The 141,586-nt window shown below is 38.9% G+C and overlaps 12 protein-coding genes and 1 long non-coding RNA gene across 18 annotated transcripts; 9 read left to right on the top strand and 4 right to left on the bottom strand.

Moving 5' to 3' along the window:
* Positions 1 to 11,011: 11,011 nt before the first annotated feature.
* Positions 11,012 to 12,172, bottom strand: LOC112203135 (uncharacterized mitochondrial protein AtMg00810-like). The gene has a single exon (XM_024344149.1). The coding sequence runs from the start codon at positions 12,170 to 12,172 to the stop codon at positions 11,012 to 11,014; it is 1,161 nt and encodes a 386-aa protein (XP_024199917.1).
* A 14,159-nt stretch (positions 12,173 to 26,331) lies between these two features.
* Positions 26,332 to 32,455, top strand: LOC112166655 (WPP domain-associated protein). Its single transcript, XM_024303528.2, has 6 exons — positions 26,332 to 26,580; positions 26,960 to 29,602; positions 30,491 to 30,617; positions 31,285 to 31,386; positions 31,911 to 31,986; positions 32,094 to 32,455. The coding sequence occupies exons 2-5, from the start codon at positions 27,078 to 27,080 to the stop codon at positions 31,968 to 31,970; spliced, it is 2,814 nt and encodes a 937-aa protein (XP_024159296.1). The 5' UTR covers positions 26,332 to 26,580; positions 26,960 to 27,077; the 3' UTR covers positions 31,971 to 31,986; positions 32,094 to 32,455.
* Positions 32,456 to 32,472: 17 nt separating this feature from the next.
* On the bottom strand, positions 32,473 to 36,050 carry LOC112166656 (2-succinylbenzoate--CoA ligase, chloroplastic/peroxisomal). 2 transcript variants are annotated; one of them, XM_024303530.2, is made up of 10 exons: positions 35,303 to 36,050; positions 35,147 to 35,219; positions 34,892 to 35,063; positions 34,675 to 34,773; positions 34,201 to 34,298; positions 33,847 to 34,040; positions 33,644 to 33,771; positions 33,205 to 33,566; positions 32,836 to 33,050; positions 32,473 to 32,738 (listed from the first exon to the last, which is right to left on the bottom strand). In XM_024303530.2, exons 1-10 carry the CDS (start codon positions 35,500 to 35,502, stop codon positions 32,609 to 32,611), a joined length of 1,671 nt encoding a protein of 556 aa, XP_024159298.1. In that variant the 5' UTR covers positions 35,503 to 36,050; the 3' UTR covers positions 32,473 to 32,608. The 2 variants fall into 2 exon arrangements, with proteins under 2 accessions (XP_024159298.1, XP_024159299.1); XM_024303531.2 differs by lacking the exon at positions 32,473 to 32,738 and having other exon boundaries at positions 32,909 to 33,050; positions 33,143 to 33,566.
* Positions 36,051 to 38,753: 2,703 nt separating this feature from the next.
* Positions 38,754 to 39,655, top strand: LOC112166486. The gene has a single exon (XM_024303351.2). The coding sequence runs from the start codon at positions 38,953 to 38,955 to the stop codon at positions 39,391 to 39,393; it is 441 nt and encodes a 146-aa protein (XP_024159119.1). The 5' UTR covers positions 38,754 to 38,952; the 3' UTR covers positions 39,394 to 39,655.
* A 1,225-nt stretch (positions 39,656 to 40,880) lies between these two features.
* Positions 40,881 to 45,546, bottom strand: LOC112167277 (ADP-ribosylation factor GTPase-activating protein AGD12). 2 transcript variants are annotated; one of them, XM_024304286.2, is made up of 9 exons: positions 45,411 to 45,546; positions 44,534 to 44,635; positions 44,149 to 44,230; positions 43,848 to 43,923; positions 42,913 to 43,076; positions 42,675 to 42,822; positions 42,329 to 42,445; positions 41,960 to 42,055; positions 40,881 to 41,398 (listed from the first exon to the last, which is right to left on the bottom strand). In XM_024304286.2, exons 2-9 carry the CDS (start codon positions 44,583 to 44,585, stop codon positions 41,117 to 41,119), a joined length of 1,017 nt encoding a protein of 338 aa, XP_024160054.1. In that variant the 5' UTR covers positions 44,586 to 44,635; positions 45,411 to 45,546; the 3' UTR covers positions 40,881 to 41,116. The 2 variants fall into 2 exon arrangements, with proteins under 2 accessions (XP_024160054.1, XP_024160056.1); XM_024304288.2 differs by having other exon boundaries at positions 45,351 to 45,462.
* A 24,482-nt stretch (positions 45,547 to 70,028) lies between these two features.
* LOC112202610 (probable LRR receptor-like serine/threonine-protein kinase At3g47570) lies at positions 70,029 to 74,129 on the top strand. Its single transcript, XM_024343609.2, has 5 exons — positions 70,029 to 70,582; positions 70,789 to 70,860; positions 70,944 to 71,300; positions 71,378 to 73,369; positions 73,458 to 74,129. The coding sequence occupies exons 1-5, from the start codon at positions 70,036 to 70,038 to the stop codon at positions 73,859 to 73,861; spliced, it is 3,372 nt and encodes a 1,123-aa protein (XP_024199377.1). The 5' UTR covers positions 70,029 to 70,035; the 3' UTR covers positions 73,862 to 74,129.
* A 1,262-nt stretch (positions 74,130 to 75,391) lies between these two features.
* Positions 75,392 to 77,544, top strand: LOC112203134 (probable LRR receptor-like serine/threonine-protein kinase At3g47570). The gene is made up of 3 exons (XM_024344148.1): positions 75,392 to 75,767; positions 76,020 to 76,890; positions 77,178 to 77,544. Exons 1-3 carry the CDS (start codon positions 75,392 to 75,394, stop codon positions 77,542 to 77,544), a joined length of 1,614 nt encoding a protein of 537 aa, XP_024199916.1.
* A 724-nt stretch (positions 77,545 to 78,268) lies between these two features.
* Positions 78,269 to 81,381, bottom strand: LOC112165930 (ferredoxin--NADP reductase, root isozyme, chloroplastic). The gene is made up of 5 exons (XM_024302640.2): positions 81,135 to 81,381; positions 80,922 to 80,984; positions 80,018 to 80,350; positions 79,482 to 79,701; positions 78,269 to 79,054 (listed from the first exon to the last, which is right to left on the bottom strand). Exons 1-5 carry the CDS (start codon positions 81,156 to 81,158, stop codon positions 78,555 to 78,557), a joined length of 1,140 nt encoding a protein of 379 aa, XP_024158408.1. The 5' UTR covers positions 81,159 to 81,381; the 3' UTR covers positions 78,269 to 78,554.
* Positions 81,382 to 92,823: 11,442 nt separating this feature from the next.
* Positions 92,824 to 93,507, top strand: LOC112203133 (putative F-box/LRR-repeat protein 23). Its single transcript, XM_024344147.1, has one exon. It carries the CDS (start codon positions 92,824 to 92,826, stop codon positions 93,505 to 93,507), a length of 684 nt encoding a protein of 227 aa, XP_024199915.1.
* Positions 93,508 to 94,778: 1,271 nt separating this feature from the next.
* Positions 94,779 to 101,001, top strand: LOC112164884 (nuclear transcription factor Y subunit A-7). 3 transcript variants are annotated; one of them, XR_002922543.2, is made up of 7 exons: positions 94,779 to 94,972; positions 96,367 to 96,433; positions 97,208 to 97,350; positions 99,884 to 99,985; positions 100,075 to 100,239; positions 100,333 to 100,876; positions 100,908 to 101,001. XR_002922543.2 is itself a non-coding variant. In XM_024301229.2 (6 exons), exons 2-6 carry the CDS (start codon positions 96,406 to 96,408, stop codon positions 100,507 to 100,509), a joined length of 615 nt encoding a protein of 204 aa, XP_024156997.1. In that variant the 5' UTR covers positions 94,779 to 94,972; positions 96,367 to 96,405; the 3' UTR covers positions 100,510 to 101,001. The 3 variants fall into 3 exon arrangements, 2 of the variants coding, with proteins under 2 accessions (XP_024156997.1, XP_040362179.1); XM_024301229.2 differs by having other exon boundaries at positions 100,333 to 101,001; XM_040506245.1 differs by lacking the exon at positions 94,779 to 94,972 and adding an exon at positions 95,143 to 95,164 and having other exon boundaries at positions 100,333 to 101,001.
* A 15,122-nt stretch (positions 101,002 to 116,123) lies between these two features.
* Positions 116,124 to 119,095, top strand: LOC112201601. 2 transcript variants are annotated; one of them, XR_002936818.2, is made up of 5 exons: positions 116,124 to 116,230; positions 116,333 to 116,406; positions 116,615 to 116,684; positions 117,399 to 117,502; positions 118,750 to 119,095. It is a non-coding gene; the product is annotated as an uncharacterized LOC112201601 (long non-coding RNA). The 2 variants fall into 2 exon arrangements; XR_002936819.2 differs by having other exon boundaries at positions 117,382 to 117,502.
* Positions 119,096 to 119,497: 402 nt separating this feature from the next.
* LOC112203132 (uncharacterized abhydrolase domain-containing protein DDB_G0269086) lies at positions 119,498 to 121,780 on the top strand. The gene is made up of 5 exons (XM_024344146.2): positions 119,498 to 119,549; positions 119,786 to 120,012; positions 120,118 to 120,210; positions 120,321 to 120,434; positions 120,919 to 121,780. The coding sequence occupies exons 1-5, from the start codon at positions 119,498 to 119,500 to the stop codon at positions 121,522 to 121,524; spliced, it is 1,092 nt and encodes a 363-aa protein (XP_024199914.1). The 3' UTR covers positions 121,525 to 121,780.
* A 10,719-nt stretch (positions 121,781 to 132,499) lies between these two features.
* Positions 132,500 to 138,901, top strand: LOC112168277 (homeobox-leucine zipper protein ATHB-14). Its single transcript, XM_024305396.2, has 18 exons — positions 132,500 to 133,215; positions 134,413 to 134,572; positions 134,848 to 134,963; positions 135,052 to 135,142; positions 135,250 to 135,345; positions 135,464 to 135,577; positions 135,695 to 135,778; positions 135,938 to 136,093; positions 136,173 to 136,247; positions 136,332 to 136,438; positions 136,531 to 136,720; positions 136,820 to 137,008; positions 137,105 to 137,185; positions 137,299 to 137,433; positions 137,528 to 137,853; positions 137,999 to 138,110; positions 138,205 to 138,354; positions 138,553 to 138,901. Exons 1-18 carry the CDS (start codon positions 133,007 to 133,009, stop codon positions 138,697 to 138,699), a joined length of 2,538 nt encoding a protein of 845 aa, XP_024161164.1. The 5' UTR covers positions 132,500 to 133,006; the 3' UTR covers positions 138,700 to 138,901.
* The last annotated feature ends 2,685 nt before the right edge of the window (positions 138,902 to 141,586 follow it).

Here is a 141,586-nt window from a genome sequence, read left to right as displayed (position 1 = left end):
GTGAGTTGTATATGCTTGAGAATTTTGTGTGAGGATACTTACTTCTTCGCATGTTGCACCTCGTTATATGACCTTGGCGTTTTCTTTTGGTATAGTGCCTATGCCTAGATGATAATTTGTTACTTTGCAAGGTAATCCAACTGTAGCTTCGATGGGGAGGATAGCTGTGGTGATAACCAAGTATGCAATTAAACTTGGGCATCTTTATTTTTGCATGAGTTATTATTTTTGCTTGTGTAGTGGTTGATTCGTTGCTTCGCAGGGAGCTCATGTTGGTGTCTTGGTGGAGGATTACGAACATAATGTTAGTGGAATACACGACCGAGGCCTACTGCATGTTTTTTTTTTTTTTTTTTTTTTTCATTTTTGACTATCTCCTTTGCATGTGACTTGCTAGGTAGCTGGTGCTCTAATGCAGGAATCTGCTGTAAATGTTGGCCCTTGTGTAGATAATTGTAATATGTAGGTGCGTAGTGCGTAGAGTTGTGAGTTGGTATAACATTATTTGGTGTTGACTGCAGTGAGTTTCGTATTGCATTTTTTTTTTTTGACACTCTGCTTGTATGCGATGTGTTAGGACATTGGCATTAGTGATTTGGCGAAAGAATCTACTGCGGACGATAGTCTTTGTGAGGATGACCATAATGAGCGGGTACGTAGTGTTCGGAGTTGTTATTGCATGACTTGACTCTGACTGCGGTGTGTTTTGGACACAACTTTTAGCCCCCATGATTATGTGGAGTATGGGAAGACAGAGTCCGCATAATCAAGTTTTTGGTTGCGAATTTTGCATGTTGCGTTAGTGTCAAGCTGTGCGTTTCTCAAAATTTTTTTTTTTCTTTTGTAGGGCGGATCAGATTTGTTAGGGGTTGGAGGGACATTGTTTGAGCCCCACCTCCCTGAGACAGCACCGGGGGACAACGACGTCACTGCGACAATCTTGGTCAGTAGAGGAACTCCACTTTGTGCTTCCTCTTCTCGCTCTCTTGCTCCTAACTCAGATAAATCGGGAAGTGTGTCGAGGGCTGATTTGGAGATGCGGTTTAGAAAGTTTCTTGCTTGTTTTGACACTAAGGATCGCTTAAGTATTACTATTGATGACATTGCGCGCCCATTGAGTGGTATCAAATCTTCATTTGAGGGTGGGAAAGTCCCCTCGGAGTTTGTGGCTCCACTTACTAAATTTGCTGAAAGGTACGGTGGAGGTAGTTTCTCTAGCTTGTTTGTAGATGGAAAGAGTGCCCGTGAGAAACAAAAATTGGTTGAGGAGTTTGGTTCGTTGTTGTACAGCATGGAGACTGAAGAAGTGAAAAATGAGGAAACTTTTTTAATTTGGAGGGATGCATGCCGTGACATCATAGATTGGGGGCTTAAGGTCGACTTCATGCTTAATTATTTGAAGCAGGCTGCTAAGGATTTCTTTGGTTTTATGCTCAGACCCAATGGATCAGAAAGTAGTTGCAGGGAGATCATTCAAATGGAGGAAGCCGTATCCAAGTTGAGGGAAAAGCTTTCGCATCTTGAACAACAATTAGGAAAGGCGCGAGAAGACCTATGCACCAAGCTTGGTGATGACATTAGCTTAGATAGCAAGTCCTGCATATTAAGATCTTCTTGGGTTGCTCAGAGCCGTGCAACTCATGGCTTGTATTAGTTCTGCTTTGTAACTTTGTCGGCTCCCTCTTTTGTAAGACTTGGAATAGGGATTTTGTCATTGCCAATGTGACTTTGGTCTGATCAACTTGGTTGCTACTTTGTATTTGTTGTGCATAAATGACTTCGCACTTGCTTTTTTTTTTTTTTTTTTTTTTTTTTACAGGAAAGCAGGATGAGAGAGAGACGTTCTTATTTATAAGTGCTTCTCTATTGCTGGAAAGATTACAAGCTTGTGATACCACCATGGGGGTGTGTTTACAAAAAAAAACCTTGGAATTGAAGTACTGGAGAAGCAATTCTTGTAGAAAATAAAACAACTGAAATTATGGGACTAGCAATAGTAGAGTTTCAGCCATTTGCCATTAATGGGACTTGTGGGGGTTCCGTCGGTAATGGAGGCAAGCACATAATAGCCACTGCTGTGAGATTCTTTGATGATGAATGGCCCTTCCCACTGCGGTGAAAACTTTAAAGGGCCAGAAACTTGCTTTCTCACCCAGTCGACTATTCTAAGCACAAGGTCACCTTCCTTGAACATCCTTTCTTTGACTGTCCTGTTGTAGGCCTGAGTAACCCTTTTGTGATATGCTGCTATCTTTTCTTCAGCTTGCTGTCTTTGCTCATCTTCTGCTTCCAAGTCTATGAGCCGCCAATGGGAGCAAGATTCAGCATCCCATTCCGTGTCATTCACTGTCAGTATTCTGGCTGTCAGGACTGCTCGTTCTACTGGAGAAATGGCTTCTGATCCATACACCAGCGAGTAAGGGGAGAAACCAGTAGCAGTTCTGGGTGAGGTGCGGTAGGCCCATAAGGCATCCGGAAGATGGGTACTTCATCCTTGCTCATATTCGAACACCATCTTGCTCAGAATTCTTAGTAATGTCTTGTTCGTAGCTTCTGCCTGTCCGTTTCCCTGAGGGTAATAAGGAGTGGACTTGCGATGCTTGATCCCATATCCTTTGAGCATTTTGCTGACTTCTTGGTTTACAAAAGGGGTTCCATTGTCTGTGACAATCTTGTAGGGGATCCCATGCCTGCAGACGATGTATTCCCTTATGAAGTTACACACCGCAGTTCCTGTGGCCTTGCGAAGGGGAATAGCTTCCACCCACTTTGTAAATGATTCTGTTGCTGTGATGATCCAAACACACCCATTGGATGCTAGATTGATTTTTCCTACAAAGTCGAGCCCCAAGTGTGGAAGGGCCAAGGTGTTCGCATGTCTTGAAGAGTGGCTGATGGCTTGTGAGTTTGATTGGCATGTGCTTGGCATGTGTGGCATTTCTTCACCTTTAGGTGGGCGTCTCTTTGCATTGTTTGCCAATAATAGCCAAGACTCAACAGCTGACGGTAAAGCTTTCTTTTCCCTTGATGTTCACCGCATTCTCCTGCATGCATCTCTTCTAACACTTGCTGTGATTCTGCAGCTCCAAGACATCGCAGTGGTTTTCCATTGAATCCTCTTCTATACAAGACTCCCCCATCCATAAAGTACCTCTTCGATGTCCTCATTAACTTGTATCTAAGGTTTGCATCCGTCGGAAGGTCTTTGTCAAGCAGGAACTCTAAATATGGGGTTCTCCAATCGTCTGCCGCTGTCGTTATAAGGACTTCCCCTTCTGAGGGTAACACAGAACATTTGGAGCATGCAGCCTGTATTTCAGAAGCTTGTTCTTTCATCTTTGGCCAATAATACCCTTTTCGTTCTAGCCTCCTGTATAGACTTACCACTTGCTCCAATCCGCAGGTAGCTTCGTGTACTTCACTCAATTTCTGCTTGGCTTCTTTTTCACAAATGCACCTGGCTAGAACACCGCTCGAGAGTCGCTTGTACAGCTCCTTATGAAGGAGCATATATTCCTTCACATTCTTCTGATCGTGTCTCTTACTCCGGCATATTAGGCTGCTTATAATTGGCTTTCGCCAATCATCCTCTTCGGGTAGTTCTGGAAGAGCTAATGCTTCTGTGGATGGCTTGCTTTTCCGGGTAACCATGACATTTGGCTGCTCCTTTGTGAACGACAGTTTGGACCCGAGGGTAGCCAAGGCATCTGCGTACCTATTAGTGGATCCGGGTATATGTTCCAGAGTTGTTTGATCAAACATTTTGATCAGTTTCTGGGCCAAGGCCCTGTATGGTGCTAGGGCTGCTTCCTTTACTGCAAAGTTGCCTCTCATTTGGCTAATAACCAGGTTTGAATCTCCCATGATATTGATATTCCTCACACCCATTTCCACTGCAGTAGACATACCGATAATAAAAGCTTCATATTCAGCTGTATTATTGGTGCATGGAAAACCCAACTTGAATGACAAAGCTTTGGTGTTGCCTGCAGGGTCTATTAACACGACTCCAGCTCCACCTCCATTACTTGTGGCCGACCCATCAAAGAAGAGGGTCCAAGGCTGACGGTCCTCTGTTTCTTCATCGGTGAGCATTCCTACCATTTCTGGTAATTCCCCAGGAATGTCTTGCATTAGTGGAATTTCTTCACTTCCAGGGAATAAAGCAAGCATGTCGACTACTGCTTGTCCCTTAATGGTGCGGGGCATTATGCACTCAATATCAAACTCTGCCAGTTGCAGCAACCACCTAGCCAGCCGGCCAGATAAGATTGGTTTTGTGAGCAGGTACCTTACTGGATCAGTCTTTACCATAAGATGGAGCTTGTGCGCCAAGAAATAGTGGCTCAATCTTTGTGCCGCATAGATAAGCGCGAGGTAGATCCTCTCAGCCTTGGGATAGCGTGCTTCAGCTTCTCCCAACAAGCGACTCACATAGTACACGGCGCATTCTTCTCCATTTTCATCATCTTGGGCAAGTAAAGCCCCCACTGAAGTGTCAGTTGCAGCTAGGTACAGCTTAAGAGGGACACCAGGGATTGGCACTTTCATAGTTGGCAGCTTGGTGATGAGTTCCTGCACCTTCTCATAGGCCCTTCTGCATTCTTCGCTCCACACAAACTTGATACCTTTCTTGAGGAGAGGAGTGAAGACTTTTATTACAGCGGCTAAGCCTGGAATGAAACGCATGATCTATGATAGTCTGCCCAGGAAGCTTTTTAATTCTTTCTGGTTTGATGGCGGTGGAGTGGAGGCTATGGTTTTTGCTTTGTCCGGATCAACATCTATTCCTCTTCTATGCACCGCAAAGCCGAGAAATTTCCCGATCGACATTCCAAATGAACACTTCCTAGGATTCATCTTGATGTTGTACAACCTGCATATTTTTAGCACATTTTTTTTAATATACCCCAGTGTTCCTCTCTTGTCTTGGATTTCACCACTAGATCATCAACATAATCTTCAACTTCCTTTCCCATCATGTCGTGGAAAACAGCGGTTATGGCTCGTTGATAGGTCGCGCCGGCATTCTTCAAACCGAACGGCACGACTGTATAGTGGAAATTTCCATATGGGGTACGGAATGTAGTCTTCTCGGCATCTCTAGTGGCCATCTTGATCTGGTTATAGCCGCTGAAGCCATTCATAAAGGATAACATGCCTTTGCCTGAAGTTGAGTCGATGAGCATGTCCATGTTTGGCAGTGGAAACTCATCCTTCGAACAAGCTCTGTTCAAATCCCTGTAGTCGATACAGACTCTGACTTGACCATTTTTCTTTCTTACCGGAACAACATTCGCAAGCCAAGTGGGGTGCTTGATAGGTTTGATGAAACCACAAGCTAGCAGCTTCTTGATCTCTTGCTTGATTTGTGCCTCATTGTTTGGATGGTAATTTCTTCTTGCTTGCACCACTGGTTTGGTTCCTGGTTCCACATTCAATGTATGGCATACAAGGTTTGGGTCCAACCAGGCATCTCCTCATAATCCCAAGCAAACACATCCTTGAATTCCTTGAGTAATGCCACAAGATGCTCTCTTTCTTGAGGTGATAGGTTCTTGCTAATGAGTATGGGTTTTTGTACTGTAGGGTCATCACTCAGGTTCACAGCTTCCACTTCTTCAGTCAGTGCGGTGGACCCATCTTGCATGCATTTCGGGACCTGCAAAGCTTCTTGAAGGGTAGGAGATTTAGGTGTCACGGATATCCCTTCTTCTGCGCGGCATTTATTCTCCATGACACCTTCCTGTATGGGGCCTTCCTGCAGGTTACAGCCAGGCCCCGCAACCAGTCATAAGCAGTATATGGTGCGCCCGTTGGGCAACACAACTTTGGAACACCGCGGTGGAGCTTGAGCGCAAGCATTGTCTTCCCTTCCTTGACTTACCATTGCAGAAAGATCTCCATCACTTATGTCTCTGATATCTGGCCATGATGGCAGAGGCATGCCTGAAATTTCAGAAGGAACAGATTCCCCATCAGCCGTGAACTCGTCATAGTACTCAGCTTCGATAAAGTGAGCTTCACTCCGATGGAATGGCAACTGATTCCCTGGTATTCTGATAGGCTTGAGGCCAATTCTCCCTTTAACACATTGGTGATAGGTGGATGGTATTAGCCTGTGCTTATTGAGCCGTGGTCGTCCCAGCAAAGCATGGTAGCTTGTGTCCACATTCAAGACTTGAAATTTGGTCCAGGACCGGATTGGTCCTACTTTAAGATCCAGCTGTATGTAGCCTATAGACGTCTCATCTGCTCCGCAAAACCGGATATTCTCATTTCTGTCTTCACAATTCTTGACTGCGGGATGCCTGCGGCTTTAAGGACATAGAGTGGTATGATATTGAGCGAAGATCCCGTGTCAACAAGCGCCCTTCTCACAAACACATCATTGATCTGAGCCTCTAAGTAAAGAGGTCTCCTGTGGTCCGGATATGGTACCTCCATATCTGTGTCAGTGAAGATTATGGCATTGTCATTCTCCAACATCGAAATTGTTCTTCTTGTTTCTGTAGCGAAGCATTGTGGTCCATATTCCTCAGATATGCGCATTAGGGCTTCAGCAGCAGCATTCCTGGCTTGCGGACCATACTCCAACTGATCAAATAGGGATTTGAACTTGGGGTTTTGTTGGAGTACCTGCGTGGCATGGGGCTGGCGATTTTTGTCCAGGTAAAGCTCCATCACATCTTCAGCTTCAGTTACATAAAACGCCTGACTCGTCTCACCGTGGGAATAGGCCACGCTTGCTGCGTTGTAATGATACGTCTGATTTATGTTCCTGCCTTGGCCAGCATGATTGGTTACAACCCCCAAGTCCTCTCTTCCAAATGTTGGAAAAATCCTTTCGCATTCATTCGAGTGTGGCCATGGGGCGTTGTAACCCTGAGGCTTAGTGTACCTGCTCCAAGAAAATTGGTCAAAGGTTTGTGGACCTTAGTACTGGCATATTGCGTTTTGGTGCTGCCTCACGTCTTCCTCCCTGTGATCCTTAACTGCGGTGATCACAGCGCATGTCTCCTTTCCTCTCCTCCTTGGTAATGGATCTTCATCAATCTTTTGCGGCCTGGTAGACAACTCAAGCGTCCCATCATTTATCTTTTCATGGAGAATTCTTCGCAGGACCTGGCAAGCTGGGCTTGGATGTCCAACAAACTGATGGTAACGGCAGTAGCGGGGATCACTTTTTTCTTCCTTCGACGGAGGCTTTTGTGGTCGTGGTAACTTGATGACACCATCAGCAAACATGGAATCTAATATGGCATGGAACTCTTCGTTGCCACAAGGAATAGCCGGGTATGTTTCTCGCTTTCTCTTATAAGAAGACTTATCTTCAATCGCGAGGGTCTGGTGTGCATCCTTCTTGTCAGACCGCCAGCTTTTTTGCGCCTTTACGGACATGCTTGTCTTCTTTGCTGCATCCATTAGTCCAGAAAATTGGCCAATACCAACGTTCTCCAGATAGACTCTATATTCTGGCAGCATGTTGCTGACACAAATTTCTACCAGAGATTGCTCTCCTTTCTCATCATAGCAATCAAGAGCCAGGTCCCGAAACCTGCGAACAAAGTCAACAAGGTTTTCGCTTGTCCTTTGGCAAGTGTAGTTGAGTTGTGTAATGGTGACTCTTTCTTCATGCTCGAAGTACTTCTTGCAGAATTTGCTTGCCAGTTCTTCCCAAGTTCGAATAGAGCCCGCAACAAGTGTGGTGTACCATGTATAAGCACGGTCAATGAGTGTCTTTGAGAACTCACGAAGCCTGAGGTTATGGTCCCCCGCATGAGGTCCGAGTGCATCGATGAAACGGCTAATGTGCTCTTTGGGACTTCCTTTTCTCCCATCAAAGAGGATAAAAGTTGGGGTTTCATACCCCTTAGGGTAAGGCAAAGAGATCAAGCTTGATGGATAAGGGGGTTGAGGGATGTACTTCCAATCCTCATTTGTGCGCTGTAATTCCTTCTCTAGCATGGCAACTACATCCTCCTGTGTAACAAAAGAAGGTCCTTTATGCTCGGATCCTTTAGCTGCTGACTCTTCTTGGGAAACTTTCTCCTTTCTGTCATTTTGTTCATTGACAGGCTTTGGTGCAGAGACTGGGCTCTTCAGTTCCTTCACAGCTTGTATGAGTTCCCTCTGCGTGTCTTCGAACTTAGTGAGGATACGAACAAGGTCCACCATGGTCAGTTCTTCTGTCGCTTCTTCTTGTTCTTCTTGCTGCTGCTCCTCATGATCTTGTTGGGATTAGGGTCTTGCAGCAGACTCACTAGCTGCTTCTTGAGAGCGTGTGCTCTTGTTTTTCCTGCTTGTGCGAGATGGAGCCATGATCTGAATCACAACCTAGTCTCCCCAGCAGAGTCGCCAAAATGTGAGGGTTCTTTTGAATTAAGCAAGACCAGGCCAAAATTAACTCAATAACTTGATGTTAGTGAGAGAATTTTGTGCGTGATTCAGATACTGAATGAGGCTTGACAGCATGAGGATGGTGTGGGAGCTAGAAACATACTGTGGTGAGAGAATTTGGGGATTGTATCAAATTTAGGTTTCTGCAAGATGAGTTTGGCAGGGAGGCTTGGGAGAAAAGTGCTAGGAACTGGGTTTTGTGTTTAGAGGCCTGGAAGCTTGAAGAATTAGAGGCTTTTTGATGTTTCTAAGTTTTCTGGGTTGTTGCTTGATGATCATTTCAGTTTCAAATATCTCCTTTTATAGGCTCAATTGGAGGGGTGTTATGGTGGCTCAAACCCTTTGGTTTTCTGGGTAAGACGCTCCTCCTTTAGCTCATGCAGGATTTCTGCCTTAAGATTTGGGATATCAGAGCTTACTTGAGATATGGAGTCTTGGAAACAGGGGAGGATTGTTGTAGCCGTGCGCAAAAACTGCAGCAGAAACAGCTGCGGTGACAGAAAATCTGGAACGAGGTTGAAGGGGCAGCTAGGGAGCTGTGAGCTCATCGTTCAAGAGGGAAGGGGATATCTGCCTACCAGTTAGAAAGTTTCCTCCTTGCCAACTGACGGGGGGAATCGATATTTCTCCTGGATATTTGGGTTGAGTTGCAGCGTATTTAGCAGCTGCGGGGAAAGGAAAGGGAGATAGAAGAAAACGGTGAAAGTTGGGCTACCCTATTTCTTTTGGGTTTGGGCCTTTTCTTTGGGATTTGGGTTTTGAGGAAAAAAGGTTGACCCAAACCTCATTTTCACCAATTCGCTATAAGTTTAAATTACCGGGCTTGGATCTCGAGCCCAAGATCGAGACCACCGATGACATTAAACTAATAGGCGAGCATTATATGCTTCCGTAACCTTCCACACAATACCCACTTCTGCAAGCCCCAGAAATGCGTGGATGTGGCTTGGGTCCACATCTAGGGTGTGTTTGCTTGGCGGGTTAAAGTCGAGAGATGGGTATAAAATTCTATAGTTTTACGGAATTTTATACAAATTGCGTGTTTATGCTAAAATATGTCGTGACGACGATTTTTCGGGTACCAACACCATGTAATAATTTCCCTTATAATATGACCAATCAGAAATCACTACGAGTCACATAGCACAATAACATCACCCCATCACCCCGGACCACCACGTGTACTATGGTCCGGAACCATGTAATAATTTCCCTTATAATATGACCAAGAAATCCATATACTGAATAATTGAAAATTCAAGTCATTCATCAAGTGAATGTTATAATATTGATTCATCCTTGGAATTAGGTATGCATTCCCTGTCAAGCAGGTAATTGAAAAGAAAACTATTTAGAATATAGAACGACCTATTCCCTTCATTTTTGAACCAGTCATAGGTTATTTTTTCAGATATATCGATCAGCTACACATTTTCGATCTACAAGCAACAAAACATGGAATAGAAAAAAGAAAATGAAAAAGTTGACCGTTGTGATTAGCGCGAAGGAAATGGCTGGAATATTGTGCAGTATTTATTCTCTAGCTACGGCCACGAAACATAGTACCAGAGTTCTACTTCAAAAGTTCAAATAGACTCCACCTTCTACTTATTCGAATCTGAAACTAAACATTGGAAGGGCACAATATTTGATGAAATTAAATCTTTGCTGGTAGAATGGGAAGCTGTTTCTCGGAGGAAAATTCCAAAGATCTGTAACGGAGTTGTTCATGTTGCTGCTCGGAAAACAGTTGGAACTAGCTTTTGAGAGGAAGCAAGACCCCATGGCTTGAAAAAGTTCCGGTATCTTTTTTTTTTTGGGGTTACAAACAGGCCTAAAAGACCCAAACAGAGAGAACAAAAAGGCTAAGAATTCCTGGTATCTTATGTTCCAACGAAAGTAGATATTAGAGAAGGGAGTGGTAACAACAAAGAAGGATTACTGACCAAATAAAAACTTCATAGAAAAACTAAATCCGGATCGTAGAACAACAAAGGACTAACTGATCACATCCCCACAACACAAATTCAAGACTAAGGTAACGATATAGAGACTGGCATGACGGCCCAAAGAGAAATATTTGAACATCCAAGGTTGTGGTTCAATGGAATATAGGCCATTTTAATTAGCTTAAGCTTATGTTCAAATCAAAGTACGTAGTCGGCTTCTTCTCATACGAGCCCAAGCCTTCTTATGGGCCTTCATGTTCTTCTAAGCTTCAAAATCCCAAATATTAATCCTCAGTTGCCAGTACAAGTGATTTATTAAAAGAACTATTTGGTGATAATGGAGTTTATGGCATGACACCTTTCAAAGCTTACACAATATGCTGGTTCATAAGGAATGGAATAGTTGAATACTATGTTTTGGCCTTTTGGGCATCAATATTGGGACCTTGAGAATGAAAAGAGGATATTTTGCTAGATGATAATCATTCATTCACGTATCAAGGTTATAAATGGATTACAAGAAAGAGAGTACATATTCTACAAGGAAGCAAATCTCTACAATTAAGGAGAAAATAAGGCAGCAAATAACTATGCATAACTAAGCTAAACTACTTTCCTATTATACATATGATACACAATATTTACTTTCCTAACACTCCCCCTCAAGTTGGAGAGTGGATGTCGCGAACTCCCAACTTGCGAATCATAGGAATGAAGACTTCTTTTCCCAATGCTTTAGTAAGAACATCAGCTAACTGATGTGGAGAACTCACAAACTTTGTAACAACAGAGCCATCTTGAATTTTATCTCTGATGTAATGACAATCCATTTCAATGTGTCTCGTTCTTTCATGAAAAACAGGATTAGCAGCAATATGCAGCACTGCCTTATTATCACAATATAGTAGAGCAGGTTTTGATTGCAATACACCCAAATCTTGGAGAAGAAATCCCAACCAAGTCAGTTCATAGCAAGCCCTCGTCATTGCTCTATACTCTGCCTCTGCTGAAGAGAGAGAGACGGTCTTCTGCCGCTTGGATCTCCATAAAACCAAAGAGGGTCCAAGAAAGACACAATAGCCTGTAGTAGACCTTCTAGTAATCGGGCAACCTGCCCAATCGGAATCACAATAAGCTCGCAAACTGAGATCACTTTCTGAAGAGAAAAATAAACCCTGACCAGGTGCATTCTTAAGATATCGCATAACACGGAGAGCACTTTCCATATGACATTTTCTAGGTTCATGCATGAACCTGCTCAAAACATGAACTGGATAGGTAATATCAGGTCGTGTAACCGTAAGATAGATCAACCTCCCAACTAGCCTCCTGTATCGAGATGGATCCTTGAGCAACTCACTTTTATCAGATAATTTCAATCCACGCTCCATGGGAGTATCAATTGGAGCTACACCTAACAATCCAGCATCTTTAATGATCTCCAGAGCGTATTTCCGCTGGGAAATAAAGATCCCATGGGCAGAAGGTGATACTTCAATGCCAAGAAAATATTTCAAGTTCCCAAGGTCTTTAATACGAAATTGACTATGCAGAAAGTTTTTAAGTGCAGAAATACTAGCAGAGTCATTCCCAGTAATTAGAATATCATCAACATATATCAGAAGAACAATAAAAGACTTGCCTTGTTTCCTTGTGAATAAAGAATAGTCTGCTTTTGATTGAACATAGCCAGCTGATTGCATAGCAACCGAAAACTTGGTGAACCACTGACGAGATGCTTGCTTCAGTCCGTACAAGGACTTGTGAAGGCGACAAACCAAGTGTTCCTCCCCCTGTCGCCGAAGACCCGGAGGAGGTATCATGTAAATTTCTTCGTGAAGATCCCCATGTAAGAAGGCATTGTTGACGTCTAACTGGGAAAGAGGCCATCGCCGGGTAGCAGCCAAAGCAATTAAGCAGCGAACTGTTATGATCTTTGCAGTGGGAGAAAAAGTGTCCTAATAATCAACACCTTCCATCTGAGTAAAACCTTTGGCCACCAAACTAGCCTTATAACGCTCAACAGAACCATTCGAACGGTGTTTGATCTTGTAAACCCAGAGACAACCAATAGGCTTCTTACCGGCGGGAAGATGTGTGAGAGTCCATGTGCCATTAGCATGGAGAGCCTCTAACTCTGAGCGCATAGCCTCTTGCCACTCAGGATGGGGAGCGGCGTCAGCATAGGAACTGAGCTCAGAAGCTTGACTAAGTTGAGCAATAAACGATCGATGCCCAGGTGTATACCGATCATATGTGACATAATTGGACAAGGGATAGCGGGTACCTTTGGTTGGACCAGGAAACAAAGAGGACGATTGATCGGAAATGGGCAGAGTGACCTGAGAGCAAACATAATCCCGAAGTTTTGGGGGCGGAGCAGTGGTGCGAGTGGAGCGACGGAGAGGGGCCTCTGGTGGTGGTGGAACGATGGGTACTGGTGGAGCGATGGGAACCGGTGGCACAATAGGAGTGGATGAGGCGGAGGGCGAGCTGATGTTGGATGGAGATGGAATTGGGTCAGGATGCAGATCGAGCAAGGCGGAGCTGGGAATCGGAGATGTTGGGCTAAGGCTGAGATCGAGTGATGTGGTTGGAGGCGAAGGAACTGGAGAGGGAGAAGGAGGATCGAAATTGATGGGAGAGGAAGAAGGAAGAGCAGCGTCAATGGGAGACGACGCGACGGGGTTGATGCGACTGTTAAGGCTGTCAATTCCGACACGACCCGATAACACGACTCGAAACCCTCACGATTAAAAAGCGGGTCAGCCGTGGGTCAATCTGTCATGACCCATTTAATAAATGGGTCGGTTACGGGTCAACCCGCCAACACGAAGTGAACCCGTATAACCCGATTATACTATACTTCTTCTTGAAATTTTAGACGATGGGAGTATTTGATCATAGGATTAGACAATTTGAAATATTTTGCTTTATAATTATTGGATTTAATTATTTATAAATATATATAATTATTTATATTCTTCGTCTTGTAGAGTTTTTAGTGAATTTAAATGGGTCGCATTGTTAACCCTTAAATGGGTCATTTTGTCTAACACGACATGACATATTTGTTAAATGGGTTAAGCGGGTTGGAAACGGGTAACCTGTTTAATAAATAGGTTGGGTTTGAGTTTAAATTTTTGACACGATTATTAAATGGGTTGGGTTTGAGTTTGTATCTTGCGACAAGAGAAATACCTTGACCCGACACGAACCCAACCCGACACGACCCATTGACAGCCCTAGTGACTGTGAGTGGGAAGGATAAGTCGGGTCAACGTCTAAGGCTGGAGAAGGAATTGGGCCAGTGGGCTAAGTCGGGTTGGATGAGGGAGCGGTGATTTGGGCCAAAGGAAGAATTGGAAGGGAATGGGGCTCGGGATCAGACCTATATGGAAAAATATGTTCATGAAAAACTACATCACGACTGGTAAAAATTTTGTGAGTAGAGAGATCGTAGAGTTTATAGGCCTTCTGACCAATGCGATAACCGATGAAGATGCACTTGACGGCTCTAGGAGCAAATTTATGTGTGATATGGACATTAGTAGCATAAGCTAGACAACCAAAAACATGAAGGTGACGAAAAGAATGAGGTTTGGAATAAAGACGCTTAAAAGGTGTTTTAAAAGAGAGCAGTGGAGTGGGTAAACGATTAATAACATGCACAGCAGTAAGGACACATTCTCCCCAAAATTTTGGAGGAAGGTTAGCCTGAAATTTAAAAGCGCGGGCAACCTGGAGAATATGGCGATGCTTGCGTTCCACTACCCCATTTTGTTGGGGCGTATAAACATAAGAATGCTGGAAAAGGACTCCATTATCTTGGAAAAATTTTTGAAGAGAAAGGAACTCAGCCCCATTATCACTGCGAAAACTTTTAATCCGATATGAGAATTGAGTAGATGCAAGAGCAAAAAAATGTTTTACTAAAGATTGAGTTTCATGTTTATGTTGCATTAAAAAAACCCAGGTAAAACGAGAATAATCATCCACAATAGTAAGAAAATAATGAGCACTAGAAAGAGAAGAATGTTTATAAGGACCCCAAATATCGCAATGAATAAGATCAAATGGTTTCACAGATGAGATAGAACTAGTACCAAAAGAAAGACGACTCTGCTTTGCTAATGGACAAACATCACAAGCATGATTCGAATTAAGAGAAATATTTAAGAAATATTTAGCAATATAATCGAGAGGACGAGACGAAACATGGCCCAAACGACGATGCCAAAGGTTGGTAGAGGACATGGTGAGGTGACAGGCAGGTTGAATGGGTGATGAATGATGTGGTTTGGTCGTGGTTTTCTCCGTCGCTAATGCCACCAAATAATAGAGACCGTCACATTGCTTACCCAAACCAATCGTTCTCTTCGAAACCAGATCCTGCAAATTAAATACACCAATATGGAAAAAAAGTCACGGAACAATTCAAGCCCCTTGTCAGACGACTGACCGATAACAGATCAACTTTGAATGTAGTCACACACAATACATCACGTAGGTAATACACAGAATTCAGAGGCAATGATCATTTTGCAAAAATATTAGCCTTCTCTCCGCTGGGTAATAACACAGGAGGCAATGAACAATTTTTACTCTTATGTGAAAATAATTTAGGAGATGAAGAGATGTGATCTATCGCCCCGCTGTCAATGATCCAACTGCGGGAAGCGATCTTAGATAAACCTGAAGAAGAGGACTGATTGGGCTTGTTGCTCCTAATAGCCATGGCAGCTGAATGTGATTGAGGACTAGAAGAATCATCAGATCCTTTGTGATCCAAAATAGCCAAAACTTGTTGAAGTTGTTGCTCAGAGAGAGGACTGCAACTGGAGGAACCGTTCTGCCGATTAGATTGGTTTGGTCGATTATGTTGGTTGAACACTATCACCAAGGCCGGATGATCAGAATGATCAATGAAAAATGATCTAAAATTTTGATTTCCCATGGAAACGAGATCAAGGATTGTTGTACGAGATATAGAGTACAACGTAATGAGAAGAAAATTCGTTGCACGAAAGATAAGGTGCAGCGGCTATAGAGTCAGGATTTTAGTCCTGCTCTGATATCATGAAAAGAGGATATTTGCTAGATGATAATCATTCATTCACGTATCAAGGTTATAAACGGATTACAAGAAAGAGAGTACCTATTCTACAAGGAAGCAAATCTCTACAATTAAGGAGAAAATAAGGCAGCAAATAACTATGCATAACTAAGCTAAACTACTTTCCTATTATACATATGATACACAATATTTACTTTCCTAACAGAGAAAGCTAGAAACTGGGAAGTAATTGAGGAGTTTTAAGGTCAATTTGGACTTGGAGTCATGGCAAAACTTGAAACTTAAAAGTGAGCAAATTTCTAAAGCAATAGGACTCATCGCAGCTAATTACATAGCTGGAATGACATGTAACTTAACAAAATCCAAGTGTTGAAATGGCGTTCATCAACTAAAGATGTCATTAGGCCAACTTTGTATGAGAATGAATAAGCAGGGTCTTTAAGTTCGTGGTACTTTATCTGTCAAGTGCTCCATTAAGTATCAACCCAAGTATCAATTAAAAAGAAAACACTCAATCTAAAGATGGAAAAAAAAAAACAAATCATGAAACATAATTAGTCTTTGATCCATTCATATTTCTATTTGGATTCATTTCAGTTTACCCCCCGACTCTCAATTTCACTTTTTTACCCCCTAAGCTTTCCAATTTTTGTCTTCCGTGCCCAATCTCTGATGCTCCGTCTAAATTGGATGTTAAATCCGACCATTGAGGGCTAAAATGGTCATTTCAAGCTGGTATTTCGGCTCGGCTACTGTACACACTTCTGCATACCACCGAAATATACATATACCAACCGATATACGTATATATCCCACTAAACCATTATGCAAAATGATTTAAATTGTGCAAGAGGCGAGACTCGAAGCTCTCACCTCTAGGTGGAGAGTTAGACCTCAAACCACTAGGCCACAAGCTCTCCTTGTTATACTGTATACAAAAGTTAAACTTATTGTCTTCTATACAATACAAGTTAAAAAGAAGTCGATGACTTTCTCCATCAGTAATGTTAACCGGAGGAACTACTTCTACTTAGGCCTGGGACTTTAGACCCGAAAAACCGCTGAACCGTCCAGAACCGAATAGGAACCGACGGTTCGGTGCGGTTCTTAAAAAAATAAAACTATGTTTTCTGTTAGAACCGAACCGCACCATTTTTAACGGTTCGGTTTCGGTTCTTGTCATTCAAAACACAAAAACCCGAACCGGACACTTGTCCTAGTTCTATTGGCTTATGGGTTAGGAGCCTAGGGCTTTAGTGGGTAATTGCTTAACGCGTTTAGCAGTCAGCACTATAGCCTCAGACCTTGTTCTTCCTTCTTCGAATCCTTCAAGCCTTCGACTCCTTGATTCAGCTTAAAAATTCTTACCCAATTGGCCAATTCATCAGTTGATCAGTTCCTCTTCCTCATTTCTTAACCCCAAATCCCCTTTTCAGTTTGAAATCCCTAATTTCTCAGAAAACCCCAAATCCCCAATTGGAGAAATGGAATCCGATTCTAGTCATTCTACTCATTCCAGTCATTCGACTCATTCTCCAGAAGCCGGCAATGAGATTGTGGCTGCTGATGAAGCTGAACAACCTGGAGTTGATGAAGCACCGACGGCGACGGCGACAACTCGTTCTTTGAAACAGAAAGGGAAGAAGAAGGAGCTGGGACACACACACACACACACACACACACACACACACACACATATATATATATATATATATTTTTCAGTTTGGAGTTTGGACTTTGAGAGTTTCAGACTTTTAGTTTGGTAATTGGATGACTTGATCGAGTCTTTGACAGTTTCATAATTTGGTAATTGGTACTTGAAATGGTATCTCATTTTCTGTATCTCATTTGCTGTACTTGAAATGGTAATTGGTACTTGAAAATTGAAATGGTATCTCATTTTCTGTATCTCATTTGACAGTTTCATAATTTGGTAATTGGCTAGTGAAATGGTATCTCATTTGCTGTCTCAGTTTGGTAATGTGATATTGTGATTGAGTCTTCTCATTTGATCTTTTGTAATTGTATCTCATTTGCTCTCTCAGTTTGGTCATAACACATTTGACATTTCCAGGTTTCTCATTTGCTGTACTTTATTGGATGCTTCTCATTTGGTAATTTTGTTTCTGCTTTCTGGAAATTTGATAACAGCTCATAGCCTTATAACACATTTGCTCATTTTGCTATACTTGATCAATTGATCACTTGATCTTCTCATTTGCTGTACTTTATTGGATGCTTCTCATTTGGTAATTTTGTTTCTGCTTTTTGGAAATTTGATAACAGCTCATAGCCTCATAACACATTTGCTATTTTGCTCATTTTGCTTATTTGCTATACTTGATCAGTTGATCAGTAGATATTTGTGTTGTTGGAACCGCGGAACCGGCATAACCGAACAGACAGAAAACGGTTCGGTTTCATGTCGGTTCTATCTTCAAATAATGCAAGACCCGAACCGATAAGTATAGATGCGGTTCGGTTTCGGTTCTGTGTTTTTTTTTTGTAACCCGAACCGTCCCAGGCCTACTTCTACTGTTTTCCCATCTTCTTCGTTTCTCTCTCACTTCTTCTTAGTCTTTCCTTCAATCATTCTCCTCCTAATCATTCTGTATGACTCATCTTCTTCATTTTTTCATACATATGAGGCTTATAAAGCTCACGATCTATAGATCGAAGGCTTAACCCTTTATATATCCAGATCTGCAATTTAAACTTCGCCGGATCTCTGTGCTCCACTTCCGGCAGTCGGAATTCTCCGTCCCTTCGTCCCCGATGTCCCTATGGTACTAGTTTGGCCGATTGTTGATCGTGGAAAAAGAATCGAAGCCCGAAAGCTTCAGATTTTCCAGCGAAGCTTCTGCAGTTTTCTGTGATCGTCGGGGTTGTATGAGGTACCTAATTTGATCCTCTCGTCGTGCTCTACTTTCCTGTGTAATTAGTTTTTGGAATTGATCGATTTTTGTTGATTTTCGTTTCTGGGTTATTTTGGCCATTTTGGAATTCTCCCCGAGTTCAGATCGATTTTGATTCCACCTTCCAGAGTTCCAGGCTCCAGCCACCGAGCCACCTTGCTCTTTGAACTCTTGAAGGCTTCAAATCTTCAAACCCTGAATCTCAGATTCTCAGGTAAATACCGTATACCCAATACCCATGCTAAATTGATGTCTTGCTGATGATGTTTGAATCGTGATTTCGTGATGTTTGGTGTTTAGGGTGAGGTAGTAATTGAGAATTGGGAATGGCCGAATGGGTTGATGAATGATGACTTGATGTTGATAATTGGGAATGGGTAATGGGTTGATATCGATAATTGGGAATGGGTTGATGTTGAATACTTGAATTGTTGATAATTGGGAATGGGTTGAATCGGTTGATGAATGGTGTTTGATGTTTGGTGTCTAGATTCCCACATAATTGGGATTTAGTTAGAAGAATAATTTGACATAGATAACCACGATTTATGATTTTGCAGATCAAGGACAAGCTGGCGGAGTTGGCCGAGGAGGTATGTAGAACAGTAGAAGAGAGAGAGGGAGTTGCAAAAGAGGGGAGAGAGAGAGAGAGAGGGAGTTTTTTTCTTTTTTGGTTTTTTTTTTGTCTTGAAATGACCATTTTAGCCCTTAATGGTCGGATTTAACGCCCAATTTGGACGGAGCATCAGAGATTGGGCACGGAAGACAAAAATTAGAAAGCTTAGGGGGTAAAAAAGTTAAATTGAGAGTCAGGGGGGGGGAATGAAATGATGACACGCCCAAACCTCGGGGGGGGGGGGGTAAACTGAAATTAATCATTTCTATTTACTCTATGGAAAATTGTTTCCATTTCTATACCATTCTTTCTCTGTTTATAATTTTATATGATATAGTTTAAATGAAAATGCTTGAGACACTAAAAAATGATACCAAATAGGCAAATATCAATACCAAATGACATGGTAAGTGCCACATAATCATTTTAGATGTAATAATTTCCAGTAAAATATGTTTGAGTTTTTCTATTGGAACCTCTAAATTTACTCACTTGACCTCTATGCTTTTTACACCTCCTATCAAATTTTTAAATACTAAATTTACTCATTAAACCTCACTAAAATTCCTCAAATAACCTCACACATATAATTTACAAACAAACTAAGATCTTTATAATAAAAAACTTAGTCATTTCAATGATTTAATTACTCTATAAATCTTAATTACATCTCCATTCTTTAATCTGACAACATAAATCTCTTATCCAATAAAAAAAAATCAAACACAAGGTATTGAGTTTTAAAAATTAATAAAAATAAAATAACATGAACTATTATGTGATTTTTTATTTACTTTTTCTTTTTTAGCTGTGTAAAAAAAAAACAAATTAATCATTTTTACTTAATGTTTCTCTATTTTCTGTACCTCATGATTAATTATTTAAATTTTTATTTTTTTATTTTTATTTGCTAGCTCTATTTTATTTCTTCTTTTTGTAAATATAATGGATAGATTTAGATTTAGGTCATAATACAATTTATTTTGTTTTCCCTGACCAATATGCGTTCAATATGCATATCATACATTTTTATCTTAATCATAGTTTTATTTCTTATTAAATATATATGAATGCTTTAATGAGTATGTAGTTAAATTGGAAAATGAAAATAGATAGGGAAAATAATAAAGAATGCAATATAATATTATTGAATTGGAAAGTCTAGAGAAAATAAATATAACAATTTTTTTGGTATAATTATTGTCCTTAATAGTCATTTTATAGTAGGTTATATATGTCATTTAATAATTCATAATAGAGTGAGGTCAAATGAGCAGATTTGGAGGTCCCAATAGAAACTCTCAATATGTTTCTCTCTTGTAATTTTATCATTATCAAAAAAATATTAATCTATATTATAATAGAAATTAATAATTTCAACCGCAACAAAAGAATTGTCCCCTAGCCTCTCTCCGTCATTTTCTTCGAAGCTACTTCCATGGCTCTACCATAGATGTGCATATCTTTATTAACCCAAAAAAAAAAATGTAGATCTGTATTACACCACATATCATGTGTGTGTGTGTGTGTGTGTGTGTGTGTGTGTGTGTATTCATGAAACAACTGCTATACTTTCTAAGTTTCAATGGAAGTTATATATATATATATATATATATATATATATATATATATTCATGAAACAACTACTATACTTTCTAAGTTTCAATGGAAGTTATGATTTGAAGGACAATCCCAAATCATCTACCGTACTTATATATATCTTCCTCCTCCATACCAACCACAACAACACATATGATGATGAAAGAAGATAGATGGAAACTCATATAGCTAGCTAATAGCAAGAATACAATTCCAGCAATCTGAAACTATCTCTTCCCGAGTTATGTGGATCAAGTTTTAAGGGTTAAAATATTAACAAGTTATTGTTAAAGAATTTAATATCTTATGAGAGAGACATGTTGGAAATTAAATTTCACAAAATCAATGATTTTGGGATCTAATTTTGGTACAAAAAATTGGGATCTCTAGCATCATTCTAGTTTAAAACATAACTGAGAGTCTTTTAAAGATTCTGACTTGCAAATTTTGGCTTGTTCCAATTTACTAAATTCAGATATGACATATATATATAGTTTATTTCTTGTTGCATGAAAGTTTAAATTTTCTATAAAAAAAGGCAAGGTTTCAAATTTCTCCGAAACTGTCGAAATTTTCAGTCGAAATTTCAGTAATTTTGAAGTACCGAAACGAAATTCATATGCTATATAATTTCCGTCAAGAGTTTTCCGAAATTTTCCGTACATTCCCACGAAATTCTTAATTTCTGAAATATCTACACACACAATATATATTTAAAAATTCACATTGAAATTTTGTCTGAAATTTCTCTAAAATTTCTGTGAAATTTTTATGTCACCTACAGTGAATTTTTTATTCATACTTTTATAGAGAAAATATGAAATTTTGATTTTTTTTTCTGCAATCAAGTTGAATACAACAAAAGACCTTTTTGCTTTTATCTGCTACAAAGTTGAATGCTCCAACCACAACATGATTCCCTTTTTGCTTCTCTCAACTATTGTATGCTTCATACACTGAAACATCATATTAGATAATTCCACAATATCTGATATATGGATTGCATGTGGAAAGGGAACAACATGTACACATACAATAACCATGTGATGAAGTACGAAAATCATTTCCAAAATTTATGTACTTGGAAGCAGTATTGTATGATACTAAATGAAAGCAATTCAACCAGCTAGATTGAACAACATCTGAACATCGTAGTAGCTTTTATATTCTTTTTGTTGTACTTGTTCATTTTCATTCACGGGGTTTTGCTTTTACGTGACCTGCCCCGTTTACATTATCAATACACATAAATAAAAACACTAGTTTAGCAACCTATTACAGTACTAGTTAATTACTTGTCCATATAAAATAGGGAAAATCGTCCGTACAGTACTTGACCTTTGCCCCATTCTAAACTTCAGTACCTTACGTTCAGAAAATATCAAAACGGTACCTGAGGTTTCGACCCCGACCGAAGATCGGTACCTAGTGTCGTTAGTTCCGTTACAAAAACTGACAACTGACATATTTTGATCATCAAATGACCAATTCACCCTTTAATTTTTGTTTTCTTTAGTTTTTTTTTATAAAATAAATAATTAAAAAAAAAAAGCAAATATTTTTGCCCACCACCAAGGCAAATCCGATCCAGACGCACCACCACCATCCCAACGCCGCCCTTGACGGACAATCTCCGTCGCCGCACCAGAAAAAACAACCTTTGGAACAAAACCGGGAGGGTCCAAGCATCGACCCCAGCCCACGACAATTTTTCACATCTAGCCCATCCACCACCATCGCACCTCTCAGACCACCGCACCGTTGCTTACGAACCCAGACGATTGTAGAACACCAGTAGATCAGATCGCCCACCGCCACAATCCCATCCCTCGAGAGCCTGAGCAGAACGATCGCTGCGCTGTGACTCTCTCCGCCCCCTGCTGTTATGCGATCCGAAACCACATCACACCCAAACTCCACATGATCTGTGATGTATCCAGCCGAATCCATCCACAAACCCGGAATCCAGACCGAGTGCGCCCTTCAGCCACACGACGGAAAACCACCCTCAGCCACACACCTTTCTTCTGTGCAACCACCGCCGCCACCTGAAAACAATGAAAAGGAAGGCCACCCAACCCCCATCTCTGATCATCTACACACATATCCCGTCCGGCCGCACTCGACACACGCTGACCTGGCCAGAGGCCAAGGCAAGCATGGCGGCGCAGCCAGACGAGTGGACTCTCTCTCTCTTAGGGTTCTCTCTGGTCTCTCTCTGCTAGCTTTTGTTCTGGAACGATCTTACTTAGCCCATCATTACCTGGCAATATAATTAAATTTCAGTTTGGAGGAGAATTGTAGAAATTGGAATTTTGAGGTGTTATGGTCACTGCGGGTTCATTGTTTTCCCTTACTTGTACATTCTGTTGTTGAGGTTCCTCTGATGAATCTAGGGACGAGAGAGAGAATTCTGGGTTTGCTGGGTTTCAGAGAGAGAGAGAATTCTGGGTTTGCTGGGTTTCAGAGAGAAAGAGAGAGAGAATTCTGGGTTTGAATGGGAACGAGAGAGAGAGAGAGTGAGAGAGGAACAGTAGAGAGAGAGAGAGAGAGAGAGAGAGAGAGAGGAATAGTAGGGAGAGAGAAAAAAAAATAGAAAAAAATGTTTTGATAGAAAAAATAAGGGATTAAGACATGAAAAGACGAAAATATCCTTCAGTTATCAATTTCCGTAACGGAGCTAACCGCTCTAGGTATTGATCTTCAGTCGGGGTCGAAACCTCAGGTACCGTTCTGATATTTTCTGAACGTGAGGTACTGAAGTTTAGAATGGGGCAAAGGTCAGGTACTGTACGGACGATTTTCCCTATAAAATATCATAATTCTATTATAAATGTATAATTTTATACATGTTACATTGTAAATAGGTTTATTATAGGTTAGTTTAGTCTATGTAAAAGTTTCATTCAAAATTATCATTTTATAAATGCAATTAATTTGATTTTTTTTAACCGAAATTTCCACCAAGATCGAAACTTTCTCAGAAATTTTCTTAAATTTAAAGTACTGAAATCGAAATCGAAACCGAAACCGAAATTTGAAACCTTGAAAAAGGGTTATTACTTAAAACTAAAAGCTTGTTTCCAATTGAAAAGGTTTGACCATGTACATGTAGACTTTTTATTACAAAAAAAAAAAGATGACTAGAGCTCTGTTGCTTGTCCCCCTTGGAACCCTAGTTACGTCGACTAAAGGCGCTGAGCATGATGTCAGCGCTCTTTGCCACCCTCGTTAGAAGCGCTAGGCTTGTCCTAGTGTTGTCTCTCACCCTATGTTCTTGGTTTGGCTGTTATGCCTGACATTGGTTCCATTTTCAATCGGAGCTTTTTGATCCCTTGCTGCAGTTCTACTCCTTCAAGAGCCGCGTGTATCTCCTATTAAGTGTCTGCCCTCTTAGGCTTATGATCTCCTATTAAGTGTCTGCCTTCTTAGGCTTATGATGGTGGGATGGCCTTTTCAGTGTGGCCTCCTGGAGTTTGGGCTCGACCTTAATTGGCTAGTGTTAGTGGAATTCTTTCTAGCGTGGGTGGAGATGTTGTATGGTCTAGTAGGCGATGTGCTAACAGGGGCCATAGCAGCAGGGCGGCTATGATAGAGGCTCGTGGTGCAGAGGTCGTTGCGGTGGTTGATGGTCTAATAGTGGGGATCTATAGTGAAGGTCGTTTCTGGACCTCCCAATACTCGAGGATGTCGGTGACGGCGATGGCGACGTGATGGCGAACAAGTGGGTCAGGGCTGGTCAGACGACTGTTGGGCCGGCCAGGATTGGCATCTTAGATGGAGGCGTAGTTGTTTTGGTGGCTACTTGAGGTGCAGCTAGGGTTTTTCCTATATGGGCTTTTTGGGCTGTTAATTGGGCCTAGAATGTTGCTGTTAATTTTCGGGCTTGATATTCTTGGGTCCAGAAGGTCCATTGGGTTCTCTTTTTGTCATTGTTTAGTTGTTGATAGTTCCTTCCCGTTCTCGGAGACTCTAGTTGTTTTGTTTGGATTTTTTTGGTCTGTGCTAATAGAAGTTCCTCTAAGAGTCTTTTGGTTCTGTCATACCACAATAGCGTGCTCGACTTATGAAGTAAGATAGAATAGACTGACACTATCAATATTTATATAGATTTTTTTTTTTACTATTCTAACCCATAATTCATGGTCATATTAATGATACAAACTCTTTATTTAATAAAAAATTTAAAATGATTGATTTACATAGTGTCGTAAATTCATAAGTGATCTCTCTCAGCTTTGAATGGAAGTTCAAGTTTGCAGAAAAAGTTTCTAGTGTTTTATGCAAAGTGATATATCAATAACTAGAACATGTTACTGCTACCCAATTCATCCCTCTAACTATAAATTAAATCTCAGTAGGGACCAACACATAAATAGACATCAATTACATGAAATACAGCTCCATAAAAAAAATTAAAAAAATAAATCATGAAATAAAGCAATGCTTAACAGGACATAAAGCCCTTTATTCAACAAAAAAAGAAACAGCAGTATTGATGATCACATATATGATTGCATATTAAACAAACTACATTTTATACTTGGACAAACTACTTTTGGAGATTCTTGAATTAAATCTTGGAGCCGTTTGCCTTGATCAGATGGGGGAATGTTTGGGAGTACTTGCTGTTCCAGGTGACGTGTGAGGTGTCGGCCCTAGTAAATGTCCTTTATTTTTGCCTTCAAGCTGGTTTCCAACATTTAGAGATTGAAGAAGATGCGAAAAATGTGTTCTTGGCCCTTGGAGAAGATCAGGAGATTATAGTCATGAAGGCGTGCTGGTGGAAGAAGCAAAGTTCTTTTTGAGTCACTTTCAGTCAGTTAGTTGGGGCTCGGTCTCTAGAGTATGTAATAAAGCAGCGCATCGTGTTGTAAAGACAACGATTAACTTGTCATTTCCTACCTATTGGTGGAAGTTGACGCCGGATTGGCTCAATGAAATTATAGGAGCAAAGTTAGTAAGTTTTCAGTGTTTTGTAATGGAGTGTGGTACTCTTTCCTACTTATCTGTGATGGAGTTTAATGAGACCACTATGTACTCCTTGATATAAGTTTGTTTCATCATTTTATCAATAAATTCTTCTTGATCCAAAAAAAAGAAAAGAAAAAGTATAGCTCAACAATTTCATTTTCTCATTAAAATCACCTAAAATTGGAGCACCCTGCATTGACTTAAGTGATTAAAATCCAACAAAACCTCATATTTTATCTGATAAATTAGTTCATAATAAAGTGTGTTTTGATTTTTGAAATGTTCATAAGACTTCTTTATTTTCTATTCTATTCTCCCCCTCTACTCGATGGGAGAGTTAAAAAATGATGTTTTTGAAAAATAAAGGGAATGATAGAGAGACTTCTTATATTAGGAGTAACTGAAAGAGTTTTACAAATATGAGTTCTATGATTGTCAGAACAAAAAAAAAAATGCTGTAATTTTATGAAAATTTTACGATATTTTGGAGTATTGAAACTCCGAGCTAAAAATTGTGTTAGAACTCAAAAACCTTCGACTTACAAAATGTTTGTAGTAGTGAGCTAATCTAATTACTCAAGGGTAGAACAACTTGATGATTTTTCTACGTAAAAGTAAAATTTTGCAATCAGGAAGAACGGATATATGGCAATTTTGTGCTATTTTGTTTGGGATAATAATAGGGAGGGGAGGACCAATACAAACAAATTTTTTATACGCTGACGTCACGGGACAGGACTTCCCAAAATTGACGCAGCAATTCCAAGGCAAAAGTCAGGGCACAGGGGCAATTCCCGTAATTTGAAACAGTATTTGGGAGCCAAGTGCTTCCAATCCCTCTCCCGCTCACCAAATCCAATAACCCTCCCTCTTTCTCAGCCCAGAATCCATAAACCCTAACCAGAAACCCCCAGAAAATCAGAAAACCTTTCTGTGCAAAGAAAGCAGCTTTTCCCGAATCCAACGGTCATCTCGGGATTTCAAACACGCCCTGACCGTTGATTTTGGCCGAGGGTAGCTCCATCACCGGATTCAGCTTCTTCACTGCAAGTAAGTGGCTTTATGGCTCTGTCATTTTGGGTTGTTTAAATTGCTCCTTTGTTCTTGTCTGAAATTAGTTTAGTGGAAGCTCAAGTTGGGCTGTCAGAGAAAATAGTAAAGAGCTGAAATTTATAGTTCATTTTGGTGTTTGAGCTGTGTTTGGTTGGTGAGAAAAACTAAAAAGGAGAAATTTTTAAGATGGGCAAAGGCTGATGGAAATGAAAAGACTAGAATAGAATCTATTGTTTTGGTTGGCCCCCAAGAGGGTCTTTGTAATTTGGTTCACATTTTGAGTAGAAAGGATTAGAGTTATTGGGGCTTCTTTGTTTAATGTGATTCATGATTATCTCTGGGTGTGCTTATGATTTTGTTTGCTGAATGTTTGCAGTTTTGTGAGTGTGCACGGTATTTTGACGGTTCTGGTGGCTTAAGTTAGTGATTGGTTTTCTGTAATTTGGTACTTGGTGGTGATGTTATTTCGATATATGTGAAGAACATTAGAGGCTATGGAGCGTTTAAAAGTCATGGATAATGATGTTAAATCGTGCAATGGTGGGATGGAGAGTTTAGAGGTCATGCGTAATGGTTTTGTATCATGCAATGGTGGGTTGGTGCAGCATAATTATAGTGTGAAAGAAAGTGAGAATCCGGATGTTGATCTTCTTGAGGATTTGGACTCTTACATGGAAGATATCAACGAACGGTTGACCATATCAAGGATGGTGAGTGACTCGGTCATCAAGGGTATGGTGAATGCAGTAACAGAAGAGGCAGCTGAGAAAATTGCTCAGAAAGAACAAGAGGTGACTAAATTGAAGGAAATGTTACATATTTATCACGTGGGTGTTGATGAGAACCAATTCTCGGGGTCTTTAGTAATGCTCCGAGAGTCAAGAGGTACCCAACACGGACTTACTCATATGGGTAGCAAAGATCGAATGCAGCAGCCTACTTCCCTTGAAGCTGTTGCTGGGCATGATAGAATAGCAGAAACTTTGGTCCACTTAAGAGGGACTACTAATGAGGAATTCAAGAAGCTCAAAAAAGAAATTGATAGCATAAGAGGGCGTAATTCAATGAAGAGGATTAGTTCCAGTTCTGGTTTGGGTGACATACTGCAAGATAAAGTATCTGACAGGTGGAATGTGGATAGAACCTTGGATAGTCTAAAGACTACAATAGAAAGTGTCTATCAACAGGTGGAAGAAATGGTTCACTTGTCAAAGGCATCAGTATATGAGTGGCAGGTGGAGCAGGAGTTTAAAGAAAAAATTGAAGGAGAAATTGAAGCGCTTGTGATGAGGAATTGTATTTGGAGTGTTGAAGAAAACATGTGGGATTGCTTTTCTGGTGCAAAAAATGTGAACTGGGATGGAAGGATCAAAGGGATATCAAGTATACGTGATGAATTAGATGCTATTTCTAAATCACTATCTGTCTCTGACAATGGGCAGCTATCTTCTCATGGATCCTTGGAAGGTGAAGAAGAGAGTAGCAATGGTAAAAAGGGTGCCGGTTCTTACCGCGAGGTATTGAACAATCTTAAATCAGCATCATCATTACCATCAGCAATAACAACAACAGCAACAACATTATCACCATCAGCATCATCATCTTCGTCCCTTTGGGAAGAAAATGGTATACATGATGAGTTAGAAATAAATATGAAAGAACATTTGGATCCTGCCTTGCTTACGCATATGTCAAAAGATGAATTGATAAGCCACTGTAAGAATGAGATTACTAAATTGAAGAGAAACCATGAGTTAAAAATACGAGATCTGACCGAGCAGCATTTCAGCCACAGGAGGGAATTGCTGAGAGAAAGGAGACCCTCTCTAACAATAAAGAAGAATAAGGAGTTGGATATGTTGAGAAAGAGAATATCTGAGGTGATTTCTAAAGTAGATGAAATTCTTGTAGAAAAGGGGGAAGTAGCTATATTTCTTCCTCATACATTTGGCAGCAATGAAGAAAGTCTTAGCAGCTTGAAAGATAGAGTGGAATCACTCCTCTCAGAAAACCACCAACTCAGAGATTTGCTTGAGGATAAGAAGAGAGAAATTAAGTGCCTTTCACTACAAGTTTCTGAAGCTGCAGAGAACCTGTCACAACACTCTCTGGCTGAGGCAAAGTTATCGAAAACAGCTGGAAATATTAAAGCAGCTATGGAAGATGCGCGTATTGAAGCTTTAATTGGTGAAGATTTATTTGCTGTTATTGTCAAGGAAGTGGTGGATGAGATTAAATGCATTGCTGAAGAGTCACAGGTGGAGAATAGTATTATGCATGAAATTTACAAAAGCAAATTCAAAGAAGCTTTTCATGAAGCTGAACCTGCTACCAGATGTGAATTGGAAGATTTGAATATGGAGTTCATCATCACGCAAGAACTATGTGGTGTTATATTCAAAGATGCTTTGAAGAATGCTGAGGAGAAACTCAATGAACTGAACATTAAATATATTGAGGAATGTGAACTTCGGGTTTTGCAGGAGATGGACAAACGAGAAAAGGAAAAACAATTAGAAGTGGAGGTTGCAAACAAAGTGAGATTACAGCAAGAAGTACTTTTTCTGGGAGAAGAAAGGGAGCAGTTGGCACGAGATGCAGCTGCTGCATTGGCAAATGAAAAAGAAAGATATGAATTAGCTGCTCAAGAGGTTGAAAATTTAAGGGGTGAGATGTGTCAACATCAGAAATTGATTTCAGAAAGCGTTGAAGAGTCCAATGCTGCAAAGCGTGATTTGGTTGAAGCGTTGGAGCAAAATGAAAGACACAAGGCAGACATATGTAAGTTAGAACAAAAACTTGAAGCAGCTCTGAAAGAGTTGAGGCAAGTTGAGGAAGATAGAAGGAGGCTTCTTGATGTCAACCAAGAGAAGCAGAATGCTGTATCTCTGTTCGAAGCAAAAGAAAGGGAGCTTAGTGAACAATTTGAATCAATAGCTGTCTATGTCAGTGGATTATTGAAAGCGTTTACTGATTTCGAATGTAGAGTGACACGAGATATTTCAGGAAAATGTTCGAGGTACTTTGCACAGCTTTTGTTATCTTTGAATGCTTTTCTTATCTATGCCTTTTATGCTGTAATTCTGTATATAAAATTGATCCTACAGTCTTGTATGTTTCTTGAGACTTCCCTACATTCAAAGCCACATGTCCAGACATGTATTTTAGATAGTTCTCTGATTTTTTGAGTACCTGGAAAGAGGTAGGTATGTAGGTAGAACTGTTATGTATCAGGCCAATTTGTTTAGTCAGGTAACAACGTTTTAGGATGGAATCCAGAAAGTTTGACAATTTTTACATTGACTCCTGTTGATTATTTATGGATGGCCTATTTTGATAGGCTTTATTATAATAGGATATGAGATTTCAGTATGTTCATTGGAGAAGTTCTAAATCAAGTTTACCCCCACTTTAGGTTCTTTCTTCTACTGTGTTTTCTCTCCACTTCTGCATCAGTGTCCCTTGGTCTTTGTTTGCTATTTGGTCTTAGTTGGCCATATGTCGACTCTTTATCTTTTCCTCATAGAATGCATCAATCCAATGAAGTTACCTTGAAAATTTTTAATTTGAAGGCTTGATATATGAGCAACACCTACTTATGTTTTAACTCAACCTTAGTGCCTTTATCTTTTAAAATGCATTGGCATACCCAGAAAATTGAGCCTGCAGGGTCATTAGATAGGAATAAGTATACAAGGGGTTTTGCAGTGCAAAGGAAAGATACACGTTGAGGATGTGATGTCTCCATCGTCTGGTGCTTCATTTTTCATTTTCATGGTTTGAATTCTGTTTTGTTTGTAAAGTTCTGATTGACTTTTAGATTGAATTACAAGACTTGAGAAATTCTGATTGACTTTTAGAGCTCAGTTGTAAAGTTCTGATTTTATTTGCATGGTCGTGTTTTCAGGTTGAAAAGTTTGACTTCTCAATCACATTTGCTTAAACAAAAAGCTGATGTACTTGTAAGACGAGGATTGCTGTACAAGCAGAGATTTGAAAAGAAATGTTCTGACCTTGAGAAAGCTGAAGCTGAGGTATGTATAGTAGACAGGTCACAGGCACGCGCGCACATACACACACGTGTGTGCACGCGCGCGTATTTCAACTTTATCTCTTGGCCTTGTATTTCTGTTGCATGCTATGGAACTCAGGGAACTGAATTGATTGCATATAATTGAGACGCACTGTTTGATATGCAATTGGAAGTTATCTTTCCTCATTCGCCACAATATGCCTTCCATTTCAGTGTAAAGCCCTAGTTTTGTATTATATCAGGTTGTCTTTGAACATCTACTATCACATGGCCATCTTTTAAATACTTCTCTTAGGTTCCATTAAGTAACTTAATGGTAATATATATACGTAGTTACACACACACAGACAGCCTTCCTTACCACTTTACCAGTATTAAGCTTTAGTTTGTACTATTTAGTATTATCTTTGAACATGTACCATGACTTGGCTATTTTTTATCTAATTTCCTAAGCATTTAGGAACTTCTTGGTAATATATATGTGATGGATTAAAGTAGATTAAAAAGACTGAATTTGTATACCTAATTACCTATTATCTGCATGCTTGCCTCTTACATGCAACAAGTCATGTATATCCTCTAAATCACTTAGCTATGCTATAAAATATGAATAACCCCTGTTATTTTATCTTTGAAGTGTATATAATGTACATACCCTTGGATTTCAGGTTGATCTTTTGGGGGATGAGGTGGACACTCTGTTGAATCTTGTTGAAAAAATATACATTGCCCTTGATCATTATTCACCAATATTGCAGCATTATCCTGGAGTAAGACACTTTCTTCTATTCCCCGTGATCATGTTAGCTCTATGTGTTCTATATTTTAGGGGACTGTGTGCCAGGATGAAAATGTTGGTGTTAGTGGAGATACTATTGCATGTATTTGATATCCATAGAAATATTGGTAGAAATCAATGGAAACCATGAAAACTTAAAATATAAAAACTATGAAAAAAATAGTAAAACTAATGAGTAATTCATCAACTAATCTAATAGGCACAGATGAAAATGTATGACATAAGGTGAATGTAGTGGTGCCTGATAACGGACTTTGAGACTAGATGAAAAAACATCTTTGTTTACTGAAAATATGGACTACATTTACATGATGATATGGATCTCATTTACATTAAATAATAGTAACTAAAGTATAACCAAATTTACATAAATCTAGAGCAAATAGGTTATGAACTTAATTAACATAGTAGTATCACTGTTAAAGTCCCAGTTGTGTGTGTATATGTAAAGAAAAAAGATCTGTATTAATCCAGCCTTTTCTCTTGCTTTTTCAGATAACTGAGATCTTGAAGCTGGTAAGAAGGGAATTAAGTGCAGAAATTAGATCTATTTGATCTGCCCTTTGACTTGGTAATGTTCTCTCTCTTCTAACCATGTCATTTGATATAATATGATCCATAGTTGTTTTAGATATTGTTGGTTCCTATGCTTAATCGTTCTGCATTTTAATGCTACAGATTTGAAATGCTTGAAAGAGTTGGAGTCTGGTGAGAACTATAATTCCTATATGTGATGCCAAACCTTTTGCAGAAGCAAATTTGCTGAAGAGAAAGAGATGCAAATAGTTGCTACCAGTACTGGCAGTGCACTTGGTGAGCTTGGTTTAGGTGAAATATAATCTTCTTTACAGTCCTTTTGTCTAGTTGCCGAGGTAAAACCCTCGTCTGTTGTAAAGCACAAGTTCTCCTCTTCCATACCCTAGGAATTTTTGTTTCAAGTTTCACCTGTTTTGTATAGGTTTATAGTCTGTTTTGTACATGTGCCAGTCTGCCAGCTCAATAGATATTTTGGCTTTTTACATAGCATAGTTACATGTTCATTTCGTCTGATTAATCTCAGAATAAATTCCCCATGTTTCTAATTTCATTTTAGTTGCACAACAAAAATCCCAATTTTGAATGAGGTCATGATTCCAATCATGAAAATAGTGTATTTTTACCTTCATTTAACAATGAGAAGGTAGAAAAGGGAATCATAAATGACTAATCAAATATTGCAGATGCAACATAGCTTCTCCCCGCATTTGGTCTCTTCTTATTTTTCCAGTCGTTGTGAGCGGAAATGGCTTCTTCCATACAATGAACTTCTTTGGTATTTTAAACCTGCGAAAGATTGATAAAGAACACGTAAACCACCATATAGTAATAGTACATGGATTTGAGGAATCTGAATAGCAAAGAATCTATGAGAGAGAAATACCCAGTCAAATTCTTTTCTTTACAGTATCGCAAAAGGATCTCACTGGAAATGTGAAGCATTTGATTTGCAACTGAGTCTTTGGTACTCGTATTCACCCATCGCCAGTTTTCTCTTATTTGAACACAAGCAACAAGCATTTCCGTGAGACGAGCGTCTGGAATTCCCACAACAACAACGCCGGTAACTCCTGGATGTCGTAATAGGGTTCTCTCTACCTGTATCATTGAACAACTTTCACTGCATCTGTAGTGTTAAAGAATGAACATGAAATCTTCTACATGAAACATTATACACAATGGCTGCATACGATGAAATTCCAATCTGTGATCATGGTAACTTGTGCACATAGTCAACGTGTGTGATGATCACCTCTTCAGGGTAAATGTTCTCCCCTCCACTCTTGATTCGACCATTTGCTCGTCCTATAAGCCATACGTTACCATAGTCATCAATGAATCCAATGTCACCTGTGTCAAGCCAAACTCCACTGCTGGACTCTGCAGCTGCATTTGCGAGACTTCCATTCCAGTATCTAAGCATCACATGAGGTCCTCTAGTTAATATCCTCCCCACATCAGAAGACCCATCGGCGCAGATCTTCAACTCTACATGAGGAGCAGGCTTGCCAACACAAATACCTCTTGTTTGATCTACTGAGTGCGATTTTCTTTGATCGACTTTCGGGTCATACAGGGTCATGAAGGTCAGTGAAGAGCACGTTTCCGTCATCCCTACAAAGCCACAAGAGCAAATTTGTAAGACTGGTTGAGATTCTTGCCGATTAAACGACCATACATGAGGGACTCACCATAAGCTGAGAGAAGCTTAGCTTTTGGGAACAATTTGGTGGCAGCTTTGGTGAGCTCAATTGACAAACCTCCACCTCCATTTAATATCTTCTTGACAGTCTCTATGCATTTAGATGTATCATTTCCCCTGAGCACGGTTAAATCACTCTGTTTCAACACAATGAATTAAAATGCTACTATCCAAAGCACACTGATTATTTACCTGAATGTAGAAACTAAATCGGCCATCATGGCAGGGACTGTGATTAGAGAAGTTACATTGTGTTGTCCTATGGCTTCGATGGCAGATTTAGCATCGAATTTAGGTATAAATACATGGCATGCTCCAACCGTGAGCATTGCTAGTGCTGATGACAAACCACCAATGTGGCAGAGTGGAGCAGTATGCAAATACACCTGCAAATAACCACACATTTATATATTCAAAGCTCATTCAATTCCTTCAGCTAATCAGATTTGTGGTTCAACTCTGCTGCTTCTACGCTGAATTCAAATCCAAATATCAGTAGTACACACTTTTTATATTACATAGCTATATAAAGTACACAATGCATACATCTTCCTCATCGTAGCCAACGACCGCAATTTTTGCTAGGGACTGTACTATAAAGGCTGAATGGCTTATGGCAACCCCCTTTGGCCTTCCTGAGGTTCCTGTGTAGGACATAACATACATAATCAAAACAGAATTCTCTTCTAAACTATGTCCTTTTTATTTTGGGACATAATCATGAAAGACCTTTTAGTAAGACAAATTCCTCTAGCTAAGGGTTAGCATTTGATACGCTGCATATCATATGCTTGTGATTTGGTTCCATGCAATTCCTCATGAGTTGATCGATCAACTTTACACAATTTTCAATTGCTATAAATATGGATTCAAAGTTTTAAACTCCAATATGGCATCAATCAAGTTATCAAAAAAACTAATTACATTACGAAGAAAGAAAAATAATAATAATTACATATAAATGTTATTGATGCCCACTATCTCAAAATCAGGATCTAAATATATAAGACCAGTTCATACCAGAAGTGAAGCAAATGATAACAGCACCCTCAGGTGCCCAACAGTAATCCAATGATGCATCCCTCCCAGATTGCTTTCTAATTGTTTCAGTAGTTAATACTGGCCAAACAAACAATGCAGAGTAAGTAACACATTAAACTCAATTAGCAAAATCAAACAAGGCTCTCTGATAATGTGGTCATGAATTTGATTGAAACTGCATAACATAGAAACACACCATTAACAATCGAAGCCGTTACAAAATCCGAGGAAGGATCCAGCAAAACATGCCACCTTAGAGAAGGAATATCATTTTGTTGAAGCTTAGAATACCATGATACACAGCTATCATCAGAAACCAGCATTGCAGGCCTCACCACCTCCATTGCCAAAACTGCCTCTTCATAACTCTGCAAAAAGGGTTAATTTGGTGATTTCCCAACTGCAGTAACAGTAAGAACCAATATATTATAGCTTGAAATTTACTACTTACCCATCTATAATTAAGGGGAGCAGCTACAGCACCAACATATGCAATTGCAAGTAACCACTCCAAATACAACTCACTAATGATCGCAACAAAACCAAAGATTAGTACTTTCTTGGAAATTAATCTAAAAGTTTAGTGCTTGGTAGCAAAGTAAACAACCTGTTGAAGGCAGCAATGGAGACGACGTCACCGGACTGGAGTCCCAGTTGAAGTAGGCCATGGGCCAGACCCATGACGCGGTCCACGAACTCCTTGCCGGTCTTTGGCCGGTTTCCGGCGACGGTGACCACGGAGTTGCGACGAAGAGTGGATAAGAGGTTCAGGCAGTGGCAAATGTGGGCGTCTGAGTAAGTACCCATTTCTATGGGGAGTCAACTGTGATTTTTTGAAGCTCTAAGCTCTGTGTGTGTGTGTGATTATGGAGCTAGTAGAGAGCAAAAATGTCATTGGAAGATGAGATATCCAGTTATCTTATCATATGTACGTTGTTTCAGATAGCCAGTTATCATGATATAATTACGACCAAAAGAAAACAAGACAAGTTATCTTATCATGTTCGAGCTCAAAAGCCAGGTTTAAACAGTTGAGTTTTGACTTTTTGTGTAACGATCGAGTCAAGATCGGATTAATGATATAGCTAAAAATATAATAACCCCTATGCCTTTGACTCTCTCTCTCTCTCTCTCTCTCTCTCTCTCTCTCTCATCGTCGTTTCGTCTCCTCGGTGAGCGGCGGCGAGAACACTTATCGCTTGCTTCTCTATTATGGCGGCGGCGACAAATCTCTTCGTCCACCTCTATCTTCTTCGGTTAGAGGAGGTGATGTTGGTGGGATTGGGATTAGAACTCTGATTGTTCCAATCTGGTTTGGTGGCTTTCTTGATAGTGAGGAAGGATCTGCTCTTGATCCGTCGATTGATGGTGATGATAGCGAGTGGTGCGGCGGCCAGATTGCTTCTTTTGGAGATGGTGGTGCTTGGAGGCGGCGGGTCTGTGTGCGTCCGAATAGTGAATTTTGGTGGGCTGACGGCTTCGTTTTCTTCTCCAATTCCTCGTTGTACTCCAATGATGGTAGTGGTGCAAATCTCGGGGCAGGTCCAACTGGCTGTCTTTGGCTCATGTTGGCGCAGTATCTTGTCTTCGATGGAGGAGGCGATAGTTTGCCTCGGGCTGGTCTCTGTTTGACGTGGTCTTCAGTTCCAGCGGTGGCTATGGCGCTGGCCGGTGCAGTGCCATCTCTGAGTGTGCGTTGGATCTTGCCAACGATGAAGGTGCTGGGTCGGATTGAGGGTTGCGGCGTGGACAATAAACTCTTCGCTGGCGGCTTGGAAACGTTAGTGGAGACTGCTACGGTTTCTCCAATCTGGGCTTCTTGGGCTTCCAAGTGGTCTCTGGGCTTTTTATTTTTTAATTTTTTTTTAATTTTTTGGTTACATTTTTTTTTTTTTTTTTTCATTTGATCATAATTCCTCTTTTGTTTATGAGGAATATGCTTATGCTTTTCTTGTATTGAGTTAAGAGATCGCAACGAAAAGAGAGACCTCGTTGGGTTCTACTTTTCGTTGTTTTGGGCTTAATCCTAAAAGGTGGGTGTGCTAGGAGATTACTAGTTTGTTTGCTCTTTTATTAGGGATGGCTTTGTAGTAGTTTCCACGAAACGGTTCTTTCTATCGACCTCACAGGGGTGGATCGTTTTTGTACTGTTTGCTAAATTACATAATGGGATGGCCTTTTTACTCAAAAAAAAAAAAAACCGGATTAATGATAAACAAGAAAAACACATGTAAGCAGTACTAATTTTCAACCTTTTTTCTTTCTTTAGTTTCTTATAACCCATCTAAGACAGTTGAAAGATCGATGCATTAGCCATCTGATATTTAATTATTACTCTTACGCAAAAAAAAAAAAAAAAATTTACTTTACAAATTCCGTGCAAAAAATTTTTACGTTTAGATATTATAAGATTTTTTGAACTGCTGTGCTCAATCGTATTAATGATTTCAATGCTAATTCCATAACTCAGATGAATAATTTGACCACCCTCATTAGTGAGCCGTGAAACCAACAAATCCTAGCAAACAATCTCTAATATTGGAGAGAACCGGCCAACAACAATCGAACATTGCCAATGGGTCGGCCTAAACTCATACACGCAGGGAGAGCGTTCGTTTAAGCACTAAGATCTCTCTTTTGTGCTTCTTCATCTTGTAGTTTTCTCTTTTGTGCTTGTAGTCTTGTAGTTTAGTTAGTGTAACTTAATTCTTCCACTAATGAAATTGAATAGGACACTATACCCAACTCCAAAAGGTCAAGTGTTAATTATTCAAGTTTGAAGATGATTTGAGAATCCAAGAAAATATTAATTATAAGATATATGAAACTTAACCTCTAAGTCGAGTCCGGATATAAAGCGCCATAACGCATATGGTCTTTCATATTCAGATGAATAATTGAAGGATGAGTCACATGATAATTTACTCCTTTACTTTTAGGTCAGAGATGAAATAAGACTATTCTTTTCCTTCTAAAACCCCAACTTTATATGATGAGACCCCAAACAACCGCCCTTTATACAAAGCACAAGCTTCACCATGACACAAACAAAAAGTTGCAACTAGTTAAATCATGCCCACCCACCGTTGACTCTTTCTGTTACATACCTATTCAATAGAATAACTAAACATTTACCCTCTTCAATTAGGTAATTTCATCCTCCCAACTATAGTGTAATTACTGTTGCACTCTACTTAAGATTTATGGTTGCAAATTATGCCTCATTTTTATTCAAGTTTATCTTTTTATTTCTAATAAGTCAAAGTCGAAGACTTTGAGTCTATAATTCGATCATGCTAGAAAAAACTTTGCTTTTTTTTAAAGAAAAATACATCGAGAAGATATAAAACCAAAACATTAAAATAAATATGGTTGCATTGAAGTTTCTTTCAATACCACATGAGCCAAAAAGCTCATCATTTAATCACATAAAGAGACCATGCTCACGGACAATATATGAGATTCAAATCTAGCAGCTTTGTGAGTTGAAAATCTCTCCATCTTGTTTTGAAAATATATATATATATATATATATATATATATACACACACACACATATTTTATTCAGAGTGGAGTTCCGCTTTGAAATTAAAGTGTGAACTTCGAGTTTTGGGTCGCTTTTTGGTCGCATATCCACATCTCGACCGTTCACTTTTTAGTTACTAGTGTATAGATCATCTCTGCAAATTTTCAACCAAATTGATGATCGTTAAGGTATCTAGCTCGTTTAAACCAATCGACGGATATATCCCCATAACCCTAAACATCAAGTATTTGATAAATTATATAACAAAATGAAGTCATCGCTTATAATCTCATAGTAACTTTAAACACAGAAGACACTCCCATTTCCCACCAAAAAATTTCAATGACAAAATTTCTCAACTTTCAACTAAGCCGTAAAAAGTAAAAAAAACCCGTGTGCTTTCCAGGTTGGTGGAGTGTGAGAGCTCAATGGTTGTTGGCGTAGTAGTCTGTAGTCTACTATTAGTCGACAAAAAACCAGACGGCGATATATTTAGGAAAAGGAAAAGAGAAAACAACATCAATCAATATATTATATCACTCCCACTCATCATATATATATATATATAGATATACAAACACTTCTCTTCTTCTCCCCTCACTGGTTTCCAGTCTCCGACAACAGACCACAAGCCCCCCCCACAGTTTCTCCATATATACTCCCCCAAAAACCCACTTCCCAGCTCCCCACCACTCTTCTAAAACTTCACCGTTCGCGTCTGAAGAATACAGATGAAGAGAGAGATGGGGGGTTCAGTAAAACTCAGCGCAACGATCACGGCGTTGGTGATGGTGATGGTGATGGCGATGGGATCGGAAGCCCGGGAGCTGCGGCCTTCCGATCACGGCCTGGTGTACACGCCGGCGGGGAACACGTCGGCGGCGCCGGAGGAGGCGAAGTCGTTCTTCAGCGGAGGAGGAGGAGGAGGAGGAGGAGGAGGAGGGGGAGGAGAGTCGGGAGGGGTGGCATTGCCGAAGGCGATGAACTCGAACGACACGTCGTGGTGGGAGGGAGTGAACGCACGTGGGCGGGGGAGGGATCACGTGAGGGACGTGCTGGTTGTGGTGAGCTTGATTTGTGGGATTACAGGTGTCGTTCTCTTTGTGGCCTCCGCTTTTGTTTATCTCTTGAGGTACCGAAAGCGCAAAGCTTCATCCCTTCCTTCTTCCTGAAGCTTGGTGATGACGCAATAATCACGGGTTCGTCGGATCTCTGTTTTTTGTTTCCCTTTAATTTTCCACTGCTATTTGCTAATTTTATGTTTTTCATGTATATGTAAATAAACTAATTAAAGGTAGATCAGGTTTTGAGATGTTTGATTAGTCCCATTTCTGGGAAGTTTGGGTTTGATCGGTTATTATTAGGAAACATTTCATGAAATTCTTCTGATTTAGTATGTATCACATCAGTTTGATGTTGGAGATAGTTTTTGAATTTGAAATCTTTATTGATATTTTGTTGGACAGAAATGACTTATCACTAGACTGTATGTATGTTATTTAATATATGTGACAATATAAATATATAATACACATTATTATTAAACAATATTGGGGACTCGATCTTGGATAGGTAAATGTTGTTAATCACTTGGCGCTACAAACTCTGGTCATCATGATTTAAAAGTGTACATTGCTTCGTTATTGATTATGTGGGAGAAACACTAAACTATCGTCGTGAAGTTTAAAAGAAAACGAAAATCGGTTTAATATCTACTTAGTTTGAATCTAATTTGTGATATTTTTGATAACATTTTACATAGAATATGTCAAGTATTCTGTACTTTATGAAATCTCGAATGTCTTAATCTATCGATTAGATCTGAATTTAATGGGAATCGAATCCACCTACAGTTGCTTTCAAATCATTTTCGGAAACCATATACAAATTGTCAAGCAACAGTGCCTCATTAAATTTGTATAGTGATGCTATTACTTCTTGTAAGATAATGGAACCAACCACCACTTTGATTGCAAGGTATAAGAGGGTCGGTGGTCTGGGTTCTGGACTAAGTGGTATTTATTCATAAGCTAGGATATAATTCTTAAATCACAATTATTAAGAAATTGAAGGAGATTGTCGGCTGGTATAGCTTAAATCCAGCTCACATTGTTGAATTGCATTAGTTTCTGGACCACTGAACAGTGCTTAAAGATGGACTTAATCCATAATCTTGATGATGATGGGGTCCTGTGCATGAATATAAATGATAATGACGATGAAGAACCACAGAAAGAAATGGTTGATTGCTTTGAATCTTTGAACAAGAATTGGATTCGCTCCCCTTTTCTAAAGCACAACTACAACAGAATAAATCCTCTCCACCATTTTTTCAATTAGCAAGAACTCGCCGACCATATTTCATAAGTCGTAACATCAATCTCTTTCTTTATAAATGAAAAATCCTGAATTGGAGGTATAATATAAAGAACTTACGAGTCAAGGAATAACAAATTTGGTTCTAACTTATGGCACAATACCCTTCCCCCCACCACATTTTTTTTTCCTTTCTTTCTATTCTTTTGACTTTTTGTCTCCAATTCAGAGGCTACACAGTAAAAATTTCATTGGAGTCACTGAACAAAATAAAGGGTAACTCTTCCTTTTCTTTTCTTTTTTTCTTTCCTGTCCACCAGAAATAACAATTTCATTGAAATCATTGAAGAAAATGAAGGCAAATCATAGATTACAACAGTCATTGGCACAAAGAAAAAGCAATGTGTACAAAGGAGGCTTGTGCTGTGATTTTTGTCAATCAAATGAGGGACTCAATATATATAAACAAATAGAGGAGAGAATGGAGACACAATTCTATGGTGCCATTCCAAACCAACAGCTCAACCAAAATTACAGATCTTATTAAGAAAAATGGGGAAGAATAATTAATATATTTACCTATTGCTCAAGAGGCATCCACTCTAGTTCTAAATCTAGTTCTCCACATTCCACATTCTGGAGCTTGAGGGACACCGCCTGTTTTACCTTCCCATCGACAATGTTGACAGTGCTATCGCCCAGGAGGGCGTTGTCGTTTGACTTCAGCCATTTTCCAATTTGCATATCCCCGAACATTCCTGCATCCCCAAACGCCATTGCAGATGTTATCAAGGGCTGAAGATCAATCTCTGCTTCTCCCATTATGTCATCGGCTGAGAACATGTCGTGATCAAACACTCGCTGTAACGTGAGAAATAATATTAGACACTTCCTTCCCAAGTAACAAAAGATGAGCTTCTGTTTAGATCGTTGGGCAAATGCTAATCCACTAACAATGTTCCCATAATTTACAAGTGAAAAGGGAAAGAAAAAAAAACTGTCCACACATATGTTAAGTAAGGCATTCACTGGGCATATAAACTTCTATGCATCTTTCGAACAAATTGGATAAACGGTCAGGTGCCCTTTACAGTAGGTATATTTTTTGTAATCTTCAGCACAAACTTGTATGAACACTAATCTCCACATTCATGCTAACATAGGACTAAAGGCGGTTGGATATGAAGTGCTTCCACTGATTATGGAAGAATAAGAACATGAATGACTAATCCAGTTGTAGAAACATCTGGAAACTAGGACTGATGTGCCTAAAAAGCCATGTAGACCATTCTGTGGGTACAACATAAAAGAAAATGTAGAGAACAAGATGCCAACTCAGTAATACATGAAAGTGTTTCCATATCTTTCGGATATTTCTATCACAGAAAAATGAGCCATTTATAAAGGCTTAGATATCCTTACCAACTGTAAAGGTCCATATCGCTGAGGAACAGACAACATGAGCTCCTCATTCCAGACTGGATTCAAGTTACTCTTTACTACAGTTGTCTGAAGAGTCTACATCATCACCAACATTGTCATCATCAAAAAAAGAAATGTCAGTCTGATGTGAATCGCAGTTTAAATCATTTGATTTATATATCAATCCAGTCTATAAAGAATTTTAAAACAACCACTGATTTATTGAAGTGGTGCCACTTTAAAAGAGTAACAAGATGTAACATCTAGAGACAGGAAGATAGTAGGAACATATACTTCTTCATGCATGGAAAAGACAGCCGATTCTGAAGCTTCAGTATGAAGGAAAAGCAAATGTGAAAGATGGCTAACCTGACGCCCAAGAGTAAGGATGACATAAGGGTCACTTGTCATCATATCTCTGATAGCTAAATTTGTCCCTTTAAGCACCTTTACCTTCAATAATCCAATGAACTCTACCATACCATCCTGTAACAAATTTCAGATAAAATGAACCAAGGTTATGATACTACTCCAAGGTCCAAATGCAACTGGTATGCATATGAAGTAATTGACTTATTACTACCAACATAAACATGGAACAGCTGCCACATATATTGTGGAACAGAAGTCTATCTCACTCTCCTCACTCATGCGTATTTTCACCATAACTCTGTGCATAATTTGAAGGCAGAACACAAGGAGAGACAGAATTTACCGCTGGCTTTGAAGAATTTGACCGAAAACTATCCATAATCTTTCTAGAAAAACTTGTTTGGACAGAGATCTTTGGAGTTTCTTGACTTTTATTTGCTGAGTTAATCCGCAAGCTAGGTTTCAGAAATTCTTGAAGCTCATACTTTGAACTACAAGAAATATCATGCAACTGCTTTAATAATCTGACTAATGAGCCAAACATTGAATAAGCTCAAGGTAGATTCTATATCATAACTAACCGGATGAACTTTGAACGTTCCTCGTGACCAGCATCTGGTCCAGGCTTTGAATATCCTTCTGGAAGAAAAGCCTCATAGATCGAGTTAGCAGATGAATTCCCTCCAACTTCCATCATAGCATCAATTTCATCATCGGACCATTCATCCAGTGTCACGGACAAAACCTGATATTTCAAATTTTATTGAGACAAATAAATAATACATATGAAAATTCATCGGGCCAAGCATATGAACCTGCCACGTGCTGCCAAAGTTGGGCCCAGCACATGGTCGGACTGAATAGTCTCTCCTAAATCCTAATAGGATGCTAAGATTAGAGATATTCATTATAAATGAAAATAAATAAACTTCCACAGTTTCCCTAAGATTGGAATATATTATTGCCACTCAAACAACCCAAAGAGGAAACTTGATGTTGAAAAATTTAATCAACTTCTTTGAAGCAGATGGAATCAATCAACTGTTCTTGTTCATGAAGTTACATTTTCCATTTTATAAGGAGTACTATAACTAGAGCTCAAAACTTTGTCATACCCAAAAAGTCAAGACTATGCAAATGTGTAATTTCTGTGTTTTGCCGATAAAATCTTGCATATATTTTAAATGATATCCATGGTTCTGAATTTTTCTTTACATTTAGTTTTATAAAATCCTGCAATGAAAACTCCAAATAAAATGAGAAGTTAACTAGTAAATAAGTGGTTTCTTACAGGATCTATATAAGAAAGAAGCAAAGGGGATGTTTGCTGAGAACAAACCAACTATCTTTGTTAGGGCCAAGTGAATTCTATTTCCAACAAATATGTCATATGTCATATTTCTTTCTGAAATATTTGCTGATAGAACATGAACTGAAGGTACAAGTTACAATATACATGTGGCTTTCTGTATCCCATCTATTAAATTGATGGCATCCACAAATTAGGAGCACTGACCTTTGATATGTGTGTACCAAGACTCCTGTGCACGCCACAACATTTTAAGCATATAAAAACTCCGATATTTGCTGATCTGCAAATGCATTACAAATAGATTCTTTATATCAGAGTAGTTTGTCTAATATCAAATTTCTGGAAAAATGTATGGGAAGCCAGTCAATAGCTTTGCAAAACTACTCATCTTTAAACTCTTAATCTTAAATATAAATAAAACAAGCATGTCTCAAACAGTACTACATAGGGAATTACAAGCACTGACACAAAGTATATATAAAGATATCAAGAGGAAACAACTTACGCCCATTTAGGATCTGCAGCACCACAATCAGCACAAGCGCGATTATCTTTTTGCAGCAATAAATCCTTTAACTTTCTTTTACCTGTACAGCAACAAGTATATCATTCACTTGTAGATTAAAGTACCAACTTAAAAAGGTGTAGCTTTTATGAAGATTGCAAATGCATATATTAATGTCCAAGAAGCCAGAATAAGAACAGTATAATCAGCAAATCGTCCACACACAAAGATACACTAGAAAGTACTGACAATGTCTGTTTTTTTGTTTTTGTTTTTGTTTTTTGTTTTCCCTCCTTTTCTTTTACCAGAATACTACAAGCATACCTGAGGGAGAAAATTTTCAGTTTATGTAACCATACTATCGCTTCAAGTACTACAAGCATACCTGAGGCAGGCCTCCCAAGTTCCATTGGACGGTGATTCATGGTTCTACTCATAAGCTACAATCATCCAATGAAGGAATTCTTTCCAGTCTGGACAAAATGACCTGCAAAAGGACATGTCAAACACCCATCTGAGCAAAAATGATGCTAAACGAGAAAAAGCTAGCCACCCGGATAAAAAGATTCAAACTTTACATTCGATTACATAAAGGCTATCAACCCAAAAAAATCAAAGATAAATCCCAGTTTCAGTATATATTTCCTATCAAGCTAATTTTGTAAGCTCATATTAAGCAAACTGCCACACATATGTGGTTACAAGTTCAGTTTGAAAACAAAGAATTTCCCAAAACATGAAATAACCATTAACGGGTGTTTGATTATCGGAACATCCACATCAAATTCCAACTAAATCCATAGGTAGTTAGGCACAAAATACATTAACTTTTAAGGTAAACCAAAAATGCTGAAGACTTCACAAACACATAGAATCCAAGAATCTTACTTTTTGCCAAATATTGGCTACCCAGATTAAAAGAGACAAAAAGGGGATCATATAATCATAGGCATGCAGGTTGCAAAATTGTTGGGTTCCAAAATTTGAAAGCTTCAATTGAACATAGCAAACCAAAACCAAATTGAATGATTTCAAAACAAATGATTGTATTTCAATGAAGGGCTCATTCAAAACCAATGGAAAACACCATTAAAGGACAGAACTTGGCTAAATCAGAGGTTCTACAATTAAGGCGCGCAGGAGCAAAGAGAAAAAAAAAAAAAACAAAAACATAGACAGAGACAATACCAGAAAAAACTAACCTCACAATGAAACTAATAATGGATTGAGTAAAAGGATCTAAGAAACAGATAACATTTTACCAGTGAATTGAGGAAATGATTAATGCCCTTTATGGAATGAATGATCTTTTCTTCAGAGAAACTTAATAGAGAGAGAGAGGGAGGTGGGAGATGAATGTTGAAAGTTGATGATACAAAATTACAACTCTGTTTTTGGTTTTTTATTTTGGTTTTGTTTTTATTTTATTTTCCATAAAAGTGATTGATTGGAATTAATAAATGATGACGTGGGAGGACATCCACGTCGCGCAGAATTAATCTCACGGTCCAAAATAACGACCGCTCTCTTCTTCCCTGGAAAGAAAACACTGTTGCTATCAAACTGCCAACCTCCATACATTGAGAAATGTAATCTTTTTATCTTTCATCATTTGGGAAATAAAAAGGAAAACTTTTCAAAATTCTTCAAGGAATTTTCCTAAAAAAGTTTCAAGCAATTAGAAGCCAAGTCCTCCAAATTCTGTAAGGATTTGGGTTTTATTTTTTAGTTTATGTATTTTACTTGGTCATTCCAAAATTTATTCATATCTTGAGGTTTATATCGTTGACCTTCTAGGAAGTGTATAAATGATTGCATGATTGACATTCTAACTTAAATTCATTTTTAGTTCTGCCACTGTTCAAATGATCCACATGGATATATTTCTTCCTTCCTTTTTCTTTGTTTCTCCAGAGGAAATGTCAATGTTTCATTGATGAAATATAGTGTGAAAAAGGGCGTGGTTGCCGATGTTGACAAAATCTACTACTTAATATATCTGGATAGCAATGACAGTTGACACTCTAAATTCACATGGCTGTTATCAATATTGAAAAGGATTTTTCCCACCTATTAGTTGGAGCCCTTTTGACCTTTTCCATCATTGTATAGAAGAAATTATTGTATACATGATTTTTCTTTTTTCCACACTGGCCAAACCTTAAAAAATACAAATAGATTACTAGTATTGGATGAATACAAGGCTTGCATTAGGCTTTTAATTTCAAGGATGCAATCACATGATGGCACCCTTGCACTGAGTGTGGCAAACAAATTTATCAAAGATAAGGAATCGAAAAGAAAAAGAAAAAAAAGATAAGGAATCAAATAATGCGTTACACATCATTAGAGAGTTAAGGACAGGACTGTGAATAATAAATTCATTGCCAACCCAAATGAGAGGAGCATGGTATTGTGTAACCACTATTTTATTATTGTAATTTGTAACATAACAATTAATTATTTGAAGACTTACCGAGTTTTTTTTTTTTTTTAAGGGAAAGATGACAAACTATATTAGATGAAACTGAGAAGTATATGGAGCAATGCAAAAGCATCGAAAGAAAAAACAATAAAGTATAACAAGATGCACAAACGCATCTATAAAGGAGGAAAACAATAAATAGCAAAATGCACAGACGCATCTAAAATAAAAGGTAACCATGTGACTTGATGTCGGACGACATCGCTGCACTGCATATGTCACGAGAGCAGTATAAATATAATAGTAACTGTAACCGTAGCCATAACCGGTGATATGATCACCTAGGAGAGATGATTCGCTCACCGAGAGTTCGAAAGTAACCGAGGGTGTCAGAAACTCGAAAATTAGCAAACGAACTCCCAAGAACCAGAATAAATACCAGATCAATATGAGCAGCTGTTTCGGATCCATGATCCGGATTTGAATACGACCCGGGTCCCAAATTTGGATCCAAATCTGGCCCGAATCCAAACTCAAATATGACGGGTCAAACTTGACAAAGCCCAGGCCCAACTTAATCTGATATGGGCACCCCAACACTTGGGCACCCTGGCCTCATCCCGACGTCCGGCCAACCTTCCAGATCCGCCATGCCACCCCATAGAATAGCACCGCTGCATCTCCGACAAGGCTAGGCTGACATTGGGATGGGAATCCCATAGCAATCTGTTGACCCAAGCGCTCCAACCCACTGGCTCCAAACCCGACCGCAGCAACTAGATCCGCCGCTGGAGAGGATCCACCCATAGGGTCACCATCCATCGCTGAAATAACCCATCAACACCCATGAATCACCGCCCTCAGAGCAGACCCGAACTCAGGACCTCTTCCCGTGAAAGGACCGGGATCCCATGTCTGATTTGGATCCACCAAACCACGACGCCGGCGTCCCCCACCATTATTGAAATAGAGAGTAGCAGCAACACGGTCAAAACTCGTCGGGGGTGAATCCCAACGCCAAGACGCTGAGATTAGGGTGCAGCAACTGGATGGTTGAAGAAGAGAGGTTCGCGAAGCCAAACCCTAGGGTTAGCCGTCACAGAGGTGAGAGAGCGAGAGCTCTCATATTTTCAACTAGTAAGAGTTAAGGACACGAAGTTAATCTGTCGCATACAATTTGATTTGTCGATAGAAAGTGTCATTACATAGTTCGGTAGTTGGGTCGGATATGTTACAATTGTCCCCTCTAGCTTCTGTATGGGATAACGTCATTATGAGATTAAGGTTCTTTTCCAGTTTGGGGATTTTCTCTTCTCTTAGTTATCAAAAATATACAAGAGAAAATGCTTGCAAATTACATAATCTCATAATCTATATAAATAAAGTCAAATTATAGTATTAATAAATACTTTAAAATCTAATATTTGCTCATTAGTTTCAACTGAATTAACCAATATATAAATTTATGGGACTTTGGCTTTGCTAGGGTTTCTTCCTCTAGCTGTCCAATTGATCAAGTCTGGTAAGAAGATGATGGCAGTGGCTCCTTCAGCACTGTCAGAAGAGGCCATGGTGAGCCTGCTTGGTGGAGAGGATGCTATCCACGATTCTTTTTTCTATCTCTGCGATCGACTTCTGTCAAAGAAGGCGGTGGTGCTTTCATTGTTCTCGGCGGCAATCTCCAATGTTTGAGGATTGAAGGAGAGGGTTCTAATTCAACAAGAGGAGGAGGACATCTTTGTCTTCCAATTTAAGGAGATGGAGGTGAAGAATCGGGTACTCTCGGGGGTTCCTTGGTTCTACAATAAGTCCATGTTGTTGCTGGCGGACTATGATGGGGTCTCTGCCCTAGAAGCGGTGCGGCTGCATCTCCTTAGGTGTGGATGGTTGTGAAAGGGTTGCGGATTGCGATGCGGAATGAGAAAGCCCTAACCCTAATTGGATGGGAGTTGGGGGACTTTGTTCGAGTTGACCAGGGAGCCGTGCTGAGAAAGGATCCCGTCCAGAGGATCCGTGTGATTCATGATGTTCGCCGGTGGATCTGGGCGCGACAGAGGTTTGAGTTCTCGCCGGGTGTTTCAGTGATGGTGGAATTGTAGTATGAGAAGTGCCATGGGCTCTGTGCGGCTTGTGGGTTTTTTGGCCATGGGGGTGGTCTTTGTGACAAGAGGATATATGGCGGTGGAGATGCTCACGCTGGTGGTGCCGGGCCGAGAGGCATCAAACCGTGGCAGTCTAGATTCGGCGTCTAGAGCGCGACCTTCTATGAAGGCAGTTGTGGGGCCGGCGGGTCTTTCTGCGATGTCGGCGGTGCTGTGTCTGGTGATGGAAGCGACTGGAGAGCAGGTGGTGGCGTTGGGTGGACCGGTGTTGGAGGTTGCAAAAGCTACAACTAGGTTGGCTACTCCGGAAAAACAAGCGGGAAACCCTAATTTTGAATTAGGGTTGACCGCAGGTTTGACTGGGGCTTTGAATGGGTATGGTGGGCCAGAGGATTTAGGTTTGACTAGGTTTGAGGGGTCTGCTGGGCCTTCTACTAGGCTTGCTGCTGGAAGAAGTCCAAATTTAGGCTTAGGTGTGAGAAAAAAGGCATTTAAACTTAGTTTGGCAATTATCCCTCCGGAATTCCAACTTGGTGAGTTGGTGGAGGTTCCAATTTCGATGGGAGTAGCTCCAAAGAAGAAGGGTCGTCTGTTTGGATGCTGGACACGTTTACTATCTCCTAAGAAAGCCGATGGTAATAATGCAGGTGTGGTTTTATGCTCCAACTCAAATGGGAATGAGCTGCTTATTGATTAATTGTTTCAATCTGGGGTTTAAGCCTGTACAAGGGTGATTTAGTTTCTATGAGCCTTCTATGACGTTTCTAGTTTCTTCCTTGTACCACATTGTGTGCCTGGTAAGGAAGGGCTAGTTGAATGATTTCTTTCTGTAGGAGGCGAAGCTCTATCATTCTTGGATAGACTTGCTTATTAATTGTGAGCTTCCCAATGATGTTAATTAGTTTGTTTAGCTTGGATAGGTTTTACCGGATTTTCTTGTCGGAATTCTTATGTAAGTTTTGTAAGCTGTAGCCAATTGGCTGTTGATTATTTGAATAACAATCAATTTCTATTAAATATATATATATATATATATATATATATATATATATATATACAGATCCTATCCAGAGCGAGGCATCGCTTTGAAATTTCAGAGCGAGGTTAGGGTTTAGGGTCACTTTTCGGTCGCATATCCACATCTCAACAGTTCAGTTTTTAGGTACTAATGTATAGATCATCTCTGCAAAATTTCAACGAAATTGATGGTCTTTAAGGTATCTAACTCGCTTAAACCAATGGACGAACTGAATCTGTCCAACCTGAACCGTACTAGCTTTAAGGCAGTTATCAATGCCTTAACGACCATCAATTTGGCTGAAATTTTGCAGAGATGATCTATACATTAGTACCTAGAAATTGAACGGTTGAGATGTGGATATGCGACCGAAAAGTGACCCTAAACCCTAACCTCGCTCTAAAATTTCAAAGCGATGCCTCACTCTGAATAGGATCTGTATATATATATATATATATATATATATATATATATATATATATATATATAAAGTTATGGATGTTCAAGGAAAACCTAATTTGTGTTTAGCCCAAACTCTAGGTTACTTGACCTAGTGATAATAGGATTTAATTAGAAAGATCTAGAATCCTAATCAATGTAGAATTACTTTCCTTGTATGATTGAGATTCTATGCATTGTAATCCTCTATATAAAGAGGCCCCTATTATCAATGAGTACACACAGCAAATTCCTCTCAAATTCAGTTTCTCTACAACACGTTATCAGCACGAAGCCCTAACCCTGAAATCCTAAATTCGTAGCCTTCAAATCCCAGAAACAACCGCCGCCCACCTTGAAGATCCCAACTCCAGGAGTCCAGAACCGGCCGGCAAACCACCGAACCGGCCACCGGAAAAAGCAAAGGTTTCCTTGCCCGGTTCAAAGCTTTTCTCACCACCTCCTGCAGCCATACTCGACCACCTGCAGCGTCTCCACCCCAGAAACCCGAAACCGGAAATTTCATCACCGGAACCGGCCAAAATTCCACCGAACCGGCCACCGGAATCCTCCTAACCTGAACCGGCAGAAGAGAAAAAAAAAAAAAAAAAAAAAAAAAAAAAAAGGGGACCTGTGCAGCCCACCTGCTGCAGGCCCAAACCCACAGGTTGAGCCCACGTGCAGCAGGCCCCAACCCAAGCTGCCAAGCCTTCTGCCACGTCAGCACTGAACCTGCCACGTCAGCACCCGGTCAACGACCGGTCACCGCCGGTCAACATTTTCCGGTGACTTTTCCGGCGACTTTTCCGGCCAACTTCCGGCCACTTTTTCCGATAGCTACAGTAACTTTCCGGCGACGCCTTTTCCGACCATCTTTTAAGGTAATTCTTTCTAAAAGTTCCCGTTTTTGAAGTTCTTTTTCAATTTCTTCTTCTTTTCTCGGGGACTTCCAAAATCCCTTCTTCTACCCCCCTTTCTCTACATAGGGGGGGACCAAAAGCCGAACTGTGGGGGTTCGCGCTCACTCCAAGCTTGGAGCTTGTAGAGTCCTCCAAACTTAGAGTTTGTTGAGAAGAAAACAATCGACCACATACATCGTTATTTCGATCTAATCCAAAACCCCTCTTGGAATCGGATTTTCTTGGAAGCGACTACGCTCAGAAAATTCCTAATTTCTTGGAAGCGACTACGCTCAGAAATTTAATAGTTTTTCGTGGTAGCCTTTTTCGCTCCGAAACTAACCCTAATCTTGTGTTGTTTTTCAGGATGAGTTACCTGAACAAGTTAAGCTTTGTCCCACTTGAGACAACTGGTGCAGGATACCATAGGTGGGTCCGAGATGTGCGTCAACATCTTAAGGCTGATGGAATTCTGGAAACCATCCAAGAGCCTGGTCAGAACGTGCTCTCAATCGAGCAAGCTACTGCTTTTGAAGCAAAACAAGCTAAGGCCATAATTCTCATGACAAGGCACATGAATGACGCGCTCCAAAATGAATACCTCAATGAGGAAGACCCAAGAAAGCTATGGGTAGAACTAGAGCAGCGATTTGGCAACGTTCGTGACTCCCTGCTTCCTGATTTAGAAGTGCGATGGCATAGCCTCCGCTTTTGTGATTTCAAGTCTGTGCTTGATTATAACTCGGAAGCTCTTTGTATCAAGTCTCTGATGGAGTATTGTGGCCAAACCATAACTGATACGATGTTGATCGAGAAGACTCTCTCTACCTTCCCCGTCTCTGCACTGATGATTTCAAAGAATTATCGGATTGATGTAAATGCAGGACGTATCACAAGGTTTCATGAGCTCATTGGCGCCATGAACGTAGCTGAAAAGCACTATAATATCCTTGTGAAGAACTATAATGCTAGACCCGTGGGAACTAAGCCTATTCCAGAGTCTAACTATAGTCGCGCCCCCAATGGAGGACGCAAGGAGCGAAACCCTAAGGATAGGGACAATTCTGGACGTTCAGGTCCATATATTCGCCCTAAAGAGGAAGGAAATCGCCAAGAGAGGCGTGCACGGAACCGTAGAGGTCAACGTGTGAAGAGAGAGAGAGGCGGAGCCTCCGACCATGGTAGTAACGCCACCAAGAGGATAGGTCGTTCAAATTGCGCCCCAATGGCGCCTCGATCAAGGGAGCCTGACCATGATGATGTTTGTTTTCGATGTGGATCAACTGAACATTGGGCCAAAACATGTACCGCACCCCAGAATGTTGCAAACGCATACAAGACGTATCGTGAAGCAAGGGAAGCAAATTACATGGCACAAGAAGATCAAGATGGTGATCTAGATCTAAGGGTGGAAGACTACCAGGATCAAGACCCAGAAACTGGCGATTTTGATTAAGTCTTTTTATTTTCCAAGAGATGTAGGCGATTGCCATATTCCTTTTTATTGGATTAGATTTTCTTTGATCATAGAAATAATGATGTATTTCGTTGGCTTATGAATAAAATTTCGAGTTCTTTTCATTATGACTCAATTTTGATTCTGAGCATATGACCTTGTGACTACGATGGCTAGACCATCGGTATTAATTTAAGGACATGGAATAGCCCAAGTTCCACTTGCCAAATGGCACCTTGATTATAGTTGTCACAGAACCCTATGAATAGCCAACGAATTCCATGCGAAAATGCATGTAGAGAACGGAAATGAGTTCCTTTGCATTACCTCTAATGATTGCGAACAAAGACGCATCTTAGAGAAGTTTATGTGTCTCTCTAGTGGACTTTATGTCACTATTCGAGCTATTAAATCCAACATAGTTATGAGAGAAGATCTCTTGGATTTAGACACATATTGGCTTTGTCACGACCGGATAGATCATCCTGGTCATGATATGATGATCCGTCTACAAAAAGACTTCACACGGACATCTTTTGCTAAGCCTGTTCCTTAGGGAAATTAGGATTGAGACCGTCCTATGCAAAGGATATGACATTACTCATTCTGTTCTTAAAAAGAATCCGTAGGGATTTTGTGGATTGATTCAACCAACTTGCGGACGTTTAAATATCTCATGATGTTGGTTGACACGCAAACACACTGGTCACATGTTGTGCCATTGTCCACTTGTAATGCTGCTTATGCTACACTCCTAGCACATATCATACAACAACGGGCTCACTCCCCGAATCATCCTATTTAGTCAATTGGATTTGACTATGCTAGAGAGTTTACATCGAAAGACTTTCGATGGATATTGCAATGGGCTTGATGTTGGACATCACATTCCCATGAACACACCCAAATGGTCTCACAGAAATGACTACGATGGTAGTCTGAACATTGGTAATGCGCACCAATCTTCTTACATCCGCTTGGGGTGATGCAATATCGCATGCAGCTATGCTAATTCGTCTACGACCTAATGCCACTCAATGTACCTCTGCGTTACAGCTAGTGACTGGGTACACGTCTTTTGTACTTACACACATTTGAGTGAGCCATTTTTGTGCCAATTGCGCCGCCACAGCGCTCTATGATGGGTCTTTACAGACGAATGGGCAACTACGTTGGATTTGAGACTTCCAACAATCGTCCGCCACTTAAATGCCCTTGCTAGGCGATCTCCTTACCGCTAGATTTGCGGATGTCACTTTGATGAGACAGTCTTCCCGTCGTTAGGGGGAGATAAGAACACAAATGTTCAACAGGAACGACAGGAATTGTCGTAGTCTGTCCCCACTATGTCTCATCTTGATCCCTATTAAAGTGACAAGATCACACAAATATGCTGCAAACATGCCTGCAAGGAAGGACGTCCCTACGAGAGGACGTAGCGCCACCCTACACGGAGGTAGGCAAGGCGCCAACGCCAAAGAGAGTGGCACTCTGGCGTTACAGGCGATGGCCCCAGCTAGGATGCGTGGGAGGCACGTGGGTTCGAAGGATACTTTGGCACATTCCAATCCTTTGATCATCAAGACTCAAAATCCGTCTCATGAGTATCTTCCGGGTTATGATTATCGTTGGGGGACGCCTCAACGTTAGAACCTATTCCTGAGAATATAGAGCTCTATGAAACTTACACTAGTTTACATGAGATGTGGGATAGAAACTCCATCATAATTGGTGATGTAGTTGCGTATTTTGTTGCGCATGAGTTTGTTGAGTCAGATGATATCGAACCACGCTCCGTTGATGAATGAATGCCAACGTAGAGAAATTTGGCCTAAATGGAAAGATGCGATCCAGGTTAAGATGGATTCTCTAACGAAGAGGAAGGTTTTCGAGCTAGAGATGCCAACACCTCCTAACATAAAACCTGTTGACTAATGGGTCTTCGTTAGAAAGCGTAGTGAGAAAAAGAGATGGTAATCTCACCTTATGACGCAAGGCTTCTCACAAAACGCCCTGGAATTGACTACGATGAGACATATTCTCTCGTAGTGGATGTCACTGCACTCCACTACCTTGTCAGTTTGGTAGTTTCCGAATAACTGAACATGCAGCTTACAAATGTGGTCACTACGTATCTCTATAGGGATCTAGATACGGAATATACATGAAGGTTCATGGTGAACTTCATTTACCCAAGTCAAGTGGCTCTAGACCATGGAGCGCGTTTACAAAGAGGTTGAAACGCTCACTAAAGTGACTACTTGATTGGGAAGGGATATGCCCACGCGTTTCTATGACAAGTTTTAGATTCTATCGCGGTTCATATTGGACATGATCTTCATTAGAAGCCCTTAAAGAGTTAAGGGAAACCGCTGAACACTTGAAATCTGAGTTTGAGATGAAGAATTTTGGGAGAACACGATTATGGCTCGGTTTGGAACTTGAGCATCGTGTCGATAGATGCTTAGGCATTTTGACAAGGTCAAGCCTTTGAGCACCCCCATGATCGTCCGTAGTCTTGATCCTGAAAAGGATCATCTTCGTCGAAAGGATGATGACAAAGATGTGCTAGAGGCAAAAGTGTCTTACTTAGTACAATAGGCGCATTATTGTACTTATCTCAATGCACAAGACCGGACATCTCATATGTTGTAAACTTGTTAGCTAGATATAGCTCTGCGCCAACGCAACGCCATTGGATTGGTGTAAAAGATATCTTTCGATACTTGAGATGTATGAATGATATGGGCTTGTTCTATCCCTACAAAGAGATGATGGATTCGGACCCATCACACACCAGAAACGCCGCCAATGCTGGCCTGCGTTCTCTATCCCCATCCCAAAACGACATGTGTTTTGGAAGGTTTTGCTGATGTTGGGTATCTCTCTGACCCACACAATGGTCATTCCCAAACTGGTTAAGTGTTCACCATGGGAAAAGACCGTGATATCTTGGAGGTCTACAGAACAGACTGTAGTCACTATATCTTCGAACAATGCAGAGATCATTGCCCTTCATGAAGTGGTTCGTGAATGCATATGGATTGGATCCATAATTACGCATGTTCGAACAATTGTGGTTTGAAGTCTACCACAGATGAGCCTATGAGCATTTAGGATAATGCTACTTGTTTTGAACAAATGAGGCAAGGCTACATCAATAGCGATAACACCAAGCATAATCAGTAACAACAGACACTCCTCGAGATCCAAGTGAACTAGGTTCGATCTGAGGACAGTGAGGCAGACTTGTTTACTAAGTCATTGCCCAATACCACGTTCGAGAAACATGTGGCAAGAATTGGCTTGCGGAAATTATCTGAACTCCCATGATCGTAGTCATCAGGGGGAGGTGCAGACATCAGGGGGAGATGTCTACATGTTCGTCTCGAATCGTGAAGGGTGTGTTGTGCTCTTTTCCCCCTTCGACCGAGGTTATTTTTGTCCCACTGGATTTTTGTTACTCGGCAAGGTTTTTAACGAGACAACGAGAGAAGCACCGCGTTTGGGCAACACAAGGGGGAGTGTTCAAGGAAAACCTAATTTGTGTTTATCCCAAACTCTAGGTTACTTGACCTAGTGGTAATAGGATTTAATTAGAAGGATCTAGAATCCTAATCAATGTAGAATTACTTTCCTTGTATGATTGAGATTCTATGCATTGTAATCCTCTATATAAAGGAGCCCCTATTATCAATGAGTACACACAGCAAATTCCTGTCAAATTCAGTTTCTCTACAACAATGGACAATTTTTAGGTTCACCCTTAGGGTGAATGAGCATATTCACTTCTATTGTCGATTAATATAATTTTACTTAATAAATTTATCATCCAATGGTCCATATATCTCAAATTAGCCTTTAAAGATCATCTCTGTAAAAAATCAATCGAATCAGAAATCATTTAATTATCTAATTGAATCAAACAAATGGATGGTTCTAACAACACTTACTACTTTTATGATGAACCGTCCATATATTTTATAGAAATGAATAACTAAAAGGTCTTCAATTTGATTGATTTTTATATAGCTAATCTCTGTATGATATTATGCAACATGAATGGTTAGATTAAAAAATTATAAAGTTAAAATGCATTAATCGCTATAGAGGGTGAATATGCTCATTCACCCAATGAGTGAATCTAAGAATTGTCCTAAAGTTATAGGGGAGTGAAATTTACACTCCTCATTTTACAATTCATACCCCATATTTTGTTTTTTAGTAACTTACATTTTGTCTTTTTATAAAAAAATTAATAAAAAAAAATAGAAAGAATAAGTATTGATTGTAAATTATTCTAATTAGAGAGTGTGTATTCATTCTCCAACATATATATATATATATATATATATGGGTCCGTGACCACCAGCCCCAAAATATGCTAATTTTAGCCCACTTGCACCAACAACAAAAAACTGTTCCCACTAACCCAAAAACATATTAAAAAGACAATTTTACCCACTAAAAATTAAAAAATTACACAATGGCAGCACTACCTCTCCTCTCTGTCTCCATGATGCGCACAGCTCTCTGATTCTCTCTCTCTCTCTCTCTCTTCCCTCGGATTCCGAACCCGAAGCCTCCGAGCCTGGCTCGCTCCAAGATGGAGACTCCGGTGACTACTCGATCGTCGGTGGCTCTGCAGGCTGTCGTTATCGAGTCCGGCACGGCGAGGAATCTGAGAGAGATCAACCACTCACCGGATCCTTCATGGAAGGAAGACGACGTCGATTGCATATGACAAAGAAGCTCCGATTGCGGCGTTTTCTTCCGAGTCGGAGAGGAACTGGATTAATGCTAGAGTGGCGGCAGCCGGAGTTCGAGTCTGAGTCCGGGTCGGGTCTGGAGCTCCAGCTGGAGTTTGGTGCTCTCTCTCTTTCTGAGTTCGACACTCTTCCTTTGGAGTTTGGTGCTCCAGCTGCATCCACTGCATGCAAGTCCACCTCCGGCCAGAGCGTAGTCGCAGTCGCAGCTCGCTCCGTCGTCGGAGTCTTCGTCGGCTGCTTCACTCCTCCCGAGACCAAGAGCTCCGCTAGCTTCGGCGACTCCGGGGAGTTCAAACCTCACTCTGGTAATAACATATCCATATTCCTCGTTAGACACTAAACGTAAATCTTGGAGATCTGAGATGAATGATTGGTTTGTTATATTTGCTTATTTTGTTAGTGTTTTCAGACGCATCTAGGGCTGGGAGTGAGAGGAGACGCAGTTCTGGTTCGAGTCGGGGAGCTTACGCTAGTTCGAATAACTCGAGACGTGAGAGACAGGCTGGGTGTGTGAAGTAAGCACACCCATCCTATTGGGGCTAATAGACGTCTATTGGGGCCAATAGATGTTTTGAATTGATGTAATCTCCTCGTTTTTTTTCTTTAATCAAAGTTTTATTTGTGTAGTTTTAGGAAGATTAATTACCATTTCGGTAATCTATACGTCTATTGGGGGCAATAGACGTCTATTGGGGGGCAATACATGGCTGATAGTCGTCTATTAGAGGGCAATAGATGTCTATTGGGGGCAAAAAAACTTTCCGGTGAGATTTTCAGCAAGTTCCGGTAGGCGGCAGCCCGTGACCGGATTCCGGCTGAAGTTGGCCGGATTCCGGTGACCGGATTCTGGCGGCCGGTGATGAGCTCCGGCGAAGTCTCCTATGATTTCTCTTTCTTCCATTTTCTCTATCTCTCTCTCTCTAAGTAACAAAGGGTTGAGGGGTAAAATGGTATTAAAAAAAATTTAATGGGGTATTAGGGAAGACTCCCTTAGAGTGTATTGAGTAAGAGAGAATTAAAAAAACTTAATGGGGTAAGTGGGAAAAAAATCTCTAAAAATGGGGTAAATGGACAAAACCCCTATATATATATTATTTTATTTGTTTTTTAAAGGGAGCTGGTGCGGCTGCCATCAAGCCGTGTATTCATTCTCCAACTTATATAATACAACATGAAAAGATAAAGTGGGAAGACAATTAAACTAAATAGAAACACTACGAGAATTATGCCCTATATTGACACAAAAGATCGAAGATGCTAAACTTTTGATATCTTAACCAAGAACTTGATTATCCAAGAAAGAGAGCATATACCTTTGATGCTGTTGATAATTAAGATTATATATAGTTCGAGTTTACCTTCCACTGTAATATATTGATACATATAATGCTTTGCTGCTACGTACAGTGGCGGACCGGCGGTATTGCTCTCCAAGGTTCTTATTGGCCATGTATTACATGGGTTCATCCCGGCCACTTGTCACTTATCACTTGGAATTGAAGAGTTTAGCTAGTGATCATAAATGAGTATATATGCAACCAGTGAATATATAAGTCAGAGTCCAAGACGGCAGGCAGTAAAATAAAGCAGTACGTGCAGGAAGAAGAACATGAATGTGGGTATATATAGTGAAGCAACACTAAAAAGAAGCTGAACACACGCTCTATTTAAAATCTAGAGTCTAGACCCTATTGTAGAAGCACGTACTGGAAAGGAATCAGTTCCTCTTGGCGATGACGACGTTGCTGCTCGTAAACTACTACTGCTGCATGGTTTGCATAACCATAGCGGCAGCTCAAACCGCCACTATCAACAACACGTACAGATCCGCCATGGTTTGCCCATCTTGCCTGGAGAACACCAAATGCTCTTTCAACGTCTTTGCGGAAGGCCTCTTGTTTGGTGGTGAAATATGCTTCAGCTTCATTTTGAGGGCGTCTGATTGCTTGGACAAGTGTTGCCCACTTAGGGTAGATGTCATCAGCGAGATAGTAACCCATGCTATAACGATGATTATTGATGTGGTAGTCTAATTGTGGTGACTGACCTTCAGTGAGCGCATCAAACAGTGGTGAACGCTCGAGGACTGTAATGTCATTTTGGGTACCAGGAATTCCAAAAAAGGCATGCCAGATCCATGTATCAAAATCCGCCATGTATCAAGAGCCGTTCTAGATCCTCTTTGTTTGGTGTTGCTGGTAGATGGTGACGATCGTACGACAAAATTCACCGAAGTTTTCTATAGCAGTAGATTCAGCCATCATGAAGTTTTCATCAAGAGAGTCTTCCACTTGTCTGTAAGCCATCATTCGGAGTGCGCAAGTCAATTTCACATGAGGCGAAAAGCTAAGTTGCCCTTTGTTGTCACGTTTTTACCTGAAGTAGGGGTTAGCTAACTGGACATCGTCTAATAGGCGAAGGAAAACTTCACGCCACATTCGGTAGCAGCGTCTGAATATTTCTAGTGGGTACACCGGATTTTCAACAAAGTACTTTTGCATAAGATCATCGTTCGCACGGGAGCGAAATCAAGGGATGTATTTGTGCCCGGGATCCGACCCACCCCATTGCGGTTGTGGACGAAGTTGGTTATTTGCCAACCAAGTAGCTGCCGTCGTCATAACTTGTGTTGCATGCATTTCCATCTCTTCATCTTCTTCATCATCTTCTTCATCCTCTTCCTCTTCTGTGCGTAACCTTTCTCGCCACTTATTGAACCAATTAGAACTCATTTCGAAAGTGTTTAAACAAAAAAACAAAAAGGTATGAATCTGATGAAGGTGAGTAGAGACACTTATATGATTGTGTGAGGAAGTAGAAGGAAGATGTGAAAAAGAATGTTGAAGTCATATATATTTATAGTGTAAAAGTTAAAATATATATATATATATATATATATATATATATATATTTCAAACCAACGGCTACATAGGCAACTGCTAAAAAAAAAAAAAAACTCAACGGCTAGCTGACGTCAACAACAGCTAGTTGCTGACGTCATGCTCCTGTCAACATCAACTGCAGCCCGTGGGGCACCACCAATTTGATCCATTTTTTTAAAGGGGCAAAGGGCTACTCAAAGTGCTATATTTAGCACTACAACCTCATCTTTGGCCCTCTATTTTGGCATTTTGGCCCTTAGTCTGATGGGTTGGAGATGGCCTAAGGCCACCTCCAATAAGGAGGTCTAGAGGGCCAAATGCTATAATTTAGCCCTTATTTCATCTCCAATAGCAAGTTTTAAAAGGGTCAAAGGGCCATGAAAATGTCATCGGGCTGGTGAGAAGGCTATGTTTAGCCCTTTGGCTGGCCTAGTCCAGTATTTATGGTCCCAGCAGCAGACCCAAATGTGGAGAAAATGGGCTGCTAGAAGAAGGAAAAGGGGGGGGGGGGGGGGGGGCGGCGGCTTTGAAACCAATTTGATTCCCAACGGTCATAATTGATCAATGGCTATCAATTAAGCAATTATCACCATAATTGCAAATCAATGGCTGCTATTATCTAGCCGTTATTTATGCAACGGCTAGTTGGTTGGTTTTTTTTTTTTTTTTTTTTTAACAAAACAATAAAATTTGAAATCATTTTCTCTATAAATACAACCACAATTTCTCTATAATTTCACACCTTTAGTTTTCCTTCTACAATTCACTTCAACAAACTTTTTCCATCTTTCTATTCTCTTTCTAGTGAAAAGCATGTCCATCAAAGGAGCTAATTGGACAAGAAAGGAAGATGAAGCTCTTTGCATTGTGTTCATCCAAGTATCTGAAAACTCCGACAAAGGTACGAGCCAAAAAGAGACCGGCATTTGGAAACAAGTGGAGCAAAAGTTTAAGGAATATTTCAATGGTGCTCCTCCGAATGTTATTAATTTTGAGAGTTCTTGACAAATGGTGACAATAGTGCGACAAAATTGACTAAGGTTCTCAATGGCGGTCGATTCAGGCATACGGAATGATTCATCTAAGGAATCAGCCGAGCATGCAGTAGCTAGCATTCGAAGAGCGCACATCAATTTCTAGTGAGGCGAGAAGCCCAGACGCCCAGCACAATCTTGTGACTACCTAAAGTATGGATCCGCTGTCTGGACATGCTCTAACATCCGGAGGAACACTTCACCCCTCATCCTGTAACGTCGTCTGAAAGTTTCGGCATGGTACACATGGTTAGCTACAAAGTAATCATTTAACAACTTTTCATTCGCTACCTCGTGTGATCGGTGATGGGTAGCGCGGCCTGGAACATAACCTCCCCATTGCGGTTGTTGATGGAGTGGGTTAGTAGCCAACCAGCTAACTGCTTCTGCCATAAGTTGTGTTGTATTTCTTCACCTATGCGCATCATATTCTTCATCTTCTTCGTCATCTTCCTCGTCTTCACGTTGCCTCTCATTCCACTGAGAAAACCAGTTGGAATTCATTGCAAAATATAAGAAAAATTTATAAATTGAACAAACAATTAGAGAAGAAATAGATGAGATAGTGATATATGCAATCGAAAGACCTATTTTTATTGAGATTTGAAGCTGAAGATAGAATAGCCGCGTATGCATAAAATCTAATCGAAAATCTAGGGAGTTGATCACAATGGGACACATGGCATTCACAAATACTATCCGAAAATTTGATAAGGTCTACAATTATTAGTTTTGCCACGTCGACAGTATATATAATCGGGAATCTAGGGATTTACTTGTGAAGGGGCACGTGGCACTTAAAAATCCTATTCGAAAATATTATAAAAAATACCACATAAATACCTCATCCAAACATACACTTTAAAAAAATTAATTTTTGTCTCCAAAATTAATTTTTGTCTAAATTAAAATATTATTATAATACAATAAAATGATAAATTTGAAAAATATAATTTAAAACTATAAAATACTTGAAAGGGCTAAAATTTAGCCCTTGCCTTACTGGAGATGGTTCACTATTTCAAGAATAAAAAATAATATTTCTGGGGCTAAATTATAGCCCTGGCCTCAATATAGCCATTTCCTACTGGAGATGGCCTAACCATATCAGGCCATCTCCGCTTGTAGGTTTAAAAACCAAATTTTGAACCCCAAGTCTTCAAAATCCATCTTCAATAGGAGGTTAGGGCCTAGTTTGGGATTGATTTTGGAGGGCGCTTTTGAACCTGTTTCTGCTTTTGGGCTTTAGCTATGGTGTTTGGTAAAATGTCTAGAAGTGGCTTTTGGTCCAAATTGATTCTCTTAGAAGCTGAAACTGAGAAGCACCGAAGTACCAGCTTTGGGAAGCTGATTCTGTGAAAACACGGAGTGAACAGGGTTCATTAAATGAAATTTACAAAGATTTCCTATTATGTCCTCATCTTTTCTATGAGGATCGTGATAGGGTTTTGTTATGCTCAGCCTCTCTTCCCAGCCTCCTTTGCCGTTGAAACTCAAAACACCTCAGCTCATCGATCGATCTCTTCTGTGTCTTCAAAATCCGATTCCGTCGCTCCTCCACCACACGCCCCAAACCCAGAGCATTCCCGAACCCCAGCTTCTTCAACCTCCTTTCGTACTTGGCTCTTCCCAACCTCCTCTGCCGTCAAAACTCAAAACACCTCAGCTCATCGATCGATCTCTTCTGTGTCTTCAAAACCCGATTTCGTCGCTCCTCCGCCACATGCCCCAAACCCAAAGCATTCCCGGACCCCAGCTTCTTCAACCACTTTTTGTATTTGGTAAGCTCCACATCAGAACCACTCTCCAGATCTTCCTTGTTATTCCTCCTCCCAGCATATATCATCCCATTTGAAGTTCCTATAACCTAGTCATAGCGGCGCAGTGAACCGAGTAACCATCAATTTCGCGTAATCACATCTTTGCAAGCCTACCAAGAACCACTCTATCACCGCCTCTATCTCTCTCTCTCTCTCTCTCTCTCTCTCTCTCTCTCTCTCAAACCCAGCAGCAAATTGAGCCGAAAGTTTCTGTCTTCAGCGAATCAAACTCACTGTAAGTCCTCTCCTTCTCCATCTTTCCCCAAATTTACAGTATATTGCTTTTGCAAGCTTCGATTCACTGCGCTTGTTATTGTTTGTCTCCTCTAAAGTTCTTAATTTTCCCCATATGCGTCACCTGCAGAACAAGTAGCAACAGATCGAAACAACTAGCTTCTTATTGTTTGGTCAATTTGTGGTATTTTGGGTACCAAATTACAGCACATAGAGACGGGGTAAGTAAGATTCTGACACTTTTCAATTCAATTCCAGTCCTTCCAATTATTTCACCTTTTGATTTCATTTCTTTGATTATGATGCTACCTAGGTTTTGTTTTTTTGGCTAGTGGTTCTTTTATATGTATATATTTCAACCTTTGCATACTAGTGTGAAATTGATATATTCTGGTCCCTAGCCCTTTATTGAATCCTATGGTTTTAAACAAAGGATATATCTAGGTCTTTATTGTGGTCAGCAGCTTTGTATGAATGAGGATCGTGTTAGGTGTTGGATATGGTAGTTTATAACTATTGTTTGTTTACTACTAAGCATGTGTTATCTTTAGATCGGAAAGAAGAAATCCACCGGTACTGAAAATGTGGGATCTGGAAAACAAAAAGCCACATGGCCGGATGAGGTAGTAGCTATATTTTGTGATATAGCTGCTAAGGAAGTGGCAAAGGGAAACAGACCTGGTACACATTTTGATAAAAAGGGATGGTCAAATGTTATCATGGCCTTTAAGGAGTTAACCGGAAGGGATTACGATAAAAGCCAACTAAAAAATAAGTGGGATTCACTTAAAAATGATTGGAAATTGTGGAGTTCACTTTTGCATAAGGAAACTGGTATTGGATGGGATCATGCTAGGAAAACTGTCGACGCACCTGCTGAATGGTGGGAATCCAAAATTCAGGTGTGTATTTATCCTTCTCTGCTTGTGGTAGTAATTTTTTTTTTCTTTCTGTTTTTATATTGAATTTTAATGAACAGGTAAATTATGTATTGCAACTTTGTTGTGGAGGAATGTTGCATTGGTTACATGCTCTATTGCTGGTTAGCTTTTATTGCATGTAGTGACACCATAGCTTTTGTTTTGGTTAATTTCAGTCCAGGTTCTTTTTCTTCTCTGGAAGTTGAACTTTTTACTTGATGTAGTATTTCAATCTTTGGTTTTGTAGTACTAGTTGAGTTAAGATTTTACGTCAACTCTGTTTTACCTGTTAATAATAGTGAGAGGTTAGTACTACTGTGAGTGACTTTCTCTACTTTGTTAATTGTTTTATTTTCATTATATCCCCTGCCTTGCTACTGTTAACATGGAATGTGAGAGTTTGGTTTTGATAAAGGGTTATGTTGGGTATTTGATGTTATGTGAACTTACTGAGGTTGTTGATTTTTAGTTTGGGTGCTCTTTTCACGATGCTTATCAATTATATTGTATTGGTACTATGTTGTTTATGCTCTGTATCAATTGAACTGTTTTGGGTTTTTGTTTTGGTATATAATGATTGTTTAGCTTTTGAAATCAGTCTTGAGCTTGTACTGATTCAATTATTATATGTTGTTTTGTGTTGTGCTTTCTATCTTCTCTGAATTAGTGTACTTGTTATTATGTTCTTGATGATTTTACTTTGATTGATAGCACGGTGCTTTATTTTGTGTTGTGTGAGTGCTTTCTATCTTCCGGCACTTATTGAGAGTTTAGACTTTTTACTAAATCCCGTTTGTTTTGCAAATGACAAATTTTAAATCGGCACCAGAGGTTAAAAGTTTGATGCCCAAAAGTTTGATTGCAGATCGACTCCCTATTTTTTGGATTGTGATTTTAATCGAGTCAAAACTTTTCTATTAGTTTCAGTTTACCTTTGTTTGTTAAAGTTAGAGACTAGTAGTCTGGGCAGTGCTGTGGGTAATTATATCTACCTGGTTGCTGTTAGCGTTTTGTGATTATGGAATGTGAGAGTTTAATTTTATTTATTTATTTATTTTAGTTTCTTTTGGTTTGGGTACTTGTTCTTTTCAACGTTTTTGATTGATGTATTTTGTTGGTGTAAGAATGTTCAGTTTCCTTTTGGCCCTTTGTTGGTGGAGTTAATTATGTATTGCAACTTTGTTGTGGAGGAATGTTGCATTGGTTACATGGTCTGGAAGTTTTTGTTTTGGTTAATTTCAGTCCAGACACCATAGCTTTTGTTTTGGTTAATTTCAGTCCAGTTTTTGTTTTGGTTAATTTCAGTCCAGACACTTGATGTAGTATTTAATATATGCATTCAGGTTTGCATTTGCTGCTCAGTTTTTGTGATCAATATTATCATATGTAACAATCTTCTCTTATGTTCTTCTTTTGTAGATCAATCCAGAGTATCGCAAGTTTCGGGATGTGGGAATTAGTCCTGAAATGATGGCTGTTTATGACAACATGTTCAGGGGTAGCACAGCCCTAGGTCACTTTGCCATGATTCCCTCAGCTACTATAGATATTGAAGAGGTTGTGGAGGATTCAGAACATAATTTATTTTCTGGAGATGATGAAGAGGATTCTGACCAAGATAATGAACGTAGAGGCAAAAAGAGAACAAATTTGGAGTGCCAAACAGAGGCTGATAAAGAAAAAAAAGGAAAAGGAGTTATGAGAGGACCAAAAGGGGAAGAAAGAAAAGGTGGGAGGTGCGGCGAAATTGTCTAAATAAATCGATCGTCTTGAGCCACATCTGTACGTGACAATGGCACCTCACAAGGAACTAGTATTCAAGAGGTGATGAGAGTTGTTGCAACATTACCAAGAGCAGAAACCGGTACCAAGCTATGGTGGTTTGCAACGGAGTTGTTCTGCTCTCAAGAGAAGCAAGAGATGTTTTCTATTATGACAGATGCTGATCTCAAGCTCCAGTTTCTGATTCTTAATCAGAAAAAAGCAGAAAATTAAGTAGGCTGGTCCTACTTTGTAACATGATGCCTGTTGCTTGTCGTTTAGACCTAAGCTAAGTTTTTTTCTATTTTTGTGATTTTCCGGGTTTGAAAGATTGATTGTTGTTAATTGTTAATGCTATATTATTTTACTAAGTTGAAACTGAATTTGATGCATCTTTTTATTAAAACTGATGGTTGTTTGGTTCTTTGAAGTTTCCTTTGATGTGAATGATTAGTTTAGTTTTAGGAGTCTGCTGCACCAAAACCTGCCTTTCTATTTTGTATCTTGCATGATGATTAGTCAAAAGCTTGCTGTTTAGTTTTTATCTTGCTGCTCAAGTACATATGCATGCTTGTCTTCCTACACCCATTTTATATTTTGAATTTGATGAACAAGTAAACATTGGCAGGTTTGTTTTGTGAAGTATGGATGCTTCTGGAGATGAGGAGGAGATAGATCAAATTATATGTTTATGTGGTCGTCTTATTCAAGTCTATCTTGAAAAGTACATTCAGAAAATTCCATGTATGACAAGCTCCCAAACAGGTTACATTTGGTTAATGGAAGTGTTAGAAGGCAATGAAAGTAGGTGTTATAACCAATTTAGGATGGATAAACAAGTCTTCATGATGCTTGTAAATGATTTGGAAAAGATATTGAAGGGTTCAAGAAACATGAGTATTGTTGAAATGGTGGCTATGTTTCTTTATATTTTGGGACAAGGTCAAACTAATAGGAATACACAAGAATGTTTTCAACGTTCTGGTGAGACGGTTAGTAGGTATTTTGATATAATATTAGAGATTTTCTATAATATGGCAAAAGTGCTCATAAAGCCATTGGATCCGGAATTTAGGAGCATTCCACAAGAAATTCTCACTGATTCAAGATACATGCCTCATTTTAAGGTATGTATAATGTACTACCCTTTTAAAGATGTTATCCTTATATAAATGCTTCCTAATTTGGTAGAAAACCATTTTTTTTTTATTCAAGTCTATTATACTAATTTGTAGGATTGCATTGGTGCTATCGATGGTGTTCATGTTCAAGCTTCGATATCTCCATGTGATCAGGTGCCATATATTTGAAGAAAAGGGATACCCACCCAAAATGTATTGGCTATATGCAACTTCGACATGCAGTTCACATTTGCATGTGCAGGGTGGGAAGGCACTGCCCATGATAGTAGAGTATTCTTATCAGCTCTACGCAGTCCTCAATCGAATTTTCCTAAATCTCCAAATGGTATTTTTTTTCCTAGAATTACATAAATAATAACTTATAATCTTTTATTTTACCGAGATCAATAATTCCTTATAATTTATAATGTCAGGAAAATACTATGTGATGGATGCCGGATATCCACAAATGAAGGGTTATTTATGACCATATAAAGGTGAGCGGTACCACTTTCCACATTTCCGTAGAGGTGATGAGCCAACCGGTCATAAAGAAATATTCAATCATGCACATTCTTCACTTAGGGGTGTTATTGAGTGCACTATTGGGGTATGGAAGAAGAAATGGAGTATTTTACGTGATATGCCTCACTTTCCTTATAAAAAACAAGTTAAGATAGTTATTGCTACTATGGCTCTTCATAACTACATAAGAAGATATGCTCAACGAGATATTGATTTTGATGAAAGTGGAAATTACTCAAGTGAAGAGACTAGTGAAGAGATGGAGGATAATGAACATGATGGAGATAGTCTGGAAAGACAAGAAATGGAGGTGTTAAGAAATGCAATTGCACAAAGTCTAATGAATGCATCTACTTAACATTTAGTTGCAAATTTCAAGTGACTTTAATTTATTTTGTGTAATGGTTCCTGCTGAACTATGGTCGGGAAATTAATCCAAATATTCTTGACTTATTTTGTGTAATAGTTAAACATAATATGCATATTAAAGAGTTTAAAGTAAATCTTTTATTCAGTCCAACCAATGGTACATGAATAATACATGAGAAATTTTTTATTTAGCATAGTTACATAATCAAAAAACAAAATTATGTATTTTAATAGCATATCAAAACATGTATGCCCATTTTGGTAATTATACCCAGCCAAAACACTTTTGCCTTTTTACTTACCAAACACCTACAAATTGCTTTTCGTTCTCGCAACACTTTTAAAAACAGTTTACCAAACACCTCAGCTGCTTCCTCTCACAACAAGTTCGGAAGTGATTCCTCTCACAGCAAGTTAGGAAGTGCTTCCTCTCACAGCACAGCAATCCCAAACTAAGCCTAGGTCTATTACAAAAATCAATTTTGATAGACCATGGTGTAGACAGAAATGGACTATGAAAAGTTGAAGGCTGGCCCACATGCATTTGGTGTGGTATGTAGAGAATAATGACTCACATGAAAATTATTGAGCTTTCAAAGGGTTAGATTTAGAAAAATTATTGACCTTATTATTCAGATAAATAGTCTAAAAATTACATTTTAAATGTCTAAAACTTTAATCTTAGTCTATTTTAAACCATAACGATTGAAAATAGCCTTAGGGTTGTAACTTTGAACCTATCCTTATAGGTGTCACAGGCACTATTCCTCGGGAGCTCGGTAACTTGCCATTGCTCATTAAGCTGGACTGTTATTGAGTTTTAATAGTATTCTCCCTCATGAATTGGCTGGTTTGCAGGAAGTCCATTTACTTCCGGTTCAACAAGTTTACGGGAGCATGATGGTATCATGGTTCGGGTCCTTTTCCAAACTTCAAATCCTTAATTTGCATGGTACGTAATTGATTTGCAGGTTCGATTCCCACACAAATTAATCTTCAATTTGTCTGCACTGAGAATAGCTCTAGCTTAACGTGCAGGGTCACCAGAAGATAGAATTAACTATGCAAGATGCTATAGCCAGCCGCAATAAAATCAAGACCAAGTTTTGGAACAAAGTTCCATATATGAAGTGTACTGTTGAACCGTGGTATCTTTCAACAGCCCCTATAACTGAGTGACTTTATTGCATGGTTCTAGTTGAAGTTCTAGTTATGAGTCACTTTTGTCCAAACAGTTTTTTTTTTTTTTTTGTTGGCCCATATATAAATTGCTTCTGTAGGTAACAGTTCAAGTGATATGTCTATTATTTACAACCTATTCGAGTTACCATAGAGTATGAGTGAAATCTTTTGATCATCTTTTTAATAATAATAATAAAAAACCTATTCGATTATTCCTTATGCATTAATATGTCAGTCCTTTTTCTTTTGCTAGATAATGATGTGAAAAATTAATTAGACATCTTGAGTTTGCTAATCATCAAATCATGTTATTCCTAAACTCTATCATATAACGATAACCATATGTTAGTCAATCCTGTTATTAGGCAGAATTACTATTGTAATTAAGTCCAAAAATATTCAGGACTTTGATTATTTTATCAATGGCTTCGCTTGCATTACTGGGAGAAAACTATTGGTGGAATAATTTCTTAGATGTATGGCCACATCCCTAACTCACAATTCTACGTAGTTCTATATAATTGATTTCTATCGATTAGATATCTTAAATAAATGTCATCACTGTTACACCCACACTACATGAAATTTATTTTAAATGACAAAACTGGCTATAGCTAGTTAGCTACTACCACATATATATGTAATACTGGCCGGCTAGATACATTTTTAATAATTTGGCTGGCAACAAACAAAAAAGAAGCTAAACCCATTAGTCCTGCGTACACACGTACATTACTTTTGGCCATAGATTCATTCATGAACACGATACATTATTCATTTGGCCGAAAAGTGAGCTATAGGATTAATATATGCAAGCCGGCAGCAGAATATGTAAATTAAAAATCGATCGATATAATATGTGTCTGTGTGAGATATATACATACGACACTAGGAGAAGCTGATATCTCCTCCATTAATAGTCCAATCAAGCAATGGAGAAAAGGCAGATTCTGTGGGGGAAAGTCTTGCTGGTGGTTTACTATTGTTGCACCATGGCTGCAGCGCAAACCAACTTCAGCACCGACCAGTCTGCTCTTCTTGCTCTCAAAGCACGTATTACCGGTGACCCTCAGAACAAGATCTTGACCAACTGGTCATCCAACTCCGACGTTTGCAACTGGGTCGGGGTCACTTGCGGTGAACGCCACCTTAGGGTCGTATTTTTGAACCTCTCTGAGTTTCATCTCACTGGCACCATTCCTCCGGAGCTAGGAAACCTATCATTTCTTGCTGGGATGCGCCTAGAAAATAACAGCTTCCATGGAACTATCCCAGGGGAATTGGCCGGTTTGCGGCGACTCACGTTGTTTAGCTTCGGATTCAATAATTTTGTGGGAGAGATTCCATCATGGTTGGGGTCCTTGTCCAAACTACAAATCCTCAATTTGTATGGCAATGGGTTTTCAGGTTCAATACCCACGGTTATCTTCAACTTGTCTGCACTACAAGTACTTGATCTCAGATATAATCAACTATCGGGTGAGTGGCAACAATCTATCTACATACAACTCTTCAATTAATTAGTTCGATCGTGATGGTCATTTTACTTAGTAATATGTTTTTTATTGCTCTATACATAGTAGTATATATGTTTTATGAAATGAAATTCTATCCGTACGTACCTACATATACAGTAGCTAGCGTTCAACTAATGGACCTACAAGAAATCCTCCTTATATTACCAGGTACCATACCGAAAGAAATCGGGAACTTAACCATGCTGAAGATGCTGTACCTAGACTCGAACAAGTTCAAAGGTATGGCTTGGCTGTGTTGCAGTGTTACTATAACAACTTTATGGCTCAGCTCATGAGTTTTTAATATACATGTTGAATTTTAGAACTTCCAAAGGAGATTGGTGCTTTAGATTTGGAGGAATTGTTTGTGCAAGACAACGGCCTAGAAGGTCTTGTTCCTGCGGGTGTCTTCAACATGTCTTCTTTGACTACTCTGAATCTATATCGAAACCGTTTGAACGGCAAGGTTCCAGACAATTTGTGTGGGAATCTCCCTAATCTTCAGAAATTGAATTTGGCTTACAACCAATTTGAGGGTCCACTTCCATCAAGCTTAGAGCAGTGCAAACAACTTCTGGTATTAACATTGGGAGATAACAATTTCAGTGGGAGTATACCTAGAAATATTGGGAACTTGACGCAGATCAAGTATCTTCATCTTAGTCCAAACAATTTGACAGGTAACTTGCCCGTTATTTCAACTCTATTTAATATTTACTGTGTTTTTAGTGCTCTAAGGTTGATGACATTATGGCAGGGACAATACCACACGAGATTGGTCACCTTGGAAACTTAGAGACTTTAGCACTTGGTGCCAATAATCTCAATGGCCTCATCCCATCAGAAAGCTTCAACTTATCCTTGCTAAAAGGAATCGATATTTCTTTGAATCAACTATCAGGCAGTCTCCCTGCAAATATGGGCCTTGCCTTTCCAAACCTACAAGAGATCCATGTAGGAGGAAATAACCTTAGCGGAGAGATCCCAAACTTCATCTCCAATGCTTCTAAGCTCACAAAACTAGACATGGGCCCAAACTTATTTTCTGGGTTTATTCCTGCTACCCTCTGTGCCTTAACAAATCTTCAATGGCTTCTATTATCGTTGAATAACTTGATGATTGATACTTCTACCCCAGAGGCAAACATTTTCTCATGTTTACGTAATCTCAGAAATTTGAGGATGTTAAGCCTAGTAGGAAACCCTTTAAATACCACCCTCCCTATTTCCCTTGGGAATCTCTCTACATCACTACAATATATGGATTTTAGAGGATGCAACTTAAGGGGTAACATTCCCAACGAGATTGGCAACTTAAGCGGCTTGACAACATTGTACCTGGCATTCAATGAACTGAGCGGATCAATTCCAACGACATTGGGAAAACTACGGAATCTCCAAGGTTTGTATTTGACTTTCAACAAATTGCAAGGAAACATACCAGATGAACTTTGTCAGCTAGACAGCCTAGCTGATTTAGAATTGTATAGTAATGAACTCTCTGGTACTATACCTTCCTGCTTAGGTAACCTAGCCAGTTCACTAAGAAAGCTAATTTTAAGCTACAACATGCTGACTTCCACAATACCTTCTTCCTTGTGGGAACTTAGATACATCTTGTTGTTACGCCTGTCATCCAATAGTCTAAGTGGACCTCTCTCAGAAGATGTTGGAAATTTGGCAGTTGTGGCAGATATAGATTTATCAAACAACCATTTATCAGGTTCGATGCCAAGCAGCTTTGGGGGTCTTGAAAATCTGGTCTCACTCTCCTTGGAAAATAATAATTTTGAAGGCAACATTCCTAGTTCATTTGGGAACTCCCTAAGCCTACAACTCCTGGATCTATCCAACAACAGTCTTTCTGGAGTCATTCCAAAGTCTCTAGAAGCACTCTCACGTCTCCAATCTCTGAATCTGTCTTTCAACAAACTACAAGGAGAAATTCCAACTGGTGGACCTTTCAAAAACTTCTCTTCTGCATCTTTTGTCTCAAATGGTGCACTCTGTGGTGCACCCCAATTGCTTGTTCCACCATGCAAGAAGAAAGCAGTTGGCAGTTCTTTTCCAAAATATATTATTATAGGCATCTTGTCAGCAATAGTGCTCATAGTAGGCCTTGCATCGATGATAATGCTATGCAGAAAAAGGAATGTGGAAGCTGCAATGGAGGTTGCCATGTTGCATCAGCCTCTTTGGAGAAATGTTTCACACTTGGAACTTTTAAGGGCAACAAATGGGTTCAATGAAAGCAACTTACTTGGCTCAGGGGATTTTGGCACAGTATATAAAGGAACGTTGTCAGATGGGATAAATGTTGCGGTAAAGGTTTTCAATTTAGAAGTAGAAGGGGCTTTCAGGAGTTTTCATAATGAATGCGAAATGCTAGGCAATATTCGTCATCGAAATCTTCTTAAAATAATCAGTTGTTGCAGCCAAACAAACTTCAAAGCCGCAGTACTGAACTACATGCCCAATGGAAATCTTGATAAATGGTTGTATTCCGAAAACCTTTCCTTAAACCTCCTGCAGAGGTTGAATATAGTGATTGATGTTGCATCAGCGTTGGAGTACCTTCATCATGGTTATGGAACACCCATCACCCATTGTGATTTGAAGCCCAGCAACATACTACTAGATGATGATATGGTCGCACATGTTGCTGATTTTGGCATGGCAAAGCTTTTAGGTGGTGGAGATTCTATGACTCAGACAATGACCCTAGCCACCATTGGTTATATGGCTCCAGGTGATATACTATTGCTTATTTATGTCTGAAGTTTATGTATGTCGTCCACATTAATTTTATTTATAGGTCTTTCATTTATACATTGCAGAGTATGGAACAGAAGGAATAGTCTCGAGAAGAGGGGATGTGTACAGCTTTGGTATTGTACTGATGGAAACATTCACAAAGAGGAAGCCAGCAGATGAGATGTTTGGTGGGGGTATGAGTATGAAGCAAGGGGTTGCAAATTCACTATTTCTAGATGGAATAGTTGAAGTTGCAGATGCCAATTTATTTGGGACTCAAGAAGGCAATGGTGTTGTGAGCACGACAGAGTGTTTATCATCCATTCTGGGATTAGCTCTAGCTTGTTGTGCAGAATCACCGGAAGAGAGAACAAATATGCAAGATGCTCTAGCCACGCTCAACAAAATTAAGACCAAGTTTTTGAAGGCCACTGCAGGAGGTGTGGTGTTAAACAGTTCTCTTATAAGCAGTTCTAAATTAAATTGACAGAGAGCTAAGTTGAAATCGACCAACAAACAAGTCATATAATACAAAGACGGCAGAGATGGAGTAAAACAATGTACGTACAAAGGACACTATGAGAAGTTGCATACAATTTCAGAGCGGGTCGATCGTAGGCAAATGCAGACAGGATAAAATAAAGATGTAGACCCATAATTATATATTTATAGGCCAAGAATGTATAGAAGATAATTGAACTTGCTGTAACACAATAAAATTATAGTCATCATCATGGGGTGGTTAGTTTCATGATGCTGATAACGGTTCTATATCTATTAATTATCATCACTGATCTTCGTGATTTGGAAAATTACAATGTTGGTTATATATAAGCCCAAGTTCTGCAAACTAAAAAAAAAAATTATGTACAGTTTTCACCTTCAAAAATTACAATCTTGTTTGGTTATATATATAACAGTCATTATGTACTACGTTTTGGCATCTATTGATGTATAAGATACAGTTTTCACCTTCAATTAACAGGTAGCATCCCACGCGAAATAGGGAACTTAACAATGCTGAAGCAGATATACCTTGACTAGAACAATTTCAAAGGTATGATACCTTGCTAAATTCTCCCATTTCCAATTTATATTTTACTTCCCTCTAAAAGCATAATTGCAGACCAATCATCTAATTCATATATAATTTGGCCAGTTAATTACTATCACTCTCATTTCAGTTTTACACAACAGACTGTATTTGTGCACAATTTATATGATATAGAAACCCAAAAAATAAAAATTCAGTCATCGAAGCGAACTGCATATATGATCACATCATAGGGCTGGTGGATAACTTTGGTATGTGTTGATTTTCTCAGGAAATATTCCAAATGAAATCCGAACTTTAGTTCAACTGGAAGAGTTGAGTCTGCAAAGCAATGCACTAAGTGGTCTTGTTCCTATGGCTATCTTCAACAGGTCTTCTCTGACTACTTTGTCTCTGTCAAGAAACAGCTTGCTTGGTAAACTTCCAGAGAATATATGTCACAATCTTCTGAAACTTCAATTTTTATATTTGCTAATAACCACTTCGAGGGTGCACTTCCATCAAACTTGGGGCAATGCAAACAACTTCTTAGGTTATCATTGGGGAATAACAATTTCAGTGGAAGTATACCCAGAAATATCGGGAACTTGACCCAGATCACTTACATTCATCTTGGTTTTAACTATTTGATAGGTAACTTACCTAAATTCAATAAGAGTCTAATATGCTAATTAAGGGCAATATAACGTAAAATTAAACATGGTTGCTGACATTTCATGGCAGGTTCTATACCACATGAGATCGGTGCGCTCTTCAAAATCTAGAAGTTTTGTCACTTGGTGATAACTATCTTAACGGCAGCATCCCATCCACATTCTTCAATATGTCCTCCATAACTGTAGTCCATATTTCTTTCAATCTACTCTCGGGTAGCCTCCCCAAGTGCTTTATATAGCAGTAAATAACCTCAGTGGAGTGATCCCAAACTTTATCTCCAATGCTTCTAAGCTCGTCAAGCTAGACATGGGGTCTAATTCATTTTCCAGTTTCATTCCAGTCACGCTTTGTACCTTACCAATTCTTCAGTGGCTTCTCTTATCGCTTAACAATTTGACCATTGATACCTCCACTCCAGAAGCAAACATTTTCTCATGTTTAGCCAATCTTAGAAACTTGAGTATGTTGAACCTCGCAGGCAATCCTTTGAACACTGCTCTCCCTGCCTCCTTAGGGAATCTATCTACATCACTACAGTATATTGATTTTAGAAGATGCAACTTCAAGGGTGACATCCCCAAGGAGATAGGCAACTTGAGCAGCTTGATCAGCTTGCAACTAGGATTCAATCAACTGAGTGGATCACTTCCAACGACACTCGGAAGAGTACGGAATCTCCAAGGTATGTATTTGAGTGACAACAAATTGGTAAGCTATATCCCAGATGAACTTTGTCAACTATACAACTTAGCTGATATGGAAATGCCTCATAATCTCTTCTCTGGTTCTATACCTTCCTGCTTAGGAGATCTAGCCACATCACTAAATTTAATGTCCAATTTGTTAACTTCGACAGTATCATCTTTCTTGTGGCAACTTAAATATATCCTGGACTTAGACTTGTCATCTAATTCTTTGGTTGGATCTCTCTCAGAGGACATTGGTAATTTGAAAGTTGTAGCACATATAGATTTGTCAAACAACCATTTCTCTGGTTCTATACCAAGCAGCATTGGGGGTCTTCAAGATTTGTTTAGTCTCTCCTTGGCAAATAATAATCTAGAAGGCCATAGTCCTAGTTCATTTGGGAACTCGCTAAGCCTAGAACTCCTGGATCTATCCAACAATAGTCTTTCTGGAGTCATTCCGAAGTCTCTAGAAGCACTCTCATATCTCCAGTATCTCAATTTCTCTTTCAACAAATTGCTAGGAGAAATTCCAACAGGTGGTTATTTCAAAAACTTCTCTTCCGAATCTTTCGTCTCAAATGGTGCACTCTGTGGCGCGACCCGACTGCTTGTTCCAACGTGCAAAACGAAAGCAGCTAGCAGATATTTCGTGAAGTATATTACTATAGGCAGCTTGTCAGCCATTCTCCTTGTAGTCCTTGTATCAATGATACTATGCAGAAAAAGGATTGTGGAAGCTGCAACAGATCAGACTACCCTGTCACCTCAAAAACTTCTTTGGAGAAAAGTTTCACGCTTGGAACTTCTAAGTGCAACAAATGGATTTAGTGAATGCAATTTACTTGGCACTGGGGCTTTTGGCTCAGTATACAAAGGCACAATGTCAGATGGGATAGACGTTGCAATAAAGGTTTTCAACTTGGAAGTAGAAGGAGTTTCCAAGAGTTCTGATAATGAATGTGAAATGCTAAGCAATATTCGTTATATAAATCTTCTCAAAATCATCACTTGTTGCAGTCAAACAGATTTCAAAGCTGTTGTACCGAACTACATGCCTAAAGGGAGCCTTGATAACTTCTTGTACTCTAGGAACTCTTCTTTGAACATATTGCAGAGGTTGGATATAATGATAGATGTTGCATCGGCATTGGAATACCTTCATCACCTATCATCCATTGTGATCTGAAGCCCAGCAACATACTAATAGATGATGATATGGTTGCACATATTGCTGATTTTGGCATTGCAAAACTCCTAGGTGGTGGAAATTCTACGACTCATACCATAACCCTAGCAACTATTGGTTATATGGCTCCAGGTGGATATACTGTTGCTTGTTTATTTATAAAGTTAATATATTGTCTTCAGTGACTAATAAATCTTCTTTTATTCATGTGTTGTAGGTTACGGGATAAAAGGAATAGTTTCGAGAAGAGGGGATGTGTTTACAGCTTTGGTATTGTACTGATGGAAACATTCACAAAGAGGAAGCCAACAGACGAGATGTTTGGTAGGGAGGTGAGTATGAAGCAATGGGTTGCAGATTCACTATTTCCAGGTGGAATGGTGGAAGTTGTAGATGCCAATTTATTTGGGACTGAAGAAGACGATGATTTTGCGAGCAAGGAGTGTTTATCATCCCTTATGAGATTGGCTCTAGTGTGTTGTGCAGAATCGCCAGAAAAGAGGATAAGTATGCAAGATGCGCTAGCCATGCTCAACAAAATCAAGACCAAGTTTTTGAAGAACGCTGCAGGAGGTGCTGTGTAAAATCGTCCTCTTGTTGAGCAGCCTTTGATTGACTAATTATAGCATACTTCATGTCCTAGAACTTGTCACTCGAATCTCTTGTGGTAGTAGTCAGCTCTTTGTACTTGTGATGTTTCAGTAAAATATGTAATAAGCTAACTCTTGGCCTTTTCAAGAAGCAATCACCGGATGATTTACTCTTAATCATAGATTATAAGTAAAATAAGGAATTAAGTAATGGAATACGCACTAGGGTACACAACATTAGCCACCCATTACCATCATCAGAGAGGTGAGAGATGAGAAAATCAATTTTGAACTCAAATGACAGAGAATACGGCTCTCTACGCACAATATTATCAAGGTTTAAGATAATAATTAGGAAAAGTATTATTGAGTTTTATGAATAATGATTAGAAGCTCTTAGCATAAGTATGCAATCACCATACTCTAGAAAGAAATAAATTTTTAAAGGAAGAACAGATAGCTTTAGGAAATGAGTATCTACCGCATTTATGCCCCAAAACTTCAGTTGAATCCTTTCTTGACAGCAGAAAATGGTGACCTGAAAAATTTGGTATTCTTCTCATTTATAGTTAAACAGCAAACCTCAATGCAATGAAAGGCTGAGTTAGGAAAACAGAATCATTTGAATTCAAAATAGACTGTTTGATAAGTAAAAGTTAAAACCACCTAATGGCAAACGTGATTCCACGGTTGACAGGACAAAGGACAACTCAGAATATATATAAAAGTAAAGGATCTTTCAGTTTATTCAATGATAAATGTTTAAAATGCTACAAAGGCAGAAGATCAAACATCAATCAACCAAGAGAATGGCTTGTCTCTTTGTTACTTAGAGATACAGATGAATGCTATGGCTACCTCAAGTTCCTTATCTAAAGCTGAGGAATGAGTAAATCCAATCCTCCAATAAAACAGAAGACAACAAAAAAAACACATTACCTAATGGAGGGGACTTTAACATTTTCCTTGAGACATACACAAATGGGTTTTGCAGGTTCAGTTTATCAGTAAACTTCAACATGCCATTGCTTATTCTTCTTCAGTTGTGAAAGCTTCTCCTCCCAACTTTCCCCTCTTTCTTCTGCAACCCTCTTCAAGGTTTCTTGAATTCCAGGCATCATACCCTTGAGCCCACAGAAGTAGATATGGGCCCCACGATCCAAGAGTTTAAAGATCTCATCACTGTATTCTTCAATTTTATCCTGAACATACATCTTTCCTCCTCTCTTGTTCTTTTGTTCTCTACTAAGTGCTATGTCGTATCGGAAATTATCGGGGTAGTCCTTAAGATACTTGCGGAATTCTTCATCATAGAGGAGGCTGTCGGTATTGGCCACTCCAAGGAACAACCATGCAAGGCCACCAAACTTGAATGTAGGAACAGCTTCCATGAACATACGACGAAGGTAACCTCTGTATGGAGCAACACCAGTGCCGGTGGCAATCATAATGTGGGTGGCATTGGGGTTGTCTTCAGGCAGGAGCATGATCTTGCCAGCAGGACCTGCCGCATACAATTTATAGTTCATATTAACCTATTAACTGAGTGCCACTAGAGTACCAATAGCAGTGTCAAATTCATAAAATGTAAAGAATATACCAAATCAATTTGTTGATTTTCAGATCAATAATCAAATAAGCAAACAATATAACTTTCAGGACAGAAGCAAAAACCGCAGGGAAAATTATAGCTAAACAGAGAATAAAGAGAACAAGAACTTAATCATTCTATATGTTCAATGTGGTTATCGTAAGTACCGAATTTTTTTTTTTTTTCAAGGAAAATAAGCAATATAGTTGAATCTAACAACTCATACCATGGTTACTGAATATAGCCAGATGTGATATCTATGCTAGCAATGCCACAGACTCTTTTCTCATGCTCAGTGTAACTAAAAGGTCCAATTTATCTTTAAGGACGGGGCTCATACCTGTGATCTTAATTTTATCTCCGGGTTTAGAGTTGCATAAATAGTTGCTGCATACACCATTTTTGGAGGGATCCTCCTTCCCTGTCTCTGGGTCATAATAGACAGCACGGCGGACACACAAACTAGTTGTCTTGCCATCGAAATAGTCTCCATACCTTGTCGATGCAATTGAGTAAAGACGGACATTGTGTGGAGCACCAGGTTTCTTTGGGTTTTCACCCTGTTATGCAAATGAATAACAATTAGATACTACAAAAGAATTGATTTAGTGTGAAGATGAAAATATTAGTCCCATCTGTAGATGGGACTGAAACTACAACTCTACCAACAACCTTTTAGTTTCAAATCATAACTGCACTGAATATCCACAGGCAAGGGAATGAAACAGGAGAAAGGGAGTATTACATTGCATTATAATACCTCCTAAGCATGGTTGGTTTAAGAAAGCAACGTAAGTAATCTTTCTCAATTAACTTTTTCAGCCAAAACTCTTGATTATTAAAAGAAGACATAAGTTATATTTAATTGTTACTTACAGGAGGGATAACACCATAACTTTGTCCTTCCCAGTAGGGAACATTAGCACCATGATCAATCACTATATGGCAAGTTTCTCCAGGAGCCCTTGGGCCGACAATCCTCTCAACAGATAAAATGGTTGCGGTATAAGGTTCCTTCGGCTTGTATATATTCAATGGGGGTTCTGTAGCATTTTCGAGTTCTAAAGGAGACACAGCAACTTTTGGTGCACTTGCTTGTTGCACTGACATGCATACTATGCGCTTGTTTCGTAGCCGCCCACTCTTTGTTTTCAAGTCCAAAGTTGAAACTGGTGCCCATGATTTATCACTGAAATTTACACTTTGTGCCTGCAGCAAAATCACAAGCAGTTTCAGTGGCCAAAGAAAAATCTTTCCAATACCAATTTAGCACTCAATGCAATTTGAATTAGTTCAGTTTAGCAATTTGAAAGTGACAGCTAAAAGCACCAACAGACCATTACTATCACATCCGAAAGTAACAGCTACAATTGGTTGCACTCTGGGAAACTAAGCAATCCATGCAAAAGTGCCAATTGAAATTATATGATAAAACAGAAAAATTTTATATAAACTCTACAGCTGAAGACAAATAAACTCTGCGTACACTAAACCTATAACAGAGCTTTCATGTGTGCAGCTGAGAAACCAAGAAATAGTATGAAGCATACGAAAAATGCCAGATTACCAGAAAATTGGATCTAAATTAAAACTAAAGAAAATGAAAATCTAGAAACCTTCAGAATTTACTACATATTTGACAATCCTCAAGATTCCAACTTCACAGCTCATATTAAGTGTAACCCAAAAAAGCCTCAATCTTTTGCACAATGAAAAGCCAAACACAGATACAATGAATCAATAAGACCCAACAAAAGAAAGGAAAAGAAAACAATCAGACCTTGAACACAGATCTTCTGAGAGATAAGTCACTTCCAGCAGGAACAGTAGCAGCAAGTGAAACCTGCAAGCAAAATCAATGACAACCCAATATCAAAAACAGCACAATCAATCTAGTTGCCAACTGGGTAAGCACAAAGTGATTCAAAGCCTCATTCTTTATGATCAAAAGCACAACCAATCAAAAACCCAAATCTGAAATGGAGGGCTTTACCTGAGAGAGAGCCAAGTGAGACATGATTGGATCAAGAATGGTTATGGGCGATGTAGAAGGACTTAATATAGGAGTCGGGGAAACTTAGATCATGCGAAATCTCGAAAGAGAATAGTTGGAGAAACGGGTGTGTGAGTGATCCCTCGGAGTGTTCGAAAGGACGGGTTTTGATTTGGCTTTGGCTCCTCGGACTCTCTCACTGAGAAGGTCTCTGTAGCCTACCTGACCAATTGGAATAATTAATCCATTTTTAGTGAATGATTCTCTATTATCAACTGGCCATTTGGACGGTTTTAGTGTTGAAATTACAACTGTACATGCAACCCCTTTTTTTTCTTTTTTCTTTTTAAACCAAAAGCTTTATTACGCCGAAATTAAACCTCAAATAATAATATATCATATAGTGCATAAAACATCCGCTGATGAGAGTCAATTCATAAGCGTCAACTTAAGAAATGTGAAGTTGTGTTGCTGATACCAATCATGAGAACTAAAAAGTCGAGTACGACTTCAAATGAAATATGAACCTAAGCAACTTGAGTGAACAAAATGTATATGCAAACTTAATTCATACTTTTCTACTCAATTTATATAAAGAAAAAAAATTACTCGAATAAGAAAAAAGAATTTATGGCTTTATAAAAGAAAAAATTTATGCCGACTCAACGTTTAATTAACTAAACGTTCATTGAGTAAAATAAACTATATATCTTTCAAAAAGTTTAATTAACTAAAGGATTCTTTGACGACTCATCGTCGATAAACGCTACAGTTAATTATGAATAAAAACTTAAGATCGAAACTAGTGATATTGGTCGGTGATAATTCGATCTAATTTTTTTTTATTTTTCAAATGAAATAGTCAATTATCACAGTAACTTATTCAACTATGAGAACTACTATCTGACTCCGCTCTGAGAATACAGGGAAGAAGTTTAGGGTTTGGAAACCGCAAAGAAGAGGGTGTTGCCTGTCCGGCGGAGCCCCCGCGTCTACCGCTGGTTCTGGCCTCATCGACTAGTGGTGGGTGTTGCCGAACGGGATCATGGGGTCTTAGGGCTTCGTTTATGGCTTCTGCTTCGTCCTTCCGGGTAGTGTACGACGTTTCTTTCCTCTCAAGCGGTGGTACAGGTGTGTAGGATGGGTGGTTGGCGATCAATGCAGGCTTGGAGCAGGTGGTCAGAGGCCAGATCGTGGCGGCAGTATGCCATGGATTGTATGGCACTGGCTATCTCTCTGAGATGGGTCAATTAGTGGAGAATGCAAGGATGGTGTCGGGCTATCGCGCTGACGGATGAAGCCGGGCGGCAAGGCAAGGCGAGTTTCTTACTGGGTCTCAATGTGGACTCGTCGAGATCTGGTTTTAAGTCTAGATCCAGTCGACAACAGTTGAGGTCGGTGTGGCTTGCTGTGTGGATTGCATCTTTCCGACGTTGCGAGTTCGATGGGACAGTATTATGGTGGTGGTTTGCCGGTGGGCTATTTGAGGAAAAGGAAGACAGTTGGTGGGGCAGTTTTATGTTATTGTTTAGAGTAATTTTTTTGTTAGGGTTTTGGTTAGGTCTTTCTAGTCTTTAGCATGTCCCTACTCTTTTGAGCTAGGGTTGGGTCAAATTGAGGTGTCATGGATTTAGTGTCTTTCTTGGGGACGAATTGGTTTATTTTCGGTTTTATCTTATGATTAATTTGTTGACGAGCGATCGTTGCACGTGGTCTGTCATCTTTGGGACACGGTGTGGAAGAGGGTGTTGGTTTTTCTTGCGATTGTCTATGAGGTGGTATTGAAATTCTCGTGGTTCCCAGTAGCCGAGATATTAGGCGGTATAGGTGGTTAGGAGTTGGGCCCTTTCGGATCATAGAGGTCATTTATGATGACGGACCCGTAACTGGTTTAGATTTAAGGAGGAGAGTGGAGAGTTTATGTCCACCACTGGTCATTCCCATACTAGTAACTTTGATTAAGTTTAATAAAAGTTTCTTATTCTAAAAAAAAAGGGGGGGGAAAAAGTCAATTATCACAGTAAGGCGTGTAAGAAAACTAGTACACTTTAAAAGGTAAGTCGACGTGGGTTTCAAGTCGGGCAATTACATTCATTCCTTTTTGTTATTGGATAAATTTTTCCTTTTCATTATTGGATATTTTTTTTCCTTCTTAGCCAAAGAAAAGATTCATTTATTTTCTTCTTCTTTTTGAATAAAGGGCTGGTGCGACTGCTCTCAAATCTTGATTAATGAAACTATCGAATACGAGGGGGACATTGAGCCTAAACCCCTTATTACAATAAGCATCTACAAAACATCATGTAATATTATCACGAGTCTCTACCAAATAACTGTATTCAAATTCGCACCAACTAACAAACAGCGCTCTACTGGCGACTCTATTGGCTTTGATATAACGGTGACATAACGGAAAGATAATCTGATATGTAACCCGATTACAACGTAGCATAATTACCATACGCACAACTTTCCTATTATGTTGCCACCGGAGGATAAATCCAACAACACTTAGTCTCACCCTGGCACTAGGAGGTAACGACCATTTGACGAAGCCAGAAACTCGCCACTTACCTAGAGCAGATAGGCACTTTGAGTGCACCCACAGGCGAAAAGCCCGACTAGCCTTGTAGAACAAATGTAGGGATTTATTGCTCGCAAAATGCGCCAAACAACTAAATAACCTATAATAAAAACATTAAATAAAATAATAGCTTGGGTTGGGCCCACAAAGTGAGCCCAAACCCCATCTCCAGCCCAGATCAGGCCCACTAGCAGCATCCAAGCCCAAAAGCCCACACCAGCACAATATCTAGCCTTCCCGGCCCAAAGCACCAGCTGCGTCGTCCCGCCGCCAAAACCACCTACCCACCCCAGCGTTGGGCCACCATAGCACCTCTGTCGCCGTCTAGCCAACGTTGGACACCTACAGACGTCTCAGGCCACCCAACACCAGCAAGTACATGCAATTGGATCCAAATCCATCGTCTTAGGAAGCCATCGGTCGCCACCGACCTTCGATCTGCTCCATCCGGCCATCGACTCCAACAGGCCAACCACTGACTCCCATCAGACGCCACTCTGACCAACATAAGCCACTCCTTTCGATCCACAGAAATGAAACCGAATGTCATCTGATGCAAACCCTCGAGCCCAGGAACAAACCACCCGTCCGGCCTCACCCAACATGCACCGGCTAGGCCACATGCCATCGCCGGCGCCAAGGCCCAGTCGAACAGGCACTAGGGCAGACACGGATTCCTCTATGGTTTTCCTGTAGAGAGAGAATTTTTTATTGTTTATGCTAATATTTGGTATTCCTTTCTTAACTGTATAGGTTTTTCCCTTCACAACAAGCCGGCCAATACATAAATCTCATGTGTGTGTGTGTATTATACAGGGACCTCTAGTGAGGGATCCCTTTTTTTGGTCTTTTATAGGGATAGAGCATTAGACCAACTTTTCGATCATATTTTGACATCTCAACCGTTCAGTTTTTAGGTTCTAATGTGTAGATCACTTCTGCAAATTAAATTTTCAGCTAAATTGATTATTGTTAAGCCATTCAAAATTGCGATTTAAAATTATATGTATGAACGGTTCATGTTTGATAAATTCGGTTCGTCCATTGATTAAATCTAGTTTGATATCTTTGCAATCACCGATTTGGTTGAAAATTTGTAGAAATAATCTACACATTAGGACATAAAAATTGAACGGTTGAAATGCCGAAATGTAATCGAAAAGTTTGTCTAATGCCTATCCCTAAAAAATACTAAAAAAAGGGATCCCTTAGTGGAAGGGTCCTCTATAAAACCCTAATTCCAAAAGATACACAAACCGGCTAACCCTAATGGGAGAGTCTAAAAATGTACAAAAGGGATCAGAGTCTTCCTCTGCAACCGGCCAGAGCGGCCAAGACTGGACGGAACTCCCGGACAACATTACCGCGTCGATACTATTACTGGCGGATCTCAGAGCATTCGGTATCCTAACCAAGTATCAGATGGTATGCAAGACGTGGCACAGTCTTCTGCAACTACGTACCCTGCTCTATGGCACACCATCGACACACGAATTGATCGGAAGATGAGAATTCGAAATAGGAACTCCTTGGACGTAGGGAAAATGTGCCGCAACGCCATTGATCGCAGCTCTGGTGAAGTGGTCGATATCTCGTTATATTATGGCAGCTATGACCTCATTAAGTACATCACTGACAGATACAATGGTATTAAACGGCTAAGTTTGAATCGGTGCTGTAAAATAACAGATGAAGTACGTAGCTTCCAAATTTCCCCTATTGGAGGAGCTTGACCTCGAGATTGAAAGATGGTCACTCTCGCCTGAAACTCTGGAACTGCTTGGGCGATCATGCCCTCTTTTGAAATCATTAAAATGGAAAAAAGATAGAACTCATGGAATGGCTAAGGGTATAGGATGGGATGTTGACTATGCAGATTGCAGAGGCTATCGCAGGAACGATGCATATGGTATACACCACCTCGGGTTTGATGGGTTTGATCTGACTAATGACGCCCTAAAGAAAATTTAGAAAATTCTTGATTATTGTCCTCATCTCGAGTCATTTATATGGAAGGTTTTGGACCCGTAAGAGAAGATTTGAAAAAAAGAATGGCTGAATGGAGGAAAAAATTCAAAAATATTTACAGCTGCCTTTCCTGTGACTTATTGGAAAGATCATCCATATATGTAATTTATTTATTTGTTTTTAACATTTGAAAGTTCATCCAAATAAGTGCCTTAGTTTAGTTGGAAGCCTTGGATTTTACTTGAGTACTTACTGTTTGGGATTTCATGTTTATTTATATAATATCATAAAATGTTTACATGATCAGGTTATTGGCATGGAGTTCATGCTCTCTCCTTCATGGAGCTCTCTCTCTCTCTCTCTCTCTCTCTATATATTTTTTTTTCTAAGTAAACTGGAATGTGATTGAGGAAGAACTTGCCAATTGGATATCCAATACCGATTGCTGTGTACTCGCTGCTTTTAACACAATGACCTCAAGTAATTTGGATATCTGATACCGATTGCTCAGTACTCGCAGTGAGTACACAGCAATCGGTATTGGATATCTGATACCTTGTGCTCCACTGTAGTTTATGCGCGCTATTACACGTACATTATTTCTTTCTAATTGGTGTCTTACTATATGTATGCCAATCATATGTGATTTCCTTACTCAGGGTGTCAGCAATGCCAACTTTAATGTATAGGATCAATGAGTACGTGTGTTTCCTCAATGCCAATATTGACTGGAAATTGCAATCTGTATTGGAAGTCATTTGCTTGTTTTTAACCACGTCGTTACAAATCCTACAACATATAAATAGATTTGGTGGTTTGAGGATGCAGGCTAGGTGTGTAAGTTCATTTCAGTACGTTGGTCTTTGCAAGTATGTATATTGATCATTTCATTTACCTAAATAACCAATCCGATTATAGATGACATCTGCACATGAATAGCTGAGAAGGCGAAAGGGATATGTATTCATCTAGCTAAGAAACTATGCATCCTGAACTTCATTACACTACCTAGCTAGCTAGCTAAGGAAGTTCTTGATTATTTTTCTCTTCTTGAGTCATTTGGGCCATGTTTGCATTCTAGGTTTTCGATGCGTAAGAGGAGATCTGAACAAAAGAACGAAAGCAAAAACCAAAAACTTGCAGCTGCCCTATCGGGTGAAAGCCTGTTTATATATATAGGTACGTATATACGATTTATATATTGAAAGTTCATCCAAACTTAAGTGCCTTACATCTCAAGTGGAAAAAAGAAATTTGCCCCATAACTTAATAACGTCTCTGAATCATCTTGAAGCTATACATTGGTCAGCTTGCGGTACAGGGTAAACCGATCATGACTCCAATGTAGTGCGACACTTTGCAAGCCCGGCCCTGAAAGAATCTCTGCTATGCCAGATTTAATTAGCCTCCTGAATTTCGTAGCTTGGAGCTGGATGAAATCTGGAAGTCTACTCTACAAGTGTTTCTTGTCCATCCAGGATGTCAAAAACTCTGCCTTGTTGTGCATGCACCAATTTGATTTCACTTGTTATCTCATTAATTATGATTGTTCGATCTGATTGCAATTGCGATGGCGATGTTCTTCTCATTACATTAGAATCTGAAATTATCAACTCTAATTAATCCTTGGACATAAGTACCTATTGCTCATGACCAATACTTGGCCACTTCGAAAATGTATATAGACCCGGCCGCAAGCTTGCTTAATTCCCTTACGCTCTAACTCTGTAAGCTTGCTTTTTTTTTTTTTTGGCTGAATTCAAAGGTTAAGAGAGGCAAGGAGCCACCTTAACCTTTGAGAATTTATTAAAGAAGAAAGAAAAAATACACAAAGGGAGGGGGAACAAAAACCAAAACCTCCCATACCAAACAGAAAACAACTATAGGAAAAAACAACTAACAAAAACGGAAATTCGGCATTCCCAAACTGTCACTCTGACAATGTCTGTCAATGAAAGGAGGAGCTAGATCCCACCAAGTCAGATCACTAGAAGTCGCACCGTAATTCGCTAGTGCATCTGCAACGCGATTCGCTTCTCGAAAGATATGTGAAGATCGGAATTGCATTTGAGAAATACGATATAAACAATTACCCCACTCAATACGAAGCTGCCAAGGCACTAAATCCGGGGACTGCAGAAAGTTTAGAACTAGGGAAGAGTCAACTTCTAGCCATACATGTTTCCAGTCCCTTACCCAAGCTAGCTCAATAGCCTTAATGACAGCCATTACCTCTGCCGCTATCGAACTAGGAATGTTATGATTAGAAGCAAAGGCACCAATGAAATCTCCTCTGTAGTCACGAAAAACGGCCCCATAACCACAACGGCCTGAATCTTGCTTCCAAGCACCGTCGGTATTTATTTTCACCCACCCAAAAGGAGGAGGGAACCAATTAACCTCAATAACTGACGGAGTACGGCGCGGCTTGCATTGAACTCCGAAATGCTTCAACACTTGAAGATCAAGAAGAGAGTTGGTCATATAGCCGGAAGCAATGCGACTTGCAGCTTGAACATGCCCAACAATTAAACGGCAAATTACTGCCACATTGAAACCCTGACCTTCATGCTTCATTTTATTCCTTGCTTGCCATATAAACCATAGAACAGTGGTAAAACATGCCAACCACAACTCCTTCAACTGAGGACTACGATTAACCAATCTCACTTGCCATACCTCAATTAATGAATTGGGGACAGTACCTAACTCAAATTTAGAAAACATGCAGCACCAAATCTGGTTGGAATAAGAACATTCTAGAAAAATATGAGCTAATGATTCAGAGTTCCTACCACATAGAACACACCTCGATGCCAAAGCCACTCATCTTCTTTGTAAAAAATCGTCTGATAGTATCCTACCCCGTAGCACATTCCAAGTCAGTAAAGACAATCTAGGAGTGATAAATTTAGACCATGTACACTTACCCCAACTCATTGATGGAAAAGGTTGGCGTAGAAACTGAAAAGCATTCTTTGCCGTGAGCTCCCCTGATGTAGCAGAAGACCAAATTACCTTATCCTCCACCGAAGGATCCATAGCTAAAGGGACTTTTTCAATCAACTCACACAACGCCGGGTAATGCAAATGAAGGAGATCAGGAATGACCCAAGAGCCATTACTAATATAATCAGCCACATACCTTTGCAGATTGTCCACGATAGTATGAGGTCCAAAGAAATCAATAATAGGCATCCCCATAAAATTATCCCTCCAAAAAGAGATATTTGTACCCTGACCAATCAACCATTGTGCATTCTCCATAACCACTGACCAAAACTTCTTCACCCCAGGCCATATGGATGAAGGAACATAAGAACTCTGTAAGCTTGCTTAATCTTCAAGGTTTTTTTTTTTTTTTTGGCATTCAGATTTACCTGCATTTGGACATCAAAGTCGAACATATATTACCACCATATATCACGTCTATCTATTGTAGTACACAACTGTTGGATGCATGTGATTCTTGACTCTTTGTAATTTTCAGTAACATATGTATACATGGTTGATATCATCTACTGCAAAATGATATACATATAACTCCAAGATATGTGATATGATCGCTGGACCACGCCCCTTCGCCATTATATATTTCATGTTTGTCTGCAAAATGATAATAACTCCAAGATATGTGATATGATCGCTGGACCACGCCCCTTCGCCATTATATATTTCATGTTTGTGAAGTAGTGAAGGTTAGTAGATCGACTACGGATGTTAATTAGTTTTCTATATTAGTAACCTAGAAACCTAGATTAATGTCATTGTAGATAATAGAAAACTATATCTATCTTATCTATCTATACCGTGGAGGAAGGGATCTGTTCCCTTAGGGTTTGCTCCCAAATTTGGGCCTATTGGACTCCTATGTGGGCCTTGGTTCTTTTGCGGGCTTGGTTGTTTTGGGCCCTTAGAGTCCCTAGATGTTAACTTTTTATTTTAGATTTGGATCTCTATCTTCTTCTTTTTTTTAAAGAAATGTTGATGGGTGTTTTATTTCTATTTCTTTTCTTTAGTGAGAAAATCGACAAGGAAAACAGATGCTTCGTTGTTAAATTTTTTTCGTCACTATGTTTTGGGGTTAGTTACAAAAAGGTGGGTGTATTAAGGGTATGTTGTTTCTAGCATACATGCGGGAGAGGTATGTTAAGAGTAGTGTGCGGCTGTGCGCTAAGTAATGGCTTTTTTTTTACGGTCCCGCAGGGACAAGTTATTATTGTACTGCTTGCTAAACTATTAAATAATGACATTTCGCCTAAAAAAATCTATCTCTCTATCTATCTATACTATAAATCTATCTATCTATCTATACTATAAAGCGAAGCACTCATGCTTCACCAAAATATTGATTGCCCAAAATACCCTTTTGTCTGAAAAATAAATACTCATAATGAAATCATCAATATAGCTATTTTAGTTATAAAAAATAAAATAAGATAAAAGCAAAAAAACATAAATACAATTTATTTATTTTTTTAATAAAAATACAGTTTTTTCTTTAAGAAGTGGATGATGTTTGAAGGGTCTTTACCAACCACACGCATAGATACGAGGCTAGTTAGTATGTAAGAAGAGCAAAATGGTAAAAGACCAATAAGTACGTTGAATGAAAATATACAAGTGACACTTCTCTTCTTTGTTTGGTCGATCGAGTAACACTTCTTTTCTTTGTTTCTTGGACTAGTGATACTTCCATCTAGGCTAGGCATGTTAGCCCAAATGCCCGGAAAACCTACCCAACTTGTTCCAGATCGAAGCGAGCGAACAATTATTTATTAAAAACAAAAAAAACTCTAAACATGACCGAAATCTGTTCCATTTGACATATGTCCTCACATAATTGGTTCATTTAAAGACAAGTCCAAACATTTTATATGCATGCAATGACACCCAACCTCTTGCCCGTAAGGCTTCACTTCAGTCTTCAAGTTGATCTCTTGTTCTCTCATTCTCACTTTCTCAATTAAGAAAATTAGGGATTTTGGAAACCCTAACTCAGCCCTCAATTTCAAATTTCCAATCAGCCTCCACTTCTCCCAAGTCTCAGGTTGTTACTCAGTCTCAACTTCTCAATCAAATTCTTTTTTATCAATATCACCAGATTTGTATAATTCAGGTTGATGTTTCCCTTTATTTGTTTGCTTTGATTCATGAATAGTTTGTTTAATGGTTTTATTGATATCTTTTATTTGTTCGCGGTTTATGGTAGCCAACTTGTAATGGGAGCTATTTAAGAATCAATTCACTTAATAGATTTATATTGCTTAAATCATAAGTAGTAACCAATACGGACAACAGTGAGAGTTGAGCAAACCTAGGCTAAGGATAGATGACCTATCCATACTTGAATTAGTCTAGTTAACAATGAAAATTTCATGGCTTTTAACGATCTTTCTATATGAGTATGACTTGCGTATATGTATTTTCATAAAAAGAATGGATTTCAATATCACTTAGGGTTTAGCAATTAGAGGAAAGTAATCTTAGGGAACTTAATTTGGATTATATGTATAGGATCGCGGATGTGTAGAGAATAAGCTAGCTTTTAACTATCTTCCCATTCAACTTCTTTAAATTAAAAAATAACTAGTTTATTGTGAGTCGAATTCAAGATATCACACTTACAAAGAAGAGATTTATGCCACTAGACCAAATGATACTGGGCATTTTATATATTTTCTGTTTTCAAAACTCTAAAACCCCCCACTTTTATCTGCCTTTTCTTTTCCTTTTAGTTTTAGTAACGTCCCGATTGCATTTTTAATCTTTGGCATCGAACGATCCCTATTTAGTCTGTACTTTAATTGAAATCTTTTTACAACCTAAAAATTTCGGTTTGGTCCAGGGCCCAGTGAAAAACACGTTGCGTCCTGCCTACTTCCATTTACATTTTTTGTTTGGTTTCAAATAAAATAGTTAATGACCATTTTCACAGATTGCTTCATGAGTCGAATGTGGGTATAGGGTTTCCCAATCAGGCCGCTCAACCACCAGCCCACTTGTGGTGGTCGATTCAACCAAAGAAAAGATCCATTCCTTTCGTTAACTGGATGATAGGTTATCTGAAATGAGAGTCGTGTACTGTTCTTTTTAGTGAGAGAAGCTCTTGCTTCTCTCTTACCTAGGCTCTCTCTTCTCTGCAGCAACCTTTTCTTCCCCAAATTTTCCTCACCCTTTGTGGTATTCCTCATCCTCTGTGGTGATTCCTCACCCAAGTGGTGTTTTGATTTCCTTGTTTTCCTCTTCTTTTGCATCTGATTTTTGTCCTCACTGTTCAAATATGTTTTTAGATCATAGATCTGAATCTCTAAGATATACTCTCAGATTTGTTTTCATGGTCATTCTCAGTTTTTGTTCTGCCTTTGCTCCTCAAGATGTCCAAACCGTGAACAAATCTCCTTCTTGTTGTCTACCTTGCTCTGCCATGGAAGAGTTCGTACTCCTCTGCAACCACCTCTTTAGATCTCAGGTTTCTTTGCTAAGATCTATCTTGGTTTGGTTGTTGTTATCCTTTTATGCAAGATATTCTCGTAATCGGTCAACTGGAGAATGTATGGTGGCTATGTCAGTATCCTCACCTCTGCAGACCACCCTTGGTTACCAACCCTTGCTCACGACTTCCATCAGAGCTCCGGAGTTGAATTTGGTATGGCTGCTGCAAGTTAGAGATGAAGAAGAAGCTTTGATTAGGATTTGAGTTTTTTAGGCTGCTTTGGCCTTTATGTTTTCAGCTTTTTCTTTCTTGTATGTTGATTCCTCTGATCTTGCTTGTTCTGGCAGATGACCATGTGAATCATGCTTTGCAGACTTCATCTGTATTGGGCTATGTCCCTTGTTCAGTTGTTTGGCTTTGAGCCTTGTTAATTGATGCTACCTTTCGACCAAAAAAAAAAAAAACTAGATGGTAGGTTTTTTCCTTTCAGAACAAGCCACCAATTAATGCATATATACAAACCAATAAACCCTAATGGGAGAGTCTAAAAAATTACCGAAGGGATCAGAGTCTTCCTCTACAACCGCCCAGGGCAGCCGAGACTAGACGAAACTCCCGGACGAGGTTACGACGTCGATACTATTACTGGCGGATCTCGGAGCATTTGATATCCTAATCAACTATCAGATGGTGTGCAAGACATGGCACAGAGTCTTCTGAAACTACCCTGGTCTATGCCTCTATGGCACACCATCGACACGGGTGTGGAGTTATCCGGCTACCACGAAGATTGGAAGGACGTGGAGAAGATGTGCCGCAACGCCATTGATCGCAGCTCTGGTCAATTGGTCGATATCTCGTGTGTATATGGCAGTAACGACCTCCTTAAGTACGTCGGTGACAGATGCAATGGTATCAGACGACTAACTTTGCATTGGTGCTCTGGAATAATAGATGGTGTTTTGAATGAAGTAGCTTATAAATTTCCACTATTGGAGGAGATTCACCTGTTCAAACTTGATAGATGCTCACTCTCGCCTAAAACTCTGGAGATGATTGGGCGATCATGCCCTATTTTGAAATCATTCAAATGGTACAAAATCATATGCAAGAGTACTGTTAGAGGTGGACAGGATGATGACTACGCAAAGGCTATAGCAGGAACCATGCGGGGTCTACAGCACCTCTCACTTTCTCGGTTAAATCTGACTAATAACGCTATGAAGGAAATTCTTGATTATTGTCCTTACCTCGAGTCACTTGATTTGGGCTATGTTTTTCGTGGAAGGTTTTGGATTCGTAAGAGGAGATTTAGAAACAAGAATGAAGGAAAAAAATCAAAATTTGTAGCTGCCTTATCCAGTGATGGCCTAGGTGTATATTGAAAGCTCATCCAAATTTTTAGTTCTTCTAAGTAAATGCCTTGGTTTAGTTGGTGTTTACTCGTTTAGGGTGTCAATGCCAAGTTGCCAACTTTAATGTACAGGTTCAATGAGCATGTTTCCTCAATGTCAATATTGATCGAAGGATCAATCTGTTTTGCGCGCAGTTCAATTGATCGTTTTGAAGTACTTGCAACTTACATATCCTACTACATATAAATAGATTTGGTTGTTTGAGGATGCAGGTGTGTAAGTATATTTCAGTTCCTTTTTTTTTTTTTTTTGGATAAAAGTTGTTTCTGGTGGCTTTCTCCGGATACCTCACTCAGAATGCTATACCACCGGGGTACCGATCCAACTCCTGTATCCTGTACAGTAACACGACGTCAGAGGGATAAACCGTACTGGACGGTTTATACCTCTCCGATGCTAGAGTAAGGTACTAATATACAAATGGATATAGTAATAGTATAAGAAATGAGTTATTACCCCTAAAAGGTGGTTGTGCTAATGCTTTAATACTCGAGCGTGAGAAATTCTTATACTATTTGATTTGATTTAAATTCCATTAATAAAAATTGGTCCAAACATTTGAATTCGTAATTCTGGTCATTTTAAAAATTCTACATTATGAAATCCAAACAATGAAATTCTCAATTAGTGAAATTTAAATTCATGAAATTGTAATTCCCATAATTTTAAAATTTATGTGGAAATTGAAATTACTTTATCCAAACCTCCACCAATACCGCATACAACAGGCACAATCAAAAGATAAAGCAGAGAATTTATGACATCAGCCATAGGTTTGAGAAGACGAAAGCCAACGAGTAAATCCTAGGAATGAAATAAAAAATCAGGCCAAATACCACAATATCTTTGTTAACCACCACTGAATTTTTTATTACACAGTGAAGTGTTTTTTTTCCTAAAACCTGCAATATAATTATATATTTTTTTCTCGCTAGAGCCCAATCTTTGACTAGACAAAAGAAAGAAATTAGAGCCCAATAATTATTATTATATCCAAACCGTGGGCCCCGCCCGGTGGTGCGGTGGCGGACATAGAATTGACGCCCACCAGTCACTCTCTCACTTCTCGCCCGGTCACCAATGTGGGCCCCCATCACAGGAAATTTTGCTGGTCCAAATTAACCCTCCGGTCACCATATTCCCCCGCTGCCCGAACCCGGTCCCCCAATCGTACGGCCCAGATCGCTTCACTCCACACAACCTGCTCGACATTTAACACCCCCAAAAAAAGAAAAAAATTGCAGTGAGTGTGGATGGAAATAGCAAGTAGAGGGATTGTAATTCCTTGAGAGAGAGAGAGAGAGAGAGAGAGAGAGAGGGTTCAGTTCCCCAAAAAAGGTCCCAATCAAAATTCCTCAGAGCAAAAGAAAGAAAGAATTTTTTGCCAATTTTAGTAGCAACAACACGAAAGGATCGTCAGAAACAGGAGAAAAAGGTAGAATTTTTCGAAACTCTCAAAACCCTAGTTTTTTTTTTTTTGCTTTTTTCTTTTTGGCTCTGGAATTCTGCTGTTCCCGATCCATTCTGGGACTTTTTTCTTTTTTGGAGTGGAAATGTATGGAAGTGGGAGTCTTTTGGTTTCTGTTTGATTTTATCAATTTTTGAGTTTTACGAGCTTAATCTGGAGGTATTTGCAGGGTTAATTGAGCTCAATTTTTGGTCTAATTGAGTTTTCGCTTGGTTGGAATTGGATTTTTGTAGATGAATTACTGCTAGTTTGAGATTGATTGCGACTATTTTCGGTTCAGTTTTTTCTACTACTTGCACTCTGCGTCAATTTTTTTGTTTTTTGTTTTTAGTGTGCCGAGATTAGGTGAAAGAGGAATTGAATTTGGATATGAGTTTAGTTTTTGGAATTTTGAGTCTGTAAATTTGATGCGAGAGTTGTAGCTTTTGTGCAATATAGTTGCAAACTAGTGTGATTGTATGTTCCGAAATCGTTGTGTTGGATAATGTTCGTTCAGATGGTACAGATAAGAATCGGTCAAAAAGTACGAAATTATGTAGATCATGAGGGAGATTTAGATGAATTCCTCGGTAGTAAAGAACGAGAAACTTGAACCTACATGGCAAAGAACGAGTATTGAATGGTTTTGAAAAGGAAAGGCTTCCACTTGTTTGGTGTTTACTGCAATCTCAGTGGTAATTTTGTAGGCCATTCGTTGATGTATTACTTTCAGTTCTGTTGTGGCAAGGGCAGTAGATTATATGGCCTTCTTTTTCAATAATGTCCATTTATCTAGTTATTTCAAGCATTGCCGCGACAATACATTCGCTGATTTATGAGCCGGCGGTTCACATTTGAGTGTGAAACAACCTCTTTGTAAACTGCATCAAAGGATTTGTAAATCTGATCCTCCTTAGTGACTCTGTACTAGATGTAGCCAGAGCCCCGTGCACTGAACCACTCCTTTTACTATTTTCGTATTTAGTTATTTCTTGTACTTCATAGTTCATTACTGGATACAAGAAAAGGCCAGCAGCCACCTACGCAACATCTCTAACTTATGCTGTATACTGGTATCTGCACTTTATATAATAGTGGCTCATACTTGAAGACATGTGAAGCATCATCAGTTTCTTTGATTGTAGTCTTTTTTTATGTTTGCCAATATGGTTCTGTAATATATGTCCAATCTGCTAATATTTTCTTTTTATTTTCATGTGATGTGAATACACTCAGTTTATGTTAGGATCATATTGAAGTCATTGAATGATTCTCAATCAAATGACCTTTCTTCTTTTAGCTTATCATTTTTTAACTTGACTGTAATTGGAGTAGCATGTTATTTTGGAATGTCAATGACCTGGTTGATATTTATTTTGCAGCCACATTGTTTTGGGGCTCTCCACCTGCAACGCGTCCTCATGACTTCTTCTGTTCACGATCATTCCGGTATAGTTACAAAGAGCTAAATATTCATATCATTCTCTGATACTAGTAGTCTAAAACATTATGGATCTGGTAGTTAGTTGACATAAATAATTGATATACAACAAGAAATTGAGCTTCTTCTTGTATGCTGGTTCTTCCATATAAGCATGGTGGTGGTTTTTGTTTAATTGACTAAAGCAAAGGTTCTTCCTTTCCTTTGGTGATTACTCTAGAACCCAATAACTGTTTCATGAGACTATGGTATGTCTATGTAATACCTTCGACAAAGCCCATTTCTGATTGATAGGTTGAACCTTGGTTGGGATATAGCAACAGATCCAACCCTCAACTTCCTTGGTGGTTCCTCATTTTGATAACTTACCATCTTACTAATATCCCACTGTCATTTAAGGTGACCGGCAGCAAGGCACTACCTAGTGAGAAAAATTATCCTTGGATAATGGTGGTTGTTATAGGAATTTTTAAGATGTCTCAAAGTAATTTTGGGTCATGATGTTCCAATCTTCTATATATTGCTCCTGTGCTACTGTAAAAATCAAATAGTGATGTAGGAGGCACTTTTAACTTTTTCTCATATTTCTTGTTTCATAGAAATGAAGTCTATAGCTGAAGCTTTTGTTACCTTATAAATTTGTTTATTTATTCAATCCTTTTGGTGTTTGTTTCCTTTTTTGAAGTCTGGCATCATAATTTAACTGTTATGCCATATAACTCCTGTAGTACAACCTTTCATCAAATGCAAAATTATATTGTTTTACTATATTTGATACACAGATAGTAGTGAATCTGATGATCAGCAAAAGCATTCAGAGTCTCCGATGATTTCTTCCTCACCTGCACCTGGAATGTCTAATCCTGGAATTCCAGGCCCTATTCAGTATGTAGCCCCTCCACAGATTGGAGCAGGACATGCAGTGGTACTATTTTCGAACTTCAACTTTTTCAGCATTCACCTTTTTTTTTTTTTGGTGATTTGTTGGGTGCCTATTCATGTAATATACACCTCTGAATATGGAGAGTCATAGTCAACTAGTCAAGTGATAATTGGGGAGATAATGTAAATCATTAAAATGAGCAACAAACAAAGGTAATTGTTGTCTCCAGGTAGTGAAAAAAGATTCAATGTTTATGTGGTTGTGATTTTATAACTCATGTTTGAACTTCAAGACTTGGACTGCGCTGAAGCATGTATTTACCATAAAACTATCTCATTAAATAGTTTGATATTTAATGACCTTTGAAGCGAGTGTATTATGAAGATGAGTTGCCTGCTTTTGAAATTGGGTCACGGGAATAACTGTGGTGAAGAAATGTGAAAGCACATATCCCCAAAGACAATGTGCATATAGTGGGAAGGAAAAGGAGATTAATCCTTCAAAACACTCTCGAAAAAAAGAGTAATCAGCAAAAACCAAAAGGTGAGAGCTTGATGAATTAGAGACTTCCGACCTGTAAAGAAATTGGCGGAATCATAGGACAAGAGTAAGGGTAAGATGCTGTTTAGCCTCACAAACATTATTGGACAATCCACCTGTAGACTGGAACTGTAAAATAAGGATAGGCCTGTGTACTATGAGAAGGGTACTGCAGGTGGTGCTTGGATGAAAATAGAACTGGTTTTGGTGCATCCTGTACATCACATTATTAGTACTAATCATGTTGGGATGATTGTGGGAGAGAATGTGTTCATATCAGCAGTTCTCCCGGGGTATGATTAAGTAATTAAGAGATTGTAGTGTTGTAAGGCATCACTTGTGTTATTGTTGAGCTTTGTTTCATGCATTGGGAGAGAGTAGCAGAACCATGCTGGTGATGGCATGTGGAAGCTGAATGGGTTGGTTTGGGGACATTGTTTTGCTGTAGCTTTGCAGGTCTTCATAGCCATGGCTGCGAGAATTCTTTAGTACAGATCTAACTAGTGGTGATCATAGCGATGGCTTATTTGTACTGACGTGGTGCACCGGACAATTAGTTTCTGGGTCAGGGTCTTCTTTGTTGAAGGTGCTTATTATATACCTACTTTATTTTCGGTAAGAATGGTGCCTTTAGTTAGCATGATGACTTCCACTATTTGGCACCCTAGTGTTTTAAGTTCTTGGTGTGGTGATGGGTGTTTGCTTTGTTCTGCACTGTAATGAAGTATGATATCTATCGTTTGCTAATAGACGTGAATTTTAAACAAACAAGCTCCATGTTTTACTCTTATTTTTCCTTCCCCATCTAAAATTCTGTAATGTGTAAAGCTAGTTAGACACATGTGCAGTACCATGTTGAAACTGCACCACTCTCTTCTTTTAAAGTGGCACTAATACTCTTAGTTGTGTTATTGCTAGTGACATGGGTGACAAGCAGGGAAAGGTTTTCAATCTAGATGCCCTTTATTTCCTCCCCATCTTTTACTGTGCATTTTACTCTACTCATCACTGGCACCCATTTCGTGCTCTGAATTTCTTTCTTTAACTATGATTCTGTAAAGTATTGAATGCTAGTTTGTTCTGGCTGACTTCGACAATTAAGGCATCCTTGGAGCAAGTTCTCTGCTATCAGTGTAATGTGGGGAAAAAGCTTTTTATTACTTGCACTCAGAGTCTCTCTAGAAAATTTTCATTTTTGCAGTATGTTTTTAGTTTAATGGCTTTGCAGTCATTCATTTAGAAAAGGGTGAGAACTGATGGTCACTGCTCTTACAGCACTATTGTCAGCCTTTTTATTTTAAGGATGAGATTTTTGGGATTCTCTTATTGATATTATCAATATCTTTTAGAGATTACAGAGTCAGAGCAGCTGAATATTTTCAAGTCAGTTTGCACATTCAGAGTTAAGATTTTCTAGTAGAAAAGGGCTTCTGATTTGCAAGTACTTGGGCAATTTATGTGTTTCCCGGGCCCATATTTTGTTGGGTTTAGTTTGGCGTTTAATATTTTCTATAGATTAGATCTTTGTCCGAAGAAATTAGATTTTAAAGCGGTTACAACCTTCTCTCCCTTTATCCTTCCTATATGATTTAACATCTAGTTGCTTTGTCCACTTCCATTTCCATCCAATCAAATATGAGCACCTAAACAAACTATGTATTACTACTGTTCTGGCCTTTTGTTCATCTGATTCTTTTATCACTCTACTTTGTTTCGGGTGCTCTTAATTCTAGACAGTAATACATAGTTGCTTCCGTAAGAGGTGTTTTTTATGTAAGAAGAGCTGTGTACTTTTTCCTCTACCCTTTCAGGATTGGCAATTTTTTTTTTTTTTTTACATTTACCGATTGTTAACTATTGGGCTTTTTGGACAAATTGGTTACAGCAAAGGGCTTCTATTACTGAATAACCTGACTTCTTGTTGCTTGTATGTTCTGCTTTTATCCATTAAATTTACAACTAGGAGGGCTAGAAAACAAAAATTGTTTATCTTATGTACCTAATATAAATTTAATTATATCTCGTCTAATTGAAGGCGCCAGGAGCCTACCCATATCCGGACCCTTACTACAGAAGCATCTTTGCTCCTTATGACACACAACCATATCCTCCACAACCCTATGGGGGGCAACCAACGGTATTTATTCCCCTTATTATATATCAATTTTGATAAAATGGTTGTATAAAATTGATAGTTGAGATTACATCCTGCTATGTCAACTTCAGGTCCATCTTCAGTTAATGGGAATTCAGCAAGCAGGAGTTCCATTGCCAACAGATGCAGTTGAGGAACCTGTGTTTGTAAATGCAAAACAATATCATGGCATCTTGCGACGTCGGCAGTCTCGTGCTAAAGCAGAATCTGAAAACAAAGCTCTAAAATCTCGGAAGGTACTAATTTTTAGTGCAAATCCCCTGCATCTCATGCTCAGTGAAAAGTTGTGAACTTCCTTTGTTGATTGGCAATTCATACTACTCTTGCAGCCTTACTTGCATGAATCTCGACACCTGCATGCACTGAGAAGAGCTAGAGGATGTGGGGGTCGGTTTCTAAATGCAAAGAAAGATGAGAATGAACAGAGTGAAGGAGACAATTCACAGGCAATTATCAACTTGAACTCTGATAAAAGCGAGCGTTCTTCCTCGGATAGAACATCCTAATACTTTGGAAGAAGTTGCAACTCATTCAAGGGGCCACATGAAGTATTTATTCTCCGGCAACCACACGGAAATTGAGGGTCCAATACTTTAGTCCCAGTAGTGCTTCATTTTGGCTCTACAGTTAAAGCTCGTTTAGCATGTATAGGTTCTTGAGTAGTGGTCTTGTAGGGATGTTGCAATAGACAAATCAGGTAGTCTCATAGCCATCTCTACAGCGGGTTCTTTTTAACCCAAAGAGAGTGATGGTTTCGTTCGCTGTGAGGTATCCTTGCACTTAAACCTGTTGTAAGGTTAAGTACTTATCTGACAGAAATTAGAGTCCCAGTTGTTTGGTTTGTTATTGTTTAAGTAGATTGCAAAAATTTAGGTTGGGTGTTTTTTTTTTTTTTTGACAAGAGGTCGGGTGCTGTTATATGTTAGTAGTTTTGCTGGATTGTTATGAACTGAAGAATAAGTTGAATGGTTGATGAAATTGGTGTTGATTGGACTTCATGATTTGTAATTAATACCATATTGTGTTTAGATAAATAAAAGGCGAAAACAGTAGTGGAATTACGATCGTGGGGATTAGTGTGGCCGGATTTCAAACTTCTTTCTAATAAAAAAATAATAAAAAATAAAAAGTGAAAATAGTAGTAAACTAACTTTTCTTCCTATGTTTGGATAAAGATAACTGCAACATTTGCCTTGAAGAAAATGAAGGATTTATTATAATGAGTTTTTGTCCATTTATCCTATTTCTAGAAAAAAATTTTCCACTTACCCTATTAAGTTTTTTTAATTCCATCTTACCCAAAACACTTTAAGGAAGTCTTTCCTAATACCCCATTAACTTTTTTGTTTTTATTTTTTGTTTATTTTTTAGACCATTTTACTCTCACCTCTTTGTTACTTAGAGAGAGAGAGAGAAAAAATGGAAGAAAGAGAAACTATAGGAGACTTCACCGGAGCTCGGTCACCGGTCGCCGAAATTCGGCCAACTTTTCATAGAATCCGGTCGCCGGATTCAATTCACCGGCTACTGACTGCCGGACTTTTCTGAAAATCTCGCCGGATGTCCACAAAAAGGTTTTCGGAGATCTCATAGATCACTGGAAAAGCTTATTGCCCCCAATAGACGTCTATTGCCCCCCAATAGAGGGACAATAAACCTCTATTGCCCCCTAATAGACGTCTATTGCCTCTTAATAAAGTTTTCAGTCGCTAGAATGGGAACTAATCTCCTTAATTTTAGACAAATAAACCTTCGATTAGAGAAAAAAAACGAGAAGATTACATCAATTCAAAACGTATTGTCCCCCAATAGACCTTTAACAAACCTTTATTGCCCAATAGAACCCTTTTTTTTTTTTTTTCCTTTCGGGCCTTCTGCCCCCATTTTACCCAAAAAAAAAAGGCAAAGGAAAGAAATAAATTGATTTGTGGCCCCCAATAAAACTTTTTTTTTCCCTTTTCTTGCATTATAGGCCCTCTGCCCCCATTTACTAAAAAAAAAAATCAGAACGACGCCTTCCGATCCCTGACAACAAAGCCCAGCGAAGTTGCGCGTGGAGCAGAAGCATCTCGAACCCAGATTGACTCCGACCTTGAAATCGGAGCTTCCCTTGAACTCAGATTTACTCCTGAATTTCGACAAAATCCCGACCTTCTGATTCGGCCTCCGACGAGGCGTCTGGGTGGTGCAACTTCGCCAAGCTCCTATACGCCGACTTGATCTCCGTCTGAGATGCGTTGTTCTTCACTTGCAGAACCTCGTAGAGACTCGAGGATCTGGCTAGATCAGATCAAGAGAGAGAGAGAGAGAGAGAGAGAGAGAGAGAGAGAGAGAGAGAGAGAGAGAGAGAGAGAGAGAGAGAGAGAGAGAGAGAGAGAGAGAGAGAGAGAGGAAGGACACAATGGCAGTGCTTTGTAATTATTTAATTGGATTGAGGGCAAAATTGTCATTTTCTATTAATTTGGGTAGGTGGGAATAAAAATCTCTTGTTGGGGTAAGTGAAATAATTTTTCCTCATTTTGGTGCTTTGGGTTAAGGACCCTATTGTAAGAATGGCATGAATGAAATTTTTCTCTTTATTCAAATGGTAAGTGGAGAAGATGAAAATTGTAGCTCCAAGCCCATATACTCGGAGAAACTTTACAATACACAAAAACGTTCGATTACAACACACCAATTCATAATTGTAGACACAAAGATACATTACGTAAATTAGAACGAGTACTTGTAGCAGTCTTTGGTGTTAATTTTACAGTGCACTTAACGTATTGATGCTTTATGTTACGTGACATCAACTTAGTTATTGATATCATGTTAGAGTTCTAATTTTTACATCGGTTCTAATGAGTAATTTATAATATTAAATACAAAACTGTTTATTTATTCTCTAAATAAAAATAAAGATAAAACGTAAAAATTGTTAAAGGAAAAGTACATTATATGCCTTTGTCAAAGAAACAGACGAAGAGGGAATCAAGGAATTGCAATCACATCACAATCAGTATTTACTATCATTATTGTAATTGATGTTAATCGATATTTCCATTGTAATTTTATTCCTATATAAAAAGGCTATGAAATGAAATGAGTAGACCAATTCAAATTCTCATTTTATTTTTACACGTTATCAGCACGCTCAGAGCAAATAGCCAAGAGATAAAAAAAACCTCGCTTTGGAAAAAAAAAAACCTAGAAGAAAAAAAACTTTTCTTTTCTGCAGCCACCATACAAAAAAAAAATATATATATATATATATATTTTTTTTTTTTTTTTTCCCTTACAGCAGCCCCGCGCCAGCAGCCTCCACCCTCGGCCCTCCCTTCGTCCGCACAACCCACACCTCTGTGTAGACCCTGCATCCCTCACGCACCGCCTGCACAGTGCCCACCCGCCCCGACCCCAGCGCACGGCTCCGCGTCCCCCTGCCTTGCTCCTCAGCAACCAGCGCACAGCACAGAGCCTCCTTGCCTTGCTTCTGCCTAGCTCCTGCACGCTAGCACAGCACCCTTGCCCAGTCGGATCGATCACCTGCAACCTAGTTGGATCTAGGCTCTCCACCGTGGCAACACGTGGTCACCTGCATGTGGTGCCGGAAACTCCCTGCACATGGTCATCTGTTCCATTGGAGCGGGTTCAGAGGAAGAAGACGCGAAAAAGAAGAAAAAGAGAGGAAGGAGAGAGAGAGAGAGAAAAAAAAATGAGCTAACCCGGCCCAAAGAAAAAGCCGACCCAATTCAAAGAAAAAAAAAGGCAGCAGGCTTGCGGCCCAAAGAAAAAAAAAAAAGGGGCTGATCCGGCCCAAAAGGAAAACAAAAACAAAAACAGGCCCTGCGGCCCAGAAAGAAAAAAAAAAAAGGGAAAAGAAAAAGAAAAAAAAAGAACATAGCCCACTTCTAAAAAGAAAGAGGAAGAGGTCCAAGTTTTCTCAAAGCTCAAAAACATCGCTACGCACGCCTGCATCAATACGCTCGTGCGCTAAGATTGTTTTGTTTTCTCAAAGCCAAGTATGTTTACTTTTATTTTATACTATGGTATATTTAATTGTTTATAATTAGAATTTTTTAAGCATGCTCTATATTTTATTGTTTATGTTTTTATCATGAAATTTTGAGCATGTTTTATTTTATTTAGGCTTATATAACTATTCCTACGCATGTCTTTATCTTATGCTATTGTTTATATTTTATTTTTATGCATGATATATGTAGCACATATTTTATTGTATATTTGTGCAATTTGAGCATGCCATGTAATTTATTTTAATATATGCTATGTTTTATTCTTTATTACGTGCTATGATTATTCCTTATTTAGCATGCTACATATAAATTGTATCTTGCCATGATAATGAAAATTCATGCGCATTATAAACACATAATTACCTTGATAAAACATTTTCACGTAGCATCAAAAAAATGTGATCATTACGAATCTTGGTTTTGAAATCTAATTCATATTTTTTAGAAAATAATTTACGTGGATGTCTTTATGACTGCGTAATTTATATCTTCCCTCTTATTTCTGTAGATGGCTGATCCAACTAGACCTGAATTTGACATTTTGGACTCAGAAGGACTTGAGTACCATCGTTGGGTTTCCGCTGTTACTTTTGTAGCAAAATACTACACTGCCACCATTACCGACCCCAAAGACGATGAACTGTCTAATTATAAGGTGAAAGCAAATGCCTTAATGTTTCTGAGGTGACATATTGAACCTAGCCTACAGTGGGAGTACCTTCAGTTGAAGACACCCAAAGAACTGTGGGATGCCCTTAAGGGACGTTTTGGGAACATTCATAACACCTTGCTCCCAAAACTGACCATTCAGTGGAATGAAATCCTCTTGCTTGACTACAAAAGAGTCAATGACTTCAACAAGGACATGTTGCGCCTAAAGGCATGTCTAAGTTTCTGTGGAAAGAACTCACATAAGTTGATATGATCCAAAAGACTCTTTCCACTTTTCCCACTTCAGCACTTATACTAGCGAAGCAGTATAGGTTGGAGTATGACAACATAAGAATCACAATCTTCAATAAGCTGATCAACCTACTGCAAGTGGCTGAGAGGCATAGTGAAGTTCTCTTGAACAATAATACCAGGCCCACTGGGACAAAGAAAATTCCTGAGGCTAATTATGGAAAAATGAAATGTGGAAAGAACTCCAATGCATAGGGGTTTGGAAGTGCTGATCCCTACCCACGTGGCAAAAATGCACCACGTGGCAAGGGACGTGGGGGGTAGTGGTATGGGTCGTGGAGTCCCTCCCAATGTACGGTGCAGAGATGGTGGTGCTGACCCTAATGGTCATGGAAACAAGGTGCAAAGGACACCGATGAACCCTTCAGTCAAACAGGAAAGAGTTGATGAATTAGATTTCTGAACAAAACCTTGATTTGATTATCGTTGGTTTGTTAATAAATTTCGGATCTTATTCTGAAGCAATGAATTCGTTCAACTTTTATTTACTACACATATTTACATGGTTCGAAATAGCACTATAAAGATGTAAAACAATACATCTAGAGAAAAATTCTTAAAATGAAAAGATTATCATTCTACTAAAATAGAAATACTCTAAAGAATATGAGATATATTTAAAGTCAAAGACGCTCTGTATGCACCAAGAGCAAATTGAACCTTGTTAAATTTTAAAGATATTTGTGCCAACGGTTATCATGTAGAAACACACTGTGAGAATGGAACTGAATACCTTTACATTACCTCTAATGAATGTGGAAGGAAACGCATTTTAGAGAAACTTATGAGTCAATCTAGTGGACTGTACCTCACTGCGATTTGAATCATTGAATCCTATGCTGTCACCAACAATGAAATGTGAGACACTGACTCATACCGGCTTTGGCATGACTGCTTAGGGCATCGCGATCGTGACATGATGATCTGTATTTAAAAGAACTCACACGTATGCCTTTTTTTTTTAGTGAAAAATAAAATGGGACAAAAATCCGCCACATTGCATGGTGTCGGTCCTAGTACTGCTCAAATGCAGTCATTGCCTTCTGAAGTACCAGAAACACTACCTCCATCCCATTATGCCTCATTGACTATTTCAAAGGCATATCACTCATTTTGCAAAGCCTACTCTTTAGCAAAAACAGGATCGAGACTTTCCGATGCTAAAGATACAAAACAAAACATTCCATTCTTACAAAGGATACAAGGAGATATCTGTGGACCTATCCATCCAGAATGCGGACCATTCAAGTACTTTATGGTTCTGGTGGATGTTTCGACACGTTGATCACATGTCGCTTTATTGTCCATAAGAAATGCTGCATCTGCAAAACTCCTAGCACAGATTATACGTTTAAGGGCTCACCACCCTGATCACCCTATCAAGTCTATAAGGCTTGATAATACTGGAGAGTTTACATTAAAAGCATTTGATGAATATTGCATGTCTATTAGGATCGATGTAGAGCATCCTGTACCCCATGTGCATACACAAAAATGGTCTCACAGAAGCCACCATCAAAAGGCTACAGATGGTCGCTAGGGCATTAGTTATGCACACTAACCTGCCTATATCTGCACGGGGTTATGCAATATTTCATGCAGCTTTACTTATTCGTTTCAGGCCCACAGCTAGCCAACCATTTTCTGCGTACCAGTTGGTAACTGGATATGAGCCTAACATTTCACACTTACGCATATTTGGTTGTGTAGTATATGTGCCTATTGTGCTCCCACAACACACCAAAATGGGTCCTTAGAGACAATAAAGTATTTATGTTGGATATGAATCCCCAACAATTATTCGCTATTTGGAACCCTTGACAGGCGATCTCTTTACCGCTAAATTTGCTGATTGTCACTTTGATGAGACAATCTTCCCGTCGTTAGGGGGAGATAGGAAAAAGGATTTTCCAAGGGAACGCCAAGAATTGTTGTGGTTTGTCCCCACTCTGTCTCATTTTGATCCCCGCACTTCACAATGTGAAAGTGAAGTGAAAAGAACAATCGATCTTCAAAACGTAGCATATTCGATGCTTGATACATTTACTGATATGGCAAAAGTGACTAGATCACATATACCAGCTACAAATGTGCCTGTAAGGTTAGAAGTCCCCAACCAAGGGCACAACGCCGCAGATAGAGGGGCTGCAACCACACTTAGTGGAGGTGTGGTTGAGGCCATGGCACCCCAAAGGAAGAGGGGGAGGCCATTTGGTTCGATTGACACTCACCCAAGGAAGAAGAAGGCGAGTAAGGCACAAACCAATCCATTAATCATCAATGTAGAGAATCCATCTCATGAGATTGTCTCTGATTATAGTTATGTCCATGAATCAATACTGGAGGACGCTCCGATGTTTGAAATGATTCCAAAGAACAAAGAAATCTCAATGGATTATGAGAGTGCGTATGAGTTGATAGAAAGATCTTCGATACACATTGATGATGTATTTGCATACATTGTTGCTCAAGAAATCATAGAGCACAATGATATCGAACCACGCTCTGTTACAGAATGTCAACAAAGAGCAGATTGGCCTAAATGGAAAGAAGCAATCCAGGTAGAATTAGATTCTCTGACAAAGAGACAGGTATTTGGTCCGGTAGTGCTAACCCCACCAAGTGTAAAGCATGTAGAACATAAATGGGTCTTTGTCAGAAAGCGTAATGAGAAGAATGAAGTCCTGAGGTACAAGGCTCGCCGAGCCTTGTGGCGCAAGGTTTCTCACAACGCTCTGGAATTGACTATAAGGAGACATACTCTCCCGTAATGGACGTTATCACGTTCCGCTACTTAGTTAGCTTGGTAGTTTCCGAAGGACTGGAAATGCAGCTCATGGATATGGTTACTGCATATCTCTATAGGGATCTTGATTCAGAGATATATGTGAAAGTGCATGATGGCCTTACATTACCCAAGTCAAGTGACTCTAAACCACGAACTGCGTTTGCAATTAAGTTGAAACACTCACTTTACGGATTAAAACAATCCGGGCGGATGTGGTATACCCGTCTAAGTGACTACTTGATTGGGAAGGGATATAAGAACGATGAATTATGCCCCTGCGTATTCATAAAGAAAACAAGTTCTGGATTTGCAATTGTAACTGTATATGTCGATGATATGAACATAATAGGTACTCTTGATGAAATAAGAGAAACCGCGAGCTACTTGAAATCCGAATTTGAGATGAAGGATCTTGGGAAAACTCGATTCTGTCTAGGCCTTGAACTAGAACACCGAGTTTGTGGAATACTAATCCACCAGTCTGTTTATGTCCAAAAGTCAAGCGATTTAACATGGACAAAGCGCATCCTGCTAGTACTCCCATGATCGGTCGAAGTTTGGGTGCAAAGAAATATCCATTTCATCCAAAGGAAGATGACGAAGAGGTCTTGGGAGCTGAAATTCCTCATCTAAGTGCAATAGGCGCATTATTGTACTTAGCCCAATGTACTCAACCAGACATTGCATTCTCAGTGAACTTGTTAGCTAGATTTAGCTCAGCGCCAACGCAGCGTCACTGGAATGGTATCAAGAACATTATTCGATACCTAAAAAAAACCACTGACTTGGGACTGTTCTTTCCCTACAGAGAGACAAGAGGGACCGCAGATAGAACTATAATCCCTAAAGGAAATGTTGATGGCGAAAGCGCCACTCACTACACCGAAACGCCAAATGACGTTTTGGTTGGTTTTGCTGATGCTGGGTACCTCTTTGACCCACATAAAGGTCGTTCCCAAACTGGTTATGTATTTACCATTGGGAACACTGCGATATCTTGGAGATTAACCAAGCAAACCCTTGTGGCTACCTCTTCGAACCACTCAGAGATCATTGCTCTATATGAGGCGGTTCGTGAGCGTAAATGGTTAAGAGCTATCATTACACATATTCGAGGGACTAGTGGTTTGAGTTGTACCACTGAAGAGCCTACTTGCATTTATGAAGATAATGCAGCTTGCATGGAACAGATGAAGCTAGGTTATATCAAGGGTGATAACACAAAACACATATCGCCAAAGTTTTTCTACAATCAGCAACAAAAGGCTCTCCTCAAGATTCAAGTGAATTAAGTAAGGTCTAAGGAGAATGTGGCAGATTTATTCACTAAATCATTGCTCAATGCCACATTTGAGAAACATGTGAAAAGCATAGGAATGCGAAGAATTTCCAAGCTCCCTTGATTAATGCAAGTATATATCAGGGGGAGGTGTAGACATCATGGGGAGTCTAACACAGAGATGTCATCCTCAAATGTAGAAGGTGCGTTGTGCTCTTTTCCTTCGACCAAGGTGTATTTTTTGTCATCCCAGGGGGTTTTTATCGTTACTTGGCAGAGTTTTTAGTGAGGCAACAACTCATGCACCATTTCGTCTTTGACTTGGCACAAGAGGGAGTATTAAAGGAAAAGCACATTATGTGCCTTCATTAAAGAAACAGACGAAGAGGGAATCAAGGAATTGCAATCACATCACAATCAGTATTTACTATCATTATTGTAATTGATGTTAATCGATATTTCCATTGTAATTACATCCCTATATAAAGGGGCTATGAATTGAAATGAGTATACCAATTCCAATTCTCATTTTACTTTTACAAAAACTATAGTTTATAAAGTTCACGCTCCAACCTTATTGAAATAGCATCCTGTAACTTTCTAAAAAAAATTAAAGAAAAAAATTCTTCGAGACCATAATATTTACCCAAAATTGTGGGACTAGCACATGATTTTTGGTCAAAATCGCATATTCTAATTTTTTTCACCAAATTATTTTCACCCTCACATAATGATTTTTGAACACTACTAGAATTGACGGGATTTAAAAAACAAGACGCAATTTTTTTTCTTTTACAATTTTTTGAAGTCATAAAACAATAAAATTCATGATAAAAAAAATAATCGTTTCAGGTTTTTCGATATTCAGACAAGGGAAAATGTTGCGAACAGTACACCAAATAAAGACCACTAATAATTTTTATACATAAAGTTCGAAACCGATCATTTTGGCACACGAAATCTAAAGTCCGACCTACTATCCATACACGACGTTAATGACGCCGTTAATTCTTATGTAATTACTCATTTACCAAAGGGTAATTTAGTACTCTCCTTATTTTTTGTCAAAAAAAAGAAAAAAAGAAAAACGTGTCTCCTCTCTATGACTCTCTCTATTTCTTTCCACATACCCAAACCCAGAAAGCTCCTTCTGACCAAAAAAAAAAAACCCAGAAAGCTCCTCGACGAACACTGCATCTCCTCCACCTTCCAATTGAAAAGACAGAGAATAATCAATTGAAAAGTTGTAATGGTGTCACTACTAGCAAAATAACAATACACACGGATTTACTGTAGTTAAAAGCCACAGATATCCGTGTGAAATAGCTATACTAACAGAAATCCGTGTGAAATGAACATAATCGGGCCCACAATAATTTATACAATAACAATATCAACGGAAATCCGTGTGCATAAACAATAGCAACAGATATCTGTGTAAAAACTAAAACATTTTCACACGGATATCTGTGTGCAAATCATTTCACACTGATTTCTGTATGTGTTATAAATTAGTTTATTTCAAAATCATTAATTCTGTTAGAAATGTGTATTGTGGAGGGACAGATTTCCGTGACAATGAGTAATTCACACGGAAATCCGTGTGAAATGAGTAACACACAAATATCTGTGTGAAATTTTGACACAGATATCCGTGTGAAAAGAGTATAATTGGGCTCTACAGTAATTTACACAATTACAATATCAACAGAAATCCGTGTGAATAGACAACAGTAACAGATATCTGTGTAAAAACTAAAACATTTCACACGGATTTCTGTGTGAAAATAAATTCACACGGATTTCTGTATGTATTATAAATTATTCTATTTCAAAATCATTAATTTTTTTATGTTATGTGAATAATGGAGGGACAGATTTCCGTGACAATGAGTAATTCACACGGATTTCTGTGTGAAATGAGTAACACACAAATATCTGTGAGAAAATATAGACACAGATATCCGTGTGAAGAAAACAATTGGCTACAGATTTCCGTGTGAAAAATTCCTTGTAAATAATTGACTGACAATTGACATGACGGTTAGTGATTACCGAGGTAAATACACACGGAAATCGGTTGCAAATGTGTAAGTATTTCACACGGATTTTCGTGGCAATTAGTATTTCACACGGATTTCCGTGGCAATTAGTATTTCACACGGATTTCCGTGGCAATTATGCTTATAATTAGCAGAACTTGGCCATTGTTCTTCTGTTCTTCTCATCAAACTAGCTGCTGATGTTGTGCTCCCTATTGCTGTTGATTCTCTTTTCAGGTTTGTATTTCAACTTCTCTCCATCTCATTATGTATATTCCAAGTAGGTTTGATGGTTTATTCATTTTTGTGATATTGATAATAATAGCAATATTCTTAAAAATTTATTGTTTGGATCCTTATTTTAGATTTGTGTATGTAAACTAAAATGATCATAAACTGGTGGTTGTGAAATAGGTTGATTGATTTGCTAGTATGTGATATATAAATGATTAGAATTTACTACTTCAATGCTTAGAGTGGTATGGTTTAAATTTTCAAAGAAAATATATAGGTATAATTTTATACCAATTGATTTTCTTTGAAAAATTTATACCATTCATCTTCCTAGAATGTGTATACTTTGCATTGCACAAAAACTTAGTACCCGTTTAAGGATTTGGTATTGGAATTTGAGGCCTCCATGCCAAATCCTTAAATTGTCCCATTTTTGGACAGTTTGGTAATGACGTATTATGTATATTCTATGATACCCATTCGTTGTTACATGTTATTGGAAAATTCGACCGGCCAACCCTATGATCCTGCTGGTGTGCATATTAAGTTCGTGCACATGTAGGATCATAGGCGGAGTGCTGCCGAATTTTTCAATAATATGTACCGACGATTTAGGGATCATAGGGATATACATAATATGTCATTTCCGAATGGGTTAGGTTCTACACCTTAGGAAAGAAGATATAAGGCGATAGTTGATTCATTCATCATATGCATTTTTTTTAATAGATTTTTTCATTATGCAGTGGTTCTCTATCAAAGCGGCTGAATAGTTGAGCAATATGGACAAAAATTGGGTGTTTCTGGATCGAGGAAGTGATGAATATATTTTTGGACTTCGTGCATTTATCAGTCATGCACAAAATATATCCCCTGTTCCGAATAAAATTTATTGTCCTTGTAAAGAGTGTAAAAATCGGTGGAGACAAACTGTAAAAGCTGTGGAGGACCATATACGTTGTGTAGGCATGTGGAATGACTATGTAAATATTCCTTGGACCTCACACGGTGAGGAATTACCCGTAACAAATGAAGTAGATGTAACACGTCCCTCCTCCTCCCAACAAGTTATGCCAGACCATGATATGGTTGATATGTTACAGGATGCATTTGGGTTTCATGATGATACATCCAGGCCTCAGTCTTCTTCAGAGCCAGTTGGACGTCCAAACTCTGGTCCTACGCCAGATGCCAAAAAATTCTACAAACTACTTGATGATGCAGATACTGATCTTTTTCCGGGGGCACGTATAAAGAAGCTTAAATTTTTAGTCAGGTTATATAAGATAAAGTGTTTGCACTCAAATAGTGATGTATCTTTTTCTGAAACTTTGGATCTATTGAGAGACACATTTCCTGCAAGTACGACTCTCCCAAAGAGTTTTTACAAGACAAAAAAAATGATCAAAGATATTGGGTTGTCATATGAAAAGATTCATGCATGTCCGAATGATTGTATGTTATATTGGAAAGAGCATGAAAATGATACTAGTTGTCACGTTTGTGGTACTAGCCGATGGAAAAAGAAGAAGAATGGCACAGAAGCTGGAGGAAAACAAAAAGCAGCTAAGATTTTGCGTTATTTTCCATTGGGTCCTAGATTGCAACGTTATATATGTCTCGCCATACTGCAGATTCGATGTCTTGGCATTCAAAATTAAGGACTAAAGATGGGGTACTCCGACATCCTGCTGATTCTCCAGCTTGGGCAAAGTTGGATGAAAAGTATCCAGATTTTGGTAACGAGTGCCGTAATGTTCGCCTGGGGTTGGCTAGTGATGGATTTAACCCTTTTGGCATGATGAGCTCTTCACATAGTACTTGGCCTGTTGTGATGTCTGTTTATAATCTACCTCCTTGGTTATGCATGAAGCAGCCATACTTGTTCTTGTCATTGCTTATACCAGGCCCAAAGGGACCTGGTAACAATATTGATGTGTATTTACAACCATTAGTGGAAGAGCTGAAGGTATTGTGGAATGAAGGAATTGAGACATATGATGCATTCAAGAAAGAGACTTTTACCATGCGAGCCGCTGTGTTGTGGACTATTAATGATTTTCCTGCATATGCCATGTTATCCGGTTATAGCACAAAAGGTTACAAAGCTTGTCCAGTGTGTGCTGAAGATACTGAGTCTGTTAGGCTGGTGAATTGTCAAAAAGAATGTTTCATGGGTCATCGTCGGTGGTTGAATGATGATCATCGGTACCGTAGATGGAAAAACAATTTCAATGGTGCTGTTGAACGAAGGCATCGCCCAAAGCCTATGACGGGTACAGAATGTCTAAGAGCAACGCATGGTTTGATAATTCAATTTGGGAATGGGAAAAAGATGAAAATTCCTCGAAAACGTAAGCGAACATATGAAGGACCACCTGAGCAAAACTTTGGCAATTGGAGGAAGAGAAGTATATTTTTTGAACTGCCTTACTGGGAGCATCTTTTATTGCGCCATAATCTAGATGTTATGCATATCGAGAAGAATGTTACTGATAGTGTTGTTGGCACTTTACTTGGAGTTAAAGGGAAAAACAAGGACAATAAAAATGCTCGAAATGACATGGTTCTTCTCAATGTGAAGCATGGACTTCATCCTGTGCCCGTAGGTGACAGCTTAAGATATCCTTCAGCTAGCTTTAATTTGTTAAAGGAGGAGAAAAAGATGATGTGTGAAGTAATGGCTGACTATCGACCACCAGACGGTTGGTCTTCCAATATTAGCAATTGTGTCCGAGTTGAAGAAAGAAAACTAATTGGGTTGAAGAGTCATGATTGTCATATTTTGATGCAGTATCTACTCCCAATTGCCATTCGTAGGCCCATTAAGTGTAAAACACTTATTAAAGTGCTACTAGAATTGTGTGGATTTTTCAGGCAATTGTGCACTAAGGTTGGTTCAAAAGCTTACTTTGAAGATCTATCTCGGAAGATTGCCTTAACATTATGTGATTTGGAGTGTATAATGCCACCCTCATTTTTTGACATAATGGAGCATTTACCCATTCATTTGGCTGATGAAGCTGCAATAGCAGGCCCAGTTCAGTATAGATGGATGTATCCTATTGAAAGGTAATTTTTATCTGATACGTTTGTGACTAATTAATATGTTAATTTATCGCTTGGCATGACTTAAATATATTGATATTGTTCAGGTACTTACACACTTTGAAAGAGTACGTGCGCAATAAGGCTCACCCAGAAGGAAGCATTGCTGAAGGATACATAATAGATGAGTGTCTCTCATTTTGTACTATGTATTTATCAGGCGATACTGCATCAGAACGAACCAGACTATCTCGTAATGCTGATGACCCTGATAACATCGTCAGACCTGGATTGCCATTGTTTGTTACAAAGGGACGAGCTTTAGAAACTCCCCAAAAGTTTATATTGACAGATGAGGAGAAGCAACGAGCTCATACGCATGTGCTTCTGAATTGTCCAGAAATTGATAACAACCTGAAGTAATATTTGTTAAAGTGTGATTTTATATAATGTTACTTTTCATTAAATTGACTTAATTGACCTAATTAATGTCCCAATTTTTGTTTTTCAACAATAGGGAGCATGTGGAAATAGAAAAAAGTAAAAGAGGTCGACGTTCCGTGCAGGACTCTGAGAGATTGGCAAATCTATCATTTTCCAAGTATTTTAAGAGCATGGTAAGTCATCATATATAAATGACATTCTCGTCAATATATTTAACTTGTTAAGTACTAACTCAAATAATGATCATTCTCTTATTTAGTAATCGTTATTGTGTTGTGCAGATAAGAGAAAAGATTAATGAAGGTGATATTAATATTGATCCTGATATCTGCGCATTGGCGGAAGGACCAGACAATGAAGCCAAACGTTACAAAAAGTATGTTATGAATGGTTGTCGCTTTCATGTGAAGTCAATTGACACTGGTTCTACGTATCAAAATAGCGGTATTTTTGTTAACGCCGGCAGTAATTGCTATGCCACTGCTAATGATCGCCAACCAAGAGATGACATAAATGACTATTACGGCGTATTGAAAGATATCATAGAATTAGACTATTACGATGGTAGGAAAGTATTGCTATTTGAGGGGGATTGGATTGATAGTCGGACTCATAATCGAGGATTGAAGAAGGATGAGTTTGGGTTCATATTGGTAAACTTTAATCATTTGCTTCCACCATCCGATACTTTTATTTTTGCTAGTCAAGCAGAGCAAGTTTTTTATATAAAAGATCCTATTGAATCTGATTGGGAGGTTGTTGTGAAGACCAAACCAAGAGACTTTTTTGATATGGGTGTGGACCTTGATCCAGAACCGTACGCACCTCAACAGGTTGTTCATGGACTCAATGACGAGGAAGATGTGACGATAGCACGTACAGACATCTCAGGAGTTAATTTGGACTAGCAGATCATCATCCATGTGCACATTATTCATTTTTTGCTTGTAAATACTTTATAAGAAATATTGTGCGTTTTTACAAGTATTTTTAATTAATATATTTTATGTCGTTAAAGGACAATTTTTTTTTATGTGTTAATTACAAGCTGATGATATTTTATAAAGTAAAGAAAGAATATATTTAATTTTGATTGGTGGTGAAATAGCTTAAAAGTAATTTATTATAAATAAAAATAATAGCTAATTACTAAAACAATTAGAGCATCACCAAAATATTTAGAAACACAAAATAAGGGCGGGCGAACAATTTATTCCCGCTCATTATTGAGAAACTCACACGGATTACTGTGGGTAACGTTAAGAAGAAAAAAAAAAAAAGGGCTGAATAACACGCGGCCGCTTAACGCTCTCAATATTGATTTGTTTAGGGTATATACTTTCTTTTCCACCGCCACAACCCAAGGTGAGAGCAAACGTGGAGTTCATCCCCAAAGCTGAAAGGGAACCGGTATCTTTCATCTTTTTTCTGTTTCATCCATTACTTTTCTTGGTGAAATCACAGCTGATGGTCCATTTTACCCAACGTTTGAATCTTCTCTTGAATTTCCAGGTTTCAAGACTCAATCTACTGCAATCGGGAAACCCCCAAATCTCTTCCTTCTCCGTCTCCATTTCAATGTAGAGGTACCTTTTTGATTTCTATCAGTTGGTGTTTCTTAATTTGGCTTGTTTCAATTTCTAACTAATGAATAACAGACTTGATTCTTGTCCATACACAATCACTTTCAGAAAATAGAAGTTCCACATTTGCAATTTTTTGTTTTTTGTTTTTTGACCGACTTGACTTGGTTCGAAGATTATATTGACAATCCACTTGTATGCATTACAACAGTTCATGCCACAGTGTCAAATACCCAAGTTGGTTCCGGGTAGTGAATAATGTGATTGTCTTCATAAGAAAGGTATAAATGCTTTTTCTTATTCATAATATCAGTAGCTTTGTTGATGCTTGATTGATGTGTTGTTGAGGCCTTTATATATGTTGGTGTATTGATATGAAATAGCCTTGTTGCTTATAAATATATCACACAACTCCATTGCATGGAAAGAGATCAAGATAGAATAGAGGAGATTAGAGGAAAAGAGAAAGAAGAAACAGAATTACTATCGGAAAAGAAAATAGAAGAGAGAAACATGAGACGTGAGAGAGATAATAGAGAGACTGGAGTCAAGCCTCTAATATAAGATAACCCAAGAAATTCAAGGCAGCTTAAATCTGTGTCCCATGATTGTGAGATTAGCATTGCATATATGAACTCAAAGATTATACAAGCATAGAGCATGTGCATGAGTTCCGGCCATCAAGATTGAAGTCAAATCCATGGTGTATCTTGCTTTGTGTAATTTATACCAATAATTGTGCTCTAAACCTATTGAGAACGCAAATTCCTTGCAACAGATCAGTGAGAGGATAGGCATTATTAACATTATTACATCTTTGCATAATCATGAGAGAAAAAAAATGAGGAAAAGGCACTACAAGCATAGTTGACTGTAGTCTATAATTACTGGGGAGCATAGTTGACTGTAGTCTATGATTACTGGGGAGTCAGATCTCAAATTAAAATAGGCCACTAATACGGCTTACACTTACAACAGAGTCCTTGCTCCTGCAGCTGACTCCTCTCCTACAACAAATTTTCCCGGGGACCAAAAAGAAAAGACATTGACATCATTTCCGACTTACAAACTCCATGCAATGCAGCGGAGTTAAGATACGGTACATCAAAAGCTATTTCAAAGGTGAATTGAGTCCTATAAGCTATTTCAATTGTTATTCTTGTATTTACATTTAGCTTAGTTGTTGTCTAAATTGGTTTAAGCTTCTGAACAGTTACTAACCTAAATGACTTTCAAACAGAGTGCAAGCATAGGAACAGATCAAGATGATTAGAGAACTGCTGGTTCCATAAGAATGGGTGTCCTGAGTAATTCTTAGGTTGCTGTTTGGGTTAGAATTCCACGTTTGTCTTAACAACAAGATGTTAGAGTGATAAAAGAACCTATATGCATCAGCTTAACAACCTTACACTGAGCAGTAACCTCAAACATTAGTTTGTATGCTACAAAGAAATCTAGAACAAGTTTCTGCATTATAATCATTTAGTTAAACTTTGAGCAACCATATCCTTTGATCTAGACCTTCATTTTAGAAACCATTTGCATGTGTTGAAAGCTTATAATGTAAGCTTGATATCTTCAAAGTTTCGTACAATATGCATCAAAGATTCATTGGTTAAGTTTGAGGATAAAAACAGAGGTCGGTATTGAAAGTAAATCAGTTTTTCTGAGTTTTTGACCGACTTGACTTTTTACAAAAAACTGTACGATTCAGTTGGGTATTTGAAGTTGGTGTCTTCATAAGAGTTTCAGTAGACATCTTAAAGATCATTTCAGAATTGAAATCTCATGAAAATGAGTTTTCTAGAGTAGGTTATGATTTTTCGAAGTTGAGGGTCTGCATCAGGAAATTCTGCAATAGTCACCATGTTTCTGTTTGATTTCAATACTTTCCTTTATCCAAACTTGTTTTGGTAGACCAGAAACTGAACATAGACATTCTCATCTTTCCAACAAAACTCAGAACACTGTTTTCGGAATGTATTTGACATAGTAATGCTTTTGTGAAATCAGCTATCTGTATCAGGTTTATTTCACAATAAATCTGCAACACATTTTCGGTTAGTCATTTGACAGTCCAAATGAAATCTAAATGGCCTGAGATTTTAGATACTATTTTCTTAAGACATAAGCTCTATAGTGAAGAGAAATGTCTACATTTCTCTGCAAGTGTAAGAGAAATGTAGGTGTGCATTCAGAATGTACTCAATTTGATAAGCTTATATTTTCATATGGTCATATAATCTTCACTAGAGAAAAGTTTTAAGTGTGATTATAGTACTTGTGGTTCATATTGGTGATATTAATATGTTAATGTTATCTGACATGTGTGCTAAATAATAACAGATATGTCCAATTACAACATGGATTTCCAGTTGGATGATGATGCCCTACCATCGATGCATGAAAGTGTCCAATTTGATGATAGTGAAACCCAAGATGTTGGCCGTCTTTTTGTGAATGAGCAAACAATTCCTACAGAAAACAGAAATAATGCAGCCAATGAGGGTAACAAAAAAAAAGGGAGAGGGAAAACTGTAATTAAATGGGGTCAGCGTGGAGTGCGAGAAAGAGTTAAGTGGGGAAAACAAGGAGTACCGGTGTCTCCAAGGGAAAAATGTGCACAGTATTCCCTTTTCATTGGTAGTTTGGCGGCTGACCCTGGATTGTATCCTATTGATGTCAAGGATTGGCGGCGTTTTGACAAGGACGACAACCATCAAAGGGCTTAGACATGTATTGAGGTATGAAAGCATATTTATACCCTATTGACGTCAAGAATATAGTACTGAAATCGCTATCAGTTTATATTTCACACTGTTTGAAAGTTTATGTATCATATGAGATAGCTTTGAATCAGAAAAAATGTAAAATCTTTTTCTTTTTGGCAATTTTGGGTACTTCTAGCAATATAAGAAAGATTTCGTGTTCATTTGTCTACTTTAATACAGAGATCTTAGTTGTCTTCTTTTCATTTTCATTTCTCTACTTTATTCCAGACATCTTAGTTGTCTTCTTGGTGCCACTTGTCTGGTACCAGTTTTGTTTATAGTAATTTTGAATATTACCATGTTGTTTGTCATCAGCATTTTCAATGTTCTGCTCTTCTCATTATCTTTACTTCAGAAACAATACTTTGAAAGAGGGTCTGTGTATTGGCAAGATTGATGATTTCCCAGATTTTATGTCAATAGGCTACAAAGAGTAATGACTTTTGATCAAGTATAGCAGAAGTATAGAGTCATGACTTCTCATCTTCGGTCTTGCATTTACTACTATGACACATTGGAACAAAAAAATTACAGGAATTACATACTTTGTCATAGTATACATTCACAAACCATATATCTAATATGTTATAACATATCTTTGTTGGAATAAGGGACAATTGATTGGACGGATGAAGCAGCCGCTGCTAAAAAATCTGAAATCAAGAAATATGCCTTCGAAAAACTTGCAGATCGCTGGAAGCATCACAAGTCAGAGTTGAAGAAATTGTATTGGTTGCCCAATCAAGGGACTGAAGAACGTTTTTGCAGGCCTGATAATGCCATTGACAGAGATCAATGGATAAGATTTGTTACTCATTTAGATGATGAGGATACTAAGGTAATGAATCAAATGTGTACATTACATTAAATAATGTAGATGTGAATAGAATCCATATGAACTAGCAAAATAATTTAATATGTATATTTGTATATTCCTTAACAGACCAAGGCTGCCATAAATGTAAGTAATCGATCGCAGCGGGTAATGCATCACAGTACAGGCACAAGGACTTTTCCAGCTGTTGTTTACGAATGGGTGAGTATTGTTTTGATTCTTGTTTTCTGCTTTGTAATGTTCATTTACTTGTTATGCCGCTTCCTATAAATGGATAATGATTTGAATAATGTGTACATTATGAAGAGCAGCAAGTTGAGAATAGGGTTGAGGAAGAACCTGATAGGTTGGAAATATTCAAGTTGACACACCGTAAGAAAGGAAAACGAAATGAGTATGTTGATGCTGCATCTACCAAAGCAGTGGTGAGTATTGAAATTGAGAAATTCCTACTGTGGATGCCTATGGTTGAATCAAGTTATATAATCCTTATTACGTTTATCTGTTGTTCATCTTTACACTAGTAGAATGATTGCACTAATTTAATTCAATCTGCTATCCATAATATTACTAATAGTTTAGACATGTGATTGCATAGTTTTATGATTTTTGGTTTCAAACTGTTTCATTGCTTTTCATTGCTATTTCACTATGTTTAGACTTTGTTTGCTAGTAATAATAGGCCTCAAAAGAAGGGGAAAATGCAGTATTATTAGCATTTCAGAAAATGCAGTATTTCAGAAACTGCAGCATTTCAGAAAATGCAGCATTTCAGAAACTGCAGCATTTCAGAAAATGCTTATAATTACAATCTGTACAAATCGGCTTTGGTCTATGTAGTTTATATACCAATTTAAGCTGCAACATTCTAGATTATGTACTTTTAATTAACTTCATGCTTGAATGCAGCAAGATTTGGAGAAGGCTGAAGAGGAGAGAAAAAAGTTAAATGTTGACATTACTCCACAAGTTAGAGAAGACATCTATGCACAGGTTCTTGGGCCAGAGAAGCGTAACCGAGTGAGAGGACTTGGAGCGGGAGTACGTTGGCGTGATGTTCCGTACCTTCATACCGAAAAAAGAAGTATATCAGCTACTATGGAAGCAATGAAAGCAACAATTGAGGAACAACGCTTGGAGACTGCAAGATTGAGGAGTGAGGCTGAAAAAGAAAGACAAGAAGCTGCCCAAAGGGAGGAAAGGAATAAGATTGAATCAGCTGAGATGAACAAACGTTTCGCCGCACAAATGGAGGAGTTTAAGAAGCAGCAAGAGGCAGCAATGGAAGAGAATGCAAGGAAGGTGAATGAACTCGCAAGACTTCAAGGTATTAGATGGATGAAAGAAGCTGGTTTTTCAGGGATTGAAACGGCACCACAATTAGATAGCGACCCAATGACACAGCTTGCAGCAGTCCAACCACAATGCAATAGACCAGCGATTCCAACCCCACCTATCGAGGATGTGTATAGACCCAAAATGCCTCAAACTGTGCAAGAATCGCAGCTGAATTGAAAGGGTTAGTTTCACCAACCATTATCTAGTTTGATGGTTATGTTATTGCCTACTTTGAGTTAGTTCTCAAAGTATTTTGATGAAAATTATTCTTGGACAAGGATTATGTTGTTAAAGGGGGAAAATCTTAGTGATATTCCACCTTAAACAACAATGTATTCTTCAAAACTCCCTTGTTTTTGTAATCCAAGAATAAATGAAATGTATTTTGCTACAAATGTAAAGAACATCTTGCTATGAATGTAAAGTTTTAATATTTTTGATTAAGTTGTGGATTTGTTCATTATATTTGAAGTATATTTATTGTAGAAAACTAAAAATATTCAGGTTGCAGATTAATTAGTAATTATTTTTTTTAAATACTGTCACTTTTACACACTGAAATCAGTGTGAGTTAGATTATACATATTTCACACTGAAATCAGTGTCAATAATGGTTTTGACACAGAAATCAGTGTGAAATAGAGTATACCCATTAGCCACAGAAATCCGTTTGTAATATATTCTCACACAGAATTCCGTGTGAAATACAGTATACCCATTAGCCACAGTAATCCGTGTGTAATATAGTTTCACACAGAATTCCGTGTGAAATACAGTTTACACATTTCGCACAGAAATCCGTGTGAAATAGAGTTGTTCACACGGATTGCTTTCCATTCCGGTAATTTAGATTTATAGAATTATAGTGGGGCCCACGTTAGTATTTCACACGGACAACATAATCCGTGTGAGATGAGCATTACCCCCCCTCCAAACCGCACGGTAACACCAATCTGTGCGTGCACTGTGTGTAAAGGCTATCACACACTGATATCCGTGTGTAAAAGACTTATTACCCACAGATTAAAATCCGTGGGTAATTGTTGTTTTGCTAGTAGTGTGTGAAGTCTCCCTTCCCTTGAGACATCCGCCTCCTCTTACTCTAACCATGTGACTCCGGCGACAGCCTCTGCCTCCCTTTCTCTTTCCCAACGAAATAGTGCACCCACTCAATGAGAAGCAGCAACATATGGGCCCTCCTGAGCACTCCCTCCCCTATTCCTGCACCTCCATCCCCATCTTCTCTTTTAGTCTTTCCCTCTCTCTAGTGTTTCTCTCTTACTCCTTATCTCTGTTTCTCTATTTTCCAAATTGCAGCTGAGGTCCACAGAGAATGGTGGATTCATATGGAATAACTTAACCTCGCAACTTCTGATCGAAATAATCTTCCAATTTCATTGAATCAAGCGGGATGGATGCAAAGTCCCCTACCACTATCCTAAATCTGGGCTCCGTGTATTTGTGTTCACAGGGCAACTCTCCTAAAGTTTGGGAATTTGTATATCCCAGGAACATATGATTCGACTCAAGGGACAAGTCGGCTTGATGGCGGAGCAAGTCGGGTTCGGGTCTGGGAGGGCTGGAAGAGGCTGTGAGACCTCGGAATTGTTGCTGCCGAGCTGCTACTGCTGCTGCTGTTGGTGTTGTTGTTGTTGTTGAAGAACATCGGGATTGGGATTAGAGGGTTCAGTCGAGATTCTTCAGGGCGTTGTGAGCTCGTAGAGCTTGAAACCCAAACGGTGGCTTCAAATTTGGAATTTTTTGTTGGATCTGAGCTTCAATTGGAGCGGGATTGGGAGAATTATGGTAATGGTTGTTTATTCAACAGAGGTGAAAAGCTGTGAATTGATGGTAATGGTTGGAATTGCAGAGGTGATCGGGATTGGGAGGGGAAGAGAGATGGGTGCTTATAGTGTGTGTGTGTGAGAGAGAGAGAGAGAGAGAGAGAGAGAGAGAGAGAGTTGGGTGCTTAGAGTAAAAATCTGAAGAGACCATATTACCCCTCAAATTAACGGCGTCATTGACGTTGTGTACGGATAGTGGGTCGGATTTTAGATTTCATGTACCAAAATGCTCGGTTTGAAACTTTATGTATAAAAATTATTAGTGGCTTTTACTTAGTGTACAGTTTGCAAAATTTTCCCTTCAGACAATTAAAAAACATTCTAAAAATCATGTTGTACAAATGGTGAGCTTATGTTATAGGAGAATTTCAAGAAAAAATAGTGGTGTTAATAAAGTTTAACATATTTCGGCATATTATTGTATTCCACGGGTGCCTCCGTGGCACCTCCCAATTATTTCATGCCATGTACTCATTGGTGGTAAAACATGATTTTCAAAATAATATTCCAATTGACAAAAGTCGAAAAATTGATCCTTTTTTTTTCACAACTTTCCTTAATTTCTGACTATGAACAAAAAAAGATACCTCCAATGTCGAAAAACTTCTCATTTTTATTTCATGATAGATTAGATATTTATTAGTTTGTGCAAAAAATCTCAAACTTTTACCAAGTAATGATTATTTTATAGGGTCCTTTACCCAAAACACCAAAATTGGCCAAAATGATCCCACTTACCCTAGCAACAAATTTTTATTCCCACTAACCCAATTTGAAATGAAATAACAATTTTACCCTTAATCAATCTAATTAATGAATTACTGCCATGCCACTCTCTCTCTCTCACGCTCCCAACCAGTGCACGGCCTTCAGCTCTAGTCTCTGGTCTAGATGACTGGCGACGAGACAAGGACGACGATGACGTCGACGGAGGTGATACTTGGTGAAGGCGTAGATCTGGCGCCATCGTTGGTCGCTGATGTTGGTGGATCGGCGGTCGCAATTCATAGCGAGTTTCGTGATGACAGCCTGACGACGCGTTGCTGATGGCCTCCGCAGTCTCGTTGGCCTGACCGAGGAGATTGGGTTGCGTATCCTCCGGTGCTTTCTTCTCCTCCTCAATTGCCAATATCAACTTCTGTTCGACACTCTTCTAAATCCGATTCAATTTCTCCTCTTTCATTTCTTTAAATCAAATTCTACACCCTGCTCCTTAATCGCCCTCTAAATCTAATTAAGTTCCTCACGAGATTTCTTCAACTTCTCTGCTATACTCCTCTCAACCCAATTCAATTCCTGTGGTAGAGGAGAAAGATGATTGGGTGCCCAGAGCTTTTGTCTGGGTGCCCAAATCAATCTCTCTTTTGCTTTTTTTTTTTTTGGTAAAATGGGGCAGAAGGAAAGAAAAAAAAAAAAAAAAAAGTTCTATTGGGGCAATAGAATTATGTTAAAGGTCTATTGGAGGGCAATAGACGTTTTGAATTAATGTAATCTCCTCGTTTTTTTTCTTTAATCAAAGTTTTATTTGTCTAAATTTAAGGAGATTAGTTCCCATTTCGGCAACTGAAAGTTCTATTGGGGGGCAATAGACTATTGAGGGCAGTAGACGTCTATTGGGGGCAATAAACCTTTCCAGCAACCTATGAGATCTCCGAAGACCTCTTTGGGGACCTCCGGCGAGTTTTTCAGAAAAGTCCAGAATCCGGCTACCGATGACAGGAATCTGGTGGCCGGTGACCGTTTTCGGGTGAAAGTTGGCCGGAATCTGGCGACTTGGCTCCGACGAAGTCTCCTATGATCTCTCTCTCTCTCTCTCTCTCTCTCTCTCTCTCTAAGTAATAAAAAGTTGAGGGTAAAATAGTTTTAAAAAAAAAGAAAAAAAAACTTCAAGGAGTATTAGGGAAGACTTCCTTAAAATGTTTTGGGTATGGGGGAATTAAAAAAACTTAATGGGGTAAGTGAGAAAAAAATCCCTAAAAATGGGGTAAATGGACAAAAACCGTATTTTATATCCCAATATGACCTCCTAGTATATGTTAATGTTTGCCCTACCAAGCAACAATTTGAGAGATATGCAACGTGAGAACAATATTGTTTATTACATTTTTGTTCGTTAAACAAGTTTTAATTACATATTGATGTTTTTCCATTCAAATAAGAATTTGAAAGAGAATCTCGAGAACCATGCTTTTTATTTAGGGGTTTTGTCCACTTACCCCATTTTTAGGGATTTTTTTCCCACTTACCCCATTAAGTTTTTTTAATTCCCTTTTCCCCAATACACTCTAAGGGAGTCTTCCCTAATACCCCATTAAGAATTTTTTTTTTTTTAAATTTTTTTTAATACAATTTTACCCCTCACCCCTTTGTTACTTAGAGAGAGAGAGAGAGAAACTATAGGAGACTTCGCCGGAGCCCGTCACCGACCGCCGGATTCCGGCCAACTTTCGCCTGAATCCGGTCACAGGCTGCCGCCCACCGGAATTTGCTGAAAATCTCACCGGAAAGTTTTTTTGCCCCCAATAGACGTCGATTACCCCAATAGTCTATTGCCCCCTAATAGACGTCTATTGACCCCCAATAGACGACTATCAGTCATGTATTGCCCCCCAATAGACGACTATCAGCCATGTATTGCCCCCCAATAGACGTTTATTGCCCCCTAATAGACGTTTCGATTACCGAAATGAGAACTAATCTCCCTAAATTTTGATTAAAGAAAAAAAATGAGAAGATTACGTCAATTTAAAACGTCTATTGCCCCACAATAGACGTATATTGCCCCCCAATAGACGTTTCAGTTACCGAAATGAAAACTAATCTTCATAAAATTAGACAAATAAAACTTTGATTAAAGAAAAAAAGAAGGGATTGCATCAATTTAAAAACGTCTATTGTCCTCCAATAGACATTTATTGCCCCCCAATAGACATCTATTATAGGAAAATCCCATCTTAATGCAGTAGCCATGAACACTCTCTCCTCCAAGGTAACTTCCCAACTCACCAATGGCTGATAAAAGATACAGAACAGTGATTACACTAGCTTCAAAACCACCAATGCACATTTCCTTAAACAAGTCCACAATCACACGAGGCTGCGAAACATGAAGGTAATCACCCATCAAAGTATTCCATGAAATCAAATCATTTTTCTGAGGAAATTCATCGAACAAGTGGTGGGCATCCTCAATTTTCCCACAAACACAGTAACAATGCAGAAGGGTATTCTTTACAGTGATAAATCCGCCATGCCCAGACCTCATAACAACCCCATGAATCCCCTGGCCTTCCTCCTCGACCTCGGCGGAACTCCGGTCGTCGCAATAGTTGCAGACCCGGACTCGGCACCGGAGTCGACTTCAAGTCACCACACCGGAGCTGCACGACTCTGAGTTGGATGAAGTCGCCGCTGGCTGCACGATCCGTGGCGCCGCCTCATGACAATCGCCGGCTTCTAGGCTGCAAAAGATCGTCGGCAGCACCTTCACGGAGATAGAGAGAGAGGATCGCTGGCTTCTGGGCTGCAAACGAATTACCATCGACTGCCGGCGCCGACGACGTGCAGGCCATGGAGGTTGGAGGCGTGGTTCTGGACAAGCTGGCATGGAGAGAGAGAAAGAAGAGAGAGAATTCACATCGGAGGAGAGAGAGAGAGGGAGGGAGGAGAGAGAGTGCGTGTTGCAGATCCGGGAGAGAGAGAAGAGTGGCATACAATGTAAATTATTAATTAGTCTTAGGGCAAAATCGACATTTTATTTTAAATTGGGTTAGTGGGAATTAAAATCTGTTGCTGGGGTAAGTGGGATAACTTTTGCTCATTTTGGGGCTTTGGGTCAAGGACTCTTATTTATTTATAACTTTGGTTGAACATTCATTAATTATACGTCATAACGTAAATGTTATTTACTTTTCTATCAATTATAATTTGATTTAAACTTAAATTAAAGGTATAATGTGCAAGACACACACTAAAATTTGATGCATGAATACGCCAGAGTACTAAAGCCATTTTCAGTAAATGTGGTTTATTGATAATGAATTGCAGAAGTAGATTCGACGTGCTTGGTTCAATGATTTGGCAAGAGATGGCTACAAACGGACAAACTCGGTTTTCCTCTTTCTAGAGCCGAGATTGACACTGATCATCTGCTAAAGAATTGGACGGAAGATCTAACCTTAATCCACCAAACTTGGCCTAAGTCCGACCACAGCTCTATGTCGGTTTCAGTTTTGATTTCGATCTCTCATCCCGAGAAGTCCACCTCACTGGACTTCATTAATACCTCAAAATTGGGGGACTCATAGAACCAATAGCCAAAAGGCCCCCCCCCCCCCCCCAAATTTTTTATATAGCCCAAAATGAAATTATTCTACTTGGTTGAATATTTGAATCTCTATCATTAGCTTGGTTGAAATTCATCGAAAATATGAGAAAATGCAATGAGATAAAAAAGTTGCTACCATGTTGACCATTGTTAATGAGTAATGGGTCATTCAAACAATATGATTCAGCTATCTCAATTATCTGTTCGTCAAAGATGGCTTCCCTAATTTTCAACGCCTCACTATTGCCTTGTTTTGTTTTATACGATCTGATTCCCAATGGTTTCTACCACGAAATCATTTCGATTTGTTGTCTGAAATTCTAGGGGCCTTTGAAATTGTCTTGTATGGAATTGCATGATTTTGTTCACCTCTTATTTGATGTCTTGGTTATTGGACATGGACAGTTGGTATGGTATTGACATCGACTGAGTTTTTTTGTTTTTATTTTCATGTCTTATATGTGCTGCAAGTTTTAAATCTCATAAAATATATATATATATATATATATTTTTTTTGAATAACTCATAAAAATATTTTGAATAAGGCGATTTACCATTTAATTGGTTAGACCATTCAATAAGATTACGATACAGTCTTAACTAGGATACTTAGGACAACTATTGGCATGTTTGTTTTCTTTTGATTTCTTTTTTCATTCAAATTTTTTCTCATTGAATTTGTTCAAAATTAAATTTTAACAGAGGTTTTAATGCTCTTCATCTTTATGAGTCCCCTAGTTATCGATCAATTTATGCGTCTTCTAAAAGACTCCGTTTGTTAAAATGGGTACAAACACTGATTTACTTTTTCCATTGATTACCGTTAATTTCGATCAAATCAGTGTTGCTGGAATTCTTAGCATTTGCAACAAAGAAAGTTCCATCATCTAATTCCATCGGGAAACGCATGACATGTTCTTTCTTTCCTTCTAATGTTTGGTAGAAAGTAAAGCTTGTCATTAAAAAGCAGAGTCACTTAAATTACTAATTATGATCTGGTTTATTGATTAGCTTTACATCAAACTAAAATCAAAATTCAATGTAGCCAATACATCCAGTCCATCTTGCATTTGGCAATGATAGAGATGGAGATCGAGTTACATCTCTTCCTGTGCTTAGCTTGCATGGTGATGGGGTCGACATGTTTTATACTAGTAATTGACAAAAAACAAAGAAATGGATTCCTCTCTTATGAAACCTTAATCACACTATAATTAATACGTCTAAAAATGCATATTAAATTAACACTCATTTTGTGTACACACTCATTATACTTTATTTTTGATAGTAAGGATGGATAAACGTAGATAATGTAACTATGTAAGTGTAGTATTGCCTTTTCGTAAGTGAGAGTAGAGGACGAATGTTTCGACTTGGAAAACTCATCAAAAACCAAAGTTATGAGAACATGTTAGACAAAAGTTCGCTAGCTCAAGTATTTGAGGTGCTGCAAGGCAAATTTATTCCTCCAAGTGAAGAAGTAATTGAGAAGCTATCTTCTGCAAATGATCTCCAGACAATGACATAAGTAAACGAAAGAGCTAGCTCATGCATGGTGATGTTGTCATGTTGACAAAACTGATCATATATAAAATGCCATTAATTAATAATGCAGGAGTCTCTGTCATACACTCTCATGAAACCCTTCTTTTCTTTATCAAATCTCTACTTTTCTAGGGTTTTGACAAATTAAATTCATATGCTTTGACACCACTCCTAATCATATATAGCTAGCAAAGCATATGAATCTATATAAAAACATGATAAGATTTTCCCATCAAGCTTAATTAATTGGCTCCTCCCATCGATCTCTATCCATGTCTAGCACCTTTACACCTCTCTTTTCATGCATGGACCTCACACAGCAAAAACCAGAGAGAGAGAGAGATGTAAAATGGAAGCAAAGGAGAGAGTCTGTAACACTCTTTTGGTGCATGACAATCAATGGGGTCATCCTCTCCTCCACCAAAAAAAATTAAAACTTTTCTGGGTCCATTTGGGATGGAGATGGAAAGGGACTTCCACATATACAAATACAACTTTGTTGATTTTGCAAAATCACGCAATGTGATACGGGAACATGGCTCAGTGGACCTCATGACCCATCTGTAGGACTACCATGTCCCCAAACCCTAATTTTTTTCTGTTCTGAATTCCTTTCTCTTCCAAAAGAAAAAGAAAAAGAAAAATGAAAGCTAATATAATTAAAAGAAAAAGGGAGAAGCAAAGGGCTTCATGATGATCATAATATACAAAGCTATAGGGAGACAAGAAGACACCAATTGAGTTTGTGTAGCCTCATTGACCTCCTAAAATCCCCATCATAAGCCCATTACTCATATATATATATACATGTATATGTGTGAGAGAGAGAGAGAGGGGGTGTCTTAGTTTGAAGAAAGTAGGGTTTGCACATAAGCTTTGGATGCTTTGAAGATATGATAAACCCTTTCTGTGTGTAAAATGTCAACCTGTGAAATCTAAAAGTCAATTGCTTTTCTCCCCCATCATCTCCTTCTCTCTTTTCTGCTCTTTCTCACTCTCTTGGATACTTCTGAGTGAAGGCATAAATATTTGTGGGAAACACTCTCAATTGGCACCATAAAAGTGAATTTTGGTGCGGCAGCTCAGCTGCTTGGTTGGTGCTGGTCGATCTTTCTTAACCCATAAAAGTTAAATTTAGCGTTTACATTCTATCTTTCAAGTTTGAAACTTGAAACAGAAATATATATGTAAGTACAATTAACAATTGTTAATTAGACTCCCTGTAGTGAGAAAACATGCATGTCAATGAACCCAGAAAATTCCATGGACTCAAACCCTACTATATATATTTGTTAATACCACCTGGCAATTTATAAGCATGTAGTTGATGATGACATTGCACATGAGATTATATGACATAATCATATAAATATTAGGCCATTTAGGCTTAATTATATGACCTATATATCTAGATTATTCTAGCTAGCTACTGTAATTAATCGCCTGTTCTGTTGAATTGGAAGCGTTAATTAATTACCACTTTCTTGGTACTCAAAAATTAATCAGTGGTTCTAAATCCTTAATGTTCTTGAGCCTCTTAATTATTTATAAATTTAAGTATATCTATTAGCTTTAATTATAGAAATGCACTAGCATCATTGAAGATTATTCCATAAGAAAACAAACAAAGCTAATCTCTTATTGAGCTGATAATTATGATATCTAGTATAACTGTTCGAGCATGCATGAACTTCATGCATGTATCGCTTCTTTTGTATAAATAATTTCAAGGTCACACCCGACTTGTATTAGAATCAAATATATGTTTTATGTTACAAACTTATAACAATGATTTGTATGACACTGTTCATATGCATGTTATATTCTTTTTCTGGCCCCCCTGTCCCCCTTTTTTCACCACCAACAAGAACAAGAAGAACAATCCAAAAATTCGATCATTTATTCAACAAAATTTTGTTGTCCAGATGTTTTGCCATTTGGGCTACTATCACGACTTATATATTTGTCAAAGATAGCAACTCCATGAGATAATTGAGGATCAAGCGATGAAGACCTTTCAATTTTCCAAGTGATCTAAAACCCCTCATTTGTTTGTGAAGATTCAACCTTCCTTCGTTCTGCTATCGATATGTGATTGTCTCTATATAAATGGAAGTTTTCATCATCTATATGATAACAGAATCATCGATTGGTTGTTTTAGAGTAGAACTTTGGCCGGTACACTAGTTGTTCATCTGGCCTGCAAATGTTGGAGTAATCATATAGGGTGATCATACAGCACCTATCGCTGGTGTGTTATTTCACTCCACTTTCAATTTTTTCATTTCGTAACAAAAACCTTAAATTCTAAAAAAATAATCTAAAATTTAAATTTTTATCTTTATATGTTTTATTTAGCGCGTAACAATATTTGAGTGAAATGATACACCACTGACACTGTATGATAAATACACTTATTTTATCGATTCATAATGGATAACAACTTAGAACCTCATGCTTCTTATCACGTATCAACAGTCAAAGTTAACCCCAAGTAACTTGAATCAAGTCTCTCTTGGCAAAACTAAAAACCCTAGGATCATCCATGATTCCGGGTTCCCGGGTCACACCCACCCACCCAAGTCCTCTGTCAGCAATTGCGTTACAGTAGCTGTGTCCCATTTTCTGATATCCTCTCTGCCTTCACGCTTCCCATGCATGCGTGTACCCCACTGCCCTCTCTCTCTCTCTCATGCCTACCTCACTCATACGTACATACATACATCATTACATATCATATACACATGATACAACTACATACATACACATCCACACATCCATGCAGATACAAAATCCCCCACTGTTCCTTCTCCCCCGCTACAACCCAAAAACGTCTGTGTCACCGTTAGACCTTCCCGTTGCAACAAACTGTACTCCATGAAAACACTGTTATAGCTCTGCAAAGCTTGAACTAGCACAAGCTAGAACCTATCATTTTGACAGCTATTTGACTTGACCGGAGAGAGATATAGAGAGGAACTGATTAGCCATTTTGTACACAAAACATTAATACCTAATATCAAATCAAATCAAGCTAACGAGAAAAGATGTAAAAGAAAACGTCTGTGGTCTGGTTTTTGGTGTTTTGAAACGGTGTCAGGGCTTCGGGTCTCTCCCAGCCACGACCTGCTCCTGCAAAGTCGAGCAGGCTCACATCATATCATATCAAACTCCGCTTAGCCCCTGCCGTCCCTCATTTAATTTTATTCTTTTCCTTTTTCTCTCTTAACGCTACGCTCATCACATCAAACACACTTATTGAGGTTATTTACAAATCAGAAATAAAAGAAAGATATAAATGTTGCATCTTTTTGATTATTTATTAGTTGGTATGGGGAGAAAAACCCAATAGGGAAAGGAGAGAAAAGGACAGGGGGTTTCTCAATTTTTCAATTGGCTCTTTGTTATCTTCTGCTTGCTTTCTCTGTCACATACAAACACAACCCAACTCACCACAACAACAACACACTCTCTCTCTCTCTCTCTCTGTCTTTCTGTGGGGTTTTTTTTTTCTTGAGATTTGAGTCTGGAGGAACAAAACCATAAGCCACTGTGGAGCTAAGCAAAGCAAAAGCCTTTACCACATTTCTCTCATTTCACTTGCTAGTTGAGTTCTTTGTCTTTTGAGAGAAAGAGAGTAGAAAGCTAGAGATCATCGAGTCATCTGATGAAGGATAGAGGAGGCTCTCTTGGTGGAGAGAGCCTGCCCACTGATCACAATTACAACAAAGAAGAAGAAGACGAAGAACACCAGCTATTCTAGCTTAGCTTAACCCTCACAAAAGCACCTTTCTTTCTTCACCCATTGTTTGTTTCTGTCCAAAACAGTTAGCTCTAGCCCTTTTAACTAGTTCAAATCAGTGAGAGAAAAACACTATCTGGGTCTCTGTTTTTCCATCTGGGTTTTTCTCTCTTGGCTTAGATTTGGTTTCCTTCAATTTGCATGGCACTTGTTATGCACAAAGAAAAACACAACCAAATGGATTCAAGCAAGTATGTAAGGTACACACCAGAGCAAGTTGAGGCCTTGGAGAGGGTCTACTCTGAATGCCCAAAGCCTAGTTCTTTGAGAAGGCAGCAGCTGATTAGAGAGTGTCCTATTCTCTCTAACATTGAGCCCAAACAGATCAAAGTCTGGTTCCAGAATCGAAGGTATAAACAAATCAGAAGCATTTGTATACCATTTTGGTTAAAATGAGCTCATTTTGTTGTGGTTTGCTCTGCTTTTTGTTTTTGTTTTTCTTTGATTTTACCATTTTTATTTGGCATATGGATCTCAGACTCAAGATTTTTCCTTGTGTTTTTTCGAGCGATGAGTTGGTTTTTGTGTTTTCAACTGAAGAGGAAATGTGGGTTTGGTTTCAGAAATGGTTCTTAACCGTTTGCAAAAGCAGAGTAAAGGCACAGTTTCTTTGAGGAGAAAAAGACAACTTTTTGTTATTTTATCCTTCTTATTTAATAATGCAAATCTAAAGCTTCTCTTTTATTTTTGAAAGGTTCTGTCTTTAATTTTTCTCATTTAATTTGCATCTCTATAAGATTTAATTTCCCTTTATGGAAAATTCTTTTTGGTCAGACATGGAGTTTGTTCTTTCTCTTCCATTTTTATATTTATTTGGACTTGTTTGTTTGTTTTTGGATAGATGACAATTTTCTTCTGCAAACGGGTTTCTGTATATTTTGAGAATACAATTGAAGGAAAAGGACAGTTGATTTTAACTTTGGATGAAAATCCTTGTTTTATTTCACTACATTTGATTTTTGGCTCTCTCTCTCTCTCTCTCTTTAATTCTCAAATGCAAGCAGAAAATCCTACGATTCTTGGGTCTTCTTTTTTATCTGTGTAGAAACCCAGAAAGGCGTGGTTAAATGTAAATATTGCTTTTGCGTCTTTTGGGTTTTTAATGAAGGATAATGACTTCTCAGTTCACTTTTTTGGATTCGTATTCAATTATTTTGGTTCTTTCTATGTCTCACTGTTTTCCAAGTGTTTGTTGTTGTTGTTGTTGTTGTCCTAAACACGCTCAATTAGTACACAATTCTTTAATCTATCAAAGATGGATTCTTCGGCCTAGTGTTTTAACACTGGTCCCCATGAATTAATGGGAATGCATTAACTTTAATCTGAAATCTGAGGCACTCTGGATATTTTTTTATGCTACTCTGATATGAGAATTTTCAGCATTTCAAGCTGTTCATATTATGCTGCTTATTATTTATTATCATCTGTAACAGTTACATAATTTACATTATCTTAAATTAAACAGCTGCTATTGTAATCCTTTTATATAATGAACTGGAAAACTATTGTCTACCTTGCATCTGCTTATTTTTTTCTTACTGAAATAGATGCCGGGAAAAGCAGAGGAAGGAATCTTCTCGACTCACAACAGTGAATAGAAAGCTGTCTGCCATGAATAAGCTGTTAATGGAAGAAAATGACCGCTTACAGAAGCAAGTCTCTCATTTGGTTTATGAGAATGGATTCATGAAGCAGCAACTGCATACCGTAATTCCCTCCACCTTTACTAACCGCCTATTTTAGTTGTAGATACTCCACACTTTAACTTTTTGTTCTTCCTTGCACATATAAAGCTTTTCTGCTTCTCCTGGTTTTACATTTATACTTGCTTCCTTAGATTTCCCTACCTATTTCTTTAAACTGGTTGTTCATCGTTTACCAAGGTTTAATACCATCATAGGCTTTGCCGTGAAAGTAGTGGATATACATTCTAATGAGGTTAATAAATCACATTCTAATTTTTCTTTTCCTATTGCAAGCAGGCATCTGGAACGACCACAGACAATAGCTGCGAGTCTGTGGTCATGAATGGTCAGCACCAACAACAGCACAACCCAACTCCCCAGCATCCTCAAAGGGATGCTAACAACCCAGCTGGGTAAGTAATTTTTGTCCTTGGATAAATCAGTTAAAGCTGTTTGGTTTATGATTTAGGAAAATGAATAATATTTTATATTTTATTTCAGTCTTCTAGCAATTGCGGAGGAGACCTTGGCAGAGTTCCTTTCCAAGGCTACTGGAACTGCTGTCGACTGGGTCCAGATGATTGGGATGAAGGTAATTTATCTTAAATCATTCAACATGCATAGATACGTGCATGCGCTACTGAATTGATTACTTTTATATCAACTTCTAAATCTAACTATCCCAGTAATAATTTTCAGCCTGGTCCGGATTCTATTGGAATCGTCGCTGTTTCCCGCAACTCCAGTGGGGTAGCAGCACGAGCTTGCGGTCTTGTGAGCCTAGAGCCCACAAAGGTACATATCTTCTTCATTTTTCCTCGGTTCATTTACATATGTTTAGCATTTAAAACACTTTTTGATGCTTCTATTATTTATTTTCTTTGTCTAAAATGTATGTTGACTTCCACTGTAGGTCGCCGAAATCCTCAAAGATCGTCCATCGTGGTTTCGGGATTGCCGTTGCCTTGATGTACTGAGTATAATTCCTGCGGGAAATGGTGGAACAATTGAGCTCTTATACATGCAGGTCTGTTTTTGTGAATTGGTGCTTTCTCAATGCATGTATCAGGAACTGGAATTCTTTTAAAATGAGCTGTTGTATGCTGCTTAGTTTTCTTAATCGTCACATGTTCTTTCCCACCAGACTTATGCACCGACAACACTAGCTGCAGCTCGTGACTTTTGGACGCTAAGATATACTACAACATTGGAAGATGGTAGTCTTGTGGTAATTCATTAACTTAATCCTTTGTATTCTAAGATGGGGAAATAAATGTGGGGCACATTCTGTTAAGACATAAGAATTGTAATTACTTACCTCAATTTAAAATCTCCGGAGTTTAATGGGACTATATTGCATCTTACCATCTCGAAATTCCATTTATAGGTATGTGAGAGGTCATTGACTTCTTCTACCGGCGGCCCAACAGGGCCCCCATCTCCAAGTTTTGTGAGAGCTGAGATGCTTCCTAGTGGCTTTCTTATCCGACCGTGTGAGGGTGGCGGCTCCATTATTCACATTGTTGATCATGTCGATTTAGATGTGAGAGAATAGCTGATTAGCATTTGTCCCTTCACTCTTTAGTCTATTTAATTGCCTTAATGAGTGCCTTTGTGTTTAGGCCTGGAGCGTTCCTGAAGTTCTCAGGTCACTTTATGAATCATCCAAAATCATTGCTCAAAAAATGACTGTTGCAGTAAGTATTACATACAAAAGTCATTTACATTCTAGTTTATTCTTCCCTTTATTCACAATTTACCTTCGTAATTTTATTGTTCAGGCCCTGCGTCACATAAGGCAGATAGCTCAAGAGGCCACTGGAGAAATTCAGTATGCTGGGGGTCGCCAGCCTGCTGTATTGAGAACTTTTAGTCAAAGGCTCTGCAGGTAAACCCTCAGAGACTCGGTATCCTCTCTTGATTACTCTTCATCTACTTTCATAATAATGTTGCTAAGAATTTTTGGAATTGGGTCTACAGAGGTTTCAACGATGCTGTTAATGGATTTGCGGATGATGGTTGGTCCCTTTTGGGTAGTGATGGTGCGGAGGATGTGACCATTGCCATAAACTCGTCTCCAAACAAGTTTCTTGGTTCTCAGTATAATGCATCCATTTTCCCATCTTTTGGAGGAGGGGTGCTGTGTGCCAAGGCATCAATGTTGCTGCAGGTATGACATTGCTTTGAATTATCTGGGGATGAATTTTGAGCAACATTTATTTCTGCTTGCACCGATAATTGCCTTATGACTGTTCATTGGGGTGTGCAGAGTGTTCCTCCTGCTTTGCTTGTTCGTTTTCTGAGGGAGCACCGATCAGAGTGGGCCGACTATGGGGTTGATGCATACTCTGCTGCATGTCTTAAAGCTAGCCCTTACGCAGTTCCTTGTGCAAGACCAGGTGGCTTCCCAAGCAGCCAGGTTATTTTACCTCTTGCACCCACTGTGGAGAATGAGGAGGTAATGGCTATCATCCTCTCAAACTTATTTCAATCATTCCAGATCAAACTTGGGTATTATTCTGCTACTAAATGTCTACTGTTCACTCTTGTGCAGTTCTTAGAGGTTGTTCGGCTAGAAGGTCATGCTTACTCTCCTGAAGATGTTGCTTTGGCACGAGATATGTTCTTATTACAGGTTAGTATTACTGACTCTTGAATATATATACACATACGTAGATTTGAAATTTCAATTCGTTTATCATCATGGACTTTCTTATTAACACATTTTCCTGATAAATACTGAGGCAGTTGTGCAGCGGGGTTGATGAAAATGCAGTTGGTGCCTGTGCTCAGCTTGTGTTTGCACCTATAGATGAATCATTTGCTGATGATGCTCCTTTGTTGCCATCTGGTTTTCATGTCATACCGTTGGATGCCAAAACAGTTCAGTAACATCTCTACTCTGACCATCCTTACAGTATTTTCCTGCATCTATCTACTGTGAGTATAATTGATTTGTCTTTTTTCTTTGTTGCAGGACGGACCGACTGCAAATCGCACATTGGATTTGGCCTCTACTCTTGAAGTAGGAGCCAGCAGTGCTCGCCGAGTTAACGAGGGTGATGCAAATAGTTACAACCTTAGGTCAGTTCTGACCATAGCCTTCCAATTTACATTTGAGAATCACCTGCGCGACAGTGTAGCAGCTATGGCTCGCCAGTATGTGCGTGGTGTTGTAAGCTCTGTTCAAAGGGTAGCTATGGCTATTGCCCCTTCTCGTCTTAGCTCCCAAATGGGACCAAAATCCCTTCCTGGTTCTCCTGAGGCTCATACTTTGGCACGCTGGATTTTCCGAAGCTACAGGTACAACTCTAAAATGATCTTTTTGGCCTACTTGCCTGTATTATTGGGCAAATATCTGTTTCCGCTGGACTAGGCAACCCCATATCTTAGCAGTGAATGGTCCTGTTTAGTTGCACTTCCCTGAACATTTGGTATTATTTTTCAGGATCCACACTGGGGCAGAGCTCTTTCGACTAGATTCCCCATCTGGTGATGCTGTTCTGAAGCAGCTTTGGAGCCATCCTGATGCAATCATGTGTTGCTCTGTGAAAACAAATGTATATGCTTTCTTTCTTCTCAACATAAGCCAACAGAATGAAATACATTAAATTTTGGTACATTCTCAACATGGTTGTTAAAATATAATTGCAGGCATCCCCAGTGTTCACCTTTGCAAACCAGGCCGGACTCGACATGCTTGAAACAACTCTTGTGGCCCTCCAAGACATCATGCTTGACAAGATTCTGGATGAAGCTGGACGGAAAGTTCTCTGCTCAGAGTTCTCCAAAATCATGCACCAGGTAATGACGCATACCTACTTCAATAGTTGGAGTTTTGCTGTGCTTAGAGTGGATAATGTGCATGACAAATCCCAATTCATATATTGGACTTCGTCGGGTTCTGATCTTTGATTTATAGTTTGCTTTCTCTTATGTTGAATTGTTTGCTCATAGAGCAACTTTGCACCCGTTTCTAACCAAGTTTTCTGGATCTTTCAGGGGTTTGCATATCTGCCAGCGGGAATATGTGCTTCTAGCATGGGCAGGCCGGTATCTTATGAGCAGGCTATTGCTTGGAAAGTTGTTGACGATGATGATTCCAACCATTGCCTGGCGCTCATGTTCACAAACTGGTCTTTCGTGTGATGGCGATAATAGATTCCCAATAATACTTGAGCTATCTATTAAGTTATGTACGTAGTTACTTTCGAGAGTACTTTAGACATATTTATCTTAATGTAGCCAGTAGCAGCAGAATTTAATGGAGACTCTTAAGTCTCCACTATGGATGCTTATAATTAATTTGGCTGAATGAATATGAGTATGGTTAGTATGGAATTGCAGTCTACTTGTGGCATCACATTTACTTCATGTCTCCTAACTCTCATTCAACGAACTACTTATTTTTACTGTAGTACGTTCTATACTAGTCATTAGGTTCGGCGGTAAGAAAGTTAATGAAGCTGAAGTATTTGTGTCCTTAATAAAGTTAATGAAGCTGAAGTATCTGTGTCCTTAATAATTTGAACAAAAAATGTCCCTTAAAGTAGAGGCAGGAGTCTAGGAATTTACCTTGGCGGTCCCTAATCAAAAATCCATAGGAATCAACTAATCAAAATCCATAGCAATCAATAGACTACTGTGAAGGGTTTCAGATAGGTCCGCTGACAAGTCATTTTCCAAGCAGTAGAAGCCATTACTTTGGCTTTAAGCCCCAGTCTGCTGCATTTCTGCAGCTCTATCTCTATAGGAAGGAGGACAAAAATTTCATGAAGGCATTAAATCCAAGGACAAAAGGAGAGACAGAGCCCTTTACCTAATACCTATTAGGCTCCATCATAAAGTGCAAGGCTATAATCAGCTTGCACCTGTCTGATTCAATAAATGAAAGACCTCCCAAATCTATGAAACTTCAGAAGGATGATGATGATATATATATATGGAGCAGCAGATCACACTGTGATACTCTGAATGAGTTTGACTCAAACCAGATGTATCTCCAAACTGGTGTGGGAAAGTTGGATCATGACTAGCTATTATGAGCACTGGCTATTATTAGCTTGAAACAAAAATTGAAACCCAGAGCAACTTGTTACTTATTTCAGTTTAACAATGAAAACAGCTACCCAACCAGAAATAAATGTGAAGGGTCTCATCAATATCCACACCAGCCAGCAGTTTAACTGTTTGTAGTAAAATTGGATATGTAAAATTCCAAGTCCGTGGTATTTGAAAATCCGTTCAAGAAAACCAGCAGATGTCACCTGATGGATTCTGGGGCATTAATCATGTGGAGTTCAAGTCATAAAGGCCGTACCGGCGTGGCTCCAAGTCTCCAACAGTGAAGTCATTAGGTCCCAGTCGTCTGACTTTTCCTAATAACCCACGAATCATGGATCATAAATTCATAATATATGCAAAATCAAAATCCATTCAGAAACTCAAGCCTGTTTGGTATTTTTTAGCAACAGTACAAAGACTACAATACCAAAAAAATGAAACAGTACCAAGTAGGCAAGTAACCAGATGTACAATGATGATTTTACATTAGGGCAGGACCAATTGCAATGATGCGCCCTCCCTACACTTTTGTTGTTGCATTTCGAGTCCTAAATTTCAAATTGTTGTTGAATTTGTTTGCCTAGTGTCATGCACTAATTACACGAGCACAACTAATTACGCTGTTTATCCCATCACTAATTAGCTAGTCATGTGTCCCCAATTTACTTGAGAATTCTTTAAATTACTCGAGTGTCATTGATTCCATCCTTTATTACATCACTCTGTAATTCATTATTAAGTATTAACTTCATTCTCAATAATTTTGTTTCTAATTTTATATCATGTAAATCATATTGTTTAACTTAATGTAAACTCTCATATCAGTCAAAGTATATAATTCTTAGTTATAATGTTATATAATACAAGTATACAACAAGAAAATTATGCATGTTTTCAGACGTAATCTAATTCTAACTCATTTCCGCGCCATAAATCACCGTTTCAAATAACAACGAGAGCATAGAAGTGAAAACCTATTTACCATTCCTAAACAACCAAAACTTCATGGACCAATATGCAATAAATAAACTTAAAAGGGATTAATCACACCGCAGCAAGCCAGCAACTACGTATACTCCAAGAATCAAAACCACACAGAGTCCCATAATTTGAAAAAGAGGGACCAGAATCGTTATTTCTGTTGTTAAAGGGATTCAGATCCATCAGTGGACCCGAAAAGAATCTCAGTCGCTCTCTCATCTCATCCTTACCTTCTCTCTGTCACTCACAGAAGCTCGCAGAGCTCACAGACCTTCAGAGCGTGCCAATGGCTACCATACACGCAGAAGTGCAGAACCCTCAAAACCCTAGAAATAGTCAAGGAAGATGACGACACAGATTTCCCATTCAACACCCAGCCAGGTCTTTATCAACTCTGTTTGAGCCACGTGTACATCCCCTTCAATCAAAAGGCGTGCCCTTAAACCCATGCCTGTGTACCCTCTCAGCCTTTGGTCTCTGCTATGCTTTATTGCCCCTCTACGTATATTGCTGTATATGCTACCCTGTTCTGCTGTGGCTATCCCGGCCTGTGGTAGCTAGACAGTAAAAGACTGCAGCTACTGTAAAACCCAACTCGTAATTAACTTCTATCATGTGATTTGACAAGGGATATCAAAGACACCACCAAATAAAGGTTAGTGGTTTTGGATCTTTTTGCTTGGATTCGGCAAATTTACCAGAAGAGTGTAAATATGTGATTGGAGAGCATCAACTAAATACCCACCCCAGTCTTGTCATGTCCATTCGTGCCTGTTTTTCACGTTACTGGGTTCAGTGTTTCACATCTTAAACTTTGAATTAAATCGGGAAATATCCATATAACATCAAATCAAGTAATTCCACCATCTCTTTTACCAACTTTATAGAGAAGTTATTGCACATGTTGACGTGTGGGAGTAAGTGGCAAATTCATGTGTTGATGATACGGTAATTACCCTATTTTGATGTGTTCTTCAGATTAATTATTTAT

Source organism: Rosa chinensis, chromosome 5, assembly GCF_002994745.2.
Source record: "Rosa chinensis cultivar Old Blush chromosome 5, RchiOBHm-V2, whole genome shotgun sequence".
Classification (NCBI taxonomy): domain Eukaryota; kingdom Viridiplantae; phylum Streptophyta; class Magnoliopsida; order Rosales; family Rosaceae; genus Rosa; species Rosa chinensis.
Note: the sequence above shows the minus strand (reverse complement) of the source record. Positions and strands in the feature narration are given on the sequence as shown.

What these genes read in the sequence shown, in the direction of transcription:
- LOC112166656 (XM_024303530.2), bottom strand. Translation starts at nt 35,502, where the DNA reads ATGGGTACTTACTCAGACGCCCACATTTGCCACTGCCTGAACCTCTTA. An exon ending in TCCATTGCTGCCTTCAACAG is followed by an intron (nt 35,220 to 35,302) that starts GTTGTTTACTTT and finishes TGCGATCATTAG; the next exon opens with TGAGTTGTATTTGGAGTGGT. An exon ending in TATCATTTGCTTCACTTCTG is followed by an intron (nt 34,299 to 34,674) that starts GTATGAACTGGT and finishes TGTCCTACACAG; the next exon opens with GAACCTCAGGAAGGCCAAAG.
- LOC112164884 (XM_024301229.2), top strand. Translation starts at nt 96,406, where the DNA reads ATGACTTCTTCTGTTCACGATCATTCCG. An exon ending in TTCTGTTCACGATCATTCCG is followed by an intron (nt 96,434 to 97,207) that starts GTATAGTTACAA and finishes TTTGATACACAG; the next exon opens with ATAGTAGTGAATCTGATGAT. An exon ending in AAGCTCTAAAATCTCGGAAG is followed by an intron (nt 100,240 to 100,332) that starts GTACTAATTTTT and finishes CTACTCTTGCAG; the next exon opens with CCTTACTTGCATGAATCTCG.
- LOC112166486 (XM_024303351.2), top strand. Translation starts at nt 38,953, where the DNA reads ATGAAGAGAGAGATGGGGGGTTCAGTAAAACTCAGCGCAACGATCACG.
- LOC112203132 (XM_024344146.2), top strand. Translation starts at nt 119,498, where the DNA reads ATGTTCTGCTCTTCTCATTATCTTTACTTCAGAAACAATACTTTGAAA. An exon ending in AAACAATACTTTGAAAGAGG is followed by an intron (nt 119,550 to 119,785) that starts GTCTGTGTATTG and finishes TGTTGGAATAAG; the next exon opens with GGACAATTGATTGGACGGAT. An exon ending in CTGCATCTACCAAAGCAGTG is followed by an intron (nt 120,435 to 120,918) that starts GTGAGTATTGAA and finishes GCTTGAATGCAG; the next exon opens with CAAGATTTGGAGAAGGCTGA.
- LOC112203134 (XM_024344148.1), top strand. Translation starts at nt 75,392, where the DNA reads ATGGGGTCTAATTCATTTTCCAGTTTCATTCCAGTCACGCTTTGTACC. An exon ending in AAGAGTACGGAATCTCCAAG is followed by an intron (nt 75,768 to 76,019) that starts GTATGTATTTGA and finishes GATCTCTCTCAG; the next exon opens with AGGACATTGGTAATTTGAAA. An exon ending in TCTTTGAACATATTGCAGAG is followed by an intron (nt 76,891 to 77,177) that starts GTTGGATATAAT and finishes CATGTGTTGTAG; the next exon opens with GTTACGGGATAAAAGGAATA.
- LOC112166655 (XM_024303528.2), top strand. Translation starts at nt 27,078, where the DNA reads ATGGAGCGTTTAAAAGTCATGGATAATGATGTTAAATCGTGCAATGGT. An exon ending in TTGAGAAAGCTGAAGCTGAG is followed by an intron (nt 30,618 to 31,284) that starts GTATGTATAGTA and finishes CTTGGATTTCAG; the next exon opens with GTTGATCTTTTGGGGGATGA. An exon ending in TATTGCAGCATTATCCTGGA is followed by an intron (nt 31,387 to 31,910) that starts GTAAGACACTTT and finishes TTGCTTTTTCAG; the next exon opens with ATAACTGAGATCTTGAAGCT.
- LOC112165930 (XM_024302640.2), bottom strand. Translation starts at nt 81,158, where the DNA reads ATGTCTCACTTGGCTCTCTCTCAG. An exon ending in TCAGAAGATCTGTGTTCAAG is followed by an intron (nt 80,351 to 80,921) that starts GTCTGATTGTTT and finishes ATTTTGCTGCAG; the next exon opens with GCACAAAGTGTAAATTTCAG. An exon ending in AGATAAAATTAAGATCACAG is followed by an intron (nt 79,055 to 79,481) that starts GTATGAGCCCCG and finishes TGTATGCGGCAG; the next exon opens with GTCCTGCTGGCAAGATCATG.
- LOC112203135 (XM_024344149.1), bottom strand. Translation starts at nt 12,172, where the DNA reads ATGATACCTCCTCCGGGTCTTCGGCGACAGGGGGAGGAACACTTGGTT.
- LOC112202610 (XM_024343609.2), top strand. Translation starts at nt 70,036, where the DNA reads ATGGAGAAAAGGCAGATTCTGTGGGGGAAAGTCTTGCTGGTGGTTTAC. An exon ending in AGACTCGAACAAGTTCAAAG is followed by an intron (nt 70,861 to 70,943) that starts GTATGGCTTGGC and finishes GTTGAATTTTAG; the next exon opens with AACTTCCAAAGGAGATTGGT. An exon ending in TAGTCCAAACAATTTGACAG is followed by an intron (nt 71,301 to 71,377) that starts GTAACTTGCCCG and finishes ACATTATGGCAG; the next exon opens with GGACAATACCACACGAGATT.
- LOC112203133 (XM_024344147.1), top strand. Translation starts at nt 92,824, where the DNA reads ATGGCACAGAGTCTTCTGAAACTACCCTGGTCTATGCCTCTATGGCAC.
- LOC112167277 (XM_024304286.2), bottom strand. Translation starts at nt 44,585, where the DNA reads ATGAGTAGAACCATGAATCACCGTCCAATGGAACTTGGGAGGCCTGCC. An exon ending in TTGGTACACACATATCAAAG is followed by an intron (nt 43,077 to 43,847) that starts GTCAGTGCTCCT and finishes TTGAAATATCAG; the next exon opens with GTTTTGTCCGTGACACTGGA. An exon ending in GATATGGACCTTTACAGTTG is followed by an intron (nt 41,399 to 41,959) that starts GTAAGGATATCT and finishes CTCACGTTACAG; the next exon opens with CGAGTGTTTGATCACGACAT.
- LOC112168277 (XM_024305396.2), top strand. Translation starts at nt 133,007, where the DNA reads ATGGCACTTGTTATGCACAAAGAAAAACACAACCAAATGGATTCAAGC. An exon ending in TGAAGCAGCAACTGCATACC is followed by an intron (nt 134,573 to 134,847) that starts GTAATTCCCTCC and finishes TATTGCAAGCAG; the next exon opens with GCATCTGGAACGACCACAGA. An exon ending in GAGATATGTTCTTATTACAG is followed by an intron (nt 137,186 to 137,298) that starts GTTAGTATTACT and finishes ATACTGAGGCAG; the next exon opens with TTGTGCAGCGGGGTTGATGA.